Raw genomic sequence first — 139,562 nt, 5'->3', positions numbered from 1 at the left:
TGAAGCCTTCAGTGACTCCTCAGCCTCCTCTCGAAATCGCTCACTTTCTCCTTTCCCCTCTGGCTCTGGTGCAGATCCTCAGCACCAGGGGAGCTGTGGGAGGCTGGGACCAGGGGGAGCAGGGACAAGATGATGCTCTCCGTGCAGGTGGCTCTGCCCCATTAATGGGAATCCGAGAGAGAGGCTGGGTTTATCCAAGCCGGAGTCACCGGAACCCTGCTCGTCATTAGCGCTGAGTAAATGGGGTGAGTCACTGCTGCCATTACCCACACTCGATAGAGGCAGGGAATGCAGCAGGAGAGGGCTGTTCCTTGAAGTCATTGCCTGGAGCTCTTGCCTTCCACCAGGATCTCTGCACTGCGCCCTGGGACCGCTCTATCTTCCCTCCTGCCCCGCTGGTGGCTGTCCCCAGGCTGTGTCGCCGGGCCAGGCTCTTCACCCAGGGCTGACACCCTGAGCCCTGCCTGCCCCACTCCCCCGTGCTTCCCGGCTGCTCCTCGAACTCCGACGTTTCTAAAGGTTAATGCATGCAGGACACTTGTGCTTTTCCCCAGCTAATTGATGCGAAAGACACCGCCAGCACGGAGCCGCCCGGTGCCACCCTGGTGAGGACAGAGTGACCCTGTCCCACATGCTGCTGCCCTTGGCTCTGCCACAGCCTGACCCTGCCTGTCATCCCTGCCCACGAACACCGAGCTGTGTATCAGCCCAACACCCGTGGCCACCCCACTGCCTGTCACCTTCCCCTGGCTCAGCTCCACACCACGGCCACTGTCCCATCCACTGCTGCTGCAGTGCAGGGAAGCTGCCGGGATTCCCTGGGACCCCACGTCCATCCCCACCCGTGCCCTGCTGCTGTGCTCTGTCTGAGGCCCACAGAGGCACTTGTGGGTTAAGCTCACACCAAACTCCTGCTCCACACGCTGCTCCGGATCCCCCAGTCCAGCCTCTCTCCCTACCCATCCAACCCGGGGCTGCTCCTGCTCGCTGCCTTGTCATCTGCTCATCTCACACACTCATCCCCTCCTCTTTCACTTCTTGTTTTCCAACTTTTTGGCTTTTTTTTCCCATCCTTCTGCTCCATGTCTCATTTTATCCTCAGCACAGAAAGGGGGGTTACCCAGGCCCCAGCCCATCCCAGCTCCAGTGTGGCCGTGCCCAGCCGGTTTGCCAGCGCTGCAAAGGGCCCTGGTGACCAGGTACAGTGCCCTGCCACTGCCACCACCGCGGGGACAGCAGGAGGTGACCCGTGACTCTGCTGCTGGGGATGCTGTGCTGGGTACCATGAAGAGAAATGAAAATGCCAAAACTCTGAAGAAAGCAGGAGGCTCACGGAACCTGAGGGGAGAGCAATTCCTGCAGGCACCAAGAGGACACAGCCCTCATCCCTGGCCCGAGAACTCTGCTCCATGCTGCCATCCCCGTGTCCTGCCCAGGCTCCAGGGTGAGACACTCAGATCTTCCTATTCAAATGGATTACAAATTACTGTCTGATCCACTAATTAGGACGGGAAGATGAGTGTGCTTCTGACAGTGCTGTTTAGCAGCCATTTAGAAACTGCTCTGAAGGCAGCGGCGCCACGAGCACCACCCGGTGAGGGGCCACATCTGCTCCAGCAGCGAGCCCGGGACCAGCCCCAGGCCCAGCCCCAAGCCCTGCTGCCAGCAGCTCTGCCCGAGCCCATCCCCGCTCCCAGAGCTGGTCCTGCCCCGCTGCAGAGCCTGCTGGCTCCCAAGGATGTTCCCAGGCCATTTGGCTCCCGGCCCTGCTGCCATTACTTCCTATTTATTTAACAAGATTAAAACCTGCTTAGTGGGGCCAGCAAAGGCAGGGCAGACAAATCGGATCTGCTGCTGCTGCCGCCGGGGAAGGGCAGCCTGACGCCGGGCTGGGGCCACCACCTGCGCAGCCCTAGGGGGATATGGACCCTCCATCCTGGGTGAAGTCCCACCAGGGGCTGGGAAGCAGCACAAGCCTCCTGCCAGCAGCACCCTGGCCTCCTGTGACAGAGGGCTGGGTCTGGCTGGGGAAAGACTCCAAGAGCAAAGCTCCGTGCTGGGCTGGGGCTCCCTGGGAGCCGTGGGTCGTGGGGTACAGCCAGGCATGGCTGTAAATCCGAGAGGAACCCCCGGGCCCTGTGCTCACCTGCTGGGCACGGGGGCAGCAGCCTGTAGGGTTTGGGTGATGCCAAGTGTGTGCAGGCTGCTCTGGACTCCTCCCTCAGGCAGTGTCCAGGCACGGGGCACTGCCCCAGCCCAGGAGGGGCCTCAGCCCCCTCCAAGCCCTCGCTGTCCCTGGCAGGGTCCCTGTGTCCCCTGTAGCTCCTTACAGGATCAGGCTCCTCTCTCCTTAGTGAGAAACCTACTCCGGGTGAGGCAGGAGCCCAGGTGGGCTCAGGAACACCTCAGAAACAGCTCCCACAGCCTTGGCCTTCCCAAAACTCATCCTAGTGCATCTCCATTCCCCAGCATCACAGCCCTTCCAAACCCTGCCCCAGTGGTGGGCACCAAGCCAGGAGGCTCAGCTCCCTCCCAACCTGCTCCAAGGTTTTTCATGGGAGAGACAGAACCAGAAGCACAAGCCACACCCCCAGGGCACTGGGGTAGGGATCCCCCTGCCCTCTAGCCTGGTAGGACCCCCCTTGGTGTCTCCCACCCTGCTACACCTGGGCACTGAGCCAGTCCTGGCACAGCTCTGCCACAGCATCACCCAACACAGGATTGCAAAGCCACTGGGAAGGCAGAGGGTGGGGTGTAGGAATCCTCAGGTGCAGGCACAGGCATCCCCAGAGGAACAGCTTCACCACAGAGCCTGGCCCAGCCATTACCTGAGGAGTTACAGGGCCATTAATGAGTGCTTTCAATTTTAATGAAGTTAATCTACCCCTAAAAGCTCTTTATGCCCACAAACATGAGCTGAGAGAGAACAGGACCCACAGTCACAGTTTTACAGCACCTGAGCATGGTTTTTGCAGCCACCTATTTCCCAGCAAAGCAGCTGGGGGATGAACATCCCCTGACCGAACTGCAGCCCCTCCACTGTGCCAGTTACATGTGGAGATCCACGGCCTTCCAGGAAAAGCAAGATCCTATGTCCCCATTATGATAAAAGTTAGAAAACCATGAATTTCAGTGAAAAAAATAGATACTGTCTTTCCTCAGCTGGGGAGGAGATGGTGCTGGCAGAACAAGGTGCTCAGGAAGGTGATGGGAAGCCCCTGGCCAGCACATCCCCCTGTCCCCTTGCTCCCATCCTGAGTGGAGAGCCCATCCTGCCAGCCAGGCTCGCACAGCAGGAGCTGGGCTGGGGCTGTCTCCAGCCCCCAGCAGGTCCCTGTCTGCTTTGCCAGCTGAGGATCATTTTTCCAGCATCTCCTGTTACTCCTGGAACAGGGTGCAGCTACCCTGGGTTTGATTCTTTGGCTCCTTTCCAGTTTCACCTTTCCCATCACTGGGGAAAACAGGAGAGCTGGAGCTTGATTTAAACCTGGGATGAGCTCATCAAACCCACAGGTCTGTGTTTGTTCCTCCCTCCTCCTTGGGCATCCTGTGAAATTGCCCTTCCCCAGCAATGCCAGCCCAGGTCCCAGTGCCCCCAGGGCTCCCTGGGGAGCTGCTCTTTCACTCCTGCAGGGGAGGACAGACAGAGCCACCCTCCCCAAAAGCGTCCAGCTGAGCAGAAACCTTCCCATCCCACCTGCAGAGCGAGGGAGGAGCAGGAATGGCACTGGAGGTTAAAACTTGTCAATGGAGGGGACAGGTTACCCCCAGGAGAGGCTCCGAGGGCCCCACGCTGGGCAGCAGCTGCTCTGATCCTCAGGGAGAGGAAGAGGAGGGATGGCCTGGACCAGGGATGGCCTGGATGAGGGGTGAGCTGGGGGTCTCCGTGGCCACAAAGCCCCCACTGAGACCCCCTTTGAGGGGTGCCTGGGCTGGGCCCAGGGCAGAGCTGAGTCCTCTCCAGCCACACTGGTGGTTTGCTCTCCACCATTCTGTCTTTCCAACCAAAAATGCCTCTCTTTCCAGCCTCCCTCAGCCTCCCCCAGCACTGCCAAGGGCAGGAGATGTCCCATGCCATGGGAGTCCCTGGCAGCACCCAGTCCTGCTGCCACCCCTGCTCCTCTTGCACTGTTCCCACAGCTCTGTCACAGCCCAGTGGGTCTCAGGAAAATTTGGGAGGTTTCCAACACCTCTCCTACACGGGGGCCTCACCACAGGTTGCTACAGGGACGCTCCTTTGCCAGCACTGAGGCGGGACAGCCCCACCTGCACCCCCTTGCACCCCACAGCTCAGGGCACTGCCCAGGGCCAGCACCCAGGGTGAGCCAGGACTCCTCCTCCCACCAAATTCCCCAAAGGCCACAATGCTGTGAGTTCTCCTCATGGAAAATGCCCCCATGTGCTCCCCCCAGTCCCAGGCACCCCTCAGGGGGTGACACCCTGCCCACAGTGGGAGATGTCAAAGCAGCTGCTCTTCTCCCTCCTGCCCCTTTCACTGCCAGGAGAACAGCTCCAAGACCCCAGCCCTGAGCCCAAGGCACATGGAATATCCCTTCAGACCCCACGGAGACAGGAAGGCTACAGCAGCTTCCCAGCCCCAGTGGAATTCAGCAGCTGAGTGTAAACGCATGTTTATAGAAACAAAATACCTCTTAGCTTTCTCTGAAATTTGCCTCTGTCCGCAGAGCCTTGGCTGCTCTTGCCATGGGCACTTGGATGCTCCTGGAGCACCCACAGATCCACCCGGACCAAGATGGGAGCCTGGCAGAGGGATCCTGATGGACGTGGCTTGGTCTGAGGAAGGTCTTCCCTGTGGAAGTGGCTGGAGGAATGAGGATGCCAAACACATTCCTGGCTCCTTGGCAGGGGCATAAATGGCTGCATTTGGTGGTTCTGATGTCAAAATCACAAAGCAGGAGTTCTTACAGAACTGCACAATACCCTGAGTTGGAAGGACCCGCAAAGGCTCATCCAGTCCAACCCCTGGCCCTGCACAGACACCCCAACACCCCCACCCTGGGCACCCTGGCTGTGATGTCCAAACATTCCTGGAGCTCTGGCAGCCTCGGGGCCGTGCCCATTCCCTGAGGAGCCTGGGCAGTGCCCAGCACCCTCTGGGGAAAAAGCCTTTTCCAGATCTCCAACCTAACCCCACCCCTGACAGCTCCAGCTGGTAATTCCCAAATAGCTACGACTCATCTTCCTGGGGATGACCAGTCCTGGAGGATCAGCCTGGGATGTGTGGAATGCTCTGGGGCAGAGATGCACAGCCATGCTGGTGCCTCAGGCATGGGCATTTCTGAACACCAGGATGGGTGTTCAGGGGGACAGGGCTCTCCAGAGGCAGAGCAGATGCAGTTTGGGGAGTTCTCTAATGAGGTTAAAGCCCGACTCAGTGCGACCCCTCCAATCCCCGGTTTGCCTGTGGGGCTTTGGCTCCAAGGCCAGTCCCACGTCCTGCAGTTGTGGCAGCCACTGGATTTTGTCACTCCATCCCACAGGCAGGGAAGTGGGATGAGCCCAAGTGGGAAGAGGGGCTGACCCAGCTCCTGCCACCACCACCTGCCTGAGCCTCTCCTGCAGCTCACCAGGGTCTCCCAAAGCCACCAAACCCCCAGCAGAGGAGAGGACACGTGGTCACCCAGCCAGGAGACGGCGAGGGAGGAGCCCACCAGGCAGGGCTCCCCGCTGGAAGTGGCTCACCTTTGCTGGGACAGGCAGTGCCACCAAAGTAGGGCTGCGGGGCTCCCGGGGCCGCGGGGCACCGCGTCTCCCGTGGCACAGAACAGGGTGTCTCATCTAATTATATCGGCTGTGTCCCACAAAGAGCAGCTGCCAGCTGGGCTGCCCTATTTCCTGAGCCCTCCTCTGGGCCCGGCGGCGCCGTGCTGCCACCGGCCTGGCCCTGGGATGGCCCCGGGCTGGCACTGGCCTGGCCCTGGGATGGCCCCGGCCTGGCACTGGGATGGCCCTGGGCTGGCACTGGGATGGCTCCAGGCTGGCACTGGGATGGCCCCAGGCTGGCACTGGGATGGCCCTGGCCTGGCACTGGGATGGTCCCAGGCTGGCACTGGGATGGCCCCAGGCTGGCACTGGGATGGCTCCAGGCTGGCACTGGGATGGCCCTGGCCTGGCACTGGGATGGCCCCAGGCTGGCCCTGGGATGGCCCCGGGCTGGCACTGGGATGGCCCTGGGATGGCCCCAGGCTGGCCCTGGGATGGCCCCGGGCTGGCACTGGGATGGCCCTGGGATGGCCCCGGGCTGGCACTGGGATGGCCCTGGGATGGCTCCAGGCTGGCACTGGGATGGCCCTGGCCTGGCACTGGGATGGTCCCAGGCTGGCACTGGGATGGCCCTGGCCTGGCACTGGGATGGTCCCAGGCTGGCACTGGGATGGCCCTGGCCTGGCACTGGGATGGCCCCGGGCTGGCACTGGGATGGCCCTGGGCTGGCACTGCGATGGCCCCGCTGCCTGTGGCCACAGGACAGAGAACGGCCACAGCTCCACACCCAGGATGGCCTGGCACAGCCCAGATGGAAGTTTCCTTCTGGGCAGGAGATTGCTGCAGGGGTCTGGGGCAGTTGTGATGGATTGGGGGTTTCCATCCCACCCTCCAGACCCTGGCCTGGCTCATACTGGGTTCCCCACAGAACACGTGTGAGCCACTGCCACACTGCCACAAGGTCCAAACACCAGAGTGGTGTGACGGGGGCAGGAGCCAGCCCAGCAGTGTCCTCCCACAGGACACTGGCGTTTGTGGCCAGGGCAGGCTGCCCCACTGCCCCACCTCCCACAGGCACCAGTGCTGGAGCCATGAAGGGCTCTGCAGCATAGGGACTCCCCTAGCTCCAAATGGGTGCCACGGGCACCCCAAACCTGACAGTGTCCTCACACCTCCTCCTGCCCCTCTCTCTACCCAGCACTCGTTTCCAGCTGAGCTCAGCCCTTGCCCCAGGAGGGTCCATCCCCCTCAGGGCTGTGGTGGGATCACAGAATCCCACAATGGTTTGGGTTGGAAGGGAACTTAAATCCAGTGCCACCCCCTGCCATGGGCAGGGACACTTTCCACTACCCCTGGCTGCTCCAAGCCCTGTCCAACCTGGCCTTGGACACTGGCAGGGATGGGGCACGGATAGCAGCCCTGTGCCAAGATCCTCTGGAGGTGGCTGGAGCCATCAGGAGGTAAATGCCACCTCAGGCAGCACCAGGGCTCTTCCAGGAGCAAAATCCTCCTGCCCGTGATGGAACAACTGGAATGAAAACACTTTGCTGGGACTATTCTCTGGCTTGGACAGTCCCAGGCGAGGGACAGGGCTGCAGCCAAGGACGCTCAGAGCTGGTGGTGGAGGGGGTGACAGGGGATAAGCGGATCCCATCCAAAGTTCTCTGAGTTCAATCTCCCAGAAACTTCACTCTGGAGGTCCTGGCACAAGCCTCGCTCTCCTGACAGAGGATCTCTGGACGCTCCAGACTGTCAGCACCCTGCCCAAAGAGTGCCAGAGACCTGGTCCCTCTCTGCATGCTTGGAGATGCCCCTTGGACCTCCTTGGGAGCTGGTCCTGGAGGATCCCCTCCCTCCCTGCACCCAGCTCAGCCCTGGAGCCACTGCTGCTGGGGTGTGGGTGGCAGGAGAGAGCTTCCAAACCCCGTAACCGGGAAGGCCAGGGCTGGGGAGTGGCTGGGGGCTGCCTGGCCCCTGTCACCCAGGGGGATGATGGTTTAATCCGCGACTTATTTCGGTTGCTAGGTGATCAAATCATCCATCTGCTTGTGACTGGAGAGTGCCGTGAGTCAGCCCCTGCCACAGGCAGCAGAGGGGTTCATTCCCACCCTCCTCCAGCCCGGCCCAGGGCCCTGCGTGCCCAGAGGATGCTCTGACAGCAGAGCCTGCCCTCAACAGGGAAACAGGTCCTGCCTGGGGAAGTCAGGCTGCCACGGGGCTGGGGGCATCTTCCCGTGTGCTCCTGGAGAACAGGACCCCCACGGCATCGTGGAGAGCACCTCTGAGCTGTGTCCTCACTGCGCCACCTTGCAGGACGGGTTTGGTCTATTGCATTGGATTTTTGGAAAAAAACCTTTTCTGGGAAGATGCTGAGGCTGTGGCACAGGGTGCCCAGAGAAGCTCTGGCTGCCCCATTCCTGGAAGTGTCCAAGACCAGGATGGATGTGGTTTGGAGGAACCCGATCTGCTGGAAGGTGTCCCTGCCCATGGCAGGCAGATGGGACTGTATGGTCTGTGATGTCATTTCAACCCTTTCAATCCCATTCTGGGATTCAGTGATTCAATGCAGAGCAACTTCGAAAGATCAGATGAGCCCCACTAGAAGCATGGGCGGGTTTGGTGATCCCCCCCGGCACACCTCAGCCTCCCCCAGCACAGCCACCCCAGCACCTTCCCCCTTCTGCAGGGACATCCCAACCCCTGCACACTGGGAGCCCAGAGAAAGCCAACAGGCTGCTCAGGAGAGAAAGGCAGAAAGGCAACAGTTTGAGAGAAAATAACATTTTCATAAAGTGTTTGAAGTCATTTGGAGGAGGGAAGTGGGAAGGGAGAGGAATCAGAGTCTCTGTGTGTGTGTGTGATGCGTGCGTATGTGAGAGAGCGACAACAGGAGCCTCCCTCTCCGCAGAGCAGAAACCATCTCAGTTTCTCAGGTTTGGGAGAGTGTTGAGACACTGGGAGATTAAAGCAATGCCCACAGAATGTGTTTGCAAAGTCCAGCTTCTTTAGCGAGGCACCACGTGTAGGTGTCACACTCCTGCCGCCAGCGGGCACGTGCTGGGGACGGGCGCTGGCTGCGGGACTGGGGGCTGCCCAGAACCCCCACCCTCTGCCACATGCAGCCCTCGGGATCTGAAGGCCACCGGGGCCAGTGGAAATCTCCTGTGAGATCCACAGGGCCCAGTGGCGATCCCCCCCCCCATGGCACCCCCAGAGGAGGAGCCCTGCAGCAGAGTGAGGAGCACCGTGGATGGCAGAAATGGGACCAAACCACGGCAGAGCGGCTGGAGCTGCCCCAAGCTGCTTACTCTGCCTCCTGTCACTGTGTGTAGGCACAAGACCCCCTGACTGTCCCCTCCCTCTTCCCCCACCCCCCTCGTGCTGTGCCAGGGGCTCAGCCAGCACCAAGGCAGCCCTGCAGCATGCCAACCCCAATGCCCAGCATCCGAAATCCCAGGAGCTGGGCTGGTGGCCTCCCCGCTGCGCTCCACGGCCCTCCTAGGTCCCCCGGCAGCTATCACGACTTCTTAGTGCAAAGAGACTCATTAATGAAGTGGAAAAGGAGGAGGAGGAGCAGGCTGAATGGTCCCTCCTAAGGGACAGTGCAGCAAGGAGGAGGAGGAGAGCGCTCAGCATTGATCTCAGGATAAGCAGCCACCCAAGAGGGGAACGACTGCTTGGAAAACAGCAAAACAGTGGGGTGGAAAGGCCGAGGGCAGGCAGCCTGGAGGGGGGAGCCATGCAGGAATTCAGCCCCCAGTGTCACAGTGCCACCCGCAGCACCCTCTCCCCAAAGGCAGGAGGCAAAGGGGACCTGCGGGCAGGAGGGCCGGGCCCAGGGGATACGCACGGCACCCCACCCCAGCCTGCCCTGGAGCTCAGCCGTGTCCATCCCGCAGGGCTCCAGCCCTAGGCTGTGAGCTGCAGCTCCCCACAGCAGCACCGGGGAGGGAGGGAGGGAGGGAGGGCGGAGGACAGGCTGGGCTGTGTGGGAAGGGCGTTTTTCTCCAGCTCGGCGGTTCCCAGTTTCCGAGCCGTCTCTGCAAGGCCTGGCTGTTTTCCCTGTGGGAAATACACTGGAGCAAGGCACTGACCCCCGGCCAGCAGCCCTAGCTGGGCAGCAGCCCCAGGAGCGGGGCTGTCCACACTCCGCTGGGCAGTGCCAGGGGCTGCCAGGGAAGGAGGTTCCATCTCCAGGTCACACAGGGGGCTCTGAGCCCACCTGTGCCTCCACTGCTCCTGTGTGGGACAATGCTGTCCCCTGCTCACAGCCCCATCTCAGGGCTGGGGACAGGACTCCTGAGCCTGGCCAGCCCCAGGGAAGGACTGAGGAGAGCTTGGGTGCCCCATTCCTGCCCATCCCTTCTGCCTCATTGTGCAGGGCACGCAGCTTCTGGGAGCATCACCCCTTCCATGAGCGTCATGCCTTCAGGGAGCGTCACTGTCCATGCTGAGCAGTGGCAGGACACACCTCTGTGCTGTGAAGGTCTGTCTGTCTATGTCCCTCCGTATATCCAGTATCCTGCTCGGAAAGGACAGTCCAAACCTTTGCCTGCCATGAAATCAGTTTTCCCATCCCAGAGGCTTTTCCCCACAGCAGACAGGACAGGCAGGAAATGGAACCAGTGGCTGTGAGCTGACAACTGAGAAATGCTCCGTTCTCCAGCCAGCTGAAACACCTCCTAACACATCACTGTCACTGGACTTTGAGCTCTTCCCAAACTAGCAGGAGTGCCCAGCTGAGACAGAAGGAGGGTGGGCTATTTAGGGAATGCCAAACCAGCCCTTTCTGATTGTTCAGAAAACCGTCTCAAACCATTCGGAACAAGAAAATCACTGGACAAAGTGATGGACCTTGTCTATCAACTGGGTCTGCTCAGTACTAACCTGAGCCCCAGCTGCCCCAGCAGCTCTGCCCAGCAGGGAGGTGGTTCCCGGGGCAAGGCAGCAGGTCCCTGTCCCACCTGGCTGTGGTGCCTGTGTCCAGGACGTGCCCAAGCCCATGGTGCCTCAGCTGAAGCCCCAGAGCAGCCATCCCATCTCCACCACGGGAAGGATTAATCGGTCAAGGAAAATAGTGAGGGAGCGTCACCTTCATTCCCGCAGTGAAAACTGTGCCATTAAAATCCTCTCTCCTATGACACACACTGAGCCTATTTCCGGAATAGTTTGGCAGGGGAATAACATTACGGCTCCTATAAATACCTCGTGGGGTGCTGCTCTGCTGAGGGAGCAGCAGGACGAGCCCCTGCCCAGCCCGGGAAGGCTCAGCCACCACCGCGGCACCCTGAGGGTGAGGGACAGGAGAGCTGTGCCAGCCCAGGGGACAGCCCTGCCCAGGGGACGGCGGGTGCCTAGAGGAGGAACGTGGTCAATGGGAACAGGGCAAGAGCTGGGCAGGGCACCGGAGGGGAGGGGGCTGAGCCGAGGGAGCACGGAGGGAAGAAAATGGTGGAAAGCACTGGCACTCTGAGGATGTTCCCAAAGCAAACTGTGAGCGTCCCTGCGGCTGCAGCCAAGGACTCTGGTCTGACCCAAGGCAGGCTGACACACAACCAGCTCATCACTGTCCTCCCCATGGGGATGCCAGGCGCAGAGGGGGGCTCTCACACCAGAGCAGGCACCAACAGACGCTCCTCAGGGCACAAGGGCATGCCCTAGAACACCCCAGGGAGACTCCCTGCGGGTACTTCCCAGCTCACCCAGCCAAGGGAAGCTGCTCCCTGCAGACTCCTGGCCACCAGCTGGGCCACCCCAAGATCACGCGTGAGGAATCAGTGACACCTCCAGCACCTGCTCCTCTACAAAGGCCCTGAGACACTGTGGGTGCAGAAAATACTTCAGGCCAGCTGAGAGGGAAGCAGTGGGGAGGGGATCCAAGCCTCCCAGCCCCCAGCCAGGCTGTCCAGCCCCCCCCCCGGAATGGCTGGAAGCTGGTGCTGTCATCCGTCTGTCACCTGCCAGAGAAAATGGTGTGGGTGGTCCCTGTCCTGCGGAGACACACGGAGACAAACAGCTCAGGAATTGGGATATTAAATACTTGACGTAAGGCGACTCTCATGATGCTCATCACAGGCCTTACCACTCCTCCTGAGCACAAGTGTCATCTCAAAGCTCCTGCAGAGAGCTCAGCTCCTCCGAGTCCTCAGCAACAGCCCTATGGACAGCACGGGAGATAGAGGGGATATCAAACCCAAAGGTAGCTGTTGAGGCCTAGGAAATAGGGTCCTTCCCTGTGGGAGTTGATCAAGAGATGTGCAGGAAGGTCCACACATCCCAGGGACTGCAGAAGCCAGGCCTAGGAACATCTAAACAGCCAGCAGAGTGTAGGTTTGGGGCTGCCTGTCTCTTTGCCCCCAACCCCGTCTTCCTCCAGAGGGCATAAACCCACCAAGACACAGAATCATGGGATCAGAGACTGGTTTGCATCGGAGAGGATCTTAAATATTATCTGGTTCCAACCCCCTGCCACGAGATCTCCATAACAGCTCTGGAAGTTGTGCTGTGCCTTCTTGGAGCAGCTTTGCTGTCTTGGCCAAGAGCTGCAGCCAGGCCTCATTTGGGCAAAGCTCTCAGGAAAGACAATTTTCCTGACAGCCCATAGTCCAGAGCCACCAGACAAGCACAGGAAAGGCTGACACCCATGAGAGCCTTCCTGAGCAGAGCCAGAGCTGGCACGGGAGGGCTCAGCACGGTGGAAACCTTCCCTCTACAACATCTCTACAGCAAGAAGAGGCTCAGGACCTTCTCTTGCACACCCAAACCACGGGGTCACACTCAGAGCCCACAGCAGTGTCCACTGGGAGCTGCATGGTTGGTGTAGCCAGAGTCTCTGCCCATGGCAGGACCCAAGGGAGGTGCCAGTGCAGAGCTGTGAGCAGGTATGAGGAGAGGAACACAGATATCTGCAAACCCTGCCACGGAGAGCAGCGCGTGCCAAGCCCAGGCTGCAGAAGCTTGGTGCCAACCTCCAGAGAGTGGCTTCAGCAGAACTCTGCTGTAGGGACCCAGCTTTCAGCACCTCAAACCTTGAGCCAAGGGCTTCCCTCACAGATCCGAGCAGAACCTTTGCCTCTGTTTATTCTGCACAGAGCTAAACACACCCCCAAAATGAGACTAACAAAGCAGCCTCACTGCCCAAAATTACTGCCCCTGACCACCCCAGTGACAGCCTAAGATCTCTTGCAGCCCCTTTGCCTCAGAGAGCGTGACCAAAGTCCCCCTCCAACAGGCTCTTGGTGGGAGGTGGGCGATGCTCAGCCTGCCCTGGGTGCCCAGCACACCCCACCCCGCTCCCAAAGGGGCTGTGGTGCTGCAGTGGGGGGCTGTCCATCCCAGCGTGGCTGGTCCAAGCACAGCCAGCTGCGGATCCTGGGCAGGATTTCCCCCTGGAAACAGGGCAAGAAAAACCCCACCAAGCTCCGAATCAGCTCCTTGAACCCCATCCAAGAGCAAATGGGAGCCAGCCCAGCTCCTGGCAGCCTGGCTCTGCCTCGCCTGGAGCTGGCGGTGCTCAGCGTGAGCTGATGGCCCTGGCCTGAGCCGGGCAGCAAAACGGGGGACGCAGGTGGCTGTCAGGGACAGGGCCCTCCCAGGGCCAGTCCTGGCGGGCTGCTCCCCTGCTCTGCTGCCCTGTGCTGCGGATGGCAAGGGGAGGATGCGGGCAGCGAGGAAGGCAGCTGCCATCTGGATCCAGGGCTCTCCATCTCTGCGGCGGTGGCAGCGGTGCTCGGTGCTGATTGTGGGCAGATTAGAGGGGACACAGCGTGCTCATCCCGATCCTGCTGCGCTGCCACTACCCAGGCTGGAAATAAAGCCTCGTTTTTCATGCAAAGATGCACAATGGTTAAGAGGGAAAAGCTTGCCTGGGAGGCATGCAGGTAGCAAACCAATTTCCAAACGGGTCTCCAATTACTCCTGATGGTTGTTCGATTTACATTTTTTTCTGGCTCACCAGATGTTGATGCTCCGAGGGTGAAATTGGGCTCAGCACGAGGGTGTGGGAAGGTGCAGGAGTCTCCTGCTGCAGAGTGGCACGTTTCCCTGGAGCTGCTCCGTTCCTCTCCACTCACAGCCGTGCTTCCAACCATACCGTGCGTCATGGACACGGAGAGGAGCGAGGGAGCTGGGCTGCTGCAGACACCGGAGCCACATCTGCCAAGCCCACAGCTGGAAAAGCCCCATTTTCCTGCCAGCACAAGCGGCAGCTCCGTGTCCCAGAGCAGGAGTGGCAGCTCCTACCAGGTGACAGCCTCCTGCGAGAAGCCCCTGGGCTGGCTCTGTGCTCTGCTTCCTCGGAGGAGAAACAGCCAGAGATGAATTCATGAGGCTCTGAGAGTCCATTTTGCGAGAAATGCTCCAAGATGCCCGGGTCCTGTGGAATGCCAGCCCCATGCCTCCGCATGGACACAGCTGCTCCCGGTGCCACGGGTCCTGGCCCCACACCAGGCACAGGGTCAGGAAGGTCACCGAGGCTCTGCTCCTCAAAGGCATGTTGGTGCCAAACTCCAATGGAAATGATGGCAGCAAGGCTCTAAATCCTGTTCCTGCCCAGGTCTCATCCTGGACTGGAGCTTCCAGAGTGCGTCACGGCAAAGGCCCAGAGGAGAGTTTGATATGTGGCACTTCTCTCCTGGAGAGGACTGGCACATGGAGGGGACATTTGTTTGCCCCTCCAAAAGTCTAATGATAGCGCAATGACCCAACCACCACCCTGGGACCGATCCAGGCCCTTGGTGCAGCTGGAGGGGCACGGGGGGGTGGCACACAGGGACAGCAGGCACTGCCCTGCCAGGCGCTGCCACTTGCTGCCAGCCGTCTCCATTCCCTGCCGCCTCCACTCCCCACAGCCCCACTGGCTCTGGGCAACCTGGAGCACCCTTACATGGGAAAACCCGCTGGAAGAAGGGTGAGGGTCAGGCAGCTCTGCCTGCAGCCACTGCCTGCACACTGCAAATCATCCCGGCCGAGGGGAAGGACAGAGCACGCTCCAGGCACAGCAAACACAGGCTGAGGCCATGCTCGGTGCCGGTGGCCGCTCGTGGCATGGGGACAGGTGCCCAGAGAGCACCAGGGGCTGCAGCCAGGCACGGGAGTGCTCACACAGCTCCCCACACGTGCCCGCTCCCTCCATCACCCCTGTGCGTTCCCTGGCGCACACCTCCAGCCCCCACGCCCTGCACACCCGCAGGGACATCACCAGCGACGGCTGCACACGCGTGTGCGTGACACGCACCCCCCGAGGGGCGCACACACCCCCGAGGAGCGCACACGCACATCCAAGGGGAGCAGACGCACATCCCAAGGGGAACGCACGCACATCCAAGAGGTGCACACGCACCCCGAGCGGAGCACGCACATATCCAAGGGGAACACACGCACCCCGAGCGGAGCACACGCAGGCGCGGGCCGCGCACACCCGCACGCCCGGGCTGGGGCCGCTCCCCCGCCCCGGCTCGCTGCGGAGGGCACGCACCGGCAAACGGGGCCGCGCCGTGGGTCCCGCAGCCAGCACGGCTCCGCACGGGGCCCCCGCACACGCGCCGGGCCGGGGGTTCCCGCACACGCACATATTTGTGATGCGGGGAGCAGCGAGGCAGCGGCGGGGCCGGGCTCTGCCGTGGATCCCGCACCCCTGCGCAGCCGCGGCCCCGCCACGCCGCAGCCCGCACCGGCAGGCGGCCGCCCGCTGCCCCGCACGGACACGCGTGGGGTGGGCTGGGCCACGCCCCCCGGGGGTGCAGGATCTCTCTCTCTCTCACACACACACACACACGCTCTCAGCCCGGTTGCTCCGCAGCCACTTAACTCCTTGTTGCCCGTTCCGCACCATCCAGCCCAGCCCTGCACCAGCCAGCCCCTTCCCGCACCGTCCGGCTCACACCCCGCATCGTCCGGCTCACACCCCGCACCGTCCGGCCATCCCTCCCGCACCGTCCGGCCATCCCTCCCGCACCGTCCGGCCATCCCTCCCGCACCGTCCGGCCATCCCTGCCGCACCGTCCGGCCATCCCTCCCGCACCAGCCGGCCCCTTCCCGCAGCCTCCAGCCCCTTCCCGCACCGCTCGGACCTTCACCCCGCGACGTCCATCCCTCCATCCCGCACCGTCCAAGCCGTTCCCCACACCATCCGTACCTCGGCCCCGCACCGTCCATGCCCGCGCCCCGCACGTCGCTCCCGCCCCGCTCCCGGCGCCCCCGGCCCCCCCCGCAGCCCCTCCTCACCTGGCCCGGCTGTGCGGGTCCCGCGGCGGGGCTGCGCCCGCTCCTCGCAGCGCCCCGGCGGGCTGGGCAGGGGGCCCGGCTCGGCTCGGCCCGGCCCGGCCCGGCCCCGGCCCTGGCCGCTGGCCGGCCCCGCTGCCCCCCTGCCCGCGGCGCGGTGCGGCCGCCTCGCCCCTATGCGGAGGCTGGAGCGGCACCGAGGCGATGCCCATTCATTCAGCTTGGCCCCCGCAGCCCTCCCCTTCCGCCCCGCGCCCCAGCCGCCTGCATGGAGGGGGCTGGCGATGCTGCAGCGGTACCCAGAGCCCCCGGAGAGCACAGTGCGGAGAGGAGGGAGGGAGAGGAGGAGGAAGGAGAGCAGAAGGAGGGAAGAGGAAAGAGGGAGAGGGAGATGGCTGCCCCCAAAACCAGAGCTGGATCTGGAGAAGACTCCGGGATTTCCACCAGGAAATCAGGACAGGGAGTGGAGCGGGGCCGGCGCAGCACCCCCCGCCCAGCCCGGCACGGCAGCCCCAGCCCGGCTCTCGGGGATGCCAGGCCAGAGGTGGGGACTGCGGGCGGTGGGCACGGCCCCACGCGGGGCCGGGGCATGGCCCCCCTGGAGAGCCCAAATGTGTCCCCTAAGACAGGGCTGACCCAGCCGGGGCCAACCAGCCCAGCCCAGCCCGGAGCTTGGCTGTAAGGGCACGGAAAGCTCGGGGGGCACCTCTTGGCGGTGTTGCCAACCTGGTGTGCAGGGGCTGCACGCTTGGCTCCACATCTGCCCTTTCTGCAGAGCCCAGCTTTGCTCAGATGGGGACCCTTCACCCTCACACACAGTCAGGACCCCCTCAAATGCACCAGGGTCCTGAGCCCCAGGACAACGTCCTGCACGCCACATCAAAATTTCTCAGCTTTTCCTAATCTGGGTCTTGCTTAACCCTCTGGAAAATAATCCACTGACCATCTGCCACAGTGAAATTCATTTACAACCTCGCACAAATTAGGCTCAACTGTTCACTTCCTGCTCCTCTTCTGCTCGGGGCTTTTGGTCACTCTGGTGCACGAATGTCTTCCTTCCCATGGGCTGGGGGTGACCTTGCCATGGACTGGGGGTGACTTTGCCATGAACTGGGGGTGGCCTTGCCAGCACTAGGCTGCAGGGCAGTGCCTGCTCCTGCCACACTCTCAGATCTCAGGGTGCTTTCTCCTGGGGGGATGGCATTCCCATGCCCAGCCTTGCCATGGGCTGGAGGTGAGCTTTCTGTGGGCTGGGTTGTCCTTGCTATGGACTGAGGGTGACCTTGCCATGGGCTGGGAGATGACCCTGCCATGGGCTGGGATGTCCTTGCCATGGGCTGGAGGTGACCTTGCCATGGGCTGGGAGATGATCCTGCCATGGGCTGGGATGTCCTTGCCATGGGCTGGAGGTGACCTTGCCAGCACTGGGCTGCAGGGCAGTGCCTGCTCCTGCCATGCTCTCAGATCTTGGGTGCTTTCTCGTGGCAGGATGGCATTCCCATGCCGTGATGGCATTCCCATGCTGTGATGGCATTCCCATGCCCAGCCTGCACAGAGTCCTGCCCCAGGGAGGGCTGAGGAGCCTGTTTGGGGGAACAGCCTCTCTCTGGCTGTCCCAGGGCAGGTGAGGAGCTTTCGTGGGTCCAGGCAGGACAGAGAGCAAGAGCTCTTGGATTTCCCTCTGCCAGGGATTCTCAGCCTGACCTCAGGCGATCCAGGTATTGATCCAGGTATTGGTGGTTTCAGAGGTGATTACGAATCCGTGGATTTTGCTGTTTTGGGATGCCTGGCCACGGCTGCCCCATGGGAGTGAGGTGATCAAAGCCTGGACTGCTCAGTGCTGTGAAACACCTCTGCAGTCTCTGCACCTGCGTTAGAGCCTGGCCTGAGGGGTGAGCACGGTGTGGGAGCAGCTACCGTGGGGATTTTCCCATCCATTTGCCCTGCTGCTTTTGCAAATGGAGAGCTGGCTTTCTGGGGAAGAGGCTTCATTCTCTAAGGAAAATGGAAATATACAGATTTTTTTTTTCCTTCCTGTAGCAGATTCAGCAAAAGTGCAGCTGCCTTTCCAGTCCTGAATACAGAATTGACCATTCAGTTCATCCCTAAGGGGAAATGGCCCAGCAGAGAGGAACAACGAGCCCCACAGTGCTCTCTGCACCCTCCAAAGTCTTTCTCAACCCTGGCATTTTCCTCTCCCAAATTCCAGGGGTGCCTGGCTCCCTTTGCCGCGCGGTGAAGCTTTTCCTCACGCTTCCAACTCCCCTCTCTGAAAACCTATCAGCTTCAAAATGTATCATTTTTTCCCCTTAAATTGCAATTTGTCAGGTTATTTGTCCGTGATGGAGCCTGGGGTGCAGAGGCAGAGAGCTGGGTCAGTGGCTGGCTGAAAGGCACCCCAGAGGGAAAAGGGCATCCCAGCCCTGCCCAAGGTCGGGATCCCATCGCTGGGATCAGGCAGCCCGGAATGTTTTGGCTGTGAGGAGCAATGCCTTTTCTATCATTCTGCCTATTCCTGAGCCTTCTGGCAGCTCCAAGTGGCTGAAAGGACATGAAATGAAGGCATGAGTGATGATGTTTGCTGCTGATTTCACCGTGAGTGTCTGGGTGCTTCTGAGGAAAGTCACTCGGTGTCCTGAGCAGGCCAGGCCAGGTACAGTGCCGGGGGGGATGGAGCAGCTCTGGCAGGCTGCAGGAGCCCCTGCTGGGGTTTCAGGAAGCAGCCCAGCAAAGCCTGTGTGGAGGAAAAACATAAGAAGGGATATCTGGAATTTAGGAAGACATTTAGGCATAAATTATTTTATAATATTTAAGAAGAAATTCCTCCCTCTGAGGGTGGAGAGGCCACGGCACAGGGTGCCCAGAGCAGCTGTGGCTGCCCCTGGATCCCTGAAAGTGTCCAAGGCCAGGCTGGATGGGACTTGGAACACTCTGGGATAGTGGAAGGTGTCCCTGCCCATGGCAGGGGGGTTGTAACAAGATGTTCTTTGAGGTCCCTTCCAGCCCAAACCATTCTGGAATTCTGGAATTCTATGAATTGAGGGCATCTGGGAAGGTTTTCCTGTGAAAGAGCCCAAAGCCTCATTTCTCAGCTGTGCTGGAGTCAAGAGGGGGCTTGGACCTGCAGGAAAGCCACAGGCAGCTACAGCAGCTTCTCCAAGTGAAGACAAATGGTTCTCATTCCTGGTGATCCGGGAGGGAGAATCAAGGGTGACACAGTTCAAGGCAAAGGGGAAATGATCTCTCCAGGAGCTGGTGTGGTAAGCACTGGTTAACTGCCAGGCCAGAGAGGTGAGGGCAGCCCTAATCCAATGTCCCTGAGCCCAGGGGCGTGCTGTCCTTGAGGAACTGACACCCCTGGGAGCAGTGATGGAGAAAACTGTGGGACTCAGGTGGAACTCAGGAGTAGCTGGGAGGGGGAGCTTGAGGTGGAGCAGAGCAGTGTCTGCACAACAGGGATGGGGGAAGGCTTCGGACCAGGGTGAGTAACTCTGTGCTGAAAGTGGGCTGAGGGGTTGACCCTGCACCAGGAAACGTCAGCCGGGCTGGCTGGGTTTTGAGAGAGACAAGTCTGGCACAGCACGGTGGCTCTGAGAGTCACCATAGTGATAGTGGCTGGAGCGGGTGGGTGGTGGAGAGCAGCCAGAGTGGCTGTGAGAGGGGGGCAGGCAGGGCTGCAGGACAGTGTGCTTTGGGCACCCAGCAGGACAGGGAGGCAGGGGCAAGGCAGGCATAGATGACAAAGGCACGTAGAAAACAAGGGAAGGACATCAGAGAGGCTTTCTAAGCCTGGCTGAATGTGTAGCAGGAGAAAAATCAGAGAGCTTTGAAACCTGTGGGAGAAACCTGGGGCCAGGAGTCTGCTGGGCAGGTGGGACAGAAGGCAGGGACAGTTTGAGTGTGGAGGTGGAGGAAGAGAAGACCTGGGAGATGGGGCAGCAATCCAAGGGGATTTCTCCAGGTCTAGAGGTGTTTGTGCTGCAAACCTGAGGGGCCCTGGCACTGGTTATGGGGACAGCAGAGCAGAGCAGGGGGAGGGTCTGATCAGGCTGTCCCCGTGGCAGGGAGCTGATGGTGTTGCCAGGAGAAACAGAGGGATGCAGAAGAGTCCCACCACGGCAGCAGGGCACAGCAGAAGAGGGTGAGGGCCGACAAGTTATGGGCTCTTGCATCCCTTGTGAAGGATGTTGTGTGGTGGGCAGCCAGCAGGGAGGAACAGGGTCCTTCAGGGAGGAGGAGATGGAAACAAATCCCAGAGGAACAGTTTTGAGCTGAGGAGTAGGCTTGGGTTGGGGTATTGTGTTATGGTTTGCTCCATGGGCACTCGGAGTGTGTGACCCCCTGCTCGCATTAAAACCCTTCTATCTCAAGTTTTATCATGGCAGGGTTCAGCTGGTGGTGGCTCTGCAACCCACAGGACAGGCTGTGGGTGTCACTCTGCTCTTAGGCAGGAGCCATTCCCCCGGCACTGCCTTGCTGTTGTCTCCAGGGGGGACAGAGTGGGTCAAAGATGACAACGGCCAGTTAAGTTATAATGGGCCAGATCTTCAATGCCAGCAAGAGAAGTGATGGGTCTGGCTCCATCCAGGAGGCTGGGGAGGGACTGGGGGAAAATGTGGGGAGTGGAAGGTGAGAGGAAAAGGAGCGACCAAGGAGGCAGTGCCCAGGGGTAGACACAGTGTTGAGCATGCAGTGAGCACTGCTGGAGCTGCTGCATCCGTGGGACAAACCAGGGCTGGCCCAGGACCTGGGGGACAAGGAGGTGAGTGAAGCCAGGTGAGGGCACTGCAGGTGAGCAGGGTCCAGAGCCCAGAGCTCTCAGCCATGCACAGGGGCAGGAGCAGGGCCAGGCACCGACCACTTGGTTCCCCCCAGACTCAGCTCTGAGCCCCTCCAGGGTGATCCTACAACTCCCTGCACTGCAGAGTGCTGCAGCTACCTCTGTAGGCCACAGAGGGGTAGAAGGGCAGAAAATCTGTGGTGGGCTCTAAGAGATGAGGGATGTGTGCCTGCTGGGTGCAGACATCCCCCTCCTCTCCACCAGGCAGAGGACAGTCTCGCTTACCTTTGCTCTCCTGCTCATAAACCTCTCACAACTCGAATCTTCCCCTTTCTGCTCCTCACTGAAGTCAAACACTGGTGAGTGGCAGCCTGTTTATGCAGCCTGGTGCCCAGAACCTCAGTGTCCCTCTGCCCCGGCCTTGCTCCAATGTGGCAGCCCCTACAAAGCCTGTTTCACGCAAAGGAACCCTCTGCCACAGCGACCTCTGCTACCCTTTGTCCCAAAATTCCTCCTGACCAGGTACTGGTTCATTCCAGGCCATGTGGCTCTGCTGAAGGTTTGAAATCTCTCTGAAGACAGATGGAAGTTTATTCTGTGGGCAGCTCTGGGCAGATCAAGGAGCTCTTGCCCTGTCTGGAGGCCACCAGCCCAACTGAGGACAGACGTGTTCCATGCAGACAAAATGCATCATCTCCAGCTGATGAGATCTTGGAATAAAAAATGTCCTGTGCCCTATTCTTGGAGCACATGCAAAATAGGCCACAGCAAGGGCTGAACACCCAGAAGGGTGAGAGTCTGAACTAAAGTCAGTTCAGGTCTCACACTGAAATGTTCATTTCCATGCACAATGAGCCAAGGAGTGAGCACAGGAGGGCTGGGAGTATCTCACTTATCTGCAAGGGGGGGACACTGAGGAGTAATGGGATAAAACTGAAGGGAAGAGCTCAGGCTCAGGAAGATTAGACACTTAGGGAGCAGAGGAGCATCTGCAGCCATGTTAGGCCTGAGGAGGAAGCAAACAAGCGACTGGAGCTCTCCTGCTGCAGCCCAAGGGCTGCTTCAGCTGGGACCTGGCCCCTCAGGGCAGGGCTGCAGGGCTGGAACCCAGAGTCATGGAATATCCTGAGCTGGAAGGGACCCACCAGGATCATCAATCCAACCCCTGGCCCTGCACAGACACCCCAACACCCCCACCCTGGGCATCCCTGGCTGTGATGTCCAAACACTCCTGGAGCTCTGGCAGCCTCGGGGCCGTGCCCATTCCCTGGGGAGCCCGGGCAGTGCCCAGCACCCTCTGGGGGAAGAACTTTAAGGGTGTTAAAGGACTTCCTTGGCACTGGTAGCCATGAACCACTGCTGAACATGCAGACAGGGCACCAGTTTGCTCCAGTGTGATGTTTGCAGGTTTTTACAGCAGGAAACCATGGCCTGGGCATGAGGACACAGCTGGACACTGTCCAGCTGCTCCTCAAGAGCTGCCAGTGCATGTGGCATCTGCAGAGCTCTGAGTGATATTCTGTGAGAAATGAGCCTGTACCAGAAAAGAAGAAGGAAATTAATAAGGCAGCTCCAATCTTCCCTCCACAGCTCAGGAGCTCACGGAGCTGCTGCAGTCGGAGAGCAGCTTCACTTTGGAGCTCCAGCCCCTTCCCTGCCAGAGCGGGGCTGGGGAGTTCAGGGGTGCCAGGGCAGGGCAGGGGGATGTGCTGTGCCCATCAGCACCTGCAGGATGGCCCAGAGTAGCAGAGCTTTGCAGGGCTTTGCCCCCGGAGCCTGGCTCAGGGTGCTCCCCTGTGCTGCAGCCTGGCCAGAGCACCCCGGGGAGGTGCCAGGGCAGGGCAGGGCTGTGCCAGGAGTGCAGTGAGCTGGAGCGAGGCAGGAATCTCCTCTGAAAGGAGCAGAGGAGCAGGAAGATGGTTGTTGTGTAAGGATGAGGCCAGAGCAGGATGGCAGAAACCTCCCTGTGCTCCGACTCCTGCCCGTGTCCCCATGGGCTCCAGGCTGTGGCAGCAGCAGCCCACACGCTCCTGTTTGCCCCCTGAACCAGGGGCCACATCCTCAGCTGTGAGAATCCTGGGCTTGGCCCTCAGGGCTCCTTCAAGCAGGGATCAGACTGCAGGCTCAGAGCATCCCAATTCCTCTCACGGGGAATTTCATCCCCACGCTACTGAACACTGAGCTCCTGCTGCTCCTGCAGCGCTGGGTGATGGAGCCCTGGGTCACCCCTGTGCCTTGGGTCCCCTCCAGTGCCACTGCCATGTCCCCACGGCTGAGTGCCTGTGCAGAAGGGGCAGGCTGGCCCTTCCCCAGCCTGGGAACGCCGGGTCCTTCCATCTCACAGCAGAGATCAGCTGCTGGATGCTCGTTGCTTGGCAGCCACAGGCTTAGAAATGTCAATTTCTAATTAAAACCATGCACCCAAAATCTGGGATTTTGTGCCCTGTTCTCAGCTGTGGGGGGCATGGCGATATCCCCCCGTGTGCCAGCAGCTGGGAATGAGCCAGGGTTGTGCCAGGGAGGAGCCAGGTGAGGCACAGCAGGGCCTGAGCAGGAGGGCATCCAGCTAAAAGAAGCAGATGCCAGCTGACAAGAAGGGAGATGGAAGATGTGACCCAGAAATAGGAGAGAGGAAGGCTCCACTGGAGCACACGGCCACAAAGCCAGGGTGCCAGGCACAGAAACAAGGGCAGTGGGATGGGAATCCCATGGGACATGGAAGTGCTGGGGCCTGGGTGTGAGGGTGAGGCCACAGAGGAGAAGGCAGCCACCTCTGCCAGGGCAGGGCCAGCACCCCACAGCCAGCCAGGCCACATTTCCTTCCCTTGGGGACCCGTGTGTCCACCTGGGGCCTGGAGCCTGTGCTGGGCAGTGAAGCCTGGAAATCACCAAATCCCGGAATATTTTGAGTGGGAAGGGACCTTAAAGCCCATTCAGTTCCACCCCCTGCCCTGAGCAGGGACACCTTCCACTATCCCAGGTGGTTTCAAGCCCCGTCCTGCCTGACCTTGGGCATTTCCAGGGCAGCCACAGCTTCTCTGGGCACCCTGTGCCAGAGCCTCCCCACCCTCAGAGGGGAGAATTCTCTCCCAATATCCCATCTAACCCTGCCCAACTGGTTTTCCCTGTGGGACGTGGTGTTTGTGGTGCTGGGAGCTGGGTCTCAGGGTGAGGTGATATTCCAGAGCACCGGGTCCCTGGTTCTGCTTTGGGCAGGGACACAGCAAACCCAGCCTCTGTGGCTGCAGGAAGAAGAAGGTAACTGCATGGTAAAGTCTAAGCATGAAGAAACTCGACCCCACTGAGAAGTACAATAAAAGAAATTAGTGGTTTTTAAATCCATGTCACTGGATTGCACATTTGGGGAGATTAAAAATTAAAATTGTTGGCTTTGTGGTAGCTGAACCGTTAGCATTTGTATTTCTACGCTCTTGCTCCATGAGATCGACAAGGAGAGGGAGGAAAGGCACTGGGACCCCCAGTAAAGCTCCCCTGCCAACAAGGCCATGGCCAGCACGGGGCTCGCAGAAGCAAACAGCCTCACTGGGGAAGGGATTTTATTTTTTGAAGTTTGCAGAACCTCTTTTTAGCGTTTTCTCACGGAATAATTCTGGGTTTCTGCTTCCAAGTGACATTCAATTTCCACATCTGAGCTAGGGATAAAATGAATATTTTTACAACCTGACTGAATTCAAACCAAAATGCTCAAAAAATGATGAAACTGTCATCCGTGGAGCCAGGCAGAGGTGGGCAGGCAGCTCCAGCTGCTTGATGGCTGGGGGGGGTTGGTTTGCCCAGTTCAGACTGGAGGAACCTCGAGTTTGCCCAGTTGGGGCTGCCCAGTGCCCACCAGGGGTACCCAGAGGAGGGGGGCTCTGCAGCAGCCTCAGGGCACAGCCTGGGCAAGGGCTCTGCCCCTTTTGGGGGGTTTTACCCTGCCAGATCAGCCGTGGTACCAGGCTCATCTCTGCCATCCTCTGCCTCCCTTCTCTCCTTTCAGCTGATCTCAGGAGACATTTGATTGACAGGTCATGCCAAACACATTTGCTTTGAAGTTTTCCCAGCTTCCTTGGAAAAGATTTTCTTATAAAAAGGACCTCGATGCCTGATTTCCCTCAGGTGGAGAGCAGCGCCCTGAGATGGGGAGGGCGGGAGATGTTCCACTGGGCAACCTGGGCTATGGAAGGTGTCCCTGCCCATGGCAGGGGGTGGAATGAGATGGGATTTATGTTCCTTTCCGACCCAAACCAGTCTGGGATCCGGTGATAGATAAACCAAGAATAACTTCTCCCCCCTCACACCAGGGTCTTGCATCCCCTATGCCATAAAATAATCCTTTCGTTAGTGAGGTCAGAGTGTTCCATACTTCACACTTTGGGACCTTTTTTCCATCACGTGCGTAGTGGACACACCTAATTAGTCAGGTTTCGTTAATCCTGGGTTTGCTCCACTCTCATTCTTCAGTATTACCTGGCCTTTCTAAAATCTCCAAATTCTGTCTCAAAATCCAATTCCTGGCTGAAGCACAGACAGAACAGCATTTGCTCCCTGTTTTGCAGGGTTCTTTGGGAGAAGACAGCTGGGCAAAGACCAAGCTTTTAGCTGGAGACAGGAAAAATGCAACTTCCAGGTGTCAGGCTGGAGTTCCCTCAAGAGAAGTCGAATTTCCAGGGGTTGGGAAGCAGCAAACACAACATGTGGGGTCACTGGGCTATTCCACAGCAACTGGTTCTACACCAGTGCAGGGGGAAATCTGGGAGCAATGTCCCCTGGCAGGATGGGATGGGGGGATAAGGCTGGTCCAGAGGTGCAGCATCAGCATCCCATAGGCCCGGAGTTAATTATCCAAAAAAGCCAACTATAAGCTTCATAAAAGCCTATAAGGGCTTTATAAAAGCCTAATAAAAATAGAAATAGCTGGGCTTTGTTTTTAAAATCACTTACAACACAGATCATTATTAGTCTAATTATCTCCCTGCGGTGTGGAGATGCCATGGGGGTTTTTTGGGGTTGGGGGGGGGTCGTGTATTTTTCAGGCACAGAAAGCACACAGGGCACATTTTGGAGATGGAATAGGAAGGCCAAGCAGGAGGCAAGGAAAGCTGTGCTGTCCCAGGAGCCCGGGGCTGACTCCTGGCCCTGGTGTCCAGCTCCCTGCTGCCCTTCCCACTCTGGATCCTGGACCCAACAAGGTTCAGCCCAAGGCTGGGCCGAGGGGGCAGGGCTGTGGCACCCCTGGCACAGGGCAGTGAAGGTGCCAAGAGTGAACAGGAATAGAGGGAGAACAGCTCGAAAGAGAAATTAGTGACAACACAACAAGAACGAAAAGTAAATAAATGGAAATTAATTAAATCCATGGGCATGTTATTGAATATCCAGAGATCAGGTCTGTGTTGTGAAGTCTGTGAGCTGAAGGGAACTGGCTGAGCTTAAAGTCTCTTCCAGCTCAAAACTTCTATTATTTTATTGTTCTGTGAAATCCTCATTCTGTGTTCAGGGCATTGACACCAACAAGATAGTACAGCCAAATCTGTACTATCAAAGGAGATCTTCCTAAATTACCTTGCCATTTTTAGTGACAGATACACTTCTTCCCTGCCAGCCATTTATTCTCCTTTACAGATATTCCATCCATTTCCTGGTGGCTGCTGCTCCCTGGGTGCATTAATGGCAGCAGCTCAGCACACCCAAGAGTCCCTCCTGAGCTCCTCCTGGAGAGGCAGAGGCTGGTCCAGAGCCCAGGGAAGTTCACAGAGGTGACTCTGGGGGGTGAGCAGCGAGGCAGGAGCGACCTTGGGAGCAGCAGGGCCAAAAGCACTTTGCACTGGGGCACCCAAGCAGGCACCATCCATGTGCCCAGGGCACAGCCTGAGGTGTCTCCATGCTCCAAGGGCACTGCAGGACACACAGGACTTCCCTGGAGCTGAGGCCACTGAAGTGGGACGCAGCCACTCCACCTGGGAGCTGCCTGCTGCAGCCCTTGTCTCCATCTGCTGCAGACGGAGCCAGGGACGGCCCTGCAGGCATTCCATGGGCACTGGGATTGCTGCTGCCCTTCACAGGCACCTGTGCACAGTGACAGGGACCCTGCAGACTCTTGCCAAGGTGGAAAGGTTATTTTAGCATCACTTCAAGTGCCACGCTCCGAGGGGGCTGCTCAGGGTGTCCCTGTGCCCTGGAGCCCTCACCTGCCTCTGCAGGAGCTCCCTGCCTCCAGACAGGTGAGCATGAGTGGGGGAGGCTGGGCTGGCACCTCTGTGGGTTGCTCTGCTGGGATTTGGGAGAGAGAGGAGGGCAGGGGCAGTGCCCAGCCTGGCATCCACCCAGGGAGGGCAGAGAGGGCCCTGCCTGGGCTCATGGGCAGGAGGTGCAGCTCTGCCTCCCTGTGTGCAGGGTCTGGACATCAGAGCTCTCCTCTGACACGTTTGTGGCCTCTTGGCACTTTCCCAGCTCCAGGTGCCACCAGCAGGCTCTGGCACAGCCCTGCCAAGCGGGAGGAAGGCAGGGACAGATCCCAGGCACGTGGGGATGGATGGGCTCCGTCCCCCTGCCAGGATCACCTGCTCAGCATGTACATGGAAAACCAGTGGAATAGAAAATGCCAGGCCTGGACATCGTGGGTGCAGAGCCCACCAGTGAGGGTCTGTCCTGTGTTGCTGCAGGTGTTTGGACAGGAGCAGTGGCCATGGCATTGCTGGGGATGGGGACAGTGACAGAGCTGTGGTCTGGGGGGAAAGCAAGCGCACAGGGCAACCTGTGACCCTGCAGCCTGGGAATCCCAGAACCTCAAAATGGTTTGGATTGAAAGAGACCTTAAAGCTCATCTTGTTCCAGCCCCCTGCCATGGGCAGAGACACCTTCCACTGTCCCAGGCTGCTCCAAGCCCCATCCAGCCTGGCCTTGGACACTTCCAGGGATCCAGGGGCAGCCACAGCTGCTCTGGCAGGAGATTTCCTCGATCTCCATGAGCCCCCAGAGCTGCCAGAACTGAGTTAATGCCACACCACTCGCCCCAGCTGCCTCCTGCTCCTCCAGAACACGTGGAGGGGGAGCAGGTCCTCTCAGCAGCCATGTGGTGTGAGGTTTTTATCTTCTTTTCTTCATGTTAGAGCTGGGATTAACACACGGGAGTCGCAGTTTCGTGTTCGGACTCGGTGTTTATTAATTCTTATCTGTAGTACAGCCTCACGAGTCCTGAGCTCTAACCAGCAAGTTAGAAAACGAAGGTAAAATGGATGCCTCTAACCTTTTCCAAGGTTATTTATGTGTTAATCACCCAGTAACGAGGTGATACCTGTATTATTTATATTTTTGACCCAATAATTGACCACCCAAAGGCCACAATGAGGACCTATTTTACCCAATAAGAATAAACTACCCAAAACCAAGAAGAAGAAGAAGGTGAAGAAGAAGGACTTAGACAGCCCCCTAAATCCTCCATATTGCCCCATATATAATGCTATATACTAAAATCCCAAATTCTAAGTTTTCCACCCAGTGAGATCACACAGTACTATTCAAACTACACACCCACAATCCCAGTGCGATCACTGAATTTCAGAAGCCTGTTCCACGGCCTTAAGTCAAATGTAGTGCTTGCTTCAGGGTCAGGGCCTTTTAGCACAGAAAGCCTAAAATTTTCAGTTTCCAGAATTCCAGCAGTGTGACAGCAGGGGACACACGGCTCCCCCCTGCTCCCAGGGAGCTCCGGGATAACACCACAGCCTCCTGGTGGAGCTGTGCCTGGTGTCTGGGAGCAAGGAACACAATTAGGCCCCAGAGGGAATGGCAGAGGCTGGGCATGACTCCCTTGGATGCTGTTTTCCTTAACAGCACCACCGGTCTGTGGAGAATCCCAACGCTCCCAAACAGCTCCGGCTGCAGGGCTGGGACAGGAGCCCGGGAATGTGGAGGCCACCAGCCCTCAAGGGACAGCAGTGACCAGCCACAGGGGTGGCACCCAGCCGTACCTGACAGTGGCTGAGACTTGGAAACTGCATTTTGTAAGAAACTGTTACCACCTGAAACCTGCATCAATCCCAGCTGAGGGGGAAAACTGTCCAATAAAGAGAGCGTTTCCAAACCAGATATAATTGGGAAAGCAAAAGTGCAAACTGTCTTTTAAAACAAAATGCACAAAATTTAGAATAAAATGCTGACTCCATCACTTTCCCAGGGATGCAAATGTTATTTCTTTCCATTTCTCTCACCCAGCAGTGCTGTGTAACATGCACCAGGCACATGGGGAGGCAGAGGTTTCCTGCTCTTCCATTATTTTTTTCCCATTGCTGTATTTGTTTTACAACATTCAGAACAGCTTTTACTCAGTGTGGATTGAAACATCTTGTTTTCCAGATCAAAGTGCTGCTTTGTGCTTTAATAAAATACTTTGACACAATAGCTCTGTGTTTGTTAGAAATCATTATTGAATATATTGAGAGCTGCTGGTCCTCTCATTAACTTGCTGTGTGCTTGTCTTCCCATCTTGTTCAAAGTGTCAAAACATTTCACTACAGAACAATTCCATCAGGATATACCAGCAGTGCTTGTACACACCGGGATGAGGCTTCAGATGGGATGTGTGTGCTGGCCCAGGATCAAAATAATAACAACAGTAAAAATTAGAGGCTTGAAATGAAAATCAATTTCGAGTGTAATTGTGTCTCCCCAGTTAAAATTTTTTATGCTTTGCTCAAATTTTGGCCTATTTCTCGCCTTTTCAGTCACTCAGCTGTCCCTTTTTCCTATCTGTTCATTTCTCTGCTTGCCTTTCCACCTGTAAAAGTCCCTTTTCTCCACTCGGAGTGCCCAACATGAGCAGTGGAACAGGGAGATGCTTTTTGCCAGGCTCCTCATCCCCTGGTAGGAATGCAACAATCCTGTTTTCACAACGTATTTGCAGAATCCTACCAACATTTTTCACTAAAAATTGCCACTTTCTCTAATCCCTGGGAAAAGCATAGAAAAGCAAGGAAGAATTTTAAATGTGATTTAAATTGGCCTCAGCCTGGAAATATCCATGTTGTGGCTCTCAGAGAAAGGCACAACTTGAAGAGCAGAAATCTCAGAAGCGGAGGAGCAGCGGCAGAAATTTCGGCTGTGCAGAGCGGAACTCCTGCCCTTCCCTGCCCTTCCCTGCCCTTCCCTGCCCTTCCCTGCCCTGGGCTCGGGTTCGGTGCGTGGAGGACAAAGGGCTCGGGCTGAGTTCATGCGGGAGCGCCCCGCAGAGATGCTGCATCCATCCCCGAGCTCCCGCAGACCGAGATGAGCCCTCTGCCAGCGAGAGCCTCGTTCATTGCACTCCAGCTGAACCGTGAAAGGCTTTTGACTGCTTTTCCAGCTCGTGCTCAGCCCCTGCCCCCGTGTTTATCCAGCCATGTGCTCCCGGCAGCTCGCGGTGATTCACTTCCCTGGCGCTCCCGCCGCAGCCGCCGCCTGGGCAGGCACAGGGATCGCCTCGTCCTGTGTGTGAGCGAGTGGCAGGCACACGGAGCCCATCGAGGAACGCACTTCCAGTATTCATGCTGCTCTGGCCGCTCGGGGGCTGCAGGAAGGCGGCTGGAAGCGGCTCTGACGGGCTCTGGTTTGGCTGCGGGAGGACGGAGCTGTTGTCCGGCACAGGCTCCTCCCTCACCCTTCCCTCCAGCCCCCTCGGAAGGGGTTTGTCCACTCAGCCGCGGGACAGTGCAGGGCCGGAGCGGAGGAGAAGGGTCTGGGGGCACGGGGAGGAGGGCAGGGAAGGGCTGGGCATGACCCCGGCACCTCCTGGGGAAGGCGTCCGGTGCTTTTCAGACCATGGGCCATCCCCTGCATCCTCGCAGATCCAGCAATGCAGAGGCTTTGTTCGGGGGGGGGTCGGGGGGGAATAACGGCATGTAATTGTCCCATTCGGAAAGTCTCAGGCTGCCGTGGCTCCTGCAGGGTCCTTTGCAGGGTCCTTGGGGACGGACGGGGAGGTGAGGGGAGAAGGACACAAGGCAGCACTGGTTGTCCACTGTCCCAGCACAGGAGCTAATCCAGCACAGATGCTGCCACACAGAAGGTTTAAAACATGCAAAAGGCAGGATCTGCCCATAAATACATGAGGGAATTACGGAGAATAAAGGAATTTGGGCTGGGGGGAGTCAAACATCCAAGGCGATGGTCTGCACACAGTCCCAGCAGTGGCACCTCAAGGAGGCAGCTGTAGGAGTTTGGGCTCGTCATGTTATCAGCAATTCTCCTTCAGCATCCTCCACTGGCCACAGACTCTTGAGGCAGCAAAGCCTTGAAGTTCCTCTCCTTAGTACCTCAAACAGCTTGGCATTCCCACCTCCACCCTTCGGAGCAGCTCTTTTCAGAGCAAATCTATCCCAGAATCCCAGAATGGTTTGGGTTGCAAAGCTCAGCTCATTCCACCCTGCTGCCATGGGCAGGGACACCTCCCACGAGACCAGGCTGCTCCATCCGAGCTGGCCTGGAGCACCTCCAGGGCTGGCAAGCAGGTACAGGGTCTGGAGCCCAGCCTACAGCCTGGGATGGTGTTGGAGTCTGTGCAAGGTGTCCCTGTGCCCCTCTCCATCTCTGATCTTTGATAGAACGGTGCGAGGCATGGCCACGCTTGCCCAAGCATGCCTGCCCCAGACTGCTAGTGCAACCAGAAGCAGAGCAGGAATTCTCAGCCAGGTGCATAAAGCCACGTTTCATTCACCTTAGGTACATAAAGCAGGGTTTTGCCTCACTGCTCTGTTCATTCTGCCCCACAGATCAAAGGAAAAGAACCCTTTCAGTGTGGCACTGCCTGCTGGGGCACAGCCAGGGCAGGGGGACATCGCCAGTGGGGCAGGGGCTTGTCACCAGGGTCTGTCCCTGCCGGGCAGGGCAGGTTCAGCCCAGACCCACCATCACCAGGGCAAGAGGAAATGGCCTCAAGCTGTGCCAGGGCAGGTCTGCAGTGGATATTAGGGAAAATTTCTTCAGGGAAAGGGTGCCCATGGCAGTGGTGGACTCATCATCCCTGGAGGTGTTCAAAAAAACACGTGAATGTGAAATGTGGGGACATGGGGTTAGTGGTGACCATGGTCGTGGTCTGGGGTCGTGGCTGGACTCAAGGATCTCAGAGGTTTTTCTGTCCTTAACGAGTCCATGACTTTGATCGGACAAGTCACTGGTGCTGGCACAGCTCCAGGGCCAAGGCAGGCAGCGCCAGGGTCAGGGGTGGGAGCTGGGGTCAGCCCAGTGCCCACCCAGCAAATCCAGGGCAGGACAGCTGCTCAGAGCCAGACAGGCCCTGGTGCAGGGCAGGTAACCACGCCAGTGATGGGATCAGCCCTCAGCAAGGCCCTGCAGAGCTCTGGGACTGCAGCAAGGGCCCCAAGGGACAAGGGGCCACCCTGGAGCCTCACCAGAGGAGCCCGTGTGGGGGGATGCTCTGGGGACCCACCCTGTGGGTGCTGGGTTGCAGCACATGACTCAGCCTGTCAGGGCCAGCGGCACAGGCACTGCCAGCACCCAGGAGGCAAAGTCCTTCAGCTCCGGGGTCACATGGCCTGTGGCAGCCTTGGTGGGCTGGGGTGAGGCTGCCCACCTGCCCTGTGCCAGCACAGGGACACAAACACAGCGATGCACCTGGCTGTCCCCATGAAGGGACCCAGAAATGTCACTGTGGTGCTCACAGAAAACCTCCAGCACGGACCAGGAATGTGCCAGGGGAGCTGGGGAGCTGCTGATGGGAGGGGATACAGAGTCCCTGCTCAGCCCACCCTGCCTGCCCCAGGCTCTTCTGGGCTCTCAGCAGCAGCCCTGGGACTCTGCTTGTTTAACTCCCCTGGGAGATAAACACTGCCCCAGTGGTTGTCAGTTGCAATTTTGTTTTCCAGGAACTGCTGCCCAGGAGGTATGCTGGGGTTAAAAACAACACCCGAGGAACATCTGCAGGAGCCACTTGGGAAGCAGCTGGGACAGACTGGCTGCAGTGCAAGCTGTGGTTCATCCCCAAATCACAGAGCTGGGCTGAGCTTGGATAGGAAGCAGAGTCCTCAAAGTGCATCCAACACTGTCCCTTGGGGTAGGGGACCCTGCTGTCACTTCCCCCCAGCTCCCATGGACTGATTATCACACCTCTGTGACAACAGGTATGTCACAAATGAGCCTGGGGACTCTTCCAGGACAGGACAGTCTTCCTCAAAGCACAAGAAGACACAAAAATGATGGGTCTGTCTTCCTTTGGACCTTCCAGGAAATTGACACCAAATTGTGTTGGTTGTATTTGTGCCCCTGGGATCCCAAAATTTGGGTATCAAAGACAAAAAGCCCTGAATGAAATGAACTGGTGACCATAAACCTTCCCTGAGACATCTGAGCACTGAAGTGGTGGAGAAGGCACAGATGGGGCAGCAGGGTCTGGCATGTTTTTATCTTCTTTTCTTCGTGTTAGAGCTGGGATTAACACACGGGAGTCGCAGTTTCGTGTTCGGACTCGGTGTTTATTAATTCTTATCTGTAGTACAGCCTCACGAGTCCTGAGCTCTAACCAGCAAGACAGAAAATGGAGGTGTCTCGAACTCTTTCCAAGGTTATTTAAGCATAATTTGTCCAATTATGAGATGACACCTGTATTATTTATACTTTTGACCCAATACTTGACCACACCAGGTCTGCAATGTGGGCCTTTTTCACCCAATTAGAAAAAACCACCCGAAACCAAGAAGAAGGGGAAGAAGGTAGACTTAGACGACGCCTTCAATCCTCCATATTGCCCCATATATATTAATAGATACTAAAATCCCAAAATCTAAGTTTCCAGAATTCCAACAGGGCGCTGCTCGAGGGCATCAGGAGCAGAGCTGGGTCAGGGATGCACAGGGATGAGCTGGGGAGCTGAGCAGGACCCTCCCCATGCTGGGAGGGGAGGACTGGGGGTCCTGCAGCACCGAGCCCAAGCGGCAGCCAAGCAGCTGGGACAGGAGGGGATTGCACAGACTGTTGTTCCTGTAGGAGCCTGCACTGCCCAGGTCACCCCATGCCTCCCCTGCCCAGCGCACTTTTGGGGCGCTGACATTCCCTGTTCTCACCTCTCTGACAGCAGCAGCTCCCGGCAGAGCACAGCTCCTGGGAGGTGACGGAACCTTCATGTGAAACCACCTCAGTGAAGTGACAGGGCGAGGGCAGGGACTGTCCCCAACTCTGGCACCCCACAGGTGGTTGTGGGGGTGGCTGGGGGCGCAGGGCAGCACCTTGGGCAGTGGGTGACAGGCATGGAAATGCACAGAGCTCAGCGCTGGTGTCCTGGCTCTGTCCTGCCCTTTCTGGCTCCACTGCCTCTGGATGCAGCTCCCAGCAAGCACCAGCCAGGAGAGGTGCAGGATGTGAGGGGACATCCCTCAGGTCCCCACCCTCACAGCCCAGCGTGAACCTGCCTGCTCTGCCAGTGGCCACATCTTCCCTGTGCTGGTCTCACTGGTGTCACTGGTGTCACTGGTGTCACTGGTGTTTGCCAGTGACTGCTCAGGGCCAAGTCTGGCACCTCACTGCACCCAACATCACACGAGACATGTTACTTACTGACTCCGTCCTTTTCATCGCTTCACCCCCTGGCTCTTCCCAAAACTTCCTGGGGTGGTGGTGTCTTTGATGATTTCCTTTGGATTAAAAGGTCCCAGTGGAGCCCCGGGGCTCTGCCCTGCTCTCCTGAGTGCACCATTTCACATGATGCCCCTCAGGGCTGACCACAGTGTCGGAGATACCTCCACTAGTGGGAGATTCTGAATCCTCAAAGCTCTGTGCTGGCTTCCCCTGAGGGCATCTTCCAGATGCTGCAGGTATAGCCAGGGCATGAATTGATTTGGGGGCTATAGGGGTGTGGAGGCAGCAAAACATGGTTTCTTCCAAAACTGTGGCATTCCTTCAGCTTCCCTGGACCCCAGCAGTGACCAGGAGAGTGACACCGGCTTGTCCCACCCCTCTGTTTGCAGTTTCTCACCCCTCTGTGCTGCTGCCTCAGTGCATGTTCCCCCTCCAGAGCCCTCCTGCAATCAAAGGCTGATCCAGGCCCTGTCTCCTCACCCTGGGCAGCTCCCTGCAGAGGGAGGTCTCCTCTCCCCCTTCCCAGTCGTTTCCCATCCATCAGTCTGTCTCCAGCTCCTGCAGACCCATGTGCTGCTCTTTGCAAACTCTCACCTCGTGTCCTTTCCTGGAACAAACAAATTCTCTGTCAGGTCAAGATCATCAGGGCAACTCATGCTCCATGAGCCAGTTTTTGTGTTTACCTTTGGGGAGTGAATCCTGATGGGTTTGGGGCCCATTCTGTGTCTTTCTGGTGGCTTTTGGAGCTTTTTCCTCATCTCTGAATTGCTGAAAGGCCTCATCTCCTCCGAGGAATCCATCAGCCCTGGCAACATTGCCTCTTCAGATTTGCAAGAGCCACAAATTCTCCGTGCTGATTTCTGCGCTCCTTGCGAGGTGCTGCTCAGCTCCTCGGGTTTTATGAAGGGCACAGAATGCCTCAATTTTCCATAATTCCCCATGATCATAATCTTCCTCTGCCTAGATTGATTGAGAGTATCACAAACATCCTGTGCTCCAGGCTCCGTGTGGGAGGCAAGGAACTGCCTTCCCTCCGCCTTCCCTCTCCACCTTGCAGAGACCTGGGGCAGCACCCAGAGCCAGCTCCCACCCGGCTCCCTGCTCACCCTGGGGACCTCTGCAGCCCGTGTGTGACCCGTGGGGACCAGGGAGCAGCCCCTGGCGTCAGGCTTGGCACAGCCTTGCTGGCCCTGGGAGGAGCCTGAGCCTTCCCCTGCTCGGCAGGGCAGGAGGGTGATCCCTCCTTTGCCCCAGTCCTCTGGGCCCCCCCTCACCTTGGGGCTCAGCCCCTCGCTCTGGGGGTCCCTGCAGTGCTGTGCAGCAGCAGCAGGGTTTGGGGTGGGCTGAGGGGAGGCATCCTGGGCCATGCTGCACTGGAAATGCCTTTCCAGAGCCTTGGGAGCCCCATGCCAGACACATGGATCTCCTCTTGCCAGTCAGGATGGCAGCACGGGCCAGCAAAAGCCTTTGTCACCGGGTCCATCCCTGCAGCCTCAGCCAGGGGCTGCTCTGAGCTGCTCCATCCCCACCCCCCAGAACAGCCCCCCACCTCTGCTCGGGGGCCGTGGGGACTCTGAGGACTAGGACAGCCACGCTGAGCACAACAATGGCACAAACGCCCCATCCCACAGGACTCGCTGAGGTGCTGAGGTGACCACTGCTGGGACTGATGGAGCCTGTTCCGAAGCCTTCCTATCCCTCACCAGCTGGGACACTGAACGAGCCAGCGTGGGCACAGAGTGACCAACAGTGCGTGGTGGGCGGGGGTGTCTCGGTGCTTTGAGGACATGTGTCACCTCTCACTGCCCTGGTGAGGGGGCCAGCTGATGCCAGCGTGGCCAGGGCACATGGCAGTCGTTGTGCAGGGGCTGTGAAGGAGTAGAGGAGCTCTCAAAGCCATCACAGCCCCACAGTCTTGCCCATCACTGGCTCCCCCAGAGGACACAGTAGGTGAGGCTGAACCCTGGAACCCTCTTGTGCCCTCCTTCTGCAGGGTCACCCAAATCCCTGGAGGTCACTAAATACTGTGAATTGCTGTGATCAGTTGTCCCACGATGCATCAAACACCCGTCACCGCCAGTGTGCCACGAGCTCTCTCCGCTCTTGCTTCCCCCAGAACTGCAAGGGAAGATGCTCAGCCTGGAACAGGCCTCCTTCTCCACCTCCTCTGCCTCCTCCTCTCCCCAGCAGTGCTGAGGGAGGCAGGTGAGGTCCTGCCAAGCGCAGCACTTGCCTCATTCTGCCACTGAGCATCACATCAGCGCAGCGGTTACCTGCAGTTAGCGCGAGCAGCGAGCGGGGCCCTGCCGTGCCTGCCGAGCGCACGGGGGACGAGGCTGCTCGGCACCCGAGAGGTGCAAAGGTCCCGGGTGGCCTGGGGAGGCAGAGCTTGGTGCTTTCCCGGCCCCGTTTGCTGCCGTGGAGGCTCGTAGGTCCCAGTTCTGTCAGCCCCGTTTTCAGGCTTCGCTGGAGAGCGACGGGAGCAGCGCTGGCAGCAGGAGCAGCACCACTGGGGGGGGGGAGGGGGCCGGGGGTCTCCAGGAGGGGCTGCATTAGCCTGGAATGCCCCGCTCCGAGCAGGAGCCCTCGGAGCAGCCACTCTCAGCGCTTTGGTGTCGCTGGGAGAACAGCAGGGCTGACTCCCCTGTGCTGGCAGCACCTGGGGGCTGTACCTGCAGCCCGGCCCACACGGGAACTCTGCCACAGCTGGGAGGAGAAGAGCTCTCAGGACACAGCTAGAAACTATTCCCCTTCTGACCTTTCCCTTCAGAGCAAGAAAAAGATAGTCTTGATCTAAATTGGAGCCTTGAGGAGCTGAACAACCTTCAACCTGTCTCTGCAAGCTTTTTCTTTAAAGACATCCAAGGAAGGGTCTGTCCCAGTACAAACAAAACAAACCCAACTCACTTGATTCCTGTGAGCTGTGTGCTCCTGGCCAGCAAACAGCCTGGGAAAACAGAAAGCCAGCAGCAGCCACTGACGGGAATTGCTAAGGAATGAGCCCAGGGATCAGAAAGGCCGGGAGCCACAGCACGGCCTGCAGGAGTCCCAGCGTGTCCCTGGCACCACGGGCACACCGTGGGGACAACATCCCGGCTCCCTCCTGCCGAGGCACCCCTTGCTCCCTGGCAGAACAGTGGTGGGGTGAGATGCGGCTCTGGGGGCTTTGGAGCCTTCCTTCCCCATTTCCCTTGGGAGGGAGAATGCTTTGAGTTGCAATTACTTTTTTTACATAAATCGTGGGTTTCTGTCCAGGATGTTTTGCCTCAGTCTCAGCTTTGTGGAAGTGCTGCTGCTGGGCTGTGCCTGGAGCCGCGGTGGCAGGTGGCTCCGTGTCACTCTGTCCTTGCCAGGGCCCTGCAGGGGTGATGGGCACAGCACTGTGGCTCAGCTGTGCCTCTGCAGGGGCCAGCCTGGGGCCTCTGGCCCAAACGGAGCCCTTGCCTCTGTCCTTCATCCCAGCAATCTCGAGGTGGCAGAGCAAAGGGAGGGCAGGGCAGGGCTGGGTGTTTGTCCCCAAGGCTGGGAGCATCCATGGCTATGCTCACTGCCAGCCCTGTCCCTCAAAGGGTCAGAGAGACTGGAGGATCCCACCAGAGCCAAGACAGACTCGTGGGCTCTTGCTGCTTAGACCAGTGTCTCCAGCCACCTTCCAGCTCACCTGCTCACCCCTCCCTCTCCCCCCATCCCACAGAGGGAGGGCACTGAGCCTCCAAGGCAGCATCTGTACAGATCTCCTGGATAATTCCAGGACAGACTTGTAGAGCAGGCAAACCCAGCCAGATCCAATTGGCAGATCGGGTTAGTGAGGAGAGATAAGCCAATCCACTTAGGGGTTTTGCTGGGCTGGATTGGCTAAACCAGATTAGGTTTATGCAGCTGCTTGGGCGGTGGGAGGTGGCCCAGGGCTGGGGGGCCGGGACACAGCACCAGGGCTTCTCTCCCAGTAATCTCTACAGTCCCCAGGGACACAGGGGAGGAGCTGCACAGTGACATTAATACTGAGGGCTGGATTGCATGGCAGGCTTGGAGGTGGCATTAGGCACGAATTTCTGCTTTGGCTCACTCCAGACACCTGACCCCAGCCCTTCTGCAGAGGCAGGGGCTGCACCAGTGCTCGACCCCTCTGCCAAGTGCTGCCCCTGGCGCTGATGGGTCCCTTTGGCCAGGCTGCTCCAAGCCCTTCCAGCCTGCCTTGGGACACTTCCAGGGATCCAGGGGCAGCACCCTGTGCCAGGGCCTCCCCACCCTCACAGCGAAGGCTTCCTTCCCAATTTCCCATCTAACCCTGCCCTCTGGCAGTGGGAAGCCATTACCTTTGTCCTGTCACTCCAGGCCCTTCTCCCAAGTCCCTCTTCAATGCTCTTGGAGTCCCTTAGGCCCTGGGAGCACCTTTCCCATGAGGAAAGGCTGAGAGAGCTGAGGCTTGGAGAGAAGAAGGCTCCAGGGAGACCTTAGAGCACCCTTGGAACGAGGGGAGCTTTCAGATCACTCCCAACCCAAACCTCTCTGGGATTCCATGATCCATCCTTCCTCCTCTGCATCCCTGCCATTCTCCCTGCACAGCACAGCTCCTTCCCCCAGCCACCTCCAGCGGGAACGGGCCGGGAGCAGCTGCAGCGGGGTGTGGGAGGAGCAGCTCCGGCGGCACCTGGGCAGGTCCGGCGGCGCCGCCCCGGCAGCCCCGGGCAGGGCTCGCTCCACGGAATGAATGAGGCAGCTGATGAATATTCAGGAGTGGCAAAGCAGATCGCTTACAGCTAAATTTGATCACAATACAGGATAAATTAAGCGCCGGGATGAATGCATCTGAAATGAAGATTAAAAGAACTCACTGTACAAAGTCAGGAAAGTAGGTTTAGCCAAAATCTGACAACGTACACAAACAGATAAAAATAAAGTTCCTTTCACTGAGCAAATAATGAGGTCGGGATCAGCCTCTCTCCAAGTTCCTATGGAAACATGTCTTTTTTTCTTTTTAATTTAAAAATAAAGGGGGTGGGGGTAGAATGCCTGGGAAGCAAATGATGCTCAGAAGGTCCACGAATAGAGGGAGGTGCTCAACACAAGTGATATCTGGTGAGAAAATAACCTCCCCTCAGGGGAGGGCCGGTGGGGGCTGCCAGCCCTTGGCCCCCCACACCAAGGGAGCTGCAGGACCAGCACAGCACCAGCCCCAGTACTGGCACAGATGATGCCCAGCTCAGTTCCAGCTTGCTGAGGTCCTGGATCAGGGCACTGCACTCTTCTGGCAGCTGGGAGAAGAGTGAAGAGGAGGAGGAAGCTTTTGGGTTTGCCATGGGAGCGCAGAACTGGAGAGCTGGCAGGAGGCTGAGGAGAGGAATGGGGGCTCACATCACATCTGCTCCCAGGTTTGGAAAATTCAGATTTTTGTGGGCCTCTAAAGCAAAGCCAGGGATGGCACAACTGGGGAAACTGAGGCAGGAAGCTGGCAGAACAACCTGCCCAGAGGCTGCCAGGGAGCTGGGTACCCCCTTCCAGGCACAGGCAGGGTTTCCATCACCTCTCGCTGCCGGTATCGGCATTGGTGTCACCCCCAAGGGCCCTATTCCCTCACCTCACACGTCCACGTGCTTGTGCTGGGCAGGCAGGACACGTGGCAGCCCCACTCCTGGGGGAGCACCATCCCTTTGGGGTGGCTTCCCCCTCCTGCCGGGCCTGGAGCAGGAGGGAGGAGCTCCTGCAGGGGCTCCAGGACCTTTCGGAGCCCGCTGTGAGCCGTCCCCGGCTCCCCTGGCAGCGGCTGGGCACGGCGGGGCAGCGCTGTCCCCAAGGCCGGAGCCCTCCCCGGGCCCCCGGCGGCGCCTGTGGCGGGCACCGCCGGCCGGGAGGGCAGGGCTGTCAGCAGCTGGCACCGCTCCGTTCGCAGCCCCTGGCAGGTGAGGGAAGCGTTAGCACACGGAGAACGGGGGAGGAAGGCAGCGCGTCTGGGACTGTTGTGACTGAGCGGGCAGGTGAAGCAGCCGGGGAGGTTCTGAACCGATCCCGCGCAGCCCAGCCGGGCTTCCGCGGGGGCTCGGCGGCCCCAGGCACCGGGAGCTGCTCCCTGGGGCGGGGTGCGATGCTGAGGTCCCACGGGGGGTGGCAGGGGACGGGACATCGGCTCCCCCTGCACCCACCACCGCGGCACTGGGACTGGGAGCCCCGTCCATCGGCACCGGGCTCGGAGCAGCGCTGGGGTGACTGATGGCTTCCCCTGCCACCCTTCAGTCCTTGGCCGAGGAGCCTGATCCCCAGGGGCACCGCCATTCCCTCCTTGCGTCCCTCCCACATCCCTCTGAGGGGCACTTACTGAACCATCTCGGCCTGGGACATGAAAAAGCCGCCTGTGCTGGAGCCAGGGCGAGGCAGGGCCCGAGTGACCCCAGGGGACAAGGGGGAGGCAGGTGGCAGCAGGAACAGGCCAAGGCCAGGATTTCCAAAGGCCTGGAGTCAAAGGCATTCCAGCCAGGAGTTTGGGAAAGGGATTCCCAGAAGGAGATGGGCGCTTGCATGGCAGGAGGGGGCTGGGAGGGGCAGCCCTTCAGAAGGGCACAGGGACAGGCAGGTGCCACCCCAGCACGGGCAGGGAGGAAGCTGATGGCCGCAGCAAGGGGTGCAAAGAGCTGGGGGATCACAGCCCTCACCCCCTCCTTGGAGCTTTCCTCCTTCCCCCCTCCATCAGTTGCTGCCCCAGGAGCTTCCCCAGCCCCTGGGACAGCTCTGCAGTCCCACCAGCGCTGCCCAGAGAGGAGCTGCTCTGCTGAGGCACCACTGCAGGCTGGGCTGGGGGAGGCAGAGCAAGGTCTTGGTGAGGCCAAGGGCTGTTAATAGCAATGTCCAGCTTTGGCCCTGGAAGAAACAGGGATTTGAGCTCCCTTCAGTGCAGCCAGTGGGGCAAAGAAGCTGAAGCCAGTCCAGGATGGCTTCCTGCCCTCCACACATCCCCACCCCACCCCATGGTGAGACCTCGGGAGCCATGTGCTGCCTTTGTTGGAAACAAATGCTGCACCAGGAATATTTATTTAGCTATTTTTCTAGAGCTCAGGCTGAAAAAAAAAATAATTTTTATCTTCTGGGGAGCTTTCCACAGGCAAGGAGGTAGAGGTCAGAGGGGGTGAAAGGAAGGCCCATCTGCAAGAGGATCTCCTCCTGCTTCCCGGGCTCTTCCCCGTTCCTCTGGGTTCTGTGGTGATCCCACCGTGCCCAGAGGGTCTCACCCCTATTTCCTGTGCCCTGAAGGGGAACTTGTTTCTGTACCTGAAATGCTAAATCCCTGTCTGTCCCCGACTGAGAGCATTTGTGTCACACCCTGGGATTGTGGCCCAGTGCCCCAGGAGGGGGAGGAACCCAGAGGGGAGGGAGCCTCAATCGAGGTCCGGGACAGGGATGGGTAAGGGGCAGCTCCTGGGATGGAGAGGCCAAATGTGCTTGCAGAGATCAGCACCAGCTGCCTTCCACCAGTGCCACTGCCGTGGAGTGACCTTCCCCCAGCATCCAAAGGACTGGATCATGGCACAGCCCTGCTCCCCTCCCCAGGCTGGAGGGGGATCCTTTGCAGGACCCCTGCGTTACAGGGCAGTCTCACCCAGTGTCACCTGGGGAGCAGGACAGGGCATGAGGAGCCCCAGGTCACCTGCAGGGCTGCGGTGGCACACAGGGTCTGCAGTTAGCAGCACTCATTAAAGGAATTGCCACATTAATTATTGACAGGCAGCAGCTCAACCCCCAGCTCTGGCACTTGGCAACATTCCACTCGAGGTGGCTCCCACTGCAGGAACTTCCTAAAGCCCCGGAGCTCCGTGGGGATGTGGCAGGGTGGGCACTGTCCCAGGGGAGCTCCCTCCTCCTCCCCGGGCTCTGGAGGACCTGTCCAGCTTGGGGGGACCAAACACTTGGGCCATTTGCCGCAGGCCACCAGGGGCCGGAACAGCTTTTCTTTTCCTCCCCCACTTGCCACCTTCTGCCAAATCGTGGGGGAGAGCCCAGCACGTCACCGCTCTGGGAGATGTGGGGGAATTCTCCCCACAGACCTCCAGAGGGGCTCAGGACCGGCACGACCAAAGCAGCACATCCTCCCAAACCAAGGAGGCCTTGGAATGCCTGAGGCGGGATCAGGATGGAGCAATGGAGCAGCTGGAGAGCTGCCTTGGCCGAGGCCGCCAGAGCCAAGGGGATCCTGGGCATGGCCTGGGCCAGGCTCCCACCTGTGCTGCTCTGCTCTCCTCCCACGCTGCAGCTGAGCCCACCCAGCACTCCATGGCTTCACTGGGATGGTCCTGGTGGTCCTGGTGCCGTTCATCCCTGCAGCCCTGCCTGTGAACCCCTCCTGCCCAACGAGTTCTGAAAACATCCCTGAGCTCAGGGATTTTACCGGAGGTTAACAGTTCTGAGGGATGGCAGCTTTTGGCTCTTTCTGCAATAAAGGTTTAGGGCTGGCAATGCCAGTGGGAGCTGCAAAGCCAGAGGAAGAGTTTGGACAAATCCCTTTCAGCTCTGGAGCTCGCACAGAAGCCAGAACACAGCTCATGGTGGTCTGAGGAACTGATAGGACAGCTCCTGACAGGAACTCTGCTCTGCTGTGAGGTTTGTTCTTTCCCATTTCATGGAATCAACAGTCAGTGACACAGGATGGAGAGGGACCAGTGCCTTTCACCTGCCCACAGGGACAGAATTCCCTTTGCAATGGACTGGATCCCATTTTTCCAGCTGTTCCCGTGAGCAGCACTGGGACCAGGACAAGAGTCCTTTAAACTCTTTACATTCATTCCCCAACCCCACAGGTACAGGAACAAAAGGATCATCTTGAGTCAGAGATTCCAACAGCACAGAATCATTGATTCATGGAATGCTTTGGGCTGGAAGGGAATATAAAACTCATCCAGTCCCACCCCCTGCCCTGAGCAGGGACATCTTCCACTATCCCAGGGTGCTCCAAGCCCCATCCAGCCTGGCCTTGGACACTTCCAGGGATCCAGGGGCAGCCACAGCTTCTCTGGGCACCCTGTGCCAGGGCATCCCCACCCTCCCAGGGAACAATTCCTTCTATCCCATCTCTCCCTGCCCTCTGGCAGTGAAAAGCCATTGCCTGTGTCCTGTCCCTCCATTCCTTATCTCCAGTCCCTCTCCAGCTCTCCCGGAGCCCCTTTAGGCACTGGGAGGGGCTCTGGGCTCTCCCTGGAGCCTTCTCTTCTCCAGGTGAGCACCCTCAGCTCTCCCAGCCTGCCCCAGAGCAGAGGGGCTCCAGCCCTGGGAGCATCTCCGTGGCCTCTTCTGGACTCACTCCAAGGCGAAGAGATCTTCTGCAACAAGCCACTGCTGCCTCTAATCTCTGCCCCAAAGTCAGGTGGCTGCTGCAGAAATGAGGTGGTTTTGACTGAGCCACAGAGAGTGCACTGCAGGGCAGCTCCCACCCTGAACTCATCCTCCTGGATTCCAGTGTACTCCTTCCCAAGATCCAGCCTGGCACAGATTTCTTCCTCGTTGTTCCCGAGATGTAGATGTTTAAAGAGCTCCACCCAGCCTTACTTAAAAGCCACATGAAATTTTCATGCTGTCAGTCTGCGGGGACGAGTTTAATGCTGTTTAATAAAGGCTGATGGCGCCTGAACTTCACAGCAGAGTTCCTTGGCAGACTCCCTGGTGGAGGCAGTTCTCATCCCCACTGCCTCTTTCACTTGATCTGTCAGCATGAGGAACAAGCCCTGGTGAGCCACGTGGCAACTGTGCTCCTGAGACAGCAGAGAAAACCCTGTGTGGCTGTGGGTATTTTGTGCAAATGAGTCAGCGTGGTGAAATCCGCGTTCTGGCTTTTACACACTGTCGGGTTTTGCTCTGGTCTGGTCTGGGTTAGAGAGCCAAATGCTGTCCCCACCTCCCAGGAGGAGTCTGGGGCAGAGGTGGGGAAAGCCAACAGAACTGGACAGGACACAGCTCAGTGTGATCCTGCCCACGCTGTGTCCGTGCTCACCTGGGAGCCAAACAGGTGTGTCAGCACCTGGCGCTGCGAGAGCAGAGCCCCCACACAGGGACCCTGCCCAGAGCTGGCTCCAGGCTCAGCTGCAAACCTCCCCAGCCCAGCCTGGAGCCACTTGCAGCCCCAGGAGCCCCCTCACACCAGCCATGGGCCAGGCTCTAGCCCATCCACGGGCAAACGCTCCAAGGCCACCCAAGGGCTGCTCCCAGCACGTCAGTCAGACAGGCTGGGCTGGGGTTTTGACTAAGGCATGGCAGAGTCCCAGGTTGAGGGGATCTAAGCTGCAGAGCCTCCCTGGGCACCTCATGTTTGACATCTGAGAGCCACCAGTAAGATCTGGGGGCCAGATGGGATCTCAGACCTCGTCTGTTCAGGAGACTGGAAGCTACTGGGATAACAAAGCCCACCCAGGGCTCAGATATGGCACCAGGCTTGTTGTTTCCAAATTGAGATGGATCAAGCCAGATGGCAGGAGGGCAGGGAAGGGGCAAGGCAATCATTTCCCTTCCCCAGCTGGAATCACAGCCCAAGCTGGGGGACAAACCAGGGCCACTGCTTTACCTGGCAGGAGCCAGCTCTGTGCACTGCCAGGGGACAGCACAGACTGCAGTTATTTAGGGACACATCTTCCCACGGGGTCATCTCTGAGAGGAAAGGAAGAAAGGTGCAAACAGGATATCCCACTGGAATTACAGGTCTGGAATTCAGAGTTCTTGGCTTTGAAAAGTGTCAGTGGCAAATACCAATGGGCTGCAGGACCAGAAGGCGTCCTGAGAATGGCACCAGGCAAAGCATCAGGTTGACACCTCTTAGACACGGGCAGTCACCCCAGGACTGTGCCACCATGTCTCAGATAGACTGGAAGCAGTGTCAGCCAGAGACAGAGGCGGGAGGTTCCTGCTGAGGAATGATCAACCAAGGCTTCACCTGGTTCTCCTCAATGGAGCAGGTCCATGACAGGGACTCCGCACGGGTGTCACAGCACCCCTGGCTGTGTGCAGGAGGGACCTCCCACAGCTCTGCAGTGCCATCAGCACTCACAGCCTGCTGGTGCCCGCCTCCCCTTTTCCCCTGGGCTCTGGAATGCGAGGGCACGGATGCAGCTCCGTCCCTCAGAAATCAGAGTGGAAATAATCTCAGCCCAGAGAGCAGAGTCATCCCTGCTGTGTTCTGTGACAGGAACAGCTCCTTGGTGCCTTGGCTGAGCTCAGCCCTGGGGCGGCCCCGGTGTCCTCCAGCGTAGCCCCCCCAGCGTGGCTGTGGATCCCTGTGTTCCTCTGAATCCTCTCTGGAGCAAGAGCCGGAGCACTGGGCCAGGTCTTGCACTTCTGTTCACATCTCTGAGCCCTTCAGACACTGCCCAAGAGCAGTGGGAGCCACAGGTGCCCCTGTCCTACATTCAGAGGCACAGCACCATCTGGTTATTTTGGGATGAGCACCTGCCTGCTCTCTCCAGCGACAGCAGCGCTTTGCCAAGAGGTTGGGATGGAAGGGCTGCAGGTAGGAGGCACCTCGCCAGCCCCAGGGCTGCCCTTGGCCTCCTGTCCCCTCACCTCTGGCTCAGCCACCCCTGCTGGCTGCGGCAGCCCTGAGAACAGGACGGTCCCCAGGCCTGGGGTGGCAGTTTGTCCTCTCCTGGGGCACCAGGGGCTGCAGCCAGAGAGCAGATCCTGGCAGGACACAGCAGCTAAAGGAACAAACAGTCAGCAGCAGCTTGGACAGCCGTGGGCACTGCACAGGCACGGTGCTGGCCAGGACATGAGGATTATCCTTCTCCATTAGCAAAAAGCACTATGGGAGTGCTGGCATCTACCTGGAAAGCCATCAGGGACTGTCAGGAGGAAATTTCTCATCAAGAAGGGCTGCTGCTGCTCAGCATTTGCTCCTGGGAGGCTTTGCCTTGGACCCCTGGGTCCCCTTGAAATAACAAGCCTTTTATATCCCATATCTTTATGCTTGGAAGGAGGGCACAGGTCTTTGAAGCTTCCCCAGGAAGTTCATTTGCCCTTGGCCTTGGCTGGCTCAGGCTGGGCAGTCAGACCAGGGCAGGTTTAGGTGGTCAGACCATAGCATCTGTGGCAGGGAGAGGAGCAGAAAGGGGCAATAAAATGTACTCAGGCCTCCCTGATGCAGGTGACCCCCTCCAGACAGCACCCTCAGGTCCCCCTCTGGCACTTCATCGGCTCCACCAAGCCTCGCTGGGCTCTTGGTGTGTGAGTCCCTTCCCCAGCTCACACCACGGAAGAAAAACCTGGCAGAACCCTGGCAGCACCAGGAGGAGCAGGAGGAACATTTCCTGCCCGTGTGAAAACAAACTTTCCTCTGCAGCAGTTCACGCTGGGCCAGGGGTGACTGCAGTGCCATGGCTCTGGGGACAGCCTGGGCGGAGCAGGCACCTCTTAGAGCCCAAGGGGTTCGTAAAAAAGAGAGAAAGCAATTTTACAAGGGCAAATAGGGACAGGACAAGGGGCAATGGTTTCAAATGGAAAGAGAGTAGGTTTAGATAAGACACTGGGAAGGAATTTTTCCCTGTGAGAGTAGGGAGGCACTGGCACAGGGTGCCCGCAGAAACTGTGACTGCCCCATCCCTGGAAGTGTCCAGGGCCAGGTTGGACAGGGCTTGGAGCAACCTGGTCAGGTGGAAGGTGTCCCTGCCTATGGCAGGAGTGAAATGGGAAGATCTTCAATGTCCCTGGCCGCCCCAGCCGTGCCGGACCCCGCGGCAGCACACTCCGTGTGTCCTCGCCCAGCGCGGCTGCCCCGGGCGGTGTCCCCGCGGCGCTGCCGGCTCCAGGCTCTGCGCAGGGGCTGCGCTGCCTGCCTGGGGACGGGAGGGTGACCTTGTCCTATATTTTAAAGGCCGCTTTTCATCTACAAAAAGCAGCCAAACGAGGGCAGCAGCAGGGAGGAGAAGGATGCGGAGCGCTGCAGAGCGACGCGGGCCGCGGGCGATGTGCCTCTGTCCCCTCCCTGGCACAGCCCCTGGGAGGGGGCTGCCCGCTGCCCTGCTGCCCTCCTGCCCTGCCGCACGGCTGGGGGCGGCACGGAGGGCAGCAGGGAGGCGCCACAGGGGCAGAGCAGGAGGGTTGGGGCCCACAGCCCTGGGTCGGGGTCCCGGAGTCGCTGCCACCAGGGGTTGGTGCAGCACCCCTGGCACAGAAGGCACAGCCCCCTGGTCCAGCCTTGCTGTGGGCCTCAGACACCCAAGGGGTGCCAAACCCCAGCTGGAATGTGAAGCAGGACCCCAGCACACCCCACAGACATCCTGCATGTGACCATCCTTATTTCCCCAATGAAAGGAGAGAATTCTCTGCAGGGGAACCCGGTTGCACCATCACACTCCAAAGGTGTCGCCCAGCCGGGTTCCAAAACTTCAGGACATCAGTGGAGAAGCCCACGTGCGTGGTCAGCTTTGCTAGGGCAGCGCAAACCTGAGGGTGACACACAGACACCTCCACCACTTCCCAAGGGCCCTCCAGGCACGTGTCATGTCCCTGTGAGCAGCTCTGGCCTCAGGGAAGAGCTGGACCTTGTCCCTGCCTGTCCAGGGCCCAGGCAAGAGGCATCCTGAATGTCCCATCTGCTGGCACTGAGCTGGGGATGAGAGCTCCTCCGAGCATCTTGTGCTGCAGCTGTGAGCTCTCACTCCAGGCTCTGGAAAGCACCTCAAAGATATTCTTCAGCATTTTGCTGCTTCAGGGCTTTAATGACAAGTGCCTGGCTTGGCTGGCAGGGGCCGCAGCTTCCCTCCTCCCTAGGAAGCATCAGCAGAAGAAAGGAAGGCTGCATTAGGGGCTGATGGTCTCCATTCAGTCTCCCATTTTCTGGGAGGAAGGATTGCTCAAGTGCAGCCATTAGAGAGGAAAGCAGGTCCTGCCTCTCAGCCCTAAGATTGGAAGCTTTGCTCTGGTTAAAACAATTCAAGAATTCTAGGAAAAAAGGGCCAAGGCGTCTGCAGAGGAAAGGACGGGGAAGGTCAGAGCAGGGGTGCCAAGGGGACACAACTTCTGCACCTTTAATCCAGAGGCAAAACATTGCTCTGCACGCAGGGCCCTGCTAAAGCCCAGCCTGGGGCACTGCAGGGCCCTCCCTGGGCCTCCCTTCCTGATGTGCAGGTGTGAAAAACCTGGAAGTGCCACTGGAACTTCAGTCTGGGATGGCCTCCTGCTCTCCTTCCCCCAGTCTCTCCCTCCCATCCACTCCTCCCACAGTGCCAGCTGCTCTCAAATGCCGAGGCTGCCGCAGTTTGTGACCTCTCTCCCTGCTGGGAGCCCTCAGCATTGGGGATGAGGGAGGCAGAGCTGGGGGAATGTTTCCCAAACACCTGGGGGCTGCTCAGAAGCGCAGGCAGGAGGGTCAGCCCGTGAGGCTGTGGCTGCTCGGAGTTCCAGACTCCCCTAGCGATGCTCTCAGAGAAGTTCTCAGGTGGCCACAATTTGAAGCAAAAAAGGGAGGTTTTAGCCAGGTGGGGCTGGGGGTCCTCCCAGGTAATGAGTGACAGGACTCAAGTTGCATCAGGGGAAATCTAGGCTGGAAATTAGGGGAAAATTTCTTCACAGAAAGGGTGGCCTGGCACTGGATCAGGCTGCCCAGGGCATGGTGCAGTCACCATCCCTCGGGGGGTTCAAAAGCCATGTGGCTGTGGCACCTGGGGACAGGGGTTAGTGGTGTCCTTGGCAGGGCTGGGGGTACAGCTGAACTCGAGGATCTTAAAGGCTTTTCCAACCAAAACAAAGGGCACTGAGCCCTTGGTGGCACAGCTCTGGGCTCAGACTCGGGCTCCATGTCCATGGGATCAGCTCGTTTGGGATGAGCTCGGGGTTGCAATCCATGAATGGTGCAAAACCTGGGAATGGAGCTTCCTTTAGGAGACACCAAGCTCCCGTTAGTGCCTGCTGTGCCACTGAGCCAAGGGCAGGGCAGGAGCTTACAGGGGTGCCGAGCACCAACGAAGGAAAAGAGGCACAGGATTAGCTGGAACCAACAGATAAAAAAAGAAAATACAGTCCCAAAGCCACTTCTGTGAAAACCCACCCCCCGTGTCTGGAGGAAAGGGAGGGCAGGGAGTCTGGGGGCTGTGCTGAGCTGCAGAGGTGCAGAACGAGCTCCTGCAGCCCTGGGGAGCAGCCAGGGGCTGTCCGGAGGTGCCTTCCAGCCCCTCACCCGGGCTGGGCCCCGGGCTGGGCACGCCAGCAATGCCCCCGTGGTGCTGGGGAGGGAAGGAGGGGAGGGAACGAGCCCTGGAGCAGCCCCAGGGGCAGTCCTGGTGCTCGTTGTCTCTACCAGGGGTTAGGCTGGGTCGGTCATTAATGTTAATGGCTGGGTAAATTATGCACACTGTGCATAATGCATAATTAGCATGTGCCGTCCCCCGGCCCTGCTGCTCCTGCCAGCCAGCATCCCGGGACACCACAGCACCAGTGGCACCAGTGATCTGCCCGCGGAGCCAGGACTGCAGATCAAAGGGTTTTATTCTACTAAACCCACAAAACTCAAAGCAAACATGAAAACAGTCCGGCCTGTGGAGCCAAGCCCTCCTGCCAGTGCAGGGCAGAGTCTGAGAGGAGGGACAAGCAGGTGTGACACAGGACCCAAAGGGGGGCCCTCTGCCATGGGAGCACAGAATGCTTTGGGTTGGAAGAGACCCCCAAGGATCATCTCGTTCCACCCCCTGCCATGGGCAGGAACAACTTCCACTGTCCCAGGCTGCTGCAAGCCCCGTCCAGCCTGGCCTTGGACACTTCCAGGGATCCTGGGGCAGCCACAGCTGCTCTGGGCAGCCCGTGCTGGGGCCCCAGAGCTGGATGAAATAATCCAGGTGGGCCAAGGTAGAGCAGGTGAGGGAGGAGCCACCTCCTGACCACCCATCCTCTCCCCAGGATGGATCAATCCCTAGCCCTGACCTGGAGACATCAATCCCATCCCAGCCTAGATCCAGTCTTCCCTATCTCCTTCCCACATCTCCCTCTCTATTTTTTTTTTTCTCATGAGATGTTCCGCTCCTTGGATTCTGCTGCTGTCTCTTGTCACTGCTGGTATGAGCCCAGATCACACCACCCTGTCATTACCCAGCTCCTGATTCCCTGGTACACGGTGTCCCCGTGGGGAGGCGGCTCCGCACAGCCCCGCGCTCCCCTCGGAGCAGGTTCCTGTCTGTCCTGACTGCCATCTCCTCCTGCTCCCAGCCCCCTGCTCTGCACACAGCCGTGGCCTGGATGTCTGTCCTGCTTTAGGGCAAATTTGGGAGGAAACCTCCGAATGGGGTCCCTCTGGAAAAGCAAACCCAAACGGCCCCACCCCCAACTGGTCTGGGAAAAAAATCTCCTTAGAGAAAAGTGGAAAAAAACTATTTATTTAACAAACAAAATGCCCACAGGCATAAAAAATGGATAGCATGAAACAACAAAACCTCTCGCTGCTCTGAAGAGAGATGGCAAAATTGAGGAAAGTCCTTGCCGTTGGGTGTGGCACAACTCTCCCAGTCTCTTATCAGTCCCTCTGGAAAATGCCGTCCTGGGCCCCAGTGGGTTGCAGGTATGAGCTCCTGGTGCTGTTCTGGGTTTTTCAGTCCAGAGCAGGTTTAAACAGTCCCAAGAAAAAGAAAAGAAGCAATACAGGGCACTTCTCTGCCTCAGCTAGCTAAAAACTAACTAAAAGCAAAGAACATCTCTGTCCCGCTGTCTGTCCATGCTGCAGACAACACAGTCCAGGAGCAGAATGTGGAGGAGTGAGTGCTCTTCCTGAAAACAAAATCAGAGCTTCTCTTTCTCCCTGTCTCACTCTCAGAACCAGTCTTAAAGGTGCAGAATGTAATACCCAACATAAACAGAAGAGACAACTGGGGATACAAGCATCATGAAGTCCCCACTGCCTCTTACATCGTGCAGCCGTGTGCCCCTGACAGCGACCTGTCCCTCAGGGCCTGGAGCACTCTGCTAATAAAGGGCTGAGCTAAAGGTGAGGGGATGGGGTCCTGTTGGGAAATCTGAGTGATATTTATTGTCTGCATCGTGGGTACAGCCTCCAATGTGTTCCAGCGATGAGACCCCCCAGATAGGGCCAAGGATCCAGGGTTACATACCAGATAAAAAGGGTGGTCCTGAGGGTCAAGGTCCAACAGGGATGGGAAAAAATGGTGCAGAGGGGTGGCTAGGAACCAGGGGGACTAAAAGGATCACAGGGGTGGAACACTGTGGCAAAAATAACCCAATGGGGTCTGAGGGAAGGAAGAACATTTTAGGAGTGCATATATGGTGAATGGGGCAGAACAGGGTGACATAACTTGACAAACCAATGAAACAACGAAGCCTAAGAGATATTAACATGTGGCTGCAAAGGCCCATGGGAGGAAGGTTTTTCTCACCCTAATCTCAAGGACATGTCTCCTGGTGGCAGGGCCCTGGGCCTCCCCACTGCCCATCCACACATGGAGATTTCCCATGGGCTGAGCTCTGGGTGCTGCTGCTCTGCCCCACGTCCCGGGCACAGCTGAGGGGCCTGGGCTGTGCTGCACAGCAGCAGGAGCAGCAAAGGGAATTCTTCCCCTTCCACTTCCTGCCTGCCATCACTGTGACTGTGTCTCTAAAGGGCACCTGTGAGGTACCACTGAATTGTTTACACTGGAAAAGCCCTCCATGATCATTGAGTCCAACCATTCCACCAGCACTGCCAGTGCCACCACTAAATCATATCCCCAAGTGCCACAACCACACCTTTCTTCAACACTTCCAGGGATGGTGACTTCACCACTGCCCTGGGCAGCCTGTTCCAATGCCTGATCACCTTTTCCACCAAGAAATTTTCCCTGATATCCCATCTAAACCTCCCCTGGTGTAACTTGAGGCTGCCAGAACCAGGACATGCTACACAGGGAGCAAAGCACCCTTGGACTGTCCCACTGCCCCCCCTCCCCTGAGCACCTGAAGCCAGGCTGCCCACCCTGCCAGCTGCTCCAGGTGCCACACCAGGGCTCTGGAGCTCCCTCCTCTGCCTGACCTGGGAGGAGGATGGAGGCTGTCTTGGGCTGCAGTATGAAACCAAAAGTGTGTATTCTATTTGCCATCTGTGGAAACTGGTTGGGGAGGCGTTTTTTCTTTATTTCTTGTATAACCCATGCCTCATAACTCCGGGGGGTCGGGGACACTTGTGCCTTCTGTTAATAGGCCAGCTGTTAAAACCAAGTGGAGTAATGCTCCTTGTCTCTCATCTGTTCCCATCCTCCCTCCGAGGGGAATATCTTCTATTAATGGGCCATTAAGGCTCACCACATGACTGAGAAAATTACATCATTCCATTGTGAGATGCTCCACCCAGCGGGAGGAGCTAAGTATTTCTACCTGGACAAAACCTGAGAGTCAGATGAAACCAAGGCAGCCTGTTTTCCACTGGATTTCCAGAGGAAGACTGGACCCATCTACACCACCACTGGACCCTCTTACAGGGTCATCTCTACTCCAATAGGACCACATCTGTCGCTCAAGGAGGACTTAATTGGACTGCTCCCAACATCCTGACCAGGGTGTCAGGTCGTATTCTGACTCTGTCAGTGTTTTTAGCATTTTTTTTTGTTTGCTTGGTTTTTTTTGTACTATTACATTTGTATTTTTAATATTCCTAGTAAAGAACTGTTATTCATGTTCCTACATCTTTGCCTGAAAGTCCCTTAATTACAAAATTCTAATAATTTGGGAGGGGGCTTTACATTCTCCATTTTAAGGGAAGCTCCAGCTTTCCCCGGCAGACACCTGTCTTTTCAAACCAAGACAGAGGCACAGACAGAAAGGACTCCAGAGCTGAGGAACTTCACGGTGCAACTTCTGAGCAGGGACAGACCATGGCAGGACCCTCAGCCTGTCCTCCACCATTCACCCCAAATTCCCAGGGCAGTGCCAAGTGCCACACTTGGAGCACAAGCCCTTTAGCCAAGAAACACTTTCCAATCAGAATATGCAAGGAGGGAAGAGAAGAGCCTGATGTGGGACAGGGGCATCCAGAAGAAGCTGCTTGGTCCCCAGGGGTGAGGCACCTCCCAGACAGTCCTGTCCCTGCAGCTGCCCCAAGCACACAGAGCAGGAGGGGACAAGGGCTCACCACGGCCAACTCCAAACCCACAGACCCCCCCAGCACAAGAACAAGGCAGATGTTGCACTGTCCCCACCAGCCACATCTGAGGGGTTTCCTCAGCCACAGCTGGCAGATATTTGCCCAATTCTCTTTGAAGAATTTTTCTCTCTCATGTCTCTGGTCTTTACAACACCCTGTGAGGAGCTGCTTTCCTAGCAAACCTAGGGTTGGTGCAAGGAGGCTTTGAGGTCATCAGGTGCTCCCTAGCAGCTCGATGGAAGCTGTCCTGGGTCTCACCTCTCCACACCTCTGGTTTCTCAGAGAGGCTGTTCAGCAGTGCCTGTTGTACCTCAGACACAGGCACACCCCCTCCATCCCCAAAATCTCCCTGTCCCCCCCGCAGCCCCACCAGTCACTGTGGAGCAGCAGCAGGGATCCTGACTCACACAGGCTGCCCTGGGATCACAGGACATGTGGCCCCAGGGGGACAGACAGACTGACAGCACTGAGGGCGCTGTCCAGGCCAGCTGGGTTACCTGACCAGGAGTGGTCACGAGAGCTCCTGGAGTCACCCAGAGCTGAAATCCCGAGGTCCCCTGCAGGCCCCACGGAGAGCAGCTGTCCCAGCAGCCCAGCCCAGGGACAGAGAGCCCTGGTCCTGCCCGTCCTGTCCCCCCCAGCAGCAGGGCCAGCCCTGCCCACCTCCCCAGGAAGGAGGAATGAGTCAGTGCTCGAAGGCCACTCATGCATGGTGTGGGTGGAGCAGAGCTGTAATTTCTTTCCCAGGAGATTACACTCCTTGCAAAGCCCTCTTTATTTATTTCTCCTTATGGAACACAGCAATTACTCGCTCCCCAACTCCCCCGCACCCGGGGCTGCCACACGTGGGCAGGGGACACTCACCCCCTCCCGGTGAGCCAGGCTGGCAGCACAGCACAGCACAGCACAGCACTCAGCCGGGGCCAGAGGCTCCTCCGGGACTGATGTGACACTGAGGAGTCAGAAACTGACCACCAGCTTCACCCCTGGGCCACAGGGCACCTGCAGCCCCATTGCCACCCCAGTCCTGAGCGGGACACCTGGAGTGTGGCAGCCAGAGGTGCCCAGCAGTCAGACACAGCCTGGCTGGGGTGCTGCTGGGAGAGAGGCAGGAGAAGCCAGGAGGATGCTGGAAGGAGCCTCAGAGCTCCTCCTGGCTCTGTGGCACTCTGTGCAAGCTGAGATGGTGTCACCCCGTGTTCCCAGTGAAAGGCAGGTGTAACTCACTGCCAGCTGCAGACAAGCAGAGCTTTTAGTGCTGGGGACACTCCACGACACTTCCTAGGGACAGCTGCAAAGTCCCTGCTCTGAACAGAGCCCTGGGGCTGCTGATGGCCCCTAAAGGAGCCTGCAGGGGCCCTGTGCTAGCCCTCCTGGGGTGGCCACCACCTCAGCCAGCGCTGGATCCTGCCCTGCCTGGGACAGGGAAATAAGGGAACCTGCCAGAAGCAGGGCTGATCACAAGCCAGGCTGTTCTCTGGGGAGGGGACTGAAGGTTGAGAACAGCACGCAGCTTACTCCACACTCAAATATTAGAGCTGCCTTCAATCAGCATCACAGGAGTGCAAGGCTCCTCCAGGAGCAGCTTCAAGCACTGCTGTGAGAGAATGGAAAATCCACCAGCTGTCCAGGCAGGATGGAAGGAAAGCAGAACCACTCCAGGAAAGGTCACCTCAAGGAAAAGCTCCTCCTGCTGTCCTCTCCATGAGCTCTCCTTGCTTGGAAGGACACAAGAAAGGTTATTTCTGAAGTCTCCACAGCACATGGCACCTGCACTGCCTGAGGCCTCTGCTGCTCACCAAGAGGGCACAGGGAAGCACCAGTGCCCCCATTTTCTGCAGGAGGTGCCCCCAGGGCAGCCTGCACCCCCCAGACCCAGCACAGCCCGTGGGACTGATGGGCTGCTCCTGCTTTGGCACCCAGTTCCTCTACATTACACAGTGGAGTCCCGGGCAATATCGAGGTGTCCCCTGGGCAGGGTCACCCTTACACAGGTGTCACCCTCCAGCTCAGAGCACATCCAGCTGCTGGGGCTGGAGCAGGGAGATCTCTGTGGCTCTGCCCCAGCCCTGGGGCTGCACCCACAGCACAGGCTCCCAGCCCTCCTCACCCTGCTGGGCCCTGGGGGAAATCCCACCTCTCCAAGCCGTCTTCCCACCAGCACATTTCTCGTGCCCAGTGTGGAATTGGGACTCCCATGGGTACTGGCCCTGCTGCAGAGACATTTCCCTGGCTGCTCACAGGGTGGTGACCCCTGTCCCAGCACACTGGGGAGGAAGAGCTGTGGGGCTGGAGACAGAGATCAGCCCTATCAGATTTTGCTGTCTTTCCTCACGCCAAACACCACCTGCCTCGCCTCGCCCAAACCCCACTGCCCACACAGGTTCCCATCCCCCTTCACCCCCTCACACATCCCCCAAAACTGCCTTCCTCGTGTCCTCTTGTTAAATCCAAGCATTTGCATCCCACCTCCTCAAACCCACTCCTGGCCCGTGTCCTGATGCCGGGGGCCACCATCCCCCTCTGGGAAGGTGTTCAGAGCAAGCCACTGCTCTCCTCCCCAGATCTGCAGGGGCTCAGTGCCCTCCTGGAGATCCCACTGGGTGTTTTCTTGGGCTGCTGGTGCCACACAGGGGCACCAAAGCCAGGAGGGAGGAAAACACTTCCAGCACGTCCCTCAGCCCAGCCTGTGATCCCTCCAGTCCTCAGCACCTCCACACCTGCAGTGTGCCAGATCCGATTCGTGCCTCCATCCCTGGAAACCAGCCTCCATCTCTGCCTTTGCCTCCACGGGTTCTCCAGGGCAAAGGGCTGAGGCACTGATGCTGTGGCACCAGGCCAGTCACACATCTGTGTCCCACCACACAGGACAGGCTCCTATCACCTGTCCCAGGCCAGGGCTCTGCAGCCACCGCAGCACACAGGGGCCGGTGGACAAGGGCAGTACCTTGGGCACCCTCCACACTCATTCCCATTCCCTTTGGGAAGCCACCAGGCGGGGCAGGCAGGGAAGGCACGCAGAGCATCCACCACTGCATCTCCCCACTGATCCACAGGGGCAAGAGAGGCCGGGATAGGCAGCAGAGGGAGAAACCAGGGCGGTGGGGAGGAGGAGAAACAGCTTTGAAAGCCAGGCACAGACACAGGGGATGGGTGCTCAGCCGTCCTCAGGCAGGAGCTGACCGGCTGGTCCCATTCCTGGGCACTTCCCTCACCCCCGCTCCCTGCAGGACGAGTGGAGCCGCTGCTGGCGTCACTTCATAGCCACAAACCTTTGTGGCAATGAGGGCTGAGCAGGTCCTGTCCCAGCAGCAACCTCTTTACACATTTGGGGTAAATGCAGCCAGAGGTCCCCGGGCTGCGGCAGCCCTGGAGCCTTTGCCAGGGATTCCTGTCTCCATCACCTCCCCTCCCGCCCTGCCAGAGCAGAAACCACTCCAGCCTCACCCACCAGGGACAAGAGGGAGAGGGGAGGTTCCGAGGGGCACGGGGAGGAACCAGGGGGAGAAGCTGAGCCCATACCTCCCTGGCTGCTCAGGACTTTCAGTTGTGTGATGCCTTTTGTGAGGAGCTCGGGCTGCACACGCAGCTCTGAGGGACCCTCCTGGGGGCACAGGCAAAGCCACCAAAAGATGCTTTCACTGTGTTGGAAAATATACCAACTTTAAATCGTTTTATTTTATAGCTTTAGTCAGGTTTGCTCACCTTTGCCCAGGGGGAAGGGAACTGAACTTTCTTTTCAGGGGATTGGTCCAGCAGGCCAGGTCTGACAAGCTTAACAACTCAACAGACTGGCAGTAGCACAGAAGATACACAGAAGATAAGGAGATTAACGACCACCGACTCAAGCATCACCCCTGGCATGGTCAGAGATATCTGGTCTGGGAAAAGAGAGATAAGAATGAGAACCTAATTGACATCAGAGGTGAAGAGATTGCTAACCAATAGGAACCCAAATACGGAGGACTGCACAACATGGGACCAACAAACACGGAACCATGCATTTCTATGGGCTTTGACCGTGTATCTGAAAAATCTAGTAAAATTCATGAGTGATGGGATGATTTTCTCTGCACTCCTGGGCTAATGTGTGGATGAAATGGTCTGTTGCTCATCCTGGCCAGAATAAAGTAGGCCTTTGATTCTCCAACACTAAAAATGCTACAGGAGAGGTTTTTTTTTGGTTTTCCTGCAGTTTGGGTGACAACTGAATGGTGCTTATGAAAAAAATAAAGGTTTATGGCTGGCACACGAAAACCCTTCCATCTCCTTCCATCTCCTTCCATCTCCTTCCATCTCCTCCCAGTCTTCAAGTGTGGGGAGGCTGATGAGTTGAGTCTCATTAGAGCTGGATGAGGATCCCTGCCACAATCAGAGGAGTTGTCTCGTCTTTTGAAGTAGCAATAAATGTTTTGCCACTGAAGAAGGAAAGGGAGAGGAAGAAAAAAATGTAAATCAAAGGTAGCTTTTCCCTTGGAAGTTTAAAAGAATCTTTGCAGGGAACAGTGGATAATAAGGAAGGTGGAACATCTTTTGCTAATGCAGGAGAGCTCTTGACCTACCCGATTCTGCTGAGAAATGAAATGAGTGAGAGCCCCAGAAGGAACTTTAGATGCACTGGTTATCAGTCTTGTTAAGAAATTCAGTCCATTAAATGAACACAGTTGGGCAGTGAGAAGTTTCAGCAGTGCTGAACATGCAGAGTCCTCCCCAGCGAGCTGGTGCTAATGAAATAAAGCCATTAGAGGCCCCGAGTGACCACCCAGCACAGTTGGGTGACGTGTTTAACTGCTCCCCGCTGCACTGACTCCACAGGCAAGGTCTCTCTGAAGTCTGTGGAGCTCAGCAGACTCTCAAGTGATGCTTTTTAAATCCTGAAGTGCCTGTGTGAAAAACAAAACAAAAATACCCCCAGACAGGAGGCTGTGCTTCACACAAGTGGAAAAATCGAGCCCAAGGGGCCGCCCAGCAGTTCTGCCTGACCCCTCTCCTCTCCCCAGGTTTGCCAGCTCATGCCTTCTCCATCCCCTCCTGCCCAGGAATTCACTCCAGGGACATTTGTGGATCTCACAGAGGTGATCGGGCAGTCCTGTGGCAGGAGCCTGTGTCACTGCCCTGCTCTGGAGCCACTGACCACGGGTGGCAGAGCAGGGGATCCCATCCCACTCCATGGGATATATGTGTGAGCAGCTCACATCACTCTGAAGGGCATAAGAACTTAGCCAGAGAAGGATTTCAGCACTGAGTGAATACATATTAATGTGGCCCCATAAAATCCTCCATCAAACCTTAATAAAGGACAATTCACTTTCTGTCACTGGGAGCGGCTGGGCTCTGCCTGGAGGGAATACCTGACCCAAAATGCAGGTTCTTGCAGGGCTGTGTGGTGCAAAGCCTGCCCTGGTGCTCCACAGATCAGGCAGTCCCAGGGGCTGGAGCAGCCAGGAGGAATTGGGGCATGTGGGCAGCACCAGCTCCCAGCTGGGATGCCCAGGCCAGCTCAGGCCATGTCACAGCGTTCAGCCGTGAGGCAGCGCTCCCAGGATAACCCTGGGATAACAGTTCCTTGGAATGACTGGGGTAGGGCCAGCCAGGCACCAGGATTCCCTGCAGCCAGTGCTGAACACACAGGCACGGACCAGGAACACAGAGATGTTCCTGTAGCACAGATGCAGAAATCCCAACATCCGCCGTCAAAGCTGTGAGGATGGAGCCACCCAGAGGTCCCTCTCCTGCTCTGACACCCCTGCTCTGCACAGCAGCAGCTTTCCCTCTCTGCAGCGAGCATTTGCTCCAGCCAGCCAGATTTTAACAGCAAAGTTGGATTTGAAGCCCCTGAGGATGCTGCTCATGGGAACCCTCCCCCAAAAGGCAGCACAAGCAGCCCCTCCCTCCCAGCACACATGGAAAGGTATTTTTTTGGGGAAGCAATAAGAACTCCCACCATTAACAGGACTGCTCCTGGAACACTTAACTCAGGAGCTTCTGGCCAGACCAGGGAAGGGATGAGAAAATTGCACATTAAGGGCAGAGTCCCACAGGGAATTCCTGTCCTGGTTGGCCTGAGGCACCCAACACTGACTCCTGAAAAACAATCACTGGGAATTCCCACTCTTTAGAATCCCAGAATGGTTTGGGTTGGAAGGGACCTTAAAGATCAACCCATCCCCTGCCATGGGCAGGGACACCTTCCACTATCCCAGGGTGCTCCAAGCCCCATCCAGCCTGGCCTTGGGCACTCCCAGGGATCCAGGGGCAGCCACAGCTTCTCTGGGCACCCTGTGCCAGGGCATCCCCACCCTCCCAGAGAACAATTCCTTCCCAATATCCCATCTAACCCTGCCCCTCTGGCAGTGGGAAGTCATCCCCCCTTGTCCTCTTACTACATGCCTTTGTTTAAACAAAGATAATTTCATTAAAAAATAGAGAAAAAAAAAATCTTCACAGGATTAAACAGATCAGATTCTCAAGGAAATTCGTGTCCCTCAGAGATCCTTTCCCAACAGACACGGCCACCTTTTCGCTTGCTCACATGCAAAAAGAATCCCCAATTCTGTCCTGTCAAAAGAAACAGCTCTTGTTTTGTGCATCATCTGAACCCTCCACACATCCATATTTGCTGGGAAGGGATGTCTTTTCCAAACCCAGCTTTTCAAGAATAAAATCCTTGACACGCCTCTTTTGCCAAGCACTTCAACCTCCTGTGTGCCCACAGCTACGCCCAGGTTAAGTTTTCCTGGATGCTCCAGGCTCTTCCTTGCACTTCCAGCTGCTCCTCAGCTGAGGGAGAAATTAGGGATTTTTGAATAAAAGCCCACGACAACTTCCTTTATCTTTTATTTATTTATTTAGAAGCTTGAAACTTGCTCTACGTATTTACTGCAATGTATAAAAATCACAGCAGTTCTCTTTGTGCTGCCCTCCCCCAAAGGCGTGCAGGCACAGCCATCACAGCTGGGAGGGAAGTAGCTTTTGCTATTTAAAAAAATCAAAAAATATGGCTAACTCTGCCCTTGGGGGAGGAAAAAAATACTAAAAATGCCGAAACCTTTAGCACAGGATAGAACTACACCCTGTTCTGGGGGAGCCCCACACATGCCACGGGCAAACAGTGCCCCAAAACCTCCAGCCCAGGGGGTTTGAGGGGCGCCAGGCTCCCTCCCCTCGTCTTCCCACTCTTCACAAACACCAGCTGATTTCCCGAGCTATCTCATGGCTGCGGTGGGAAGAGGCATCACCTTTCCAGGCAGACACGGTGAGCAAACTGCAGAGGGGCACTGGAGGGGCATTCCCACCTGCTGGCACCTTCCTCCTGCCGGCTCAGCCCGGCCTGGCCGCTGTGGGAGAGCTGCAGCCCCTCGCCGAGGGGGGAAACATTCCAGGGCTGTGGCTTCAGGGCTCTGAAGGCTGGCAGCCGTCCCAGCAGTGCTGTTAAACATTCCCCGGTTGTTCCGTGCAGGACACGGGAGGCCGTGGCCCGGCACGGAGCCGAGGGACGGGAGCGTCGTCTCCTCCTGTCCCCGTGTCCTTTGCTGCCTGCCGGGGGCTGTCCCTCAGGGTCCTGGTTCCCAAGGCATGGTTTCCTCAGCTCCAGGGGAAGGGGAAGGTGCCAGCCCTGCAGGATTCAGGACATTCCTGCGGCAGCTCCTCCCTCAGGAGCCCACTGAGCCCGCGGGAGCGGGAGCAGCCACCCAAAGCATGGAGCATCCAGCTCCATGGATATTTTTTTTTTTTCCTGCTATTGATTAACCCAGATAGGGTTTATTTGCATCGAGGCCGCCTTGCAGCTCATTAGCGCTGTCCTAATGAGGCCCCTGCGCGGTCAGTGCCTCTCCAGCCACAGCCCGTGCCCTCCGGAGCATCCCCCAGCCCTGCTCCAGCTCCGCCCCGGTTTGTGCCGCGCTCGTCCCCGTGGGACAGTTCCCAAAGCCCAGCGCAGAGCGGGGCACGGGGTGCAGGCTTCGGGAATAGCCGAGCACAGCAGGAAGGAATGGCCAAAGGCAGCACATCCCTTCTCCAGGACCAGGGCTGCCCAACACCTCACCGTGACTCTGTTTGACAATTACCAGCAGTACCGGGAGTAGATGATTTCCTTTCTCAGAGAGAGGAATCAGGGTGCTCCAGTCCATCTTTTTCCATATTCCAGGAGCTCGGTGCCAGCAAGTCCATCAGCAGCAGCTCGGGCTGGCCATGTCCAGCTGCCCAAGCAGCAGCAGATATAAACAGTGCTCCAAACAAAGGTGGTGTGTGTCTAAGAGACTCTGGAAAACCTCTCCCTCCTGGGAGTTGTTGGAGGCACAAATGGATTTCTATTGTGTTGTTTCTGGAGAAAAAATAAGGGTACAATAATAACAGACACCAGAAAAACCTAATAAAACCAGAAAATGACTGGAACTGAACCACAGTGGACAGAGACAGGCAGGGTTGCCACAGCAAAACACGGAGCAAGGAACAGAAATTCAACTTACGATTAAGCAGGACAAGAGAAAGCCCCAAGGAAGAGGAAGAATTGCTGGTTAAAAAAACCCCAACAAAATAAAAAAACAAACCCTGAGCTGATTTCAGATTTTAAACCACAGCAGTGCCAAGCTTTCTACACCTTCCCAGCTGCCCCCTTTCACCTTCAGTTTGCTTTTGGAGAACAAGAACCTCCCTGGCTTACACCTGACACCTCAGTGCTGCTCGAGGGCTGCAGGCATTGCTGCCACGGCGCTGCACAAACCCAACCTGAGCAGCAGAACTACATGAGTGATCCCCAGTGCCACCATGGAATCATGGGCACCAATCCACCCCAAAAAAGACAGAAGTGGTCTGGCTGCTGCCTTGGCAGTGGGCAGGAGGTGGTGGAAGGAACGGGGAAGTGACCATTGGAGCAAGATGTGTCAGTTCTCTTCCCAATAAACAAAGGAGTTGTGGCACACTGTGACAGGAGGGCAGCTCCCCACAGCCCCAGGCAGCATATTCCTCGTGTCTGGATTTGCAGGGTGGATGAAACAAGCAGCAGCAATCCCTGGTGTAGTGAAGGACAACCAGAGGCCCCACACCAGGAAACTCTGCCTGAGACTGAGAACTCCGGTTTCTCCAACATCGCTGAGCCTGTGGGAGCAAGGAGAAGGAATGCAAGAGCAGTTTGGGGGTTAGATACCCTCGCTCTGGGCTTTGCACAGTGACTGCAGGGTCAGCGCAGCCATGGGGGTACCCAACACACCACTGCTGATTCCCACGGGATCAGCCTCACCTGGGCTAAGCAGGGCTTTGCTGCAGCCCAGCCTGCAGGGAAGCATAGCTCAGAGGCAGGAACGGTGCCAGCCTGCCCCCCTGGCAGCTCTCCCCAGCAGCAGGAGCTGGATGGAGCTCATGCCTCAGTGCTCCTGACCCCAATCCAGCACGGGACCAGAGCTGGAAACATCCCAAATTCCACTTCATTGGCTTGCAGCAGTGTGTATTTACCAAAGTCTCTCTTTCACTTTTGAGTAACAACACTCAGCTGAAGGAAGGTGCAGTGTTATCATCATCTAAGGCTTCAGGAGGGCAAGAAAATATTCCTCTATTCCGCGTTGCCACTTATCCACACCCTCCTTCCTGCTGACTCCTACTCTCTTCCCCCCCAGATTCACATCCCCACCTTGTAAACATCCAACAAGCTGCTTCCTATGTGCCCACTTCCCTTTTCCCTCCCGGTGTGCAGTGGGATCATGTAAAGCAGTTGGATTCTGAGCACCCCCACCTGCATTTAGCTGAAGCTTTGCTGCTTCTGTTTCCTACCCCACAGGTCAGTGACCCCCCGGCCTGGCTGCTCCCCACCTGTTCTGTGGTCTGGTAAGAGATAATGATGAGAGATAAAAGGAGATATAAGGGAGCTTATAAAGAGGGACAGGGACATTTTATAAGGTCAGATAGTGACAGGAACAAGGGGAATGGCTTCCCACTGCCAGAGGGCAGGGTTAGATGGGATATTGGGAAGGAATTGTTCCCTGGGAGGGTGCGGATGCCCTGGCACAGGGTGCCCAGAGAAGCTGTGGCTGCCCCTGGACCCCTGGGAGTGCCCAAGGGTGGGCTGGACAGGGCTTGGAGCAACCTGGATAGTGGAAGGTGTCCCTGTCCTGGCCGGGGTGTCACTGGATGGTCTGTAAGGTCCCTTCCAACCCAAACCATTCTGGGATTCAATGATTAGCTGTCTGTACTACAACCTTGCAAAAAGAAAAAACCCACCACAATGGAAGTACAATTATATTCTCTTTTCTCAGCTGCTAGAGTGCAGTTCATCATGGGAACCTGACTGTTACAAACTGTTAATTTTCAGTCACTGTTTTCAAGCAAAAACATAGGATTGCCAATTTTAACAAAACAGAGGATCCAGTTCATGTGGAAATCTGATCCTTTATCTCATGCTGGCTCTGTTCTTTATCACCTGGATGACTACAGTCCAGTAACTATTTCCTATCACCAAAGTGTTCACTTTCTTTTACACTAGGCAGAACAGTGTCAGCAGTAAATACAAAAGGGTTTAACAGAATGGGAGGAAAAGGAATGAGGTACTGGGCTGGAATTTTGCTGTGGCTTTGAGCCACCTCCCCAACAGTGAGCACTCGACACAGCAGTGGTGACACCACTGCAACACGAGCCCAGGAAGAGCTGAACTTCAGCTCACAGCCTGGGTTTGGGCTGCACAAACCCCTCCGTGGGATTACACCTGTTAACCACGGGTGCTCTCCAAGCAGGGCATCAGCTCCAGCAGGAGAGGGGAGCAGGGATGCAGAGGACAGCTGAGTGCAGGATGATTGTGGCAGTGTTGGATTTAGGGTTGAACTCCATGATATCAAAAGGTCTTTTGCAACTTTAGTGATTCTATGACTTTGTATGGAGCAGATGCTGCATACCCCAAGGTGCCCAAAGCAGCCACGTGGCAACACTCAAACTTCTCCAACACCTCTGGTCTCCTCACAAAGCTCAGAATCCTCCTGGGTTTCCCACATCTGCTTCTCCAGCAGAAAGAGGAGCAGCTTCAGAAACAGCCTTCAAGAAGCTGGCAAGGTTGCAGAAGAGAAGGAAGGGGTCATTTTAGAAGCTGTTAGCTCCTGAGGGGGCCTTTGGCTCAGTCCACCTGCACGCCCTCAGGCAGCTCCACCACCACAGGAGCACAGTCATCAGGCTCTGCCTCAAAGTCCCATTTGAATTTCTTCGTCAGGTGAGCCTTGAACTTTTCAGCCTTTTTCCTCAGAGTCTCATCCACAGCAGAGCTGCATGTGCAGGAGAACAGCACCTGAAACAAAGAGCAGAGGTCAGGGAGAGCTCAGCCATGGCACCAGCTGGGCATCTCCTCCCTGCTGAGACACCAGGGAGCACCAGGTAAGGATCTACCACCCTGGGACAACTCCAGCTTTGGGGGCACCAAACCAAAGCCCATACCTCTCACCTCACAGCCCAATCCTGGCTTCACACCACTGAGTCAGCATCAGAATTATCTGCACTCAGGTAAGAACTTTGTCTAAGGCAGGAGCATGTTTGTAACTGAATTTGTACTGTGGAATTCTGAAATATGTCAAAGTGTGAGCTAGGGAAAAAGTCTTGACAGAAGGAATTAAAACCAATTCAAACACTAGTAGGCAAATTTCCAGCAAGTGTCCAAAAGGCCAGTAGATAACTGCACCCCTCATTTCCATGGGTAGAGGTCTCCCAAAATATTTTTGTAATATGGTATTACCAAGACTTTAGGATACGGAGGAAACTTAATGGAAACACCTTGAATGTCAGAGAGGAACGGGAGCTCTGAAAACAGCCTGGTTATCTCCACCTTGTGGACAGGGTGCTGAAGCCTAGAGCAACCACTGCCTTCCATCCCCAGGCACAAACCTATTAACATGTCACAAATCCACAGCCTCTGCTGGCACCTGAGAGGGAAAGCATCTGTGTGTGATTACCTGGGCACTAAGCCCCAGAGCCCAGCATGGATCAGCCTGGTTCTGCTTCTCCTGAACTTGTGATCCAGAACTAATTTCCATAAAGAGAAATCTCCTCTGGGGAAAATGCAGCCTCTTATTTGGGGAAGACCTACTGAAAGCTGGATAAAACACTGACAATGAGCAGCAAAGTTCGCTGCTTTGTGGATGAACATTTGCCTTTTCCTTGCTCATTCTACTGGAAAACTGCCTCTAAGAGAACTCTTACACAGCAATGCTGCTGGTAGGGAAAAAATTATTAGAAGATTATACTTCCTGCTTCTTCCCAATGAACTGCACATACAATTAGGATTTTTTTACCAAGTAGGATTTTTTTTCTTTAAGCACTGGTAGGGCTGCACAGTCATTGGTGGCTGTGCTGTGCTCTTCTTGCCTTGGATTAAACCCCAAAAATGAAGTTACTGCTTCCAGAGCTGAGCAGGAGCTGCACAGACAATGCCCTCCCCCACAGCTCTGAGCCCCTGCCACAGCCAGAGGGCAGAGAATTCCATGTCAGTGTGCATAGTGAGGGGTAAGGCAAGGCCCAGAGCTCCCCTGGCACCACTTTGGGGAAATCCCAAGGGAGCAGAGAAATGGAGGACTCTTGAGTGAGAAAGGGCTCAGTTTGCAAGGCTCTTCTTTGTCACTGGGAATGTGGTGACTCCTGCCAGGGCTTAAGGGTGATCCTGACACCAGCACAGCTCCTGCTGAGGGAGCCCAGGGGTGGACAAGACTCAGGCAGCCAGAACCAGCAATAAGGGCTTCCCAGATTGCCAAATTCCCCTCAAGAGGAGAGAAGGGCTGGTTGCCATACTCTGGATACTGCTGGGAACTGACAGCACTGCTCTGAGCCTGCTGCAAACACAGCTGGGCTGTCCAGTCCTGTAGTGCGATGGAAAAAAATCTACCAACAGAAATAAAATATAAATTACAACCCTCCCAAGACTTGTAAGAATCACAATTGAAAAATGTGAAAGACACTTGATTAAAGCAATGCTTCCCAAAACATTTTTACCCAGCAATTAAACCCAAACGCCTCCACCCTCCCCAAAACCACAGCAAGAACTTGGGGTTAACAAGGAGAGGAACGGAACTGCTCCCTGGGAAAGGAGAGGGCACCTGTAGCACAACTGCCCACAGCTTCCTGCAGGGCTGGTTCCCATTGCTCAGCGTTATCAGTGTATCTGTTTTGGGCTTTTTTTTGTAAACTAAGCCAGTCTGCTGCACTGCCAGCACAGTCACCATCAGTGGAGTAACTGGTTTCATTGGAGCTGAGCCACAGATCTGCCCCCACCTGCCTCAGCGGAAGCAGTATCTTTTGCATTTTAGAATAACCATAAATTCCCTCTAGATAAGAACTTTACTACAGGAAATCCTCAGGTGTGCTAAGGAATGGAAAAGCTTCTTAAACACAATCACGACCCTTAGCTCAATAATGTTTTGCTGCAGCTTCCCTGCACACTGAGTCAACCATTCCAAAAATCATCACCATCAGTCCCTCATGCCAAAGTTTTTTGTGTTGTTTTTTTCTTTTTAAGAAAGAATGGCATTTTGGAAAAATTAAACAGATACCATGCTGTAGTAGCCAGCCTCTCTTGTAGCTGTTGAGCTGAAATTTCTTGCTGAATAACAGAGGGAAACAGTAAAAGTAAATTGCTGTGTGCTTAGACAGGCTCCCATCTCCCACGCAGCTTAATTCCTCTGGCAGCTTCTCCCCAGACCTGCTGCCCTGTCTGCCCTCCCTCCCACTCCCATTTCCCAGGGAACAGCCACAAACACACCTGTAAGGTGCTGGTTAAAAAGTTGTCCTGGGAGACAATGTCCACAAAAAAATCCGCCGGGATTTCGTTGAGCTGGTGATACAGCACGGAAATGAGGTTGATGTAAAGGTCCTGGTACTTCCCCATGGCCTCCTCTGAGCGGCACAGGATGTTCAGGAGCCTTTTCCAGTGCTCAAAGGCATCATACACGTTCCCAATCAGGAAGCAGATGAAGGCAAACTGCAACTCAGCTGTGTGGGTTCAGAGAAGGGAAGCAAAACAAAACACGTAAGACTAAACAGACATCCTGGGAATGTGTCCTCCCCAAAGCTCTGTAAATGATTTCTAAACCCTGGTTTGGCTTTTGCAAAGTGCATTTTCACCTCAAACACTGACGCTGTGCTGCTCCTCTGCTGGAGCAAAGCAAAGCAAAATGGGGCAGGTCACCTGTAACTGTGATTAGCACTGGAGAGGGACTTTACAGACAGCAAACAACACCAAACAACAGACCCAAACATCAAGCCAGACCTGTTATTCTGAAAGTTCAGCCTGCCTGTGCTGAGTGTCCATTGCCACATGGGACTGCAAACACCTCTGTCCTGGCATCCTGGCAGAGGTCAGCAGCACACCAATAAGTGTGTTTGCCTTGTTGAATTAAGAGCCAGGGTTCATCCCACTGGATGCTTACCATCAACTGCTTTGCCACCATTCCCTAAGGTAATTTGCTCTCTCTACATCCTACAGCTGTCTTTGGAAATTTTGAAAAAGAGTAAATTGTATAACATTAATGTACAAAAAATGGAAGAATTTACAAACAAAGGCTTATTCCAAATTTGGGTTCCAGCTGGGAAGCTGGGAGGGCTTCTCCCTCCATCCTGCAACAAAACAAAACCCTGCTCCAGGACCTCCACAGACTCAGCATTTATTTGTTTCACAGGTTGCAAAATAGGCCGGGGAGCAGTTGAGCTTTGGGAGGTCTGGTGTCCCCACAGCAGGGCTGGCACTGCCACTGTCACCAGCCACACATGGAGCACACAGGGAGCTGGGCCAGGGAGGGGCTGGTTCTGGAACACTGGAGGCTGAAAATTTCAGGCTTTCTGTTCTAAAGGGCACTGACCCTCAAGGAGGCAGTACATTTGGCTTAAGGCCGTGGAACAGATTTCCAGAGTTGATAGCACTCGGGTTGTGGGTGTGTAGTTTAAATAGTATTGTGTGATCTCACAGGGTGAAAAATATTTGGGATTTTAGCATACAGTAATATGTGAGCCAAGGTGGAGGACTTTGGGTGTTGTCTACGTCCTCCTTCTTCATGGGTTTGGGTGGTTTTCTGTAATCGGGTGAAAAAGGCCCACATGCAGGCCTTGGGTGGTCATTACTGGGTCAGAAATACAAAAAACATAGGTGTCACCTGGTCATTGGGTAACTAGCACTTAAATAACCTTGGAGAGAGTTAGAGGCACTCCACTTTACCTTCGTTTTCTAACTTGCTAGTAAGAACTCACAGCTCATGAGACTGTAATATAAGAAATAATAAATGCTGAGTCTGAACATGAAACTCTGACTCCCGTGTATTATTCACCCTGACCTTGGCAGAGAACAAGAAGCCAGAACCGTCACAGCTGGTCACTGCACCAGGAACCACCAGCTGGGAGGCCCACACCCCTTGCCCAAGCAAACAGGAGCAAGGGTCTGGGGGTGCCCATGCCCACTTGGTGCTCCCAGGACCCTGGATGAGATGTCCTCAAGAAGTTCACTGAACAGGTAAAGTGCCAGGCACCAAGGCCACCTGTGACCGCTGCTTTTGACTTAATCTGGGCTGCAGCACCATGTCCTCACACCAGAGAGTCATGGAACAGAATTACCGAACATCTTGAGTGGGAAGGGACCCACGGGGCTCATCCTGCACAGACACCCCAAGAACCCCACCCTGGGCATCCCTGGGAGCACTGTCCCAGGAGCCCTGGAGCTCCGGCAGCCTCGGGGCCGTGCCCATTCCCTGGGGAGCCTGGGCAGTGCCCAGCACCCTCTGGGGGAAGAACCTTTTCCTAATATCCAACCTAAATTTCCCTTGACAGCTCCAGCCGTTCCCTCAGGTGCTCTCCCTGCTCACACAGAGCAGAGCTCCCCTTGGGAGGAGCTCCGGCCTCAGTCTCCTCCAGGCAATGGGAACAGCCCCTCGGGCTGCTAAAACCTCCACAAACTCCTGCGCTGCCCCGCAGAGACGGCTCGGCGTGCGGGCAACAGGCACAGCTTCCACCCGGGAACACAAGCGCCGGCGGCCCCGGGCGGTGCTCACCGAGCAGGCCCAGCGGCCGGCCGGGATAGCGCCGCTCCATCACCCGCTGCAGGGCGTAGCTCAGGTCCATGCTGTGCCGGGTGATCTCCTCGGGGGTGGCCCCGTCGGGGAAGGCCTGCCGGGGCAGCTCGGAGAAGCGGATCTGGGTGCCGGCCCGCGGCCGCATGCGGGGCAGGCGGGCCAGGCCCTCGGCGTAGCTGCGGCACTCGGCGCCCAGCGGCGGCCGGCGCTGCCCGGCGCGGTCCCGCGTGTGCCGCCCCGCCGCCTCGGGCAGCACCTCGGCGAAGGCGCAGATCTGGCCGCTCTCGGGCTGCAGCTCCTCGGCCGCCGCCTCCGTGATGAAGCTGCTCAGCGACACCCACTTCTTCAGCGTCTCGTAGGGGTAGGGCCCCAGGAAGGGGTCCAGCTCCCGCAGGCTGTCCCGCAGCGCTTCGCCCCGCTCGGGGGGCTCGGGCCGCACGGCCTCGCCCGCGGGGTCCCAGCGCAGCACCCGCACCTCGCGGCGCCGCAGGCTGAGGAAGCGGCCGGAGCGCGGCCCCGCGTCCCGCCCGCCGGCGCCGGCCGCGCTGCAGTGCACGAAGTGCAGCCCCGGCGGCACCATCTTCACGCCGCGGAACCGCGGCCCCACGGCCCACGCGCTGTAGTCGATGCCGAACTCGGTGCCCTCGGGCACGTCCAGCACCACCACGGCCGCGCCCTCGAAGAAGAGCTGCCGGGCCAGCTCGGGGTCCGAGCGCAGGGCCGCCATGGCCGGGCCGCTCCCAGCGGCAGCGGGCGGGCCTGCCCGGATATCCGGGCGCCGGGCGGGAGGAGCGGCCGCGCTGCCCGGCCCCCGAGAGCGGGGCGGCGCCGGGGCCGGGCTCCGCGGGCCGGCTCTGCCCTCCGGCCGCCCCGCCCTGCTCCCTGTCTCCTCCGCCCGTCCCCGGGACGGCGTTGCTGCCCGTGGTCTCTGCGTGGCTGCCGGCCGCTCCCCGCTGACCCGTTGTCCCCAAAGCCGGTCCCCAGTCCCCCCAGCTGGCTGCCGTTACCCCCGTGCTCCCAGCCCCGCAGCGGGCCAGAAGCACAAGAGCCGTGCCTGGGACTGAGGGACCGAGGGACCGAGAAGCCCCCCGGGACAGACACACAGACCGCTGAGCACCACAGACACTGTCCCAGCACCACGTCCACCCTCCCAGGACGACAGAGTCCCCAGAGAAGGCCAGTTCCCACCGCCTCCCTGCATCCTGGCCGTCCTCACAACCACCTTCGCTGTCCCACGGTGTGTCCGAGCCTCAGCACCTCCACGCGAAGCCGCTCCCGGCTGCGATTCCCGGCCTGGCAACATCCTCATCTGCCCTTGGTGGGGTGAGGTCCTACCTGCAGAACCGTGTCCAGCTCTGGGGTCTGCAGCACTCGAGGGATGTGGAGGTGTTGGAAGGAGTCCAGAGGTGGCTGTGGAGATGCTCCCAGGGCTGGAGCCCCTCTGCTCTGGAGCCAGGCTGGGAGAGCTGGGGGTGCTCACCTGGAGAGGAGAAGGCTCCAGGGAGAGCTCGGAGCCCCTGCCAGTGCCTGAAGGGGCTCCAGGAGAACTGGAGAGGGACTTGGGACAAGGGCCTGGAATGCCAGGACAAGGGAATGGCTTCCCACTGGCAGAGGGCAGGGTTCGATGGGATATTGGGAGGGAATTGTTCCCTGGGAGGGTGAGGAGTCCCTGGCACAGAGTGCCCAGAGCAGCTGTGGCTGCCCCTGGATCCCTGGAAGTGTCCAAGGCCAGGTTGGACATTGGGGCTTGGAGCAGCCTGGGACAGTGGAAGGTGTCCCTGTCCCTGGCAGGGGATGGAACAGGATAAGCTTTATATTCTCTTACAGTCCACACCATTCTGGGATTCCATGATTTCTACAATCTTCTCTTTAGACAAAGCCTGGTATTTCCATGTGCAGTGCCCCCTGTTGCAAGGTTCCCTCTTCACTTCTCCATCCTCTCAGTAGGAAAGAGTCCACTGAGGCCCCAGGCTGATTTAGCATCAAACACATTTATTTCACTTTTATTGAATACAAGAACAGTGAGCACACACGCATACACCACCAAGCACTGAAAAGGAGTATGACCAAAGGGGGAGAGGGAGAACAAGGGAAGAGAAAAGGAGAGTTAGTGAAGGAACAACAGAGCGTTGCAGTTGGTTGGTAAGGTGCTTCTCAAATAAAAATAAATATTATTATTATTATTGTTACTGTTATTATTACTCATGCAATCGCAGGCCAGGTTCAGAATGAATTTGTGGGATTGGGTAAAAACAGGCACTCATGTCTCCCACCCCTTTCCACAGAAAAGGCCCCTGGAAGAAAACAAGCAATGGCCAGCTATCTGACACAGAGCGTGGTGATGGGCAGGCTGAGGCTGAGCAGCAGAAAGCCACACCTCGCCAGGAAAACAAGCAGTGAGCTTTTTTTTCTTTCCTTTTTTTTTTTTTCCTTTTCTCTTTTTTTTTTAAAGAAAAAACAAGTTTTCAACACTGCCACCCATGAACACGCTGCGGGAGCCAGGGGCTGCTCACTGCAAACAGAACTCATGGCAGCCCAAGCACACAGGGAGCCTAACTCTGAAGGCTGCTCAATCCCACAGGAGCCTTCGCTTCCCAGACAATGCCAAAAAGCAACTCTGGAGGGTCACAGTGGCCTTGGGTGGGCTGTGCAGGTGCCCAAGCCAGGTGGGCTCCCCCGACCCAGGACTGTGCCATGTGCTGGTGAATGCCAGCACGGCGGGCAGACCCTGGCCCTCCAGCACCCCTGGCAGTGCCACTGCTGGGCATGGCTGGCTTGGGGGCACTGCAAAAACAAACGAGAGAAAAGGAGCCTCTTTGCAACTGCCTTGACTGCTGTTACGTTGGGGCTGTGCTCTCTGAAGGTGCGTGGCCAGAGGCTGGGGATGGGCACGGGCACTGGCAGCAGCCCTTGTGCTCTTGCCTTCCACGCCTGTAGGAGAAACCTCTCTGCCAGGAGAACAGACTCACTGGTGAGCAACTGGGGGGCAGCTGCCAGGGAGCAGCTCCCTCCTGCGACAGTGAAGGTGGGAGCAGGGTCTGCCCACAGCATCCTCGTGGCTCAGGTGCTCCTGCCCGGGCATCCTGCGAGCCCCAGCAGGGCCTGGCAGAACGCACCTGGTCCTGGGCACAGTCTGTGTGAGGGGTGGGAGACTGAAGGCAAAATGGTGCAGAATCATGGGCCCTTCTGTTTCTGCAGGAGCTAGAGACAATTCCGAGAAGGAAACCCATTTCTTTCCTTTCCTTTCTGGTTTTGGTTCCGAGCCTACCCGAACTGCCTGGTTCACAGTGTACGAGGCCCTGGGCTTGGCCCACGATCCCCTTCCAAAGGCAGCCCTGGAGGGAGCCTGTGGCTGAAGGCTGAGCTGGGAGCAGCTCCACCGACGCCTCCTGGGCTCTGTCATCCAGCCTGGGATGCTGGGGACACTCTGCAGGGATGGACACAGCACGGTCCCTCCACTGCCCACCTCTAGGCAGGTCAGGGGAGCACTGCCAGCGCTGTCCCCAGCCCTTTGCCGTCACACCCCGGGTAGTGGGGGAGGCAGGGCACAAACAGCCCCTCTGCCTTTGACCCTACTACAAAACTCAAGTACCTCCATTACTGGGATCCAGAAACAAAGCAAACCCACCCCACCCACCAGCAGGGCTCTGCAGGCTGCAGGGGACCCCGAGCCCTGCGGCTCCCACCTCGCTCCCAGCGGACCCCGCGGCACAGGGGGGCTGGGAGCCCATCCTGCTGCTGGAGCTGGAGCCTTCCGTGCCCCTCCAGGTGACCGCTGCCCCTCCAAACCTCACCACCACACACTGCAGATCAGCCGGCAGGACATTCCTGTCCCTCGCCCTCTCCCCTTCCCCCCAGCCAGCAACGGCCAAAACCTTTCCCATTTCCTTCTTGCAGGACTCAGAGTCCCAAGTGTGATCTAAGAGTCTCCAAGTACACCAACCACAGTCAATCCAAGAGTTAATAATTGAAAAATGTTGGCATCATCTGTACCAGCATTGTTGAATTATTTCAGCATTGTTCCCTCCCTCCCCCTCTGTTATATAGAATAATATACAGAACTGAAATGCACATCCATATGAAACCCCACAGGCTGCTCGTTAGAGATGAGAAACCATGTACATATCATTTGCTTTGTTTGAAATTAAACCCATTCCTAAATACCTTCAGAGAACAAGAGGTTGGACAAGTGCACAGAGAAGATAAGGAAGGGAAGGGGAAGAGTTAACAGAACCCCCAGAAAATGCAAAAAAACAGCATGGAATGAGGAGAAGGGCGAAACGACACTTGTGAACTGGAAAATAACTCTAAGGTCATAACTTGAATGTTTTTCTCTCTTCTTTCCAGAGGTGGGGAATGGTTTTGCTTCTGCTTGTGGTTCTTTACTTCAGTTTGCTTACTTGCTTTGTTGCAAAGCAGTTTTCCTTTCCATTCAGTGTGCAACAAATGAACTCATGATTGTGTGTCCTTTCATGTAACATGCAAGATGGTGGCTTATTGTATTGTTACCGAGATTATTGTTATTATTATGACTTTTTAAATCTGATTTGATCACCAATCCAGGAAATTCTTCAATTTATCTGCAGAGGGTTGGCTTTGTTTATTGGTGGTGTTGTTTACTATTCGTTTCCAGCATATAGCAGCAGTGCAAGGATGCGTTTTGTTTCCTGTTTTTATATATATATATATATATATGTATGTATGTATATATATATATAATATATTTGCTATTCCTTTTTTAAAAATTTTTGTCTCTTGCCATGAACATTGCAGCTAGGATGTCTATGTCTTGCTGACAAATCCAGCATGAAGGCTCCTTCTCCCGTTCTCCAGGTTGGAATAAGATGTTGACTTCCAGGAACATGTTGGTCAAGATTCCTGTGCAAGGCAGATGGAAAGGACCAAGTCATGGAGCGCCAATCATGGAGGCTCCTCTTTGGATGAGGGCACTGGATAGAAACTTTGCAAACACTTGGGGCCACAGTTTGCATTTAATTAGCAGGAGCTCTGGTAATTAGCAGGAATTCAGGCACTGGGCTGGTGTTGCATGAAGGACATGAGGGGGAGTTGCTGCTCCCTCACTTTAAGCCCTTCAACTAAAACTGGGGGGGATCCTATGGGATGCAGGAATGTCTGGACTTGTCTGTACTGTGGGACAGGACGAGGCAGCTCCACAAGCCTCTCCTGACCTTCCCAGCTGCATTACTGGTTGCTTTTCCAGGCTTAAAAGCTGCCAATCAAAACCTTCCTATAATAAAGAAATGGAAAATCCCAGCTCTGAGGAGCCTCTCCAAACACACCTGCAGCCTGGCTGCTGCCAGAGCCCCCAAAACTGTTCCCTCTCCTCTCCACCTCTGCCACCACTGCTCCCACACAGGGGTCTGGTGGCTGTGCCAACCCAGAGGAGCTGCAGCTCCTGGCTGACAGGGGGGAATGGGGTCAAAAAGGGGGTTTAGGGTAGGGCAGGACTGCCCAAGCTCTGGGTAAGTGTCTGGGACTGTGACAGCTTTGGGGTGTCTGCACGGAGGTGCAAACCTTGTGTGCTGCTGCCTACACCTGTGTGTATAAAAACTCAACCTGGGGATCCGAGTGTGACTGAAAAACTGTATGGTTTTTGTAAAGAAATGATCATTTTTGCCAATATTGTTCTGATACTTGGGCTTTGCAGAGCCTGTCGCCGAGTGCCTCAGCCTACCCACAAACCTGAGGTCCCTTCACTCCCTCCCCACCCCATGGGGATGAGCAGGTCCTTTCCTTTTTACATCAAATGTCTCTGAGCCCTGTGCTGAGCAGGACAGCAGGGTGACATCACAGCATTGCTTTTGGTGGCATGGTAGTGGCCTCCTAACCACCACCAGGTGGCTGTGCCCAGAGCCACCATGCCAACACCTGTGGCTGGTGGGGACCAGTGACCGTGACCTATTATACCCCCATTACCCAGCAGGCATAAACCACACCTGGCAGCTTCTCCACCTACCTGAGGTTTCTTGTCCCTTTCCTCTGGAGAGGGCTCTGTTTCTCTGTACACCACAGCTTTGGTTACCAGCATGTCGGGGTGCTGGAGTTTTGCCTCTTTGATTGCTAAAGCCAGTGCCTGGAAAGCAGAAGGGTGAGAGAGAGCATTTATCCTCCCTCTCCTGCAATCAGGTACCCTGACTGCAGCCAGAAAGCAGCTGAGTACGATTCCAGGGAGCAGAGTGGGATTCCAGGAGGATAGGAATGCAGGGGTTCAGAGCTGAACCCACAGCAGCCTGGCAGAAGAGGCTGGAGTCCAGCATGGGAATCCAGCATGATTGGGAATTCATCCATGATTGGGAGCCCTCACATGCTGCTTTTCTCTGCCGTTTTCTGTAGAGATGTCCTACTGAAACCTGGGCAAAGGAAAACACTGGAAAAATCTACAGGAATTATTAAATTCATTATTAAAATTCTAAAAATTATTTTAGAGCCTTTAAATTACTTTATCTCTTTATTTTTTTTTCTTAAGTAACAAATCCCAAAGGGTGAGGCCACAGGAAAATGAGCCCTAAAGACTTGTGTCACTCTTCGTTGTTTCATCACAAAAGTATGTCACTTTTTGTCCTCTGACCCTGGAGAGACTCAACCTGTAGTGAGATTGTGCTGGAAGAGAGAGGTGACCTGGGTCACTTTGGAGTATTTCAACAGAGAAAGAGCACCTAGGAATGTGTTTATGATCATTAAAAAGCTATGCCATCTCTCTGTTCTGCACTGGAATGTGACCTTTGCCAAGGCTTCATGGTGAGAGATGGCCTGAGGGTCACTACACCCATGGGAACCCACCCTGCTCAACAGGTCGGGGGCCTCGGTGGTCAGTTTTTGGACAACAGGGGAAAACAGATTCAGCCAGAAGTAGAAACATGCAGTGCTTCATCCAGGGACAGTCAGAACAGGGCAAAGGCTGGGCATCCTGCTCCTACCTGGTCCTGGTCCACATCTTCATCTCCCGTGATGATGATGCGCTTCTCTATCCGGGTCTCGGAGAACCCTCCTTTCACAGTCTGCGTGAGGAGAAGGAGAGCTCTCACCCCTGTCCCAGCAGCCAGCTCCAGGCAGGGAGCTGCCATGGGAGCAGGAACAGCACCAGCATTCCCTCAGGAACTGCCCTGTAACTCAGCACAGCTCCCACTGCCCTCGACTCAGGGAGATGTGTGATACACAGCAGCCCACAGGGAGGAAGGAGAAGAGCTGGGGGCAGATACCAAACACCCTCCTGCTGCTCAGCTCCCTCACAGAGCTGCTGCTGTCTTTAGAGAATCACAGAATCACTGAAGCTGGCAAAGCTCTCTGACATCACCAAGCCCAACTGCTCCCCTAGCACTGCCAAGGCCACCACTGACCATGTCCCCAGGTGCCACAGCTACACATCTTTGAAACCCTTACAGTGATGGGACTCCACCCCTGCCCTGGGCAGCCTATGCCAGTGCCTGGCCCCCCTTTCCGTGAGGAAATTTTCACTAATATCCAATCTAAACCTCCCCTGGTGCAACTTGAGGCCATTTTCTCTTATCCTGTCCCTTGTTCCCTGGAAGAAGAGCATGTATTTCATCTGGGGATGCAATGGCCATGGGTGAGACCCTCTGCTGCAGCCTCATCCCCTTCACTTCCCACCCCTGGCCTGCCCCTGGCTGAATGGACCCCTGGCTGTGCTTGCCTGCTGTGGTCACACCTGGCTGGATGGGACAGGCAGTGCTCAAGGCACAGAGCACTCTGTGGGGTTGCCATTTCCATGGGACAGCACGCAGCTCTTGGCTTGTTGGAAGGAGAGGGGCCCTTTCTGCTGTACCAAGCACAATATAAATTCACCCATCCCCTAACTTCAGTGGCCCTCAGGAAGCTGCTCTCACCTTGGTAACGTGGGTGGTGGTGGAAGTGGAGAGCGTCTCCGCAGTGGCGCTGAATATGCTGGTGAGCACTTCCTTCCCAGCGGAGCCGCCAGAGATCTGCAGGGGAGGGGACATCGTTTGGGACCCCCAGCCCAGCTCCCAGTGAGCCAGGACCTTCCCACTGGGATGCACCCGCTCAGCCAAGCACGGGAGGGAAAGCATGGCAAGGGCAAAAGGCACTGAGCTGTGCTTCCAGCTGCACCGAGGGCGTGGGGGAACAGGGAGAGGTTTCCACAGGTATCCCCGGCCCACAGCTGCTGGAAGAGGCCTCTGCAGTGGACAGATGGTCTCATGGCTGCTTTTGGCTCTTCCTCACCCACCCTCAGGCCACTCTAGCACAGAGCTCTCAGGCTTCCTCTGTCTCTGTCCATCCCACTGAGCATGCCAAGGGCTGGGAAGGCTGGGAAGGCTGGGAAGGAAGGCTGGGAAGGATGCACAGGTACCCCAGCCCCAGTGCCAGCTCTGCTCTCCCTACAGCACAAAGGGATGAGCCTGGGGGCAGCACTGGGTGTTGGGCCAGGCTGGACTCCATCAAAATGAGGGGATGGAGTAAGAAATCCCTTTCCAGTGGAAGGGCTGTGCTGGGCAGGATGGTTGGTGGCCATCACCTCCACTTGGAGTCAGGAGACTTTGTGGGTGGCCTTGGGTGACCCTGCAGGACACCCAGAGCTAAATGCATCTCAGCCCACTGCATCAGGGACTGGGCTGTTTTTGGGAATTATCCTCCTCACGCAGATGTTCAAAGTATGGATCTGGCATAGGAAAACCCCCACGGGTCGGGGTCTCCTGACTTCTTGGTCCCCAGCCTTCTGAGCATCCTTCTGTCCTTCCCAGTACCAGCACATCAGCCAGGTGCCAGTGCTGGGAACAGAGCAGGGGGCCCATGGGACCAATCCCACCCACTCCCAGCCCCACAGGGTTGCCTTCCCCAGCTTGGCCTGGCTGGTGACACCACTGGGCTCCCTCACCGGTGACAGGGAGCGAAGGTCTGTGGTGGGAGCAGCCCCTTTGCCAGCCTTGGTGCCATGATCCTGAAAGAAGAGCAGACAAGCATGTTGGCTCATGTTGGCATGGGGCAAATGTGGCAGGCGTCACTCTCCAAAGACATCCCCCGTGGGGAAGGGTCCCCCCAGCACAGCTGGCCCCCGTCACTCCAGCTGGAACAGAGGGACCACAGGGGAAGATGGCTCCCCTCCCCTCGAGGGCCAGCCCTGCTTACTGAGGTCACCAGCGCTGTCTCTGTGGTGCCAGCCTGGGCGGTGGTGGTGGTGTCCCTGCTGCCAGGGGTGCCTCCGTCCACCTGCCAGGGCAAAGGAAACCAGGTGAGCCTCGAGGTGCCACCAGAGAATAAGTGGCACTTGCAGGGACAGTGTGACAATATCCCTGCTGCCAGAGGAACCCAGGGAGGGCGGTGAGGCCACAGACAGCTGGTGGCTGTCACCCACTACAGATGTTCCTGTGTGCCAGCACTGCCCAGCGGCATGGCAGGTGGGGCCAGGGACACTCAGACAGTATCTCTGGCTGGGCTTTAGTTTGTGTTTTGGGGACTTCACCAAGCCAAGGGTGAGCAGAGGCCCTCTATCACCCCACAAAGCCCCTGCCCTCCCAGCACTGCTGCCAGGGACAGGCTTTGGTGGGCTGAGGCTTTGGGGCCCCTCAAAGAGGGCTCAGCCTCTTTGGGGCTTTGGGGAGCCACCACGTCACCTGAACTGTGTGTGTGGTGCTGACCTGATGTGGAGTGGAGGCTTCTGCTTCGGGCTTCTTCATAGTCGCAGCATCTGCTTTTGCGGCTGAAGGCTGCAGGAGGAACAGCAGAGAGTCAGCAGAGCCAGGCCCTGGGGCACGATGCCAACAGCCCTAAGTGCTCTGTCCATGACACAGCGCTGCAAAGAGACCTTTAGGGTCCCTTCCAACCCAGCCACACTCCTGATTCTGTGCTCCTTGTGCCCCCTGCTCCTCCACAGGTGCCACACACACGATGTCCTGTGAGTGTCACACTGAGTCCTACCTGGGCAAACAGCAGGGCTGGGATGCTGGCCTGGGCAGGTGGGCACCATCCACAGTGCCCTGTAACCCACACACCCTAAATCAGGCCTGCTGCTCTGTCCCTGGGACTTTTTGGATAGATTTATGGACACCATGGATAAGGACAAATTGTTCTTCAAAAGCCAAGTGAGATCCACCAAACCTGTTTCAGGCACGTGCCACAGCCATTTTGTGATCTGCAACAGCTCCTGGTGGCTCTGGGTACACCTGGGGTGTCAGAGCCTGGCATAGGACAATGGACACAGGCTGCCAGCACTGCCCTGCTGTAGGAAACTGGAGCTGCCAAGGGCTCCTGCACGGGGATGCTTCACCAGTGCTCAGTATTCCCGAGCCAACAGCCCCCTGCCCACACTGGCCCTGAAGCGGATTCCCCGTGGCCACAGCACTGGCCACTCCACACCAGGGTTTCCAGGCTGGCTCAGAGACAGCTCCCTCCAATTCTGCAGTTCTTTCCTGGCTTTAGATCTGGACTAACCTCAGCAGCTCTGGCCAGCACTGGGGACTTACCTGCAGGGCTGCAGGCTGCCCTGGGTGGCTGAGCCGGAGATGGCCCTGGCCCAGCACAGAGACAAGGCCACATGGAGCCGGAGCTGGTTCTGCTGTTCGGTCCCCATGCGTGCATTCAGCCCCACACACATGCACATGCAATTTTGTTAGCCCTGCTATGATCCCTCCCAGCGCAGAGTGACCCTCCATGAGCTCCAGGGCGGCTCCACGAGGCCAATCCCTCCCAGCCCCAGATGACCAGAGAGGTTAGTGAGCAGCACGTGGCTCTGCACTACACAGACTGGTCACTGAATTCATGCAGGACACGAGGAGAGCTGCGATGGTTAGTGCCACGTGCCGTCCCTGTGGCGCACATGCTGCCGTGGGCTGAGGGCGGGGCAGCCACACTCCGGGACCGAGAGGTGACAGTGACTTCTCCTGGTTAGCAGATGCACGAAGCACAGAACACAGCCATGCAACACAGACACAGCGTGCACTGGGCAGGAATGGGGGATGGCAGCCAGCATGCTCCCCAAAACCAGCCAGGAGCGCACACCCGCCAGGCAACGCCGGGCACAAGGGACACGGAGGCTTGATGGCACCGTGCCGGTCCCGGTGAATGGTGTTCCGGTGTACCTCTGGCTGGGAGACATCTGGGCTGGGCTGGGAGACCTTATCCCTGCCTTTGACATCCTCTTCCAGTCCAGGAGCTACTTTGTCAGTGTGCTGGAAGGAAACCAGGCCTTCATCTTCTGTTTCACTCTTGTCCTTGTCCAGCTCGGGCAGGCTTCGGGAGATGTCCTCAAAGGCTGTGCCGTGGAAGTCCCCGATGACGGTGAAGTCCACCTCCGCTTCTAGGCTGGAGGTGGAGCTGACTGTGATGCTGGAGCACTTGCGCTCAATGGCCAGGTGGTTGTCCTTCAGGAAGACCGAGTCCTTCTCCTGGTCAGGCTCCTCATCGCCGGTGTCGCTCTCAGGGGCCCTGTGCCGGGGCGGTTTCACCCTCTCCTCAGGGCCCTCCCTCACACCCGCTCTCTGAAGGAGACACAATCGTGGAGAGACGGGGCCGTGAGCACCGCGGGGCAGCACCGACGGGGACACGGCGGCAGGAGGAGAAGGAGGAGGAGGAGGAGGAGGAAGGCTGCAGCAAACATCACAGAGTAGAGTCAAACACAACTCAAGCATGGAGACCGAAACCTTTCTGACAGCAGTGGCTTTGCTGGGGGAGAGAAGGTGACTCAATTGGATTGTGCCAAAAGATGGTTGGCAATGAATCATTTCAAAAAGGCTCGGTCAGACAAAAAAAAAAAAAAGCTCTGCCAGCTTGGAGGCACTTCAGTGCACTAGTGGAAGCAGATGGATGCAAAACAATGGGTCTGATAGGAGACATTCAGAAAGAGCTCAGACGCAGAGCTATCAGTGACTCAAAAGGAAACAAGGGAAAGAAAGAGAGAAGAGTTTGAAAGGGAAGGGCCCATCAGCCAGGCACAGTGAGGGAGAAGCAAAGGAGGCTGCCAATTCCACTGAGGAGGAGTGAGCCAATTCCACTGAGAAGGAGTGAGCCAATTCCACCGAGCATTCTGTGAAGCATCATCCTGGGGGGAGGTCCAGCCCAACAGCTGCCCCGGGGTGAGTCTGCCCCACTGACACCACCGGCCCCTCCAGAGGCCTCAGGTGAGTCTCAGGGTGACCTGGTCAGTGTAATTGACAGCACGGCCAGAGCCAAGGGATGACCTCCCTCCATCCACTCTTCTCCAGACACGGACATACCTCTCAACACTGCCATCAGAGGGGACGTGTCCCACTGCCACACTTTGCCATGAAGCCATGGGAAATCTAGACCCAGTTGTCCCTTAGGAACAGCTCTAAGCCCACCGATGCCAGAAGAAACCCCACCTCCTGGCCTCTGCTTCCGAGCGTTTGCAGCCAGGGCCATCCCCCCCCCGGCCTGGCTGTGCCGGCACACCCTCCCTCGGCACTGTGGGAGGTTGAGAGGTATGGACAAAACACAGGGTGTCCAGCAGCCCCGGAGGAACACGCCTGCAGACACGTGTTGGGGAGTGTGTCTGACCAATACATACAGAGAGCCCTGCAAGGGGAGCGGAGGGGCAGCACAGCCCTGGCCGCGGGGCGAGTGCTCACACTGCCGGGAGAAGCACTTAGCAAAACAGCACTGAGACCTGCGAGACCACTGGAACAGCAGCCTTTACATTCTCTTCTTTCAGACTGGATTTTACTGATGGGTCACATAAATCCTTTTCTTCCCCATTTGGTTCCTGAGATTTGCTCTGGATTAGAGAAAAGGGTTAGTCGGAAGGAAACGAACTCTGCAGGAGCTGCTCTAGTGCTCACAAGAGTGAGGGAAGCTACTCCATCATCTGGCCACCAGCTTGCTGAAGGCAGGGCAGGGTGGGAGCTAAGCAAGAAGGGTTATCAACCAACGTAGGAAATGCAGGGGTGAAGCTGGAAGCGTGGGCACGCTGCTGCTGGGGCTGCATGCCCGTGACAGTCCCAGCTCCTCCAGCCACCCCCCGGCGCCCTCTCCTGCTCCCGGCCACGGAGCTCGGGTGCCCCTCCTGGGTTCAGCGGGCGGCATTCTCCAGGGAGCCAGAATGTTGAGGCGGCACAAAACAAAAGCTGATGAACCGACTGGGCAGCGGCTGCGCATGCAGCCAGTGAAGCCTGACCACACACACAGACAGAGAGGACAGGGATGCAAAGCGCCTGCTGCCAGTCAATGGATGTGTGAGGAGCCACTGGACACGGGCAGAGCCACAGAACATGCGCACGAATGTCCCGTCCGGACAGTTCAGTGGAGTTACCACGGCCTCGGCCAGGGTGAGCTCGCAGCCGGAGTCGGGCGAGGCCAGGTCAACACTATTTTCTTCGTGCTCGGGGTCAGCAGAGACATGTTCCTTCAGGGAGCGAGGCTGGAAGGTGTCTCCTGAACCAGCCCCTTGCCCAAGGGCTAAGGAGCTCACACTGGACACAGGTTCCACTGCAAGGGGTGAGGCGAGGCCAGTGCTCAAAGACATGTCCTGTGCCAGATTTGTCTTCCCTGTGGCTGTCACCGATGTCTCAGCTTCAGGCACACACTCCTGTCCCTCCTGGGCTGCCCTTTGCTCCACTTCGCCTTGCTCAAACATCTTGATCTTGGAGGCCACTGAGGTGTCCGTGAAGCTCTTGCTGTCCTGTTGGTTTCCTGGGGCCACGGTAGCATGCCCACGCTCCTGGGACACAGCTCCTGCCAGCCCAGCCATGCACACCAATACTCCAGGCTCTGCTGGATGTGTCTCACCACTTGACTGCCCTGCCCTGCCTTCATTCACCAGGGCAGAGAGCTGGGATGCCTCGCTTCCTTGGCACAATCCTGCTGCAGGGGACTGGAAGTGTGGGACATCAGCAGCTATTCTGGGAGGAGACTCATCCTGCAGTGGCTGCCCTGGAGCCAGGTCACTGTCCCTGGTGCTTTCTGCGACTGTCCAGCTCCCACCCTGCAGATCTTGTCCCACACTGAACTCCGAGTCCTGGTGTGACTCTTGTGCTTTGGGATCTGCAGTGTGGAGGGGTGAGTCTCTCAGGATTGTCTCAGTCTGGTGTTCTGCTTCTTCTCCCTTGGGGGGCAGCTCAGCCATGCCAAGGCTTTTGTCATGGGACAGTTCTTCCATCCCAGAGCCTTCATCTCTGGTTGGCTTCTCTGGTCCTGAGCCCTGGAAGAGCTCTTTGATCATGGGCTTCTCCTCCTGCAGTGGCTCTTCAGTGGCAGGGGCATTGCTCTGTGCTGTGTCCATGTCCTGGGCAACCTCCCTGGTGGCCACGTCTCTAACCTGGATTGACTCTGCTGCAGAGTCTGTGTTTTGGGGTGGCTCTCCTGTAACAGGACGTGTCCCCTGATGGGGTTTCCATGAGGCAAATCCCACATTTTGGGATTGTTCTTCAGCTTCAGGTTTGATGCCCATGGGTAGTGCCACCTCCACGGAGTGGTTCACACCCTCAGGCATGGCCACCCCTCTGGTAGGGCTGGTGCCCGGGGACAGGTTGGTGCCCTGAGGCTCCGTGCCTGGAGATGGCTCCACAGGGACTGGGCTGGGTTTCTGGGGAAGGGGTGGAGGTACAGGAGCACTGGGTTTGTCCCCCTCCAGCCCCACGGTGTGAGTGTGGCCCTGCCAGGACCCAGCTGATGATGGAGGTGACTTGGGCTCTATCTCTTCCATCTGGAGAACCACTCTGGCACTTTCCTCCCTGTCACTGTCTGCTCCAACCCTTCCCGAGAGCCCCTCCAGTGCTGGGCAGATATCTGGGGACTGTGCTGGGCTCCCTCTGTGCTCCTCAGCCCTGGGGCCATCCCCTGCCAGGCCACATGGCTTAAAGCCTCCCACTGAGCTCTGCAGCTCCGTCTCCTCTGGTCCCACCTCCTGGGAACACTGCAGGGCTTCACTTCCCATGGGTGCTCCTCCAGGCACACCAGCACCAGGTCCTTTCTCTGGCTCCAGGGACAGCTCTTCCCACCCAGAGAGGGGACGTCCCCCCAGGCTGGTCCCATCCCAGCCCATCCCAGGCAGCTCCGGTGCTCCAGTGGGTTTTCCAGACACTGTCCTGTGTTGGTGACTTGCTGAGGAGAGGGGTTGGAATCCTTCTGCCACAGGTGCCACATGCCCAGGTCCCTCCCTGGATGTGTTTACTGGGGCTTCTGGTCTCTCCTCCAAGCCAAGACACCCACCAGTGTCCAAGACCAGGTGCGTTTTACTGTCCTTCTCCCCCTCTGGATCTCCTAAGTAGATGATCCTCTGGGTTGCAGAAGTTTCTGAGCCGTCGTCGCCAGCCTTCACTTTAATTTTCAGGAACTCTGGGGCTGTGGCTGGCACTCTGGCCTCCTGCTTCCTGAAGGCTGCAGAAGCATGTTCCTTGGAGAGCAGCTCACCTCCTCCCTGGGGAGGCTCTGGCTCCAAAATCTTGGTCCTTTGCCTCTCTTCAGGCTGCCGACAGGGCTTGGGCAGCCCTGGCTCCCTGGTGGCTGCGCCTTTGCCCGGCTCTTGGGGCTCCCCCTCCACGCTCTCGGCAGGGGGATGTGCCACCCCCGGGCTGGCCTCACCCCTGCTTTCCTTCTCATAGAGCTCATCCTCCCACACAGACTCAAAATCCTCGGGACTAGCAATCATTTTGGCTCTCTTCCTTGTCTCCAAGGCTGCAGCTGCCGGCTCTTCCTGGCCTGCCACGTCCTTGGCTTTCCCTACCGTCACCTCCACTTTCATCAGGCTCCCACTCGTGTTCCCCTCCGAGGTCCCTGCACGTGCTTCTTCCGTCTTGGCTCTCAGAGTTTTCCTCAGAGCTACAGCTTCCAGCCTAGGGGCTTCTCTCTCTATAAATACCCAGTGCTCCGAGCCCTGTATTGCAATTGGAGCAAGAAGAGTTAAAGGCATCAGTACCCTAGCCCCGACTGCTGCTGGCACCAGTGGCACAGCTGGTCTGCCTGGCTACGTCATCATCATTATTATTACTATTATTATTATTGTTATTATTATTATCATCAAGGCCAGAGTTGAGGCTCTGTACAAAGAACCTGGCAACTCATTGATGGAGAGAGGGACTGGAAATAAGTGGCTGATGCAACACTGGGGACTGAGCCAGTGTCCCCTCTGGGGACAGTGCTTTGCCCTGGTTGGTGGCACCTGCAATACCTGGGGTTTTGTTGGTGGCACAGAGTGGGAGCGGAGCTCCCAGCAGACACATTAGCCAGACAGGGTCTCTCTGGAGGCAGGGGAACACAGCTGGCTGTCCCCTTGTTTTCAGCTGGCTCTGACAATTCCCAGGGGTGAGATTTCATTGAAAGTAAGGCCTGGGGTTTTGGGTAGCTTCACTCTCAGCTTCATCCATGTGCCATGAGAATTTGTCAGACTGCCAAGAGCATGGAAAGAAACCACCTGAAGCTATCAGCAAGGCCCTGTGCCTTTCCTACCAGATATTACAGCTCAGATTCCTGCAAAGGCCATCCCTCTTTTCCAGCTCATCAGGGACACCTCCTCAGAACCCACCATGCTGAAACCAAGTGTTCAGAAAGTGTCACCTGTGAAAGGTTCCCTGTGAAGTGTAAAAGACCACAGGCTCAGCAGCAGGCTCAAAGGCCACGGAGCATCCTGCAGCACAGTCACAGAGGGAATGTCACCGTGCTGCTGGCAGGGGACACCAGGTCACTGCTGTCAGGGACACCTTGTACATCCACGTGCTCCTCCCGCACATCAGCTAAAGGCCTCATGAGTGCCAAGAACAAAGCACTGCTAAAATCCAGCCACTGTTGGAACAGCAGGTAGGAAGAAACTCACAGGAAGAGAGTTTCAGGAGAACATGAGAACCATGAGGCAGCTCAGCCACCCCTGGCAGCACAGGAGGTGGGCAGTGCTGGGGCTCCCTGTGGGGCTGGCACTGCCCATGGCACAGCCTGCCTGGGCACAGCCTGCAGCAAGGGCAAGGATGGTGCCCTCGAAGGCACCAGGATGCACTCCAGGCCCAGGGAGGGGGCTGCCTGTCCCCTCCCCCTCCAACCAGGGACAGTGATCCAAGGATGCCCCCATGCAGGGGGCCAGGAGAATGTCTGGAGCAGTTGCACGCAAAATGCAAACCTAGTGGCTGATACTGGAGAAGGGGAAATGGGGGGCAGAGGGGAGCAGAGCCAGAGGGAGGGAAGGGAAGATAATATTAAAGGAGAGAAAGAAAGGAGGAAAACCAGTTACTAGCAGAAGAGATCCCACAAGGAAATGAGAAATCAGTGAGAGCTCCAAGCAGAAAAATGCCATTCCTAGCTGCTGCTTTCTCTGCCAGGTGCCAAAGGAAGCAGAGCTCCCTCAGCACAGTGCTGCAGGCCCTGCCCCTGCCCTCACTGCAGCCCCCTGCCTGCCTCTGCCCCAGGCAAGATTCCCTCTCCCCCCAAAAATCCCCAGGAACCTGCAGGGAAGCACCTGGGGGCTGCACTGGGGCACAGCCCATGGGCCCCCAAGAGAACCCCCAACCCTGAGGGCAGGGAAGTACCAGCTCCTCGCAGTGCCAGGACATCCCTAGGGATGGGCAGCAAGGGCACCCTCTTCCTCTGGTGCCAGAGGGATCCTTGGCAGGGACTCTGCCCTGGCCAGGCAGCCCCACTGAGCAGCAGGGTCTGCAGGAGACCTGACCCCCAGCTCCCTCCAGCACGAACTGCTCCCATAGCCCCGTACCCTGCACCAGCTGCTCTGCAGCTCCCTTCCTCCACGCCTGCCTCCAGAGCAGCTTCTGTTCCTTCCCAGTCCATGGAAATGGGAACAGAGCCCATCAGTGCCTGCCAGGAGCAGTGGCTGCACTGGGGTCGTTCCCTATTGAGTTTGATCCGTGGCAGCAGCATCACCCCTCACTGGGAGGCTCAGTGGCTGCTGGGCAGCCCATGCTGGTGTCTGGCATTCATTCCCTCAGCATTCTCTCCTTCCATTCAGCACTTAACCAGGACACCACTCACTTTCCTGAGGGTGCAGCAGCTTCTCTCCTGCTCCTGCCCTGCTGTCCCACTGCTGAACCTGTTCTCAGCCAGGACAAGGATGGACAGGTTGTGGGCACATGTACAAATCTCCTCAGCAAAGCCCCCTCATCCCTCTTCTCTGGCTGCAAACCAGAGTCCTTTGGAGGAGACCTTCCCTGGGCAAAGAGGATGAGTTTCTTCAGGCTCCTCCTCTGAGTTAAGGCCCAAGATGAATGTTGTAGATCAAAAAGTCTGATCCCTGGAAGGTGTTTATCCATGACAGGACCTCTTCATCAGTCAGGAAAACGCCAAAGTTTCAGATTTATTTCCACACCAGCTTCTTCCTTCTCCTCAGACTCCTGAGATGAGCACAACCCAGCTGAAGGGATGTCCAGCTCCTGCTTGGTGTGAGGTGAACTCTTCTCTAGAGGGCTCAGTGCCACCTCCAGCCACAACTCAGGGCTGCCCTCCCGTCTCCAGAGGCTGAGGGCTCTGGGGGATGCTTGGAGCAAATCTCTGGATATTCAGGAACATCCCCCAGGGAAGCAGGAATGTCGTGACCTTTGGAGGTCAGTGGGCTGGAGGATGGAGCCATCAAAGAGATGACGCTGGGAAAGTTCTGTCCAGAGACCAGCCTTGACCTCCCAAGGGATAAGTGACTTTCACACTTCCCTGCCCTCCCTCCATCCCCATCTGCTCTAGGGACAGGAGCAACGGGGAGGGCCATTCCCACTGTGGCCTAGGCAGCACAGGACACAGGAAGGAAAGAGGACAACAGAGAGCAGAGACAGCCTCTGCCCCTGCCAATGGGGGCCACAACCTCAGAGAGCCCCAGGCTTCTCCCCTGGGCATCCTTCAGAGCCCCTGCTGCCCTCCTCTGCTCTGAGGGAGACCCAGCCCACCTGAGAGGAAAGCACAGCCTCAGGCAAGGATAATGAGGGAATCAGATGTTGGGACAAAACAGGGAGCTGGAGAGTCTCCCAGCACTGCCAAGTCCAGCGTTCCTGTCCTCCAGCAGGAGTGGGGACACAGGGCTGTAAGTGACAGACCACCCAGCCTCAGTGGGCCTGAAGCCCATGGGCACCAGGGGACCTTCTGGCAGTGATGAGAGCTCCAGGCCCTGCAGATGTGCTGTCCTTGTGCCACCACCCCCTCGGAGCTGTGAATCTCTCATGGAGACCACAGGCTGTGGGGACATGTGGGGACATTCCAGGCCTGAGTCTCAGTCACAGATGCCTGGAGAGAAACCACCTTAGCACCTGCACCCCAACTCGGGCTGGGCACGCCAGGGGCAAAACTGACTCACGAGATGTGTGTGCACCTCACACCTGCTCTTTCTGTCCTCCAGCTCTGGAATACTGGACTGGGGAGGGTGCCAACATGGACCAGGAGATGCTGCTGCTTCGTTGAAGGTGCCATTTCCTTGCTGAAGCCCAGGCTGTGCCCAAGCCCTCCCTGACCCCCATCCTGCCTCCTGGAGACTGCTGGGGATTGCCAGCCCAGGTTCAGGCTCCTGCCCATGCTAGTGACTTCTGCATGGACTAAGGGACATCCACACGGAGCAAGAGTGTGCCCAGCCCGTCCCCCACCCCTCTGCCTCTCCCTGGTGCTCAGGCAGGACAAGTGTCCCAGCACTGTGTGCCCTGGGGCCAACCATGCCAGAACCAAGGCTCAAACCCCAGCCTGCTTCTGCTCAGTGAAGGCACCACTTTTGGCTGTCCCCTCCCCTGAGCTAAACCCGCACACAGGGGGTGCTGAGAGCTCACAGCCCTCACGCTGATGGAGCGTGACCTGGCTGTGCACAGGCATGGGTCCAAGGATGCCCTTTGTTAGGGTGCCTGGCCCTAGGGAACTCCAGCTGCAACCAGGACAGCCTGAGGCTGCTGGAGCAGCCACCCAGGTGTCCAGGCCATCAGGTAACCCCTGCCTTGGGACCCTCAGTCCTGCGCTCCAGCACGGCCCCACATCAGCACTGGGAGTTCCCTCCAGGAATACATCTCAGAGACCAGCAGGAACAGCCAGGGGAGAGGTTCCACCAACAGCCCTGTCCTGGGAGGGGTCCTGTCTGTCACCAGATAGGGGACCCAGCCACGGGCAGCTCTGCTCAGAGGGCACAACACCCCTCGGCAGGCTGGGGACCCCCACGGTGAGAGTGAGAGGTGGGGGAGGAAGGGGATGGTGACAACCTCAGGAGAGGAGACAAGGCTTTTCTGCGTGAAAGACTCCATGCTTAGGGAAGCTCCATGCTCAGATGCAAAATCGTCTAAGGTGTCCTCTTCCATCGTCTGTGCCAGCACGGAAACCCCAGCACCCATGGGGAGAGAAAGAGGGAGACAGAGACAGAGAGACAGAGACAAAGAGAGAGAGAGAGAGAGAGAGAGAGAGAGAGAGAAAGGGAGAATTTGAGAAGGAATGAAGGAACAAAGGATGGGCAGGTGAGTGAATGGATGGATGAATGGATGGAAGGATGGATAGAGAGATGGACAGAGGTCACAGCTGTGCCAGCTCTAGATGCTCCATTCACATCTCTGCACCTGATATATTCCATGGTAAAAGCAATGTGGGGGGAAAGCCCCTCTTCCTCTTCCCAGGCAAGTGCTTTGTGAGGGGCCACAGCCCCCGCTGCAGCCCCAATCTCTGGGCAGTGCTAGGGCCCAGTGGGAACACGGGCACATTCCGAATTCCCTACAGAGCCCATGCCCTCTCCATGGCAGGGGGCAGCCAGGGCACAGCAGCCCCACATGTGACACCCTCCTTCCTGGAGCCACATCCCCTGCTGCAGGCACAGCACTGGCTCAGAGCCCCGCCGAGAGGACAGCAGGCAAGGGAGCGTCCCCAGCAGGGACAGGGCATCCAGGCTGGCAGGGAGACACTCCTGTCACATGCTGCCTGCACCGTGCCCAGCAGGGCCACAGAGCCCAGCAGGGTCCCAGAACACACACGTCCAGCACAGAGGGCTCCATCCTGGCACCCCAATTCCAGTGCTCTCCTGTCCCCCCCATGGTCCCAGTGCAAAGCCAGCGTGCAGAATGCCCAGAAGGGAGGATGTGGGTGTGGGATGCCAGCGTGGCACCACTCATCATCCACCTCCTCCCACCACCCAGGTTCCACTGCTGAGAGCACCACGGGCCACCCCTGCACAGGGGCTTGGTCCTGCTCTGCTGGGGACAGCCCCAGACAGGAGCTGTGCTGGCACTGTCCTACAGGCTGCTCCTGAGAAGGGTGAGCAAAATCCCACCCCACGGGCCACCAGAGCCACAAATCACCTTCCAGGAAGCCCCAAAACACCTCCAGACCAGGGTTGTTCAGTCTCCTGCAGTGCCCAGGGAGACCCTCCCATCAGTGAAAATGGTTCAAAAACCTAGAAACACCACCCCTGTCCCCAGCACATCACTCCCACCATGCTGCCTCAGGGGAGCACAGGAGCTGAAGGACTCCTCCCCAACTGATCCTGATCCTCTCTGGAAGAGAAGCAGCAGAACAAACCTCAGTGGCCTTTTCAGGGGTTCCCTTTGGTGTTTCATCCTCGTGCTTGGGTGAGGAAGAGGCTGGTGAGGAAGGCAGCCTCCTGTCCCGGTCCCTGTGAACCAGTTTGCTGTTGGGCTCCTTGAGGGTCCGCTTCAGCTCATTGATGCTGGCCTGATGCTTCAGCAAAACATCTTCTGGCTTGTCTAAAAACTTGGGAAGGAGAGAGGAAGAAAGCAATGGTTAAAGCAGCGGCCCAGTCCAAAGGGATGAGCTGGGGCACTGGGAGGGTTGGTGGCACACTGGGCTGGAATTTAGGGTCTCAGGAGCCAAATGAGGAGTGTAATGGAGCACCACGGTCTGCACGTCTCACTGTAGGACAGGGAGCAGCTCTTTCACTGCAGGCAGCAGCAGAAGGGCAGCACGGGGCCAAACGTGTACAGCAGGTGAAGAGCATGGCATGGCCTGGTGGCATCTCCAGGGCTCTGTGTCCTCCTGGCTGGGGACAAGCTAAAGATTCCTGGAGGGGAGAGCAGGTTCTCCCTTGGGATCAGCAAGGAATGGGGCCCTGCTGGAAACACCAGCAGCCTGTGCTGTTGTCAGGTGCCAGGCACAAAGGGAGCCCAGGCTCTGTCTCAGAAAGGCAAGCGAGTGGCATTTCCAGCAGAGCTCCTCCAGAGCAGTCTCTGACAAAGGGGTGGAGGTCCTGGGCTGGGCAGGGATGTCCAGCATGGATCCAGGCCTGGATCCCTGTGGAACAGCCCAGGGTGGGGTGGGTCTGATCTGCTGTGGAGAGGGGACAGCTCAGAGTGCTCAGCGGGGAGGGGTCAGGTGTCAGAGCATGGCTCGGTGAGGGCACAGGCGCTGGGGTGGCCCCCTCGTCCCGCCGCAGAGGTGGGCAAACCAGCTCCCAGGAGGAACCTGGCTTCTACCTCCAACCCAAACCCAAAGCTCTCCTGGGGTTCAAAAGGAGGGCCCCAAACACCTCCCCGGTACCTCCTCGGCAACAGAGAAGAGACCCATGAGAATCCCAGGAAAAGCCTCATCAGTTTTTCCAGATTCTGAAGGCTCAGCACAGCTCAGGAAAAGGCCGGCCCTGGCCCCGCATGTCCAAGCTGAGGAGGGCTCAGGTGTGCCCACCTCTGGGCTGGGCGCAGCACATGCACATGCAGTGGGCAAGCGATGAGGCGGGCGGGGGTCGGGGCCAGTGCCGACCCCCGGTGGGGCTGCACGGGGAGCCTGGGTGGTGCTGGCGTGGCCAACCCCATCCCCTGGCCGTGCTTGCTCCCACTGGCAGCTCCAGCTGGGATCTCTGCTCACAGAGGGGATCCCCAGGGAGCAGCCCTGCATTTGAGGCCAGGACGAATCATTCCTGATGGGGCCACCACAGGCACAGTTTGTGCAGGGAGGGCTCGGCCTCCCTCTCTGCTCAGCCCCTCTCAGGGTGGGCAGGCACAGGGCTGGTGTCAGTGCTAGCCCCCTCAGGCAGCTCAGAGCCTCTTGGCCCCTTGTGGGGTGGGATGGCAGCCACAGTGCTTGGGGAACCCCAGCTCAGCTCTCAGGGGACTGCAGAAGAGCTGGGCAGGGGTGGATGAGGCAGTTTGGGTCAGGCAGGAGCAGAGCGTGGGTTGGGTGCCAGCAGGATGGGACCAGCTCCACAGGAGAGGAGACACAAGGTGAGGACATGGCAGGGTCAGGAACATGAGCAGAAACCAGGTCATCCCAATGGGCCAGGGGCTCTCCTGCCCTTGGGAGGGCTCTTGCTCACAGGCACGATCAAGACCACCTCACTTAGTGGGATAGAAGATGCCACAGCTGATCTCCAGCTGTCTGTTCCTCGGGCTCCTCCAGCACCCAACCCCCGGCCCGGTGCATCTTGTATTCCAGTAAATAGGGTGACAGACAGACTTGTTTTGGGAGGGATGGACAATATGATGCACCAATGAGGACTAAGATACTCCAGAGAGAGAATACCTCCTGCTTGTGCCTGGGGGTTGTTTCGTGCTCCGGCTGGCAGCAAAGAGAGGGTTAAAAGTAACCAGCAGGGTCAGTTGAGGGCACTTGTCACAAACACCACAGTTCAGTTGATAGGCTGGTAGGGACCCCCCTCCCCTCCCAGCATGGGGCTGAAATGGGCTGGGATAGCCCAGGGACCAGGGCAGGAGGAGGTGGGCTGTGCCCAAGCAGTGGTGGGCACTGATGTGCTCAGCCTGTCCCATCCCCATCCCTGTCCCAGAACTGGGCTGTTCCCAGCTCCAGCCCTGCCTGGGGATGAGCCTTGAGACCACCTGGAGGGTTCTGGGGAATCCAAGTTAAGCTGAACACCTGTGACAGCCCCACTTCCACCAGTGGGGCCAAGAGCCACATCCCGAGGGTCCCACCAGCCTGGGCCACAGCTGACACCAACAGGACTGCAGGGACCCTGCCCCGAGGTGACCCTTCCTGCCTGCAGCCCAGCACTGCTGCCTGCACCCAGGCCCTGCCTACCTACCCCTCCACCCCCACCCTCTTCTGCCCACCTCGGCTGTACCTTCAGCTCCTTGATCTTTGTCGGGGTGGTCACCTCCTCGTCCTCTGTCTCAGAGCGTCTCCTGCTGCCAAACTCACCATCCTCATCCTGCTTCTCACCCTCAGGCCCGGCGTCGTGGTTCTCGCTGACAGAGGCTGGGCGCGAGAACTCTGCCCACAGGGGACAGCCGAGTCACCCCAGCCCTGCCACCCCGCTCCTGCCCCAGCTCCCCTGCCCGCTCTGACAGCCGAGTCACCCCAGCCCTGCCACCCAGCTCCTGCCCCAGCCCCGCTGCCCCTGCCAGCTCACACCTGGGGGAGGTGGTCCCAGGGGTCCCAGGGCACAGAGGAGGGGGTGATGTGTCCCTGAGTTGCCTGATCCCAGCCCTGCCATGTCCCCCTGTTCATGCACAGTCTGAGATACCCCTTGGGGTGGGGACAGCCCCTGTGCCATGGTGATGAGGCCAGTGAGTCTGGGCAGCTTTCCCTGCTGCTGCCAGCGGAGCAGTGTCCCCGTGTCCCCAGGCAGCCGTACCTCCATCCAGGCTGCGGGACATGGTGTAGCGTTTGCTGGACGAGCGCTCGAAGAAGGGCGCGGGGCGGTCGATGAGGGCGCTGGCCTGGCGCGTCTGCGCCTGCGTGCGCCCGCTGTACCGAAACTTGGAGCCCATCACCAGGAAGCCCTTGGGGGGTGGCTCTGGGGACACCAGCCTAGGGGTCACAGGGGTGGGAGGGTGTCAGCGAGCCCCAGGCAGGGCCCCCAGCACTGCCCCTCATGTGCCCCCACAGCAGCAGAAGCAGGAACGTGTCTGCCTCTGGGAAAGGAGGCCTGGAGAAGGTCTAGAGAAGGTTCCTCACCTGAAGAAGGTGTGGTGCTCTATGCAGACCTTCCAGAGCCTCTTGGCTGAGCGGTGGTTGGGCAGTTTGAAGCCAATGGTGCTCTCGAACTGTTCGTACTTGGGGGAGACAGAGACAGGCTGTTACAGGCACATCCTGCTCCGGGGGACATGCCAGGACCATGCCAAGGCCCTCAGGTTCCCCTGGCAGGAGCTGTAAGCATGCGAAAGACCCTCAAAAATCTTATTCAAATCCATGCTGGGATGGTCCATGCCCAGCACCACGCCCAGGAGAGTGATGGGATACACCCCGTAACTCTGGCCTAAGCAACTTTCCTCAGCTGTAAATGGCTTTTCAGTGCAAGATAAATTCCCTCAAGAAACAAAAAGCTTTTACAAAAAGCTGTTTCGGTGTGAGGGCATCACTCTCTGGTGTGCTGTCCTTGCCTTGCAGCCTGCTGGAACATGTGGGTGGAAATGCATTACGCCATCATAAATGAGTGAAAATAAAGTCTGAAAATGAATGAAAAAACCTTGTGAAGATGTGACAAAAATGGCAAGCTCCTATACCAGCAGGGTCACAGTGTCTGTCAGGGATGAGATCTTGAGGTCCCTCAGCTGCTGAAGCCATGAGAGAACATGAAAGAAAATCCATGCCACAGGAAATGTGCTCTCTTAGCCAGCATGGTCATGAATGTGGGATCCTTGGAGCAGAGGCTGGAGCCACATGAGGAAATCCTCATCATCAGCCCCAATTCCTCAGGACAGGTACCCAGGGGCTGCACCAGCACCTGGTACCCACCTCCCCCGGGCGGATCTTGATGTAGAAGTTGCTTCTCTTGTAGGAAATCTTGAGGATCTTGGGCCAGGCAAAGCGGTTGATGCGCAGCCGGTCCCTGTAGATGAGGAGGCCATTGGCACAGACGCCCAGCATGATGTCAATACCCTCTGAGTCCTGAAGGAGGCAAGGGGACAGGAGGGGACAGGTCAGCAGCTCAGCAAGAGCCAGCCTGGCTAGCAGTGCCACATCCTTCCTGCAGAGTGCTGTGGGGGCCTGGCTGGCAGAGGGAACACTGAAGCCCAGGATGATGGAGTTTGATCTCTGGAGCTTTTCTGGTGTCACCCAAAGCCATGCCAGGAGCCTTCCCTGCGGGAGGAAGGTGGGCAGGAGCAGGCTGGGAAGGGGCAATCCCCAGCCCCGTACCTTGGCGTGGTGCAGGTCCACCCCATACATGGAGAGCTTCTTGGCATTCTCCAGGAAGTGGATCTCTGCTTCCCCGGGGGTCATTCCCCTGCAGGGAGACAGAGAGGGGGACACATGGCAGGGTGCCCCACGGGCACGGGGCAGCTGCCCAGTGCTGTCCCTCCCGGGGCTCACCGGTAGGTCTTGTGCAGCTCCATGATGCGCTCCTCCAGCTCCCGCGTCTGGTTGGGGGCGAAGCGCAGCTCGCTCACGTAGTTGCCCACATGCTCCTCGGTGTCATGGTCACCCAGCTCGGCCTGGACGGCGTAGGAGCCCAGCAGGGCGTGGGTGACAAAGGAGCAGGGCAGGCGCCCTGTGATGATGTCGGCACGGAGCTGCAGGCACAGGTAGTATCTGCAGGAGGGGCAGACAGTCAGAGTGGGGCAGGGGAGCAGGCTGGGGCTCCCCAGGAAGGAATCTGGTGCCCCTCAGGGCAGGCTGGGGCTCCCCAGGAAGGGATCTGGTGCCCCCCAGGGAAGGCTGGGGCTCCCTAGGAAGGAATCTGGTGCCCCTCAGGGAAGGCTGGGGCTCCCCAGGAAGGGATCTGGTGCCCCCCAGGGCAGGTTGGGGCTCCCTAGGAAGGAATCTGGTGCCCACCAGGGCAGGCTGGGGTTCCCTAGGAAGGAATCTGGTGCCCCCCAGGGCAGGCTGGGGCTCCCTAGGAAGGAGACTTTTGCACCGTGCAGCAGTCTGGGGCTCCCTGGGAAGGAATGTGGTGCCCTGTGGAGCTCCCTGGGACTCCCTGAGAAGGAGAACTGAGGTCCTCACCTGGTGATGTCCTCTGTGAGCTGGGCAGGGTCTGGAGGGTAGAACTTCACAGTGAAGGCGAAGTTCCAGGGCCCACCTGGGGAGGGGAGAGAGCAGTTCAGGACAGCACCTATGGGGCTGCACACAGGGCACAAGAGCATTCGTGTGTCCACTGAAGATCCCGCTGCTTCCTCCAAGCCTTGCACAGGGAGGGGACACAGGGGCTCCAAAGGCTGCCAGAGGGACAGCCCTTGGAACTCCAGCACGACCTGCTGAATCCTCCCCAAAGAGCTGGGGACAGCAAAGCATCACAACTGCAGGTGCCAGAAGCTCAGTGTCCCAGCAAAAGCCTCCTGCGTCCCAGAAGGTGACACAGCAACACTGTTGGGCAACAGCTCTTCTGCCATCCCAGCAAGGCAACACCATGGCAGAGGCACCCTAGGACCTGTCCCAGCAAGGCCCCCCACTCTCCCCACCATCCCTGTCCCCCCTGCACAGGGCAGGTGGTGCCCAGAGCAGCACCAAGTCTCAGCCAGCTCTCCAGTGGCACAGATGGGGTCCTTTGTCCCCCCATCTCTCACGAGTAAGAGAAGAGGTGGGTAACAAACAGCTGAACGAGCAACAGTATTCCTGTTGCCAGGCCAGCTGCCAAAGGTCCCCTCCAGGGCAGGTAGGGAGGTGACCTGCCACAGGACAGCCACACTGAGCCATCCAGGAGCTCCATGGGACACCCCAGGGCTGGGGAGGATGGACCCTCCCCAGGTACTTACTGCGGATCTGCTTCTTGATCTCCTTGGAGGGGTCCAGCCAGTTCTGCAACGAGGAGACAGCAGGTCAGGGGGGCCCCCACCCTGGAGGGGGTGGCTGCAGAGGGGCCCCCCGTGCTCACCTTCTGGCTGTCGGAATCACAGAAGGTGAGGCCGAAGTAGTCCTTCTCCAGGAGGTTGAGGTGCTCACACACCATGTCAAAGAGCACCTGGCCTCGGGCGTGTTTCTGTCAGAGACATGGACAGGCTGATGGTCAGTTGGTCCCTTGGGCTCCTGGACACCCTCCAGGTGACCACCAAAACATACTCTCACCCAGTGTGGGCTTCACCACATCCCAGCCTTGCAGCCCCAGGAACACCTGTGCGTCCCTAAAGTGGTGCCAAAGGGTGTCCCGGGGCTGCAGAGATGGGGCACCACTGTGGGGACACCCAGGTGCCAGGGCTGCAGGGATGGGCAACTGGTGGCAGTGGTGGCTGGATCCCCAAGCATAGCATAACAAGAGCCACCAGGAGCCAGGAGCATGTGGAGTGATGGAGAGCACCTTTGGTATCAACAAATCCCAGAATGGTTTGGGCTGGAAGGGACCTTAAAGAATGTCCAGTTCCACCTCCCTGCCATGGGCAGGGACACCTCCCACTAGACCAGGCTGCTCCAAGCCCTGTCCAACCTGGCCTTGAACTCCAGGGATGGGAAATGAATTCCCCTGAATTTCCCTTCATTAGCAGTGGCACCAAGAGCCAGGCTTACTTATGGCCATGGAAGAACAGCCCTTCCCAAGTGTGCATCTCCCCTATTTCCAGCCTGGCAGCTCCCATCTCCCCTCTCCAAGGCATCTACTTATAGAACTTCCACCAGGTGCCCCAGGATGGCAGCCCAGGGCACCAAGCAACACAGCCTGGGCTCCTGCTGCCCTCCAAAGCTTTTCTAGCAGTTGCCATCACCCTTTCTGGGTCTCCTCCCTCCTTCTGACTTGGATTTGAAGGCAGGGGCTCACCCATGGCATGTGCTGGGGTGTCACACTGAACAGTTTGACTCCCCTGCTGAAGTTTTACTGAATTAAGGTTTAATTAAAGCACATGGACAAAGCATAAGTATTCCAACAGGGTCTGCCAGAAAGAAATGCAGCACCAACGCTCCTACCCCAAACCCTCTCCCCAGTGTTCCAGGTGGCTTTTTTAAAGAGCAGTTGACTGTGTCCTTGGGTGACATGGTGGGGGGCATTGCTCTGCTCTGCTCTGCCAGCACCTGTGACTCTCCTGCCATCCCAGTTTGGTTGGCCAGTGCTCTGGGGAAAGCCAGGGGAAGGATGGCTGCCAGGGCCCCTGAGCCCCTAGGATGCTCCACCGCTTTCCTTCTTCAGGAAGATTTTCAACCTGGTGCCAACCCATCTTTCCACAGCTTTGTGACCAATTTTACTGCTAAAGTGACAGCCAGGGCTTTTGGAGCACAAGGACCAAAGGCCCTGCTCCTGTGCCATGGGCAGGGACCAGACCCTCCAGCCAGCCCTGGAGTGCTTCCTGCTCCCACCCTCCTCATCAGTCCCAGCAGTTGAGCCCTGGGGCAGGCAGCAGCCACACACAGATCTGCTGTGTGCCGCCAGCAAACACCTGTGTGCCACTGGTCAGAGCCAGGGCAAAGGCCTCTTTGGCAAAGGCTCTCATATCCCTGAGGTTCAGGCTCCTGAACAACCTCAGCTTTTCATTTTCAAGCAAAATTTTCAGTCCTTAAAAATGTCCCTCCCTCCCGGCTCATGGTGTGGGTTGGAGCAGCGCTGCCTTCCCAGTACAGGGACAGGAGACAGCAGCAAGTGGTAGAGATGGGAACTGGGGTTCCTGGGATGTCCCTCTGCTCCCTGCTGCCTTGTTCCCCTGGCAGGGGCACCAGAACCTTCCACAAATACCAGCCCCAACTCCTGAGTGAATCCTGGGTGTCCCCCAGCTGTCCTGGAAGGGAGAGGTGCCCATACTAATGGTGGCTGAAGCAGCCCTGCAGCATCTCCCAGTGCTCAGGTGGCCACTGCCAGGTGTGTGTCCCCTCTGTCCCTCCCTGCAGCCCCTGCCAGGTGTGTGTCCCTTCTGTCCCATCCTGCAGCCACTGCCAGGTGCCTGAACTGCCAGGCAGAGTTCTATCCCCACCCATTAAGCTTCTGACTTAGACATTGCTTTTTCTTATGAGTAGCTGCCCAACTTGGTTTCACGGGGCTGAAATTCCCTGCAAGGGTCTTTCTTTCCAGACTTTTAAGTAATTTTGAAATTTCAACTTAAATGGCTATTTCTGTGGATGCTTTTCCCTAGGACAGAGTCCTGTCCTTGATGACTCTCTGGACTGGGCAGGGTCCCAGGAGTGTCCCCCCCTTGGTGCCAGCACAGGTTCCCAAATCTGGGACTCACCTCCACCTCGCACTCGTACTCGGACGCATCAAGGAGGGTCACCCTGCACAGGGCACTCTTCACTTTCTTGGTGGTTTTCTGGGGTGACTTCTGGGTCTTGCTGGGAGTCGTTTTGTCAGAGAGTCCATCGGTCTCGCTGTAGTCCTTGTCCTCCATGTCTGCGCCCTGGAGCAGGAACACACAGAGGGTCACCCGGCACCACTGCCAGAGCGCCCCAGGGGCAGAGGGGGAAGGCTCTGCACAGCACAGCAGGGCAGCTGGTGAGGGGCAGTCCCCAGCCAAGGCCACTTCCACCAACCCGCACTGCCAGCACAGCCCCGGCCCCGGAGGACACCTGGGGGCAGTTCAGCACCCAGATCCTCCCCGCCCAACCACCAGTGCAGCGGCTCAGCTCCCCAGCAGCTCCTCGGCCAACACCGGGTGCAGCTGAGGCTCCAAGGCGGGCCCGGGGCAGCTCGGCTGGGGACACGGCAGCACCGCCCACCCCCCTCCCGTGCCCCGGCCGGCAGCGCCATTCGCAGCCCGCTGGCATCCCACACGGCTCCCGCCAGGAGCGGTGCGGGCAGCGAGCCCACCCAGAGCCGCCTGAGGGGCTCCTCTGGGGACACCGCCGAGGGCCCGAGGGCCGTGCCCATCCCGCACCCCGGCCAGCAGCCAGCGGCGGCACGGCCCCTCCCGTGCTGCTCCTGCCCGTCCCCTCACGGCCCCGGCCCTCACCCACTCACCGGCTCCATGGTTCGGGTGTCGGGCTGTGCCCCGAGCTTCTCATTGGGGTCGGCGTCGCGACCGGCAGGGCCGGGCGCGGCCGTGGGGCCCTGGGCCGCCGCCTCCAGCTGCTGCTGCGGAGCCTCTTCCTGCGCGTTCCTCACCTCGGAGCCGGGGCCTGTCTCCGTTGTCATGACCGCCGGTCACCGCGCTGGTCACCGCCACCCGGGGGAGAGACAGCACGGGTCACCCGGGGGAGAGACAGCACGGGCCACCCGGGGGAGAGACAGCACGGGTCACCCGGGGGAGAGACAGCACGGGTCACCCGGGGGAGAGACAGCACGGGCCACCCGGGGGAGAGACAGCACGGGTCACCCGGGGCTGCGGGTGCTGCCGGGCAGCTGCCGGCTGGGGTGCCCCGGCTGCTCAGAGAGGCTGGGACAGGCTTGGGATGTGCCTGTCCCCGCCTCACACGGATCCACTGCCAGACCCCGGAGCCCTGTCCACTCACAGATCCACTGCCAGACCCCAGAGCCCTGTCCACTCACAGATCCACTGCCAGACCCCAGATCCCTGTCCACTCACAGATCCACTGCCAGACCCCAGATCCCTGTCCACTCACAGATCCACTGCCAGACCCCAGATCCCTGTCCACTCACAGATCCACTGCCAGACCCCGGAGCCCTGTCCACTCACAGATCCACTGCCAGACCCCAGAGCCCTGTCCACTCACAGATCCACTGCCAGACCCCGGAGCCCTGTCCATGCAAAGATCCACTGCCAGACCCCGGAGCCCTGTCCATGCAAAGATCCACTGCCAGACCCCGGAGCCCAGTACACTCACAGATCCACTGCCAAACCCTGGAGCCCTGTCCATGCAAAGATCCACTGCCAGACCCTGGAGCCCTGTCCACTCACAGATCCACTGCCGGACCCCGGAGCCCAGTCCACTCACAGATCCACTGCCAGACCCCAGATCCCTGTCCACTCACAGATCCACTGCCAGACCCCAGAGCCCTGTCCACTCACAGATCCACTGCCAGACCCCAGAGCCCTGTCCACTCACAGATCCACTGCTGGACCCCAGAGCTCTGTCCATGCAAAGATCCACTGCCAGACCCCGGAGCCCTGTCCACTCACAGATCCACTGCCAGACCCCAGAGCCCTGTCCACTCACAGATCCACTGCCGGACCCCAGAGCCCTGTCCACTCACAGATCCACTGCCAGACCCCAGTTCCCTGTGTGTGCCAAGAGGTGGCTTTGCAAAGGGCTGGTGGCAGCAGCACAGGACACCAGGATTTCATACTCTGAGCTGGAGGACAAGAGCCAGCAGTGGGGAGGGACACTGGTGACAGGGACCCACAACTGGCAAGGGCCGGGCTCGTGCCCCATCGCTGCACAGCAGGCAGTGGGGCTGCTCTGACCCCTGCTCCCACACCCCTGCACCGGCTGGAACTCTCCCTTGGTGTTTTCTAGGAGTGGGAGGAAAAGCCAGGCTGTGAGTCAGGGGAAAGGCTGCACTGACACAGGAAATGGCAAACATGGACAGCTCCACAGCTTGCATCCGGGCTGTCTGGTTTGCTCCCCTCTGACCACCCCAGCAGCAGCGGCACGCTGGGTTCCCACGGCCAGCGTGGGACCCTGTGGATTCCTGCCTCCAGCCCCAGCTGCCTGAAAAACAAACCCCGGGCCAGGAACATGGAGGGGAGGGCACTTTCCATGCCGGGATGCTCAGCAGTTTGTTTTTGGAACCTTTTATGCCAATACAGCATGGGCTAGCAAGGTGTCCTGGGAGGGTCCACACTCCACAGGTGATAGGAGCACCCTTTGGACCATCACCCACTCCCCACTCAGGCTGCTCAGGCCCAGCCAGCTCCCCACCAGGCCATGTCCAGCTGTGCATCTGCTGGGATCACCCCCACCTGAGTTCGAGGGCTGTGGCTGCACAAGGTGGCTCATTTGGAGCATCTGTGACACTGTCACATCACCCACCCTCCCCACAGAGCAGCCACACCAGCAACCCTGAGTAATGCCTGCAGATCCTGATCCAATTCAAAACCCTGCCATGGGCAGGGATACCTTCCTCGACCCCAGCGAGGTCCAAGCCCCATTCAGCCTGGCCTTGGACACTTCCAGGGATCCAGGGGCAGCCACAGCTGCTCTGGGCACCCTGTTCCAGGGCCTGCCCACCCTCACAAGGAAAAACTTCTCCCCAGTATCCCATCTAACCCTGCCCCCTGGCAGTGGGAAGCCATTCCCCCTTTTCCTGGCACTCCATCCCATGTCCCCAGTCCCTCTCCAGCTCTCCTGGAATCCCTTTAGGCACTGGAAGGGCTCTTAGGTCTCCCTGGATCCTTCTCCAGGTGAACATCCCCAGCTATACCAGCCTGTCCCAGAGCTGAGGGGCTCCAGGCCTTAGAGGATCTTTGTGCCACCTCTGGACTCACTCCAGCAGCCCCACATCCTTCTTATGCTGGGTCCCCAGGGCCGGAGGCAGCTCTGCAGGTGGGGTCTCACCTGAGTGGGCAGAGGGGCAGAATCCCCCCAGCACAGGGTTGGTTTCTGGGCTGCCAGTGCCCATGGCCAGGTCACATCCCATTTGTCCCCACCAGAACCCCAAGTCCTTCTCCCAGGGCTTCTCTGAACCCACCCAGCCCCCAGCCTGTGCTGGGGCTGCTCTGACCCAGGTGCAGGACCTTGCACTTGGCCTGGTTGAACTTCATGAGGTTCACAAGAGCCCACTCCTCCAGCCTGCCCAGGGCCCTCGGGATGCCCCATTCCAGGTGGATCCACTGCACGGCTGAGGCTGAGCTCAGTGTCACCCCCAGACTCACTGCTACAAAGAAATCCAACCCACACCACAGCTCCTGTCCCACTGCTGCCCTTCAGGTGTCCTCAGCAGTGGGAAGATGCAAAACCTTCCCAGGAAAATGACTAAAACTGGCTCTGGGGGTGGAGGGAACAGAGAGGAGGTGACGGAGAAGACAGGGAGTCAAGCCTACGCTTTCCGCCGGATTCGCAGCCAGGAGATCCTGGGAACATTCCCCTCCCGTGCCTGCACTGGCTGTGTGGTCACCACAGAGGCCTCAGTTCACACCCAAAGGCACAGGATTCCACCCCCTTGTCCCAGGCCCATGTTCTCCTGGCCATGACAGGCTGGACAACCCACCCTGAGCAGCATCAGCTCCTCCTGACAGACACCATTGCTTGGCCAAGGCCACCAGAAGCTTTCAGAGGTCACCAGTGGTTTGTTTTTTCCACAGAGGAAACGGGGCTGCTGTTTTTCCACGAGCAGTTGCTCGCTCCCAGTCCCTGTGCAGATCATTCCCAAGCACTTCTGCTTGGATCTCAATGTGTGAATTTTTAATCAACGTGAAATCTCTAAAATGACAACGCGTCAGTTTGGGCCAAAAACATGCTGAGTTTTTCACTTGGCATTTCTAAACTTTCTTCCAAACTACTTCTTCCCTGCAGTGATCCCTGAGGAAATGAGGGTTTTTTTAAGTGTAGCAAGCTGGGAATTCATCCCACCTCACTTTTGCATCTTGAGCTCCAGTTCCAACCTTCTGATAGTAGGCCAGGAGCCTGATCCCAGGGACGTCCTTCCAGCAAAAGCCAGTGAGAGCATGGCACAGCAGTGCTAGGGTGGCAGAGCTCTGCTGAGGGATCCTGGTAAACCCACAGGGACCATCTCCGTGCTCCCAGGGCAGGGAATCCCTCAGTCTCTGGCCTCGCAGCCGTGCTGGGGAAGCTCTGGCCCATGCACAGGGTCATTGCTGGGGGCGGGGAGCTGTTTGAGGGAGCCAGGGCTGGCGGGGCAGTGGCCCCGCTGCAGCTGAGCCCTGCAGCTGCACAGCCCTGACGGAGGGACCACGCTGGCACTGCCACGCTCCCGGGCACAGCCACAAGGGCCGCATTCAGGAGCCGTTCCCGGCCCGCCCTGGGGCTGAGTGGGAAGGCCGGGGCTCCTCCAGCACTGCCACTCACTCCAGTGCTGCTGCAGCCCAGCATCAGTCCCAGCCTGGCAGCACCAAGCCCCTGGGGACGGTGGCACCTGCAGTGCGACGTTGCCACCCTCCGTGGCAGCCTGGTCACCTGCACTCACCTGCACCCAGGGCTGTGGGAGAAGGACACCAAGGCCCACATGACCACCAGCACCCTCTGTGCCAGGCTGGGGGTGCTCAGCACCCTGGGGGCACCTGCAGGCTCTGCAGGGACCTGAGCAGCACTCATGGTGCAACCTGTCCCAGCCCCTTGTCCCTCATTTTTCCCATGGCTCTCAAGAGCTGCAGAAGGAGATGCTGCCCTGGGAGCAGCACTGTGCCATGGGCAGGAGCTGTTCCTGACGGGAGGGGGCTGCACAGGGAGCAGCACCCATGGAGCCCTGCCCATCCCACAGGACCTTCCCTGTGCACACTCAGCTCCTGCTGCCCCAGCAGAAACTCCGGAGTGGAGGCCATAGGTTCAGAAAGAACACAGGTCCCAGAGTGCTGCAAAAGGGACAATTTCACTGAAATATCTGCTGTCACAAACCTGTAAAAGAGATTTACACTACAACTGCAGTGAACTTGATGGAGTTCTAAAGTTATTTCTTTCTAAATACTTCCTACAGCGGGAGCGGGACCCCATCCTATTGGGCACCAGCCTTCCCAGCACCCAGCCTTGCTCGTGCCTTTCCCACTGGAGCAAATTCCATGCTGAGGCTGTTGGAGGCAGCGGGCACAGAGCCCCAGACCGTGCCCTGTGCAGGGCAGTGGCCAAAGGGCTCCTCCTGGCACCCACAGGCCCTAGTGCCCAGTGCCTGCTTTTCAGCAAGGACAGGTTTTCAGCACAAGCCCGGTTTCCAGCAAGGGCTGGCTGGATCCTGCTGCAGCTGGAGCCCAGGGCTGGGGGATGTTCTCCCCAGGGGAGAGGGCTGGAGCCGGATGGAGCTCCAGGCTACCGGAACAGGCACGTGGGAATGGTGACTGCAAAGGAAACCTTAGCAGGATCAGAGGCAGACCTGCTTGTCATGCCTGGAATCTCCTCCCATCATCTCCCTGCCTGCTCCTCCTCCCCTTGGTGTTTTCCTCCTCCTTCCCCTTCAAGCCGAGTGTGGATTTCCCAGCTGCTTTGCCCCAGCACTTTCCCAGCATATCCCAGCTCCAGCCTCTGCAGCGCTCCTCTCCCAGAGCCTTCCCTTCCCTGCAGCCTGCTCTCCCTCTTCCCTGCCCAGTCACTCCCAGCTGCCGGGCTGGTTTCCAAGGCTCAGCATCCCCCTGTTCTCCTGGGCTCCCCCTTAGGCCCCTCGCTCCCTCCGGAGGCTCTGCTCATCCATGAGGCTTCACCTCCGGAGCATCTTGGTCGCAGGCAGGCAGCAGACCCCTGCTGAGTGCCCAAATTGGGTTCCACACGCTGCAGCTCAAGTGGGGAGCTCAGGGATGGGTGACAACCCAGTGACCTCCTCCCTCACCCCTGCCAAGGGCCCGTGGGGCTGATGGCGGCGGCAAAGCCCTCATCACATTGTGGGATCACACTGGGGGACAGATGCTGCCACAGAGACACACGGACATGGGGGGCACCCTGCGGGGGTGGCAGTGGCTGCATGGCATGGGACAGAGGGCCAGGTACCTGCCAGCCCCCAGGCAGAACGGAGATGCTCACCAGGGCTGTGGCACCCTAGCACCCCGAGCAGGCAGGGCTGAGCTGGCAGGGGACAGCAGCACAGGCAGTGCCTTGCAGCCATCCTGGAAACCTGTGGGGAGTCTGGCAGGGAATCCTCCACGGTCACAGAAACAGCGAACAAGGAAAGCAGCCCCAGAGCCACAGCAGCACACAGCACCCTGAGCCCCAGTGCCACCCCTGGGCTCTAGTGCCACCCCTGGGACCTCACCCCCTGGCACGGGACACACAAATCCTCAAACTGTTCCGCAGTGCAGCCTGAGAGTTCTCCTGTGCTGCTCTGCAGCAGGGCCAGAGAATCATATGAGCTGTCTATGATGAAGGGGGGGAAACAAGAAGAAACACAGGGGATCCCCCTGCTCCAGGAGACTGAAGCCTGATCTCACGGGGGACTGGCAGGGGCAGAGTTCTGCAGTGCTCCGAGCTGTAAAAGTGCCCCGTCACAGAATCACAGAACCGGCAAGTTCGGAAAAGACCTCCAAGATCAAGTCCGAGCACCCCCACCGCCCCCAGGCTCCAGGAGCCGCATCCCCCCTCGCCGCCCCCAGGCACCCGCTGCTGGCTGAAGCCCGGGGCAGGGGCAGCAGCAGCAGCAGGGCCGAGCATCGCGCAGCGGCCGTCGGGGCCCTCCCTACCTGGGTGCCCGCTCCCCATGGCTCCGGCGCGGCTCATCCCGCCGGGCTGGCGCTGCGTCCGAGGCAGCGCTTTCTGCAGAGCCGCCTCTTCCCACGCCCCGCGCAGTGACGGATGGATGGATGTGCACTGCAGCCGCAGCCGGGATGGGATGGGAGCTGGGAGCTGGGAGCGGGGAGCTGGGAGCGGGGCTGCCTCTCCCGAGCGTGCCCGGAGCGTCCCCCGGGGATGCCGGTGCCAGCCCCATCGCCCCCCGGCCCCGCAAACACCTGACTCATGCCGGGCCGGGCGCTCCTGCCGGGATCCCTCCCTGCGCACGCCCGGCAGGGAAGGAGAGCTCGGCTGCACATCTTTATCCCAAGGTAACCCGGCGGTGCCCTGCACTCCCCGGCCCTGCCAAGGGTCCCGGGGCAGCAAACGCACACCAAAACGCGGCACCCCGCTCGCCCCGGGCTGGGCCGAGCTGTCCCGGCGGCGGCGGCTGAACAGAGGCTCTTTCATCGGCCCTGGCCAGGGTGAAGGGCCGAGCGTGACACGCGGCACATCCCTGTCTCCGGGGCACGCGTCCCCTGGGAGGGACAGCCACACGGGGACAGCACGGGGGGACACTCTGCAGGGGTGCTCGCACCTCACAGCACAACAGGGGGGGTTCCTGTAGCCCAGCACTGACCCCGCCGGGCAGAGCGACAGGTCCTGCTGTCAGCGGGCACTGGGGACACCCAGAGCACAGGCAGGGACACGGGCAGGATCCCGGGGGGCAGGCAGGGGCTGGGGTACCCTGGCCAGGTGTGCCCAGGCAGGACCCACCAGTTCTGGCACATGCTGATGGAAATCCTGGGCGTGCTGAGCCATCAGGAGCCCAAGGGGACAAAGCATAAGTCTGGGGACTTGCTGGGAGACTCCTGTCAGGCTCTGGCTGTCGGGATACAGGCACTCACTGTGTGGGTGACCACGCTGGATGCAGAAGGAGAAACCCAGACAGCCCAGCTGCTCACCAGTATGAGCTCCCCAGGTGGTAGCCATGGGTTGGAATGCTCGTGGACTGTTCCACCAGCCAAGAACATCAGCCCAGGGGGAACCAGGTAGGCAGGGAAGGGGTCCCAGCCCCACAGCCCTCCCTCTGAGCCCTCCCCGAGGCTGGGCACCTTCACAGGGACTGAACTGGGACAGCCCAGGGAGTCCCATTCTGAAACACAGAAGCCTGCAGCCAGGGAGAGCCAGTAATCCCACACTTCCCAGTAAACTCATACTCCTCCAAAATCCTCGCCTGGTTTGCACCCTAATCCAACACCTCGGCAGTGCAATCCCCACAGTTCAGGCAGGCCAGGGGCCAGTGGGGCCTGCAGCTCCCCTAGACCCTGTGGCCTCCATGGGAGCACCCACCGTGCCGAGGCAGCCTCAGCATCTTCCAGCCCTTTCCCAACTCTCCAGGAGGGTGCAGCCACTGGGGTTTGGGGCTGGGGCTACCAGTTCTTGGCTGCTCAGCACTGGTCAGGGCTGCTGTCACCCACAACTGACCAGAGTCCCTGGGTGTCTCCATCAGGTAGCCTGGGGAAAACAAGGGCAGGAAGGATCTTCCCTCCATCCCTGGCAGGAAGCAATGATGGACCCAGAGAAAGGGGCTCAGGCTCTGGCCAGGCTGAAAGGGACTCACTGCATCCACCACCCACTAACTGCAGAGGGGCCTGTGGAAACTCTTCTTGGCTCCAGAAATCTTGGAAAGGGTGGTCTGTCACTGACACAGGCTTCCCAGGGCAGTGGTGGAGTCACCATCCCTGAAGGAATTTAAAGGACATACAGATGTGGCACTTTGGGGACATGGGTGAGTGGTGGCCTTGACAGTGCAAGGTTAAGGGTTGGACTTGACACACAGAATTCCTTTCCAACTTCAGTGGTTCCATGACTGGTGAGACCCACAGGGTGCACAAGGATTGGAGAGACATAAACAGCAACAGGTTTCAAAGGGCGTCCTGCTGGCACTTGGGCTTGTGGCATCAGTACCTTCACTGTGCCCAGGGAGGACCCCCTGTGCCCTGCTGAACCCCTGCACTGTGCTCCAGAAGTGGATCACAGGCCAGGTGAGGCTGGAGGCACCTCTGGAGGTCACCTTGCCCAGCCCCTGCTCCATCAGAGCCACCCAGAGGCAGCTGCCCAGGATGTGTCCAGGGGGCTTTTGAGTCCCTCCAGGGATGGAGACTCCACCACCTCCCTGGGCACCTGCACCAGTGCTCAGCCGCCCTCCCAGTGCAGAAGTGTCTCCTGAGCTCGGAGGGCCCCTCCTGTGTGTCACTTTGTGCCTGTGGCCTCTGGGGCTGTCCCTGAGCACTGCTGAGCAGAGCCTGGCCCCGTCCTCTTGGCATGCCATGGACAAGCTCCCACATTCCCTCTCTAAGGAGAGGCAAGTGAAGCCCTTGGGCTGGCACAGGCCAACACAGGCAGCACTTTGGAGGGGGAGGCAGAGCCCAAGAGACCTTCATCAGTGTTTCAGCACAGGGATGGGGCCAGAAGAAGGACATCAGTCACAGTGCCACCCCCTAGAAGAGCCCCCCAAACTGCATTGTTGACAACAGGCTCAGCAAGGACCCAACTAATTCCTGAGTCATCCCATGGAGATGGGCCTGGATCCGATCCTGCACCTCCTCATCCACCAAGAAACCACACCAAGGTGCCTCCTGGGGGAAGGAGCAGTTTGGGGGCCCCACAGGTGCTCCCCCTGCCCCAAAAGTGCCCCCCAAGCAAGCACTGAGCCAAGTTCCTGCACAGGCAGTGCTGTTGGAGAGTCTTCCCTTGCTCCTGTGACCCCATGGCACCGTTTCCCTCACGTCCCTGTGATCCCACATGGCACAGGAGGGCATTGCCTGCATTCCCCACTGCCACCTGGAGCACGATTTGGTGACTCAGGCAGGGAAGCAGAGCCAGCTCCCTCAGACCACAGTGAGACACTGCTCAAGTCCTGGAAGAGTCAGGGCTGAAGTGGGCTTTGGTTTCAGTTCAGTGTCCCAGGAAGCCCTTAGATCCCAGCAGAGGATGCTGTGGGGGCAGAGAGGCACTGGGCTCATCCCTGCACCATCACCCTGGCAAAGCTGCCAGCCATCCTTTTGGAGGCATTTGGGAACCTGGAGGAAGGCAGAGAGCTGCTGATAGAGCCTCTGACTTCAAGCACCAACATGTTCCTCATTAATTTGGTAGCAATAAAGACGGGGTGGAGGAAGGGGAGGGCGGGCAAAGCCAATCCCTGCTGTGCTGGAAAGGCTGGAAAATCAATTGAAAAACGTCACCCGAAGTAGCCCTGGGCACATCCTTCCCTGGACACTGGCATGCCCACAGGGAAGGAGGGAAGTGTTGGGGGCACTGCTGGAAGGGGCTGCCTCACTGCCCTGCACTCCCGAGCAGAGGAAGGGCTGGCACGGCTCAGGGCAGGGGAAGGGAAGGGAGCCTGGAGCGGTGGGAACACGGACCCTGCTGGAGCTGGCTCTTGGGGCTGGGGCACGATGGCTCTCCCTGCTCGGGACGGGGACTGCGCACTGTCCTCCCCGTGTCCCCTCCCTGGGCTCACCCAATCCTGGCAGTGGAAACTGAGGCACCTGGGGCTCAGTCACAGCCAGGCACCCTCCCTGCCCCTCACTCCGGTGGGGGATGTTGGCATTTGGGACCAGGCTCATCGTATACCCAGCTGCCATCCCAGGCCCCTGACAGGGAAACACCCCCTCAATCCCTGAGGGTTTAAATCCATGAGGGCTCAGCATTCCCTGTAACCTCCAGGCATCAGAGGCACCCTCAGGCACAGAGAGACACTGTCCCCACACGTGTCCCTGCTGCCCTCTCCAGTGTGAGCACGAGAAGGGAGGAGTTGGGAGGCCAGGAGCTCTGGCATGGCACAGCTGATCCATGCCCACACCAGTCTTTGCCCAGAACACCCCACTTGGACCACTCGTCCCTGTCAATGTCTGCTCAGCTCTGTTCTCAGCACCTACCTCAGACCACTCACTGGAGGGGCTGCTAATTGAATATTTGTGGGGTTCAGCCTAGTTCCCCATTTTTGGGATGCCTGCCTCACACTTTCTGAATATCTTGAGCCACCAATTCAGGCTTCCCTCTGGTTCCTCCCCACCTTACCCTCTCCCAGCCGTGTTTGTCATGGAGAGGGGACCCTGTGGCTGCTCAGCCACAAGCCCCATTTCCACCACTGACGGACTGAAACAGGACCAGGACCCTGAAAAAACCCCAGAGTGTCCCCAAATGAGAACTAAATAACACAAGCATGTGCAACACAGGCCTCCTGTCCATGCCGGGATTCCACACCACACTAAGGAGCAGGGGCAGGGCCACTGACTCATGGGATCCACCAGGACATGAACACCAGGGAGCAGCCTGTCCTTGGGGAGGACCCACAGCTCCAAGGAGATTCCACAGGGCAGATGAGGAACCCTCTGCTAGGCCTGGACACATCCCCTGGTACCCACGGCACAGCGGATCCCAGGATGCTGCAGGGAAGGACATAGCCCCTCTGTGGGTGCCCAGGAGTGGGAAGAAAGAGGATTTTCACCTTTTGCCAAGGCAAGGGCACCTCAGAGGCCTTGGGGATGCTCAGGCCTCGCAGGCAATTATCAGAGAAAAGAGACAAATGTTTTTAAGGGAAGGGATGCAGGAGTGGGGAGATGAGAGAGCGAGTGAGCTCAGAGTTGCACAGGGTGGGGTGCAGCACACGGGCTCCTTTATCAACTCTGACCTTCCTTGTAAGGGACACCCTGGGACAGTGGGACACAGAGAGCACTCTGGTGCAGAGAAGGTACCTCAGCCCTGCCCCAGGACTGAAACTGCCCTGCAGGGAAGCCCCCAGCCCAACCCAGCCCCCTCCAGGGCCCTGTCACCTACCCCCGCCCCAGCGGCAGGACATGCTGTGCCATGCCCCAGGTCCCGTGGGACAGGAGTGTCCCACTGCTCAGGGGAGCCTCCAGGGCCTCCCACACCAGCCAGGCTCGCTGATATCTATCCTCGTGTTTTCCAGTTTCTCTGGGACAGTGCTCCAGTGCCTGGCGTGCCCATGACCCCCTGGACTCTCGCTGAAGCAAAGCTCCCCAGGAGCTGAAACAGGACCAGCATCCAGGGAAGGACCATGTCCAGACGTCCCACAGCAGCCTTGGCAGAGATGGATGGCAAGAGGTTCAGCCTGGAACAACCTTTCTTACCTGGCTTTGACTCTACTCTGCTAAGAAAACATTTCCCCAGTCTCACTTCTGTAGAAATTTACAGCACCAGCATTTGTGTCCCCACGAAGTTGAGGAGAATCCTTTGGCATCCAAGTACTCAGACACGACAAACACCCAAACTGGGGCCACACTGAGAACCCCTCAATGACTTGCAAAATGCAACCAAAAAAGCAAAGCTCCCCAGTAACTTGTGCTGGCCACATCCAGGACCCTGGCAGGTCCTATCTGAGCACCCCACTTCCCCAGAGCAGCTCCTTGTGTAGGGTAAACCTCAAGGGCACAGAGGAGAGGTGCTACCAGCCCTCCCCACCTTCCACGGAGGAGATGGAGAGGGGACAGGCCATGCCAGCAAGCCTGGAGGAGCAGGAGTGGAGCTGCCCCATGCCCAGCTCCACAAGCCCCACGTGCTCCCAGCCCCCCATCAGCTCCCCACATTCCCCAGGAGCTGGGAGCCCTCAGCTCCAGTGCTGCAGCACATGAGAAGTGCCCACATCCCATCCTGGGGAACGGCTTTACTCCCATTCCCTCCTGCTTAACACCCTGTAGAGGTTCCTGCTTGTCCTTGAGCCACGATCAGCCCTGCCCAGGATGTGTTTATGATGCGTGGCTTATCCACATAAATGCAGCGTCACCACCACACAGCCAACACACCCTGACCCCTCCTGCACAAACCCCAAAGCACCGAAGTCTCCAGACTTGCCCACAGCACTTACCCCTAAACCTGAGGGTTTGAAACTCTGTCCCAGTCCTACAGCACACACGCGGCTTAGCTGGGTTCCAGCTGCTGCAGGGAAACTGGAACTTGGAAATTTCCATCCTCTGAAGCATCTCACAGATACACAAAAGGACTAAAAAGGTGTCAAAGGAGATTGAACAGGAGCCAGGAATAGCATCCAGGGAAGGACCATGTCCAGACATCCCCCTTGGGCTGGCCCACAGCAGCCTTGGCAGAGATGGATGGCAAGAGGTTCAGCCTGGAACAACCTTTCTTACCTGGCTTTGACTCTACTCTGCTAAGAAAACATTTCCCCAGTCTCACTTCTGTAGAAATTTACAGCACCAGCATTTGTGTCCCCACGAAGCTGAGGAGAATCCTTTGGCATCCAAGTGCTCAGACACGACAAACACCCAAACTGAGAACTCCTCAATGACTTGCAAAATGCAACCAAAAAAAACCCCCACTATCAGGATTCAGTTTGGCACAGGGCACCTGCTCTGCAGAAGTCCTTCAGGAGGAAAGCAGAGGCTGGGAAGCACTGGCCTGGCCACGCACTGAGGATGCAGAACAGCCTCTGACCCCACTCTGAGCTACAGCACCAAGGATGGGCCAAGGCCCTGACAGGACTGTACCTGTGGGCAGTTCTCACGGCTCCAGGTGAGGGTATCTGAGCCCAGAAAGGACATGGAAAGATGCCCAAGTAAGATTTTTGAAGCATGTCCTTGGGCTGGTTCAGAATAGCTGAATGGATTCCGGCCTGGAATAAAAGAAGGTTCTGGGAAGAGCACAGAGCCCTTTCCAGTGCTTGAAGGAGCTCCAGGAGAGCTGGAGAAGGACTTGGGACAAGGGCCTGGAGTGAGAGGACAAGGGACAGTGGCTTCCCAGTGGCTGAGAGCAGGGTTAGATGGGATATTGGGGAGAAGTTTTTCCTTGTGAGGGTGGGCAGGCCCTGGCACAGGGTGCCCAGAGTAGCTGTGGCTGCCCCTGGATCCCTGGAAGTGTCCAAGGCCAGGCTGGATGGGGCTTGGAGCAGCCTGGGATAGTGGAAGGTGTCCCTGCCCATGGCAGGAGGTGGAATGAGACGGGCTTTAAGGTCCCTCCAACCCAAACCATTCTGTGACTCGGTGATTTACAGCTGTGCCAGATGTGCTGGAGCTCCCTTGGCAGGCAGAGCACATCTCCTGGCAGCCAGGCTCGGGAAACGCTGATAAGACGAGGGAAACCATCTCGTGTGGCTCCTCCCGCGCTGCCCTCCTTGCAGCCCATTAATCCCGCGCCGCAGCAGCCCGCGGCTCTGGCGGCCCCGCTGTGAATCACCGGCGCTGACTCACGGAGGTGAGCCGGCTCCGGATGCGGCTGACGCGGGAGCCCCGGGCCCGCAGCCTCCTCCGGGCCCCTGCAGCCCCCACTGCGGAGACAGACAATGCCTCAAGAGGGGCTTTACCCCAGCCAGCCCAGCACAGGGGGCACCTCCATCCATCCCGGCCCCACGAGTCTCGAACAGCCCGTGGTGGGGAGGAGAGGGGGATGAGGCTTCTCTCCCAGGGCCACGGGATGCTCTGCAGGCTGGAGCCCCTCTGCTCCGAGCCAGGCCGGGAGAGCTGGGGGTGTTCACCTGGAGAGGAGAAGGCTCCAGGGAGAGCTCGGAGCCCCTTCCAGTGTCTTAGGGCACTGGAAATAGAGAGACTTTTTACACGGAGAGAGAATGATAGGACAAGAGGGAACCATTCCAAACTAAAATAAGAGAGATTTAGATCAGATGTTCAGAAGAAATCCTTCCTTGTGAGGGTGGTGAGGCCCTGGCACACATTGACCAGAGAAGCTGTGGCTGTCCCACCCCTGGAAGTGTCCAAGGCCAGGCTGGACGGGGCTTGGAGCAGCCTGGGATAGTGGAAGGTGTCCCTGCCCGTGGCAGGGGGTGGGACAGGATAAGCTTTACGGTCCCTTCCAACCCAAACCAGTCTGGGATTCCATGACTCCTCTCCTGCACCACCACCACCTGCCCCAGGGCTTTATCCTCCTCAGCTTAGAGAGTTGCTTTCCATCACAGCAAACCTCCCTCTGTCCAGATCTGGGCTGTTGTCCCTGTCTTGAGCAGCCAGGGCAAAGATCCTTCTGCCTTTCCACTCTTTGAGGTTCTGCAGCTCCCCACTGTCTCCACGGACCAGCCCTGCAGAGATGCAGTGGCAGTGACAGCTCAGTCCTGCACGGAGAAGCCAACAGCCCTGGTGGGTCAGAGGAGCCCTCTACACCCACCATCCAACCAGCAGGACCTGACACCACCCCAAGTGGGAAATGCCTGCTCAGGTCCATCAGGTTCCAGCCTTGGTCCTTCCCGGGGCTGATCCAGAGGCTTTGGGAGAGCAGCAGGTCTCCAGAGCCCTGTGGAGCTGCCCAGGGAGGTTCCTGCAGCCCCAGCAGCTCCTCTCTGTCCACCCGGGCAGAGGCAGCCGGGCACCGAGTGCTGCTAGGGCCCAACCCCGCACACTGGGTTCCTCCTCCTGCCTGCAGGGTCTCGGCTGCTCCCAAAGGGAACAGACCCTGTGCCTGCAGCTGGATGGACCTTGGGATTCCCTCCTCCTGTCTGCCTGGCACCTGCAGGTCCCTGTTAGCTGTGACAGCACAGCTTTGTGAGCACAGCACTGAAATTTGCCCCCTGGTGCAAAACTTCCTGTGACTCCTCATGCCCGCACACTTCTCTCAATCGCCATCTCCATGTTCCCACCTCAGGCCCAACTGTTCCCTTAGCGTTCCTCAGGTCAGTCACACAGATGGGTATTTTAGCATCCAAGTCTTTTCCCAGACAATGACAATCTCTCCTGGTGCTCTCCATTTTCCCTGCTGGCCTCACACCACAGCCCACGGCCACCTCAATTCCCACAGGAGCAGACGGACACTGGGGTTCTGGGAGAGGCTTTGCTCCTCCCCTGCCACCACCACACACCTCATCCCAGCCTCCCTGCGGGCATTGTCCCTCTGAGCCTCACCCCACACATCCAGCCCTGTCCCCACAGGCACGTGCAGGGTCACGGCCACACTGCCCCCAGTCCCCTCCACGCCTGCTCCCTCCCACCCCTTGGCCAGGAGTGTTTGGAACAAAGGCAGAGCAGGAGAGCACGTTGTTCTCCTGCCCAGCAGGATGGCATTGAGCTCAAAAACAGCACACTGGGAACGTGAAGGACAGCATGAACATTCCCTCTTCACCTCAGATGCCTTGGTCCCCGGCCTCTGAGAAGGTTTCACACCAGCCCAGGTGAGCTCTGTCACCTTGTCCTGCCAACCTGACCTCAGCTGTCCCACCCCACGGCAACATACCACCGGGAAGCACCAGCTCCTCATCTCAAGTGCTGTGTCCAATTCTGGGCCCCTCACAAGAGAGACCTTGAGGGGCAGGAGCGTGTCCAGAGAAAGAAATGGAGCTGGGGAAGGGGCTGGAGCACCAGGAGCAGCTGAGGGAGCTGGGAAAGGGGCTCAGCCTGGAGAAAAGGAGCCTCAGGGGGGACCTTGTGGCTCTGCACAACTCCCTGACAGGAGGGGACAGCTGGGGGAGGGAACAAGGGACAGGATGAGAGGGAATGGCCTCAGGCTGCACCAGCAGAGTTTCAGATTGGATACTTTGGAAAATTTCTTCGCTGAAAGGGTTGCCAGGCATTGGAAGGGGCTGCCCAGGCAGGTGGTGGAGTCCCCATCCCTAAAGGTGGTCCAGAAATGACTGGATGTGGCACTCAGTGCTACAGTTTACAAGGTGGTGATCAGTCACAGGTTGGAGTTGATGATCTTGGAGGTCTTTTCCAACCTGAATGATTCTGCAGTTCAGGAAGGGAAGAGCTAAGAAGTGTGAACCTGCTGGTGGAGGAAATCACCACGGACTGACCATGGCAGGCTGCTCCCAGGGGAACTGCTGGGACACGTCCACTCCTGTCCCTCCGGCACAGATGACAGGTCCAGCCCAGAGCCTGCCTGACCAGGGAGGGCAGGAAGGGCTCTTCCAGGCTGGCTGGACCGGTCCCTTCCTGGGGACAGGCCCTGGAGGGTTTTGCTGGTGACTTCAGACACCTTTGTCCAGACAGGTGGGTGCTGTCCTGCCCCCAGCCAGCCTGGCAAGCTCGGGCTGTCGAGCTGGTGTGCTCAGCTCCACTGACCCGGCCTGGAGTTCCCCAGGGATGCCGAGCCAGGGAAAAGGAGCCAAGCCCAGGCTGAGGCACCACTGAAGCAGACAGAGCAGACAGCGGCTTGTCACTGACATGGAGTGTGACAGCCAGGCTGGAGCTGCCAAGTGAAGAATTGGGTCAAGTGGGGAAAAACAGGAGAGCAAAGGCAGTAAGGGTGGGATGATCTCATGGGAACACACTCATGTGAGGGCAGCGATCCTGTGTGACACCTCCACAAGCTCCAGGATCCAGCACACGAAAGGAACCCGTGGCGTGGGGCTCTCCCACCTCCCTGCCCTCCTGCAGCCAGCCCAGCCTCAACTGACACGTGTTGAATGTGTGTTTGGGCAATTATGGATTTACATGATGTCAGCAGTTGCCAGGAGCCCAGACATCTGCTCGCTCATCGTGCCCGAGCCAGGCAGCGTGGAGACATCTGACCCTGCTGACAGACAGCAAAGGGCCTCCCCTCCACATCATCCTCCATCCTCCCCTGGCATCACGGCCTGCAGGGGACAGGCAGTGACCTCCTGCCCACAGTGCCAGCCCCTGACCCAGGGTTAATAGAGCAGCTTGAGCTTATTCCGCAAAACTACACCCTGGAAGTCGAGATCAGCATCCCTGCGGCTCCAGAGGCATTTGTGCCACACGTCAGAAATGAATCGTGAGAAAGTTAGGGAGGGAAAAAGAAGCCACCAAATTGACAGGGAGTTGTCCCCCGAGCCAGACTGGAGTCAGGCACTGATGGCAGCTCACCGTGACAGCTGCCAGTGCCGAGAGCAGAGGGGCAGAGCCCATCCCCAGAGACCAAACCCTCCTTACAGCCTGCTCTGGCCCCAACCCTTCTGGCACCAGGAAAAACCAGGGAAGAGGAGCACAACCTCTGCTGCATCCCAGGGGGATGGGGCTGAGGAACCTCCTCCTCCTCTGAGCCCTCCAGGATGCAAAGGCAGCGTCCTCCCTGCTCCCTCTCACAAGGCAGGACATGGTCCTTTTGCCAGACACGGGAAATTTGGGGCCACTTTGAACAAGGTTCCACTCCTACCCTTTTGAGTGACAACTCCCAGCTGAGTAAATAAACCAGGAATGAGTTGCTGTGTCCCCTCAGAAGCCAAGAAACACCTTCCACAACCTCATTAACGCTCAAATGTCCCAGCTGGGCGGCGGGAGAGCCCTGAGTCAGCCCCTGCAAGCACCCAGTGCCTCTCCAGATGGAAGCGCAGTCCAGACACCACAGAGCAGGGAGAGGGAGGAGCCAGCAGACTCTGCAGCCTCCAGGTTCCCCTGGTTTCTCCCAGCAGAGCAGGATGGGACCAGCAGCACCACCACAGGCATTATGTGCCACCACTGAGCCCTGGTGTCACAGCACCGTCCTCGGGGCAGACCACATCCTGCCTGCCAGTGCACAGGGAACTCTCCTGCTTTCCTTGGCACCCTTGGGCCCCTCCCCTGTCACCTCCAAAAGCCAAGCCCCACTGATGGCCTCAGCCACGCCAGGGCCTTGGCTGCACCTGCCCAGCAGCTCCACAGTCCCACAGCCCATGGAGGTGACATGGGGAGGATGCTATTCCAGAGCTCTCCAGTGGCAGCCCAATTCCCTCACACTCTCCCTGGGACAGCCACTCAGCAGCACAAGCAGAAGTTTCTCTGTCACCAGTAGTGAAAAACCATCCTCTGCTCCCAGGCAGAGCCTCAGCTCCCTGAGAGCCATCTCTGCTGCTCACCAGCCCCCTGCCTGACTGGGGCCAGCTGTCACACAGCACCTTCCTGCCAGCACAGCCACACCAGCCTGCAGGCTCACAGGGACCCCAAAACTCAGCCCAGAGCACAGGATCCCATGCGTGTGGCATTGGCAGCAGTGGGTGCGTCCAGGACACATCCTCGTGGCAGGATCCACAGCAAACCAGGCATTCCCTGTGCCTGCACAGGCTAACCCACCTCACTGCCTGATCCCTGCCCACTGCCCCAGGGGAGAGCCCAGGGGTCTGGAAGTATGCTGGGGCTTCCTGCACAGCCAAAAGCTCCCCAGCTCGTCCCCTCCAGGGGACATTACTCCAGGCAGCCCTATAAAGCCAGGAATGTGCCTCTTCCAGGGAAGTACCGAAAGGCATGGCTTGCACAATCAGCAGAGTGGGGAATGCACCAGGAGTGGAGAGAGGGAAGATTCATGACCTGATGGCACAGCTGGAGCTTTCAGCTCCTCCAGCTAAGTCCAGCAAGGAGCTCTGGCTGGACAGAAGAAGGCTGGGGAAAAAGCAGGTGCTCAGCACTCAGCACACAACATCCTCTAGTGCCATGGCATGCAATGAACCACCTCTAGGGAGGCACTGAAGGGCTGAAGCTGTCCCCAGAATATCCTCCCTATCCTAGAGGCAGACAGGGAAGGCTCCTTCCCACCTGCAGGATGTCACCTGAGCCAAACAGCCGGCCTTGGGAAGGGCACAAAGAAACAGGAGCCAAGGCCACAACGTAGCCAGGCAGGGTTGGGGTCACCCTGAGGGACATCCAGCTCTCCTGTGCCAGCCTGAGTGTCCCTGTCACAGAACAGCCACAGCTTAAGGAGGACCCAAGGCACCCAGGCTCCCCAGGCACAACTGTGCCAGAGGGGAAAGCTGCTCCTGCAGCATTCCACAGCCAGCTCACCCACAGGCCCAGCCCCCAGCCCAGCCAGAGGACTGCAGGGGGTCTCAGGATGCAGGAGCCTTGGGGCTCCCCTCTTTTGGCCCTGCTTCCCAGAGCCAGGCAGGCAAGTAGTGCTGAGGTGGGAATCCCATGCAAAAGGGTCAACAGAGCTTCAAGACATCTTCCTTCCCCAGGGAGGGGTTTGGGTGATTTGGTCAGAGAAACCCCAAATCGGCATTCGGGGATGCCCAGGGACACCCTGGAGTGCTCTCCTGCCCCAGGACAGGGTGATGAGGGCAGCAGGAGCTGCCTGGGAGGATGTTGGAATGCCAGAGCAGGCAGGCAGGGCTCCGGCAGGGATGTGCTGGGAATGGTACCCGGGAAGCTCCACCTCTGCCGGTTGCTTAGCGACCAGCATCCCGCAGGAGCCACGGCACCCGCGCGGCCCCGCCGGCAGCACCGGCCCTGCTGCAGAGCCCGGAAAGCACCCGGGAACCACCCCCGGTGCCCGCCAGCCTCCCCATTCCCGCTGCAGCACCGGGATGGCTCCAGTGGGATGTGCTCCTCTGCACTCTGAGCTGCAGAGCTCAGCCCCACCTCGGCCCAAAGGCCGCCAGGAAAGGGAGCAGCACATCCAGATGAGACCCCCCCACCCCAGGTCCAGCTGCTGCCTTCAGAAACTGATAAATGCTGTGCAGGGAAGGGAAAGGACACAGGGAAACACCTTCATCACATCTGAGTCCATCTCAAGAGCCTGTCCAGCCGACTGGGATCCCAGAATGGTTTGGGTTGGAAGGGATCTTAAAGCTCACCCAGTTCCACCCCTGCCATGGGCAGGGACATCTTCCACCACCCCAGATTGCTCCAAGTGCTGTCCAGCTCGGCTTTGGACACTTCCAGGTATCCAGGGGCAGCTCTGGGCACCCTGTGCCAGGGCCTGCCCACCCTCACAGGGAACAATTCCTCCCCAATATCCCATCTAACCCTGCTTGGCAGTGGGAAGCCATTCCCTGTGTGCTGTCCCTCCATCCCTTGTCCCAAGTCCCTCTCCAGCTCACCTGGAGCCCCTTCAGGCACTGGAAGGGGCTCTGAGGCCTCTCTGGAGGCTTCTCTTCTCCAGGCTGAACACCCTCAGTCAACAGAGGCCAACATCCCTCCAAACATCTCAAAATTCATTTGCATGGGAGAAAATGCTACAAGTGCATAGGAGAAGAGCAGCAGATCTGTAAGTGAAACAGGCAGGAGCTCAAAGAAGAGAACTGCTCTTGCAAGTGTCTTTTGGGGCCCATAAATTTTGCAATTTATGCTGCAGTTCATCTCCCTTCCGAGGGAAGACAGATTACCTGGCCGGGAAGAGGTGTGGGAAAGTGCTGTATTAACCATAGAAAACCACAGCTGTGAAATAGATCTTTGTGGGCTTCCCTACACTATACCCAGCATTGGTATTTCTAGCAGACCCTGACCTCTCACAGGTCAGAGGCAGAGAGTAAACCCAAGCTTTCCCTTTGACTTGGCACCCAAAAATCTGACTGATGACCAGTCCTGCAGGAAATCGATGCACCCACCAGCACATGGAGGTTTTCATGAGCTTCCCACCTTGGCACTGCCCCTTTGCACCCTGACATTGCACCCCGGGCACTAAAGGACTCGGAGAGCTGAAGCTGGCTGCTCCCCAAAGTCCCCAGCTCCCCTCACCCCCCAGCCAGGGCTGGGCTATGGATGAGCTGGGTGCTGGGGCAGATAATCCCACACTGGCTGACCCACCAGCAGCATCAAACCCTAAGGTTTCTTAGGGAAGTGGAGGAGAATATCTTACGTGGGTTATTTTGGGTTTTCCTTAAGATCTGGTACGGAGATATTTTTTTACAACAAAATGCCTGTTGCTATAAGGGTTTTAAACCAAAATAAATATTCCCAAAAATGCATTCTTCCCTGAGTGCAGGTTCACCAAGGCTCAGGGGGCTGGTCACAGGCCCCCCTAGGGCCAGGGCAGCCCCCCAGGAGCCCAAGAGGCTGCTCTGCCAAGGCCTATGAGGTGCAGCTGGCACTGGCTTCCACCACAGACCGAGGTGCTGACACCTCTCCAAGCACTGCCTTGATCCAGGCCTGACACCACCAACTATGCCACTGCTTGGAATTTATTCCATTTGCTTTGTATGGCTCCCAAAGACAAAGCTGAAAACTCCTTTCCTGCCCTGCTAAGCTGCCAGCCGGGGAGTGACTCAGCCTGGGCAGGCACAGCTCCGCTCCCCTCCCCACCCGGGGACCCCAGGGCAGGTGTGCCACCAGCTCTGCCACTTCATGGGAACCCTGTCACTGCCCCCTGCCCTGCTCCTGCACTCCAGACAGCAGCAGGGGACAGGGAGCTGAGTCATCTCAGCAGGGCACGGGCACAGCCCCGAGCAGCAGCTGGACAAACCATCCCAGGGGCGGCTCTGGGATCCATTGCAGAGCCCCCCTCAGCTCCTGCTGAGCTGCTCCAGCCTCTGCTCCCCCATCCAGCTCCCTCCCAGGCCTCACCACACCGAGAGACCCCCACACCAGCCCCCTCCCAGGCACGGGGCAGACATTTTCTGGAAAGCAAATATTGCTGCTTTTCCCTCGCTCTCCCCCAGCCCTTCCGTTTTACCTCTGGACAAACCTTGCACAGCAGTTGTTTTTCCTTGCTCTTTAATCTCTCCCCAGCTCCCAGAGGATGTTCGCTCAGCACCTGCAGAAGCTCAGCTACCTTTTGATGTGTCTCAAATTCTACCCCCAGGCAGGTGACAACTATTCAGGGAACTTGGACAATTAAATGACAAGAGAAGGAAGGGCTGCAGGAAAAGCTTAAAAACATAATAATAAATAAATAAAGGGGAAACAAAAAGCAAACCTGAGCAAAGCCTCCCCACCACACCCAAGGGCAGAGCCTGAGAGAACCACCAGAGCCTGCTGCTCTGAGAGGAGGGTCCCAACCCAGGCACCCCGAGCCCTACACTTGGGAGCAGGGATCCCACAGCCACAGCTGGTCTGGCCCCACCACAGCAAATCCCAACACAGCAAATTGTGTCCAGGAGATCCCGGGCTATGCACCAGCCCTGGGCAGAGGCTGGCACAGCTCCTGCCCTCCCAGCTTAACTGGGAAATCTTCAGGCAGGACCAGGAATGCAAAGCCAGAGGTGGCTCCAGCTCAGCCAGGTCCACCTCAGGTCCACGGGCTGGCACAGCACCGTGTGCCTCTGCTCACCAGTCCCTGTCACCCCTTGGGGACCTGAGGGTGGGCTGTGACCAGTCCCTTCTAGAGGAGGAGAGAAGCCTGGACTTTCCAAGAGTTGGGGTGGCCCATCTTGGTCCCCAGGGGAATAAGCTGAGTGGTGGCAAGGCCACCTGCCCCCTCAGACAGCATCACCCTGCTGGGGTGGGCACCAGGGACACTCCTGGTGATGCCCCTGGAGCGTGGGCCCACAGGAGCACCCACAGCCACTCAACTCTTCCCAGCCTGCCCTGACCTCAGGGCACCATCCAGGGCAGCCACAGCCACCAGGAGCCACTGAGGAGGGTGCTGACAGCACCAAGGCCTCTTGGCACACACGCGGCTCAGCACTGTGTCCCCTCAGAGACTGTCCCTGGGGCTGTCCCAGGTGGCAGCAAAGGGTGACACAATCCTCCCCGCGGCCGCAGCATCTGCCACATCCCACGGCTCCGTCTCCCCGGCAACCCGGGTCCCTTCTCCCCTGCAGCTGGGCAGGCTTGTGCACAAAAGCCGAGCTGAATCCAGAGTAGGATTAGGGCAGCCCTCTCCTTCCCTCATCCTCCCGAATTCATCCAGCCCCAATTTCCCATCCAGAATCCATCATGAAGCACAACCTGGCAGCGAGGGATGGGAAGGAAGCGCTCCCACCCAGCCCAGGGGCTGCACTGGCCTCACTGGGGTTTTGGCTGGAGGAGGGTGGGACCTGTGGAGCAGGTGGAGTGACAACGCTGTCCCAGCACTGGCTGCCTTGAGAGACAGCACACACATGGGAGCTGGACAGGTGTCACCAGAGACCCAACCTCCCAATGCCATCCAGCAAGCCCAGTGCCCTGAGGCTCTGAAAGCTTCCCCACAGTGTAGAGCTCCCTCCAGTGCCCCACCAAGCATCCAGCACCCCACCAAGTGTCCTGCCTGCTGCATAGGGGGTCCCAAAATAAAGGAAAGCACAGCAAGGGCTGTGGGAAATGGGATGGAAGAAACCAGAGAAGTGCTGTGGGAAGATGATGCCCCAGAGCACGCCTGCACCAGGGCAGGTGCTCTCCTGAACACGGTCCAGCCTCTGCTGTTCCCCTGGGAGCAAGTCCCGCAGATGGCCAGCCCACACTGGGCCTGCTCAGATGCTGCCCACAGCTCCACATCCCTTGGGCCCTGCTGTGCCAGAAAAGCTGTTGAAACATCAGTCCCAGGTGGCAAATCCTCCTCCAGAGGGATCTGAGAGCAGACAGCTCTTCCTCTCCCCCCAGCCCCACAGGGATCCCCAGTGCAGCAAGGCAGGAGCCCAGCCCAGCAAACTCCTGGCCAGGAGGAGTGGGGAGGGTGGGACATCAGGTGGGCACAGAGCTCTCCATCACCTGCCGAGGGCTTGGGTGAGCACGGGGCCCTCAGAGCAGCAAAGCTGCATCTCCCCAGGAAAGCCCCCGCTCCTGCTGCCTGAGCACACAGCCCTGCACGCCAGAGGAGGGGATCCCAGCGTGGCTCCAGGCAAAGGAGGCTCCAACAGCCAGGCACAGGGATCAGACAGGGGTGGGCACCCCAGCCTGCCCCGCCGTGACCCAGCACGGGGGAAGCCCAGCTCCTGAGTGCTGTGATGCACAAGAGGTTAAAGGCTCAGCCAAGGCAAGCAGAGGTTTGGCCAGCAGCCAGCCTTTCCCAAGAGTTTGAGGGAGCTGGCAGCTCCCCCAGCCTTCAGGGCCCACATTGCCACATACCACAAACCTGTTTGCTCAGCCCAAGCAGCTGGGATGGCACAGAGCAAGGCTCGTTGACCAAGGCATGTCTTGCAGCCAGGATGGGCCCCAAATCAAGAGGAAAGTGCAGCAGCAGCCCTGGGGCAGGGCAGGGACGGGCACTGCCCTGGTACCCACAGGCAGCACTGCCAGCTCCCACTGGCTGTGCCAGGGCTGTGCCAGAGCTGTCAGCCCTGCCAGGGTCCTGCTGCAGCAAGGGGTGAAGGCAGGGACCACAGAACAGCCTCATCCCCCCACCGACTCCGTAAAACAGCCCAACAGCCTTTCTCAGGCCAAAGGGCATCTGTGCAGTCCCCTGGGCCAATTCCTCTTACAGGGACCTAATCCTGCCCAGGGTGTTGAGGGGGCGTCTCAGCAGGTGCTCCATGCCCACCTGAGCTTTGCAGGCATTAAAAACTGCCAGTGAGCAGGGCTGTGGGAGTGAACCCCCCCAGTGACACATCCCCACAGCCCTGGGGCTCTGCCTGGGGCCGGGAGCTGGCCCTGCCCTGCCGACCCCCCGTGACGTTTGGGATGGGGGGGTGACAGTCCCAAAGCTGCCCCAGCCAAATCAGCCCGGGCAGGGATCAGGACCACCAGCATTGCAGCCATCCCTCCCCTCCTGCTCCAACCCTCACCCAGGGATGGCACCAGAGCCCCGGAATGTTCTGGTGCAGCAGGGGAGGGAGGCCGAACCAAAGGCTGTGATGGCAGCAGTCAGCGCCCTGGGACCCAGTTCAGATGCCACTGCCCACCGTGGAGCACCAGCAAGGCACCGGGGCTGCACTCCAGGAGCAGGCAGGGGTGCTGCAGCCCTTGGGCAACACCCCTCACCAGGGAATGCTCGTCCCCTGCCCGTGACTGGCAGAGAGCTGCTCCCATCCTTCCTGCCTGCAGAGGAAGGCAGAGACCACGGGGTCAGCTGCCTTGCACTGGGATGTGGCAGCCGGGGGAGATCAGCTGCTCCCTGGGCAAGAACAGAGCCAGACACCCCGGGAAGCAGTGGGCTGGAAGAGGAGAGGAGCTCCAGGAGGGGAACTGTACCCAGAGCAAGGGAAGCCACCAAAAGGAGCCCAGTCCTGGCACAGGCTCAGTCCTGCCTTCTCCCATCCTCTCCTCCCATCCAAAGGAAGGGCCAAGCACTCTCCCCATCATCATCCTCTGCTCTGCAGCCCCACAGGGGCTCCCTCAGCGTCTAAAGTCACCACTTTACAGTGTCATTTTCCCCAAGGTAATGGTGACACCCTGTGCACCACTCTGAGGAGGATAGGGTAGTTCTGCTGGAAGGGACCTACAGTGACCATCAGGCCAACTGATGGACGACCATGTCCTTTGAGCAAGCTCCCATGGAATCAGCTCCCACCCAAGTCCAGCAGCCAGGAACCCTGCCCAGGAGGTGGGATCCAGCTCCAGCTGTGAGGGAGCTGCTGGAATCCAGAGACAGGAGAAGCTCATTGCCAGCACAATCCCTGTTCCACGACCTAAGTGTCACCAACCCTTCCTGAAGCAGGGGGACACTCCCTGGGCACACAGCAGCAGCTGGGCCAGCTGCCCCAGGCTGTGCTGGCAGGGACCTGCTTGCCCAGACCTGTGGGGGAGCTGGGACCTGCAGGGGACGGGCACAGTCTGGGAGAGCCAGCCCAGAGTGCAGGGACACAAAGCAGCTCTGCTGCAGCTGCCCCGAGTCCCAGCACCCACGGGAAACAAGGTGGGATTGTGAAACCAAAGACACTCAGACCTGGGCCAGGGCCCCCAGAGCAAGGGGCTGGCTGGGTCCCAGGGGTCACCATGGGGATGGCACATGTCCTCCTGCTCCTCATGCCACCCCAGCACGGGGGACCCCAACAGGGATTTGCACCCCATCCAGGGGCAGAGCTCCCAGTGGCATTGCCCAGGAGCAGAACACTCCCAGTGGGTCCCCAGGCTCCCAGGTACAGAGCCCAGGGCACCCTGAGACCATGCAGGAGCACATGAAATCCACATGAAACCCACCACTGACGTTGGGCCAGCAGCTCTGCCTTGACCAACTCCAGCCTGGTCACTCTGCTCCCAAACTCCTGAGCACAGGAAGGCAGGACAAGAATCCCTGCCATTCTCCTGGCTCTCCCTACAGACCCGCACCCCCGGGCATGGGTGGAGTTGGCGCCTTGCAAAGTGCCTGGAGGGGGCAAGCTGGTGAGAAACTGCTCATAAAACACGGAGAGCTACCCTGCTGCCAGCCAGAGCCAGCTCCAGCCCTGAGGAGCCCATCAGAGCCCTCAGCAGGGACTCAGATCCCCTGCCCACATCCACACCCACAGTCATGGAATATCCTGAGCAGGAAGAAACTCACAAGGATAATCCAATCCAACCCTTGGTCCTCCAAAAGACACCCCAATAATCCCACCTCATTCCTGGGAGCATTTTCCAAACGTTCCTGGAGCTCTGGCAGCCTTGGGGCTCTGACCATTCCCTGGGGAGCCTGGGCAGTGGCCAGCACCCTCTGGGTGTGGAATCTCTGGATGAAGAACCTGCACGTATTTCCTTGTGTGGGCAGGAGCCAAACCCCGTGGACAGCAGGGTCTGAGCCCTGTGGTGCACACTGCCACACACTTCTGTCACCTGGGAAAGAGCCAGGACAGCACAGTGCAGCTATGGAGCTCCTCATCCCAATTTTCAGATAAGGACATCGTCCTCCCGCCTCAGCCCAGGGTGAGGGTCATGTTGCAGCTCTGCCCAGGCTCACCTCAGGACACAGAGCCAAAGCAGAAGCAGGACCTTGTCCCTACAACCATCCCCAGCCCTCTCTGGCTGCTGGAAGCAGCTCACATCTGGTTTCACATGGATGTCACTGTGCTGTGCAGTGTGACTCTGGAATGGAGCAATACAACCAGCTGGAGGGACCCTGGGGTCCCTGAAAAGGCCTGGAACACAAGCCCTCGACTCTTTCAAGCATCGCAGCAACTGAATTCTGCAGCTCAGACCTCTCCTGTGCTTTGCTCCCAGCTGTGCCACCCTTCCTGGGATGCACCTCAGGCCAGCTGTGCCCAGCCCCAGGAGCACAGGGACCTGAGCCCTGGGCAGGGATCCACAGCCAGCAAAACACCACAGCTGGTTTGCAGACACGCTGCCTTCCTCAGATCCTCCACGAAAGAGAGCACAGACACCCAGGGCGGGGAAACCCTGCGCTGAGCGTGACACCCCAAACCTGCTCCGGCAGGGGACACAGATTTGGGCACTGTGGGAGCCTTTCTGTTGGCAAAGGGGCTGCTGCCCCAGTCCCAGCTAAACCAGGAAGCAAGCCCAACACAAAGAAAGCCACAACAAGCCCGAGCCCAGCAGTTGAGTGTTTTGGTGGGAGCAGGCCAGATTCCCAGGGGTTCCTGGCAGACAAGCCTCTCCCTGCAGCACCTCTCCGTGCTGAGCAACCTTTTCTGTGCTGCAAAACCCACTCAACCTCATGTGGGATGTGGAAAGGAGAACAAAAGCTTTCAGGATAAACTCACGCTGCTTCCAGGGGCTGCTCTCAGCGCTCGTCTTGGGCACGATTTACAACCTGCAAAGAAGAAATCAGATTTGGTTAAAAAAGAAGGGAAAAGACCTTCCCAGAGATGATGGCAAGCGCTCGGAAGGACAGCTACAGCTGTCACCAGAGGGTGCCTGCCTGGCTCCGGTGTTGTGTTTGGATTCCATACAAATCTCCCTGCTGGAAATGGGAGCTGTGGATTGCTTTAGACGTCGTTTTGCTCTCCTGATGTGCAGCAGCCCCACTCCTTCCTGGAGAACAGCAAATATTTACTACGGCAGCGCCGCAGAGCCCACACACCTGCGAGTGCCACCGGATCCCCTGGGCACGGCCCGAGGTCGCCTTTCAGGCCATCTGTGCCAGCCCTTTGTCACCCAGGCCTGAGGCTCGAGGGCAGCATCTGGCGGGCAGGGCTTTGGCTGCGGGCCCCCCAGACCAGCCCTGCTCCCCTGGCCATGGCAGCTCCAGAACGGCAGGAGGAAAGCCAGCAGAGAGCAGGGACAGCCCCAGCCCGCAACAGCATTTTCAGAGCCTCTTTTTACATGACAACTGCAGCTAAGGAGGGAGGAGAACGTGCCCAGTGGCACTACGGTGTCACAAAGGAGGAAGCACGGTGTGGCACAGCAGGGATAACTTCCCACTTTTCCAAGGGTTAATTTTCACACGTCCTTAGACAGGCAAGGCCCAGCCTCCCCCCAGGCAGAAGCAAAGCAGGCCTATGCAAAGCTCCTATCTCTCCCATGGATTCAGCAAAATCCTTTCACTCTCCACAAGCAAACATCAGCTGTGTGCAGCCACAGCCCGCCCTGAGCAACACCAACCCACAGGAGCTTTCCCAGGAGGCACAAAAGCTGCTCCACTTCTCTTCTGGACGGAGCCACAAAACCTGATGCAACAAGGCCGTGAACTTCAGCACCTCCAAGGAAAGAGCCTCACCTTTGAGGAGGTGATCTGCACGAGAGATAAGGTGAAGAGGAGGGGGTGTTGCAGCCGCCACCTGCGAGGCCCTTTGGTGTGTCTGTCACCCTGGGGAAGCACAGGCAGGATGTCACCACGTGTCACCATGTGCTGGCTCTGGCTGCACTCCTGTACAGCCCTGCCCAGCGGGCAGAGATTCCTTCCCAGCCGTGTGGTTTTCCTGGCTCCGCTGTCCTGGGCTGTGGGGAGCAGGGCTGGGTGGCCACACAGGGCACCCCTGTGCCCAGCTCCAGTGCTGGTGGCACCCACAGGCACGCAGGGCCACTGCCACGGGGCCTGAGCACAGGAGCTGGATGTGTGTCCCAGTGGGACTGTCCAGACTCAGGGATGCCACTGGTGTGTTGGGGCTGCTGTCCCCATGCCAGTACCTGTGTGCCCACACCTCTCCATCGCAGACAAACCTCCCTCTCCTCCATGTGTCTGCTCTGCTCACAGAGATGCCCCTGCTCAGAGGCTCAAGAGCCAGAGCAGACCAAGAGAGCTATGAGAAGGGCTCTGTCTCTCCAGCAGGGCACAGGGGTGGCCCAACGGGCTGAGCTGATCCATGGGCTGGACTCCAGCAGCAGACACAGGTCACACAGGGGATCTGTGGGATTCTTCCCCTGCTTTGGCACAGCATCCATGGCCCTGCTCCCTGCGAGCCTCAGACCATCCGTCCTCACCGGGGCTGCTGGGCAGGCCCCGAGCCATGGCCATTTTGGGCTCTGAGACCCTGCATCAGTTAGGGTCATATTAATGAGGTGGCAGTGGGGGCGAGGCCTCCCCCAGCCCTGCTCGCTCCTGCCCACAGCCAGCAGTTCCCCAGGGCAGGAACCCAGGGCCAGACTGCGCCTGACCTCCCGCCACGCGGCTCTGCCAGGCTGCTGTGGACAGACCTCAGCCACAGACACTGCCCCGGGCTCACAAACATCCCACAGTGACCCACATTGTCACCACCTCATCATCACAACCAGCCAGCCTGGCCCTGACAGGTCGGCGTGACGCTGCCCGGGGACAGGCGCTGGGACATGGTGGCACACGGATGAAGGGCTCAGGAACAGCAGCCTTGCACTGCTCCGGCTCACTCAGATTTAAACCAGCACCTTGCAAACCTGCTGATGGCTCTGACCAAGGGACAAGGACTCGTAGTGCCCCCTCCAGCAGAGCAGGAGCACACACAGGGCAGGGAGTGCACGTGGAGAGGAGCTCAGGAGCCACAGAGAGTCCATGGACCGCACCACCATGGCCTCCCCATGCCTGCCCAGGGTAGGACTGAGCTCCAAAGCTCTGTCAGCAGCATGGAGGTGGCCAGGAGGGCTGAGAGTGACCCTGTCTCCACACAGCATGGGCAGCTGCACCTCCTCTACATCCTGTGGCCCTTCCCTTAGTCACCCCACGTCAGCTGCATTTCTTACAGACGGGTCTTACACCAGACCAAGGCGATGAGCAGGAATTTACTCATCCCATAGAATCCCAGAATAGTTCGGAAGGAACCTCAAAGCCCATCTCATTCCACCCCCTACCATAGGCAGGGACACATTCCACTAGACCAGGATGCTCCAAGTCCCATCTAGGCTGGCCTTGGACACTTCCAGAGATGTTATGCTACCACGGCCACCATGCCCTACCAGTAGGAAGCATTCCTTGGTTCCCTGAAGAACAGCCCCAGGGAATTTGCAGAGGTAACACTCCTGCCCCACGCAGGGATGTGCAGACCCAATCCAGATCAGCCCTCACAGGAGGCTTCCCTTGTTCTGGCCAGTTCACTCCACAGGACCTTCACCTATCAGGACTTGAGTAAACACCCTAAAGGGAAATACTGCTGAGAATTCGGGCTGGAATTTTTCCCTACCAAAGTTCACCATCACCACGTAACATTAGTCTGTATCCTTGTCCAAAATGGCACCATCCCACAGTGAGCAGCAGCCCCAGCTGTCCTACCACCCCCCTCCCACCTCAAGCCCTTCGCCACATCCCTCTCAGCATCACCAGAGCCCGCCGCGCTCCGCGGGGCTCCTGCCAGCACTGACACTGCCAGAGCCAGAGAGCACCTCATTCCAGCACCCAGCTGCCTCCCCCACGCACAGAGCGCTGCTTCCCACGGGATCAGGGAGAGAAAAACCTGCAGGACCCCCGAGGCCTTCATGTGTGGCCACCTGGGGATGGTCGGGTCGAGGAAGATGCAGGGGCTGGTCCATCCCCCGCCTCCGGCCGGGCCAGGATGCCTCGCTGCTGGCGCTGGCCCCAGGCAGGCCGATTAGCTGATTACAAAGGGGAATGTGTCATTTCAAACACACAATCAGATTTCCCGGCCCTTCTGCCCATAACAAAATGTCTCGTGAAATGGCTCATTCTGTTCTCCCATAGAAACGTGTTTCCCTTCAAAAGCCTGATACGAGGAGAGGAGGGGGGAAAAAAAAAAAAGGAAAAAGGAAAAGGCAAAGCTAAAAATATCATCCGAAAGATACCATGACAGCAACAGATTCACAGGAAAATGAGGTGGGAAGGGGGCTGTGAATGTGTTAAGATCCTGTTTAATCTCTCCCCAGCCACCTAAAAAACGCACCGAAGGCAGAAACGATACCTCAACATTTCCTTTGTGCGAGAGCTGACTCCACCCTGTGTTTTCCTCTCCATCTGATGCTCGGGGAAGGATACCAGCAGACATCTCCGCTGCTGCCAGGCAGCGAGGGGCCCCGGCAGTGGGTTAGTAGGAGCAGAGGGAGGAAGGAGCCGGTGGGAGGAACCTGGCAGCAGGGCTGGGCTGTGAATCCCCATTCAGCATCGCCTCAGACGCAGGATGCGCTTTACACTGGCGCAGCACCTGCTCCTGCTTCCCACCCCAGCGCCAGATCCTCACCGAGGATCCCAGGAGGGCTCGGGGACAGCAAGACCCAGCCAGGCGGTCCCAGGGTCCAGTCACAGCCGGTGGGGAGCAGGCTGGGCTCGGAAAGGGGGATGGAGCAGGTGCCAACCTGCGGCCACATTTCACTGCCACAAAGAGGCCAAGTGTCCAAGTGAAACTGCTGACCTGCTGGCAGCCACAGATCTGCAGCTTTAGCCTCATTTGTCTCGTGTTCTGAGCACAATAGGGTCAGCCCAGCGTCCCCCTGGCGCTGTGATCCCACCAGCCTGGGGTGCTGAGCAGCTCCAGTGTGAGGCAGACCCAGCCCGGGGCACTGCTGAGCCCCCAGGGAGCCAGGAGGGCCCTGCAGAGGGCAAGATACTCACCATCAGCAGGAGATGGAACGAAAATCCTCTTCTAGAGATTTATCATCCAGATTTTAAGGCTCTGTCTGCTGCTCTCGTTCCTGGGGAGGGTGCATGAGTGGGCTCAGGGATGTGCACACACCAGTCAGGACACTGACAACTCTGAGCTGCATCCAGAGCCCCCTCAGCTGTGTATTGGGACAAACAGACACGAGAATTTGTACCAAATCACCCATGCAGGGTTCTGGGATGTCTGTCCCATTCCACACAGTCCCACCACTCCCTGCCCAGTGCAAGGAGAACAAACCTTGACTCCTGTCCCAGTGGTACCAAACTTCAGCCCAACGGCTCCTCTCACGATTGGATATTAGAGAGAAATCCTTCCCTGTGAGGGTGGGGAGGCCCTGGCACAGGCTGCCCAGAGAAGCTGTGGCTGGAAGTGTCCAAGGCCAGGTTGGATGTGGCTTGGAGCAGCCTGGGGTAGTGGAAGGTGTCCCTGCCCATGGCAGGAGGGTTGGAATGAGATGAACTTTAAGGTCCCTGCCAACCCAAAGCCAGGATTCTATGACTCCACACATCCCCAAACAGTTCATCCCCTTGGAGCAAGGCAGGGCAGAGGGAGCAGCTGTCATCCAAGACAAGGGACATCCACGGGGCCTGGGCCCAGCACCCTGCTTTGCACCAGGGACACGCTGTGTGGACAGGAGAGCTGCTGCGGGAAGCAGCCACTGCTTCCACAGTGGCTGCCCAGATCTCCTCCTTTTCACTTGAAGACACACTTAGGTCCTGGGCAACACACAAGCTTCCACCCAAGGGCTGGAAGGAGAGGAAGGCTGGATCTGCAGCCACAGGGAAGCCTTGCAACATGTCCCCATCAAAGACAGTCTCCTCCCATCACGCTTTCCACCTCCTGTAATCCAGACAAGAGGATGATGAAGGACTGGACCACGAAGTCTGGCCAGCAGCAGTGATGCTCAGCTTTATAGCCCTGAATGGCACAGGGTAGGGGCTAGAATGAGTCCCTCCAGCTCACACAGACACATCTCCTTCCAGGCTCAAGGGACAGCACAAGCTCACAGTGCCTTTGAGTCCAGGCTCAAACCCCACATCCCCCTGCAGCAGGGTCAGGGCCAGCCCCACTGTTCAGCACCACAGACCTGCACAGGCTGTGACAAACCCAAACCTGCTGACTCAGAGCCACTGAGTGCTCTAATGAGAACAATGAGCCACGCAGCCAGCGCTGTCACAGCCCCAGCGCCAGCACATTTTTAGGTGCCGTGCGAGAGTCAGGTATTTGTGGCTGCACAGGTTTCCCTGCTCAGGAGCTCCCAGCACTCAGGGACTGCCACTGTTTCATGTCTGTCCTTTGGCAGAGGGAGCTTCAGGCTCAGCTCAGACCTCCAAGTGACAGGCACCGCATGAAAGTCTACTACACCCAGGCCTTGCAGCCGCCCACGCCGCTCTGCGCGGAGCCGAGCCCGTTCTGAGCCCATTTCCTCGCGCACACGCGCTCCCCATCGGCGTCCCAGCTGTCACTCGGCGCCGGAGCACCGTGCCCAAGGCAGCAGGGAAACAGCCCAAGTGCACAGCCAAAGAGAATTAAGGCAAAGGACACTCCAGTGATGTCTGTGAGTCTGAGCAGGAAGCTTGGAGCGAGGCCGGGAAGAGCCAAGCCCACCCCCTGCCCTTTAACCGGCAGGTCATTCTCAGCAGCTTCCGAATTTAGAAACCCTAATTAGTTATGGGAAAGATTTCTTCTGTTAGGGAGAGAATTAGTCAGGCACCTGACTGGTCTGTGTGTGTCTGGAAGCCTCCCGTAGGAAAGCAGAAGTCCCCAGCAGTGCTGGAGTGAGGGGAAGGCAGGCAGGACGCCCAGAGTGACGCCGGAATCCCCTGAGGGACGAGGGCTCAGTGCTGCCAGCAGAAAGCCTTAATGTAATTCTGTAAATCAATGAGGGATCCAGCTCCTCACCAGGACCAAGGTCATCACCCAGAGCTCAACAGGGAACTCAGCTGCCTGGGGGAACAAAATGAATTTTTAAGACTTTCCCCATTCTATGCTGCAGGGACTTCTTCAGCTGAGCCAGCCACCTCTCCCGGCCACAAAGACATCACACGCCAGGAGACACTTACCCTGGAAGGTTGGGGTGGTGATGGCAACCATGGCAGCAGCCCAGGGAAGGAGACCCAGCACGCTCTGTGTCTCCACTGCACCAAAACCTTCCCCTTCTGCACACCAGGAACACTCATACCTTTAGCTGAGAAATCCCATACTGGACTTCAAAACCCCTTTCGAGATGCTTCCTCCTGACCAAAACATCTCCCCTAAGAGTTCTGGATAATGCCCACATCTCAAAAATTGATAAAAATCAAAAATTCTTGGCGGTTCTAGGCACAACATCCATAAGCAGCCAAAACAGCAGGGGAAGAACCCAACCCCTGCCAAAGGTAGCCAAACACAGGCTCTGCACCCCACAGCCCTGCCCAGGGCTCTGCTGGGAACGGCTGCATTGACGAAAATAATCCCCATGGCACAGGGATGGTGGGAAGAGGAGAGGAGATGGGAATCCTCCCCTCCCAGAGGGGCTCATAGCCCAGGGGAGGCAGCTGCACCCTGGTCCTTGACTCAAAACACAGAGGCCATCCCTGGGTAAGGAGGGGAGCTCTGAACCAGCCACAGCTTCCAGAACATACCCTGCATCCCTGCAGGCAGCAGAGACAGGTCCTCATGGAGAGCACGGCTCCGAGCACCCGGGGAGCCCCGGACGGACTCTGTGCCGGCCAAGCCAGACTCTAAACCAACAGCATTAAAGACTACTTAATTCCCTTCTTGCAAGGACCAGCACCCAAGGCCAGGCAGCCTTCCCTCAGGTCCAAATTTGCCCGATGGCAACAAGGACACACAGCTGAAGGCCACCAGAGCCTCTCTCCGGCCATAGTCCAAGGGGCCTGACACAGCCACAGCCCTCCCGTGAATGTGGAGACCCACAAGGAACAGACCAGAGTAACAACCTGCTTCCCACACCCCGAGCTTTCCTGGAGCAAAAATCCCTTTGGACAAGTGTAGCATGAGAAAGCTGGAGGGAAAGTGCCAGCTAAGTGCAGCAAGGAGACGGATGCATGGGCTGGTCTCTCTGGGGATGCTGGAGAAGCCACACCTCATCCACAGCAATGGAGAAAGGGCTGATCAGGAGTCACCTCACACTATCCACAGCTGAATGAAACACAGCTTTGCCATCGCCTGCAGCACACTGAGTCTGCCCAGCCAGCACACCCAGACCATTGTTTGCCCACAGGAGGGTCCCCACCGAGACAGGCTGAGGGCTGGGCACGTCGGAGGGAACAATACCCCGGGAAACAGCCAGAGAAACAGTGATGGGAAATACAGAAACCACTGATGGGGAAAGGGCCACGCAGGTCCTCTAGTACAATCTCCCGGGTAACCAGCCTGTGGAGAAAATGCTGAGCTCAAGGATACCTCCAGAGCCCACCTCCTGCCATATGACGGTACTCCAAAAATAACCACAGAAATATGCGAGGACCCATTCCAAGTTGTTCCTGGCTCTCTCCACATTCTCCCTCTAATGTAAATCGTCTCCCTCAAATCACAGCCCGGCAGTTCAACGTGCGCCGCCGCTCGGGGCTACGGATCCCCGGGGCTACGGATCCCCGGGGCTACGGATCCCCGGGGCTACGGATGCCGGAGGTCGCCTCATCGCTCCCGCAGGACGCGGCCGGCGCTGCCGCCTCCCCGCGCTCCGCCGCGCTCCTCGGAGCCGGGAGCGCCCGCCGGAGCCCCGCGGGGACCCGGCCCGCGCCCCGCCCGCGGCATCCCGGCAGGACGCGGAGCGGGATGCGCCGCTGCCGGCAAGGGAAGGCCCGGCTCGGGGCAGCTTTCCCGGCGGCGGGGCTGCAGCCCTGCCCGCCTTTCCCTCGCAGCACCTGGGAGCTGCCCGTCCCCGCGGCCGCGCACCGTCCCGGCCGCTCACCTCGGCTCCGCCCGCTCGGCTCGGCTCGGCTCCGTTCCGCCGCCGTGTGCCGGGCGCGGCCGCCGCCGCTGCCCGCGCCGCCCGCGCCGCCCGTCCGTGCCCGCTCCTGCCCCGCCGTGCGGCGGGCGCGGCGCAGCGCGGGGCGGGCCGGGCGCGGTGCGGCGCTGCGGAGGGGCGGGCCCGCACCGCCCGCACGGCCCCGCACCGCCCCCGCCGCTGGAGCCGCCCCCGGGCCGCGGGGGCTGCGGGCGGTGCGGGGCTGCGCCGGGGCTCCCGCCGTCCCCGGGGCGCCGAGGGCCCCCGCGGCTGTCCCCTCGCACGTCCCGCGTGGCGGCCCCCGGCCACGAGCGGGGTCCCGCGGAGGCACCCGGTGCTTTTAGTCTCCTCCCCTAGGGCCCCATCCCTGCTGAGCCTCTTCTGTCACCCCTTGCAGGACATGCGGCGGGTCCTGCAGCTCCCAGGGGCGCCCGGCTCTTCATGGGCTGTCCACCCGCGGCGTTTGGGGGGCACACTCGTGAGCCGGGCCCGGGAGATCTCCACATCAGCAGCTTACCAGACTTGTGTATTTTGGGGGTGTCAGGGCAAGCAGCCCTCCCAGGAGATGCAGAGGGAAAGGGGAGGCTATTGCTCTTCGAAATATGCATGCACCCACAGTATGGGATGCATGGGATGCATGGGCACACTTGGATGCAGAGCAGGGGTGCAGTTGGAGGCACAGGGATGCACTGGTTGCAGAGGGATTCGCTGGATGCACAGAAGCGATGCAGCGGCCACTCTGGTCTCAGTGTAACTCCTGAGTTTGGGGTTGGCTCTCACAGACAGGAGCAGGGAGGCTGCACACTTAGCCCTCTCTGCCCCCCTGTCTGGCAGACATTGAGCAGGGAAGGCTGGAGAGAGGCGCCAGCCCAGCACCGGGTCTGGTTCCCCCATTCCCAGAGCCTGTGGTGGCTCCCAGCTCAGTACCCAGTGCCCTCTGCTCATGTGCACTGTGCAGGACTCCCAACACCACCTCGTGCCCTGACAGCCCTGCAGAGCCTGGCCTTGCTCCCTTACCTGGTGGCACAGCTGCCCTCGGTGACTCTCCTGGTGGGAGGGACAGAAAAGGCCTCCAGTGGTGTGAGGAAGGCCGAGGGACCTTTCCTAGCAGGGAAGCTCCAACCTGGCTGCCTCTGCTGGTCCTCTGCAGCCAGGCAGTCGCAGCATGTCAGCACATGGTCACTTGTCTGGCAGCAGTGGGTGCCAGGGCTCTGGACCAGCTGCCTCTGGGCGCTGCTCCTCAGCTTCCTCCCCTGCAGCCCCAGGGAAACCTGCGGTTCCCGGTCCCACAGGGAGCCTGACCACTCAGCACCACGGCTGGGCTGGAGCGCTGGAACGAGGCGGGCTTTGTTTTAATGCTTTAGAAAGTGCCTCCTTTATTAGCCACACTGAGGCTTTTTCCCTGACAAACCACATACCAGCAGAGAGTACCAGGAACAAAATGAGGCTGCATGGTCCAGTGGTTTGAGCCAAGGCAGTGATGCCAGCAGGATTGTGGGCTCTAATCCCCTGCTGAGCTGTTGACTCACTGTACAAACTCAGGCAGGTCCTGCCGCTTTGTGCTGTGGAGAAGCCCAGCTGGAAAGTTGGGTAAATAGCAGGAACCTCTTGGAGAAAAGAAACACCCCACTGCATGGGAGCCAACTTGAGGGAGGGCATTCATTTACAAATAAATATTCCAGCTGGCTGCTGAGATCCCCTGTGCAGGCACAGCTTTCCCTTCCAACCTTCCACTGCTGCACATCCTTAACGGACAGTGCTGGAGAGGTGCTTGGCCTGGGGCTGGGGTGGCTGCCCTGCAAGGGACAGCATTTACTGCAGGGGACAGAACTGGTGTGAATTTGTAGGGAATTTATACAGGAGAAAAGCTGTGCTGCGTTGTTGAAAAAAAATAATTGCAGTTGTGTGCAAGCTGCTGTGACTGTCTGCATTCATCTTCCAGGCCTTCAAAGGGAAAACAGTGATGGCTGCTCAGGGGGGTCTGTCACACTCCAAAGGAAAATCTGGAAAACGTAAATGTTAATTCACCCTCTTCAGTGAATTTGAGTCAGACAAGTCAGTGGGTGACCACATTGGCAGCATTCTGAGCAGAGATATCCTTAATGTCACTGCCCCCTTGGGATGTAACATACCCATTGAGAAGCTGAGGAGCTGGTAGAACGTATAGAACAGATTTCTCCAGTGAATTCTTCACTCCTCTTTTCACACTGGTGCAAACAACCCAGCCTGTCTTCCCCTGACCACCAAGCTACAGCCTGAAACTCTCCAACAGTCCTGAAGGCACGGAAAATGTACCTCTGCCTGCTGAGGGAAAGAGCTTTCCTGGCAAAATAATCCCCTGTGAGGTCTTGGTGACCCCAGCTGTGCTGGACTCTCGTGGCTATTCGATAACTGATAAATGAGCCTTCCTGCATCCCTGTCCAATTCCTGCTGCAGTGATGGGAGCAGTGGAAATACCACACATGGCAGCAGATGGGGTGGGCTGGGAGGGGACAGCAAGACTTCTCTTTTCCCCCAGAAAACACTAAGGAAGTATAAATTTTACAAGGTCTTAACTGAAAATTAAAAGATATTTCAAGGTATTTAAAGATATTTAAAGGAGCTGCCATTTGTTCAGGTATTTTTTTCAGATGAATTGAACACATTTCCAGAAAACATAGCTGTTTTAAACTCCAAATGCAGCCAGCTCCACTCAGCTGGTGGAGCTGCCCTTCTGCCTGTCCATTGTCCAGTGTCCATCCTGGTTTTCCATGTGTGCCCAAGAGAAACCTTGAAGCTTCCTGCAACGTCCATGTGAATGGAGGAACCTGTGAGCCTTGGGGAGCTCCATGGGAAAATCTCCCTCTTTTGAGAGTGAGGTAATTTTTGCAACCCAAGTGAGGATGTCCTGATTAGATTCCCATTGTCCAGCAGAATCAACCTGAAACAACACAAAAAACACCAATAAATGAGGACTGGCATAAATTGCAAAGGGCTGGCAGATGTTTCACAGTTCAGTGTTAGGACAGATTCAGGCATCAGGCTTTTGCCAGATTTGTAGCTGCCCAGGGAGACATCCTGGGCTGCATCAAAAGGGGATTGGGCAGCAGGGGACAAGGGGAGTTCTGCCCCTCTGCCCTGCTCAGTGAGATCTCACCTGCAGAGCCACCTCCAGCCCACAGGTCCAGCATCAGAAGGATGTGGAGCTGCTGGAGTGAGTCCAGAAGAGGCCAAAGAGATGCTCCAAGGGCTGGAGCCCCTCTGCTCTGAGCCAGGCTGGGAGAGCTGGGGGTGTTCAACTGGAGAAGAGAAGGCTCCAGGGAGACCTCAGGGCCCCATCCGGTGTTTTAGGCTTATAAAAATGAGGGAGAGCAGCTTTTTATACAGGCAGATGGTGACATGACAAGGGGAAATGGTTTTAAACTAAAAGAGAAGATATTTAGATTGGTTGTTAGGAAGAAAATGTTCCCTGTGAGGGTGGGCAGGCCCGGGCACAGGGTGCCCAGAGAAGCTGTGGCTGCCCCTGGATCCCTGGGAGTGTCCAAGGCCAGGCAGGACGGGGCTTGGAGCAGCCTGGGATAGTGGAAGGTGTCCCTGCCCATGGCATGGGGTGGAACTGTATGGTCTTGAAAGTCCCTTCCATTACAAACCAGTCTGGGTCTATGGCTCTATCTCCTTGAGAGCCTCCAACCTCTTTCATTCCAAAAAATTTTCCCCTCTCAATTTACCTCTGCAGTGACTCTGATCTGGCTTTATGGGAAGGAAAGCAAAGAGGATCAGCACATCCTCCAGCAGTGCCTCTGGAATGTATTTCTACATGGAAATCTACATCCATCTCTCTTGGTTGAAGGAGATAGGTAAGAGGGGTGCAGCTGTGGAAATAAATCTCCTACAAAGAAGAGCACCGTGGAGCTCTTGGAGCTCTACTTTTCAAGCCCAGAGCAAACTGTCAGCCCTCACAGTCCTGGTGT

General features: G+C 58.1%; 2 protein-coding genes across 11 annotated transcripts; both read right to left on the bottom strand.

Annotated features, from left to right (window-relative positions):
* Positions 1-63,479: 63,479 nt before the first annotated feature.
* On the bottom strand, positions 63,480-70,121 carry AAR2 (AAR2 splicing factor). The gene is made up of 3 exons (XM_066199035.1): positions 69,362-70,121; positions 67,087-67,316; positions 63,480-64,629 (listed from the first exon to the last, which is right to left on the bottom strand). Exons 1-3 carry the CDS (start codon positions 70,107-70,109, stop codon positions 64,462-64,464), a joined length of 1,146 nt encoding a protein of 381 aa, XP_066055132.1. The 5' UTR covers positions 70,110-70,121; the 3' UTR covers positions 63,480-64,461.
* A 1,233-nt stretch (positions 70,122-71,354) lies between these two features.
* EPB41L1 (erythrocyte membrane protein band 4.1 like 1) lies at positions 71,355-135,682 on the bottom strand. 10 transcript variants are annotated; one of them, XM_066199260.1, is made up of 26 exons: positions 135,577-135,682; positions 127,401-127,450; positions 99,981-100,171; positions 99,256-99,420; positions 96,987-97,091; positions 96,868-96,910; positions 96,119-96,194; positions 95,486-95,704; positions 95,312-95,399; positions 94,910-95,062; positions 94,130-94,227; positions 93,807-93,982; positions 93,294-93,442; positions 92,738-92,773; positions 90,785-90,976; positions 89,485-89,583; positions 82,641-85,202; positions 81,999-82,106; positions 80,455-80,853; positions 79,015-79,083; positions 78,506-78,586; positions 78,255-78,317; positions 77,248-77,343; positions 76,321-76,401; positions 75,360-75,476; positions 71,355-74,260 (listed from the first exon to the last, which is right to left on the bottom strand). In XM_066199260.1, the coding sequence occupies exons 3-26, from the start codon at positions 100,152-100,154 to the stop codon at positions 74,252-74,254; spliced, it is 5,358 nt and encodes a 1,785-aa protein (XP_066055357.1). In that variant the 5' UTR covers positions 100,155-100,171; positions 127,401-127,450; positions 135,577-135,682; the 3' UTR covers positions 71,355-74,251. The 10 variants fall into 10 exon arrangements, with proteins under 10 accessions (XP_066055357.1, XP_066055360.1, XP_066055362.1 ...); XM_066199263.1 differs by lacking the exon at positions 78,506-78,586; XM_066199265.1 differs by lacking the exon at positions 81,999-82,106.
* Between the last annotated feature and the right edge of the window lie 3,880 nt (positions 135,683-139,562).

The sequence above is a fragment of the Chamaea fasciata genome, unplaced genomic scaffold (assembly GCF_029207755.1).
Source record: "Chamaea fasciata isolate MVZ Bird 193981 ecotype frontalis unplaced genomic scaffold, bChaFas1.0.hap1 SCAF_17, whole genome shotgun sequence".
Classification (NCBI taxonomy): Eukaryota; Metazoa; Chordata; class Aves; order Passeriformes; family Sylviidae; genus Chamaea; species Chamaea fasciata.
This window is presented reverse-complemented; position numbering and strand designations above follow the sequence as displayed.

Excerpts from the sequence above, each read along its gene's own strand:
- AAR2 (XM_066199035.1), bottom strand. The coding sequence starts at position 70,109 with ATGGCGGCCCTGCGCTCGGACCCCGAGCTGGCCCGGCAGCTCTTCTTC. Across the intron at positions 67,317-69,361 it reads CCGGCCGCTGGGCCTGCTCG|CTGAGTTGCAGTTTGCCTTC; the intron begins GTGAGCACCGCC and ends GAACCCACACAG. Across the intron at positions 64,630-67,086 it reads TTTTAACCAGCACCTTACAG|GTGCTGTTCTCCTGCACATG; the intron begins GTGTGTTTGTGG and ends TCTTTGTTTCAG.
- EPB41L1 (XM_066199260.1), bottom strand. The coding sequence starts at position 100,154 with ATGACAACGGAGACAGGCCCCGGCTCCGAGGTGAGGAACGCGCAGGAA. Across the intron at positions 95,400-95,485 it reads GAGCTGCACAAGACCTACCG|GGGAATGACCCCCGGGGAAG; the intron begins GTGAGCCCCGGG and ends GTCTCCCTGCAG. Across the intron at positions 93,443-93,806 it reads GTCCCGCAGCCTGGATGGAG|AGTTCTCGCGCCCAGCCTCT; the intron begins GTACGGCTGCCT and ends CCCTGTGGGCAG.